Below are 144179 nucleotides of genomic sequence, written 5' to 3'. Positions count from 1 at the left end.
TTTGACAAAGTTTAACACCCATTCAGGATAAAGAAATCTCAGCAAAACAGAAATAAAACATAATATAAAGGGCATTTATACAAAGCCAACAGCCAACATCCTAAATAGAGACAGTCTGAAAGCATTCCCCTTGAGAACAGGAATCAAACAAGGATGCCCTTTATCACCACTCTAATTCAACATCTAAGATGCATCAGTTGGTCCCAACTCACTTGGAGCAATGGATAATGAAGAACACCAAAGACACAAGAAAAACAAGAGACAAAAGGGGCCGCATAAACCACAGAGTCCATCAGTCTGAGACCAGAAGACCTAAGTGGTGCCTGGCTACCTGACAGGGAACACAACAGAGAGTCTCTGACGTAGCAGAAGAAAAGTGGGATGCAGAACTCAAATTCATGTAAAAAGACCAGACTTAATGGTCCGAATGAGACTGGAGGACCCCAGAAGACACGGCCCCCGAGCTCTCAGTTAGCCTAAAACTAAAACCAATCCTGAAGCCAACTCTTCAGACAAAGAATAGACTGGACTATAAGATATAAAATGACACTGGGAAGAGTGTGCTTCTTAGTTCAAGTACATACATGAGACTAAGTGGTCAGCTCCTGTCCAGAGGTGAGATGAGAAGGCAGAAAGGGACAGGAGCTGGTTGAATGCACCCTGGAAAGCCGATGTGAAAAGGAAGAATGTGCGGTCACATTACAGCGGTAGCAGCTAGGGTCACATAAAAATGTATATGTAAATTTTTGTATGAGAAACTAATTTGAGCTATAAACTTTCACCTAAACCACAATAAAAATTAAAAAAAATTTTAATGAAATAAAAAAAACTTCCTTAATAAGAATTCTTATCGTAAGAAAAGCTAGTGTCAAGATAAAGGTATACATGATAGACAGTATATCACAAGGCAGCTTCTCAGAGGTCACAAACCAGCACCAGACGGACCAAAGACAAAATGGGTATATTCTATACTTAAAACACACCAGGCCCATATGACAATAAACACCTAATGGAATACACTAAAGATCTTAGAAACCCTGGTGGTGTAATGGTTAAGTGCTATGGCTGCTAACCAAAAGGTCACCAGTTGGAATCCACCAGGTGCTTCTTGGAAACTATATGAGGCAGTTCTACTCTGTCCTGTAGGGTCACTATGAGTCGAAATCGACTCTCTGGCAATGGGTTTAACGGTCTTAGAGTGTAACGAGAGACAATGACAGAGAAATCTAAAAAGAGGAAAAAAACAGACTGATTTTTTGAAACTCTCCTAGCTAAGGAGCTACTTCAGAGCCTCTAGGTTCTCACAACAGCATGGCCACTGACTGCTCCACAATTTTCCAAGGCCACACTTTATCTTTCTCAGGGTCAGTACAAAAACACCTAAAAGCAGCACCCATTTTTAAAATTTCACGATGGTGAGTACGAGGTAGTGGTTAAAAGCCTCAGCTTTGGACTACAATAAGACATGAACTCAGATACTGACTGTACCATTTACTCGGTGTATGATCCTGGGTAAATTCTTTAACCTCTGAGATTCAAGTCTTTAAAAGAATTTGGTCTACCTCCTGTGGCATCTTTCAATAAAACTGCAATGATTTAATGAGATAAACTCTGTGAAATATTTACTATATGCCAAGCCCTGTATTAAGAAGCCATTATGGCTGTATCCTATTATACTTACACCCTAATGTTTTTTCTTTTAATTTTTATTGTGCTTTAAGTGAAAGTTTACAAATCAAGTCAGTCTCTAATACAAAAATTTATATACACCTTGCTTTATATACTCCTAGTTGCTCTCCCCCTAATGAGACAGCATACTCCTCTCCACCCTCTTTTTTCCTGTCCATTCAGCCAGCTTCTGACCCCCTCTGCCTTCTCATCTCCCCTCCAGACAGAAGCTCCCCATATAGTCTCATGTGTCTACTTGATCCAAGAAGCTCACCCCTCACCAGTATCATTTTCATTCCTATAGTCCAGTCCAATCCCTGTCTGAAGAGTTGTCTTTGGGAATGGTTCCTCTCTTGGGCTAACGGAAGGTCTGGGGACCATGATCTCCAGGGTCCTTCTAGTCTCAGTCAGACCATTAAGTCTGGTCTTTTTATGGGAATTTGAGGTCTACATCCCATTGCTCTCCTGCTCCCTCAGCGGTTCTCTGTTGTGTTCCACGTCACCGCAGCTATCGGTTGTAGCTGGACACCATCTAGTTCTTCTGGTCTCAGGCTGATGTAGTATCTAGTTTATATGGCCCTTTCTGTCTCTTGGGCTCATAATTACCTTGTGTCTTTGGTGTTCTTCATTCTCCTTTGCTCCAGGTGGGTTAAGACCAATAGATACATCTTAGATGGCCACTTGCTAGCATTTTAGACCCCAGACACCACTCTCCAAAGTGGGATGCAGAATGTTTTCTTAATAAATTTTATTATGCCAATTGACCTAGATGTCCCATGAAACCATGGTCCCCAAACTCCCGCCCCTGCTACGCTGGCCTCCGAAGCGTTCAGTTTATTCAACTGCTTTTGGTTTAGTGCAGTTATGCTGACCTCTCCTGTACTGTGTTGTCTTTCCTTTCACCTAAAATAGTTCTTGTCTACTATCTAATTAGTGAATACCCCTCTCTCTCCTTCCCTCCCCACTCTCGTAACCATCAAAGAATATTTTCTTCTCTGTTTAAACTATCTGTTGAGTTCTTATAATAGTGGTCTCATACAATATTTGTCCTTTTGCAGCTGACTAATTTCACTCAGCATAATGCCTTCCAGATTCCTCCATGTTATGGAATGTTTCGTGGATTCATCATTGTTCTTTATTCATGCTCCAGAATTGCATTGCGTGCATATACCATAATTTATTTACCCATTCACCTGTTAATGGGTATGTTGGTTGCTTCCATTTTTTCCTATTGTAAACAGTGCTGCAATGAACATGGGTGTACATATATCTGTTCGTGTAAAGGTTCTTATTTCTCTAGGATATATTCAAAGGAATGGGATTGCTGGATCGTACGGTAGTTCTATTTCTGGCTTTTTAAGGAAGCGCCAAATTGATTTCCAAAGTGGTTGTACCATTTTACATTCCCACCACCAGTGTATAAGTGTTCCAGTCTCTCTACAACCTTGCCAACATTTATTATTTTTTGTTTTTTGGATTAATGCCAGCCTTGTTGGAGTGAGATGGAATCTCATTGTAGTTTTGATTTGCATTTCTGTAATGGCTAATGATCATGAACATTTCCTCATGTATCTGTTAGCTACCTGAATGTCTTCTTTAGTGAAGTGCCTGTTCATATCCTTTCCCCATTTTTTAATTGGGTTATTTGTCTTTTTGTTGTTGAGTTTTTGCGATATCATGTAGGTTTTAGAGATCACATGCTAATTGGAAATGTCGTAGCTAAAAACTTTTTCCCAGTCTGTAAGTAATCTCTTCACTCTTTTGGCAAAGTCTTTGGATGAGCATAGGTGTTTGATTTTTAGGAGCTCCCAGTTCTCTAGATTCTCTTCTGATATTTGTGTGTTGTTAGTAATGTTTTGTATACTGTTCATGCCATGTGTTAGGGCTCCTAGTGTTGTCCCTATTTTTTCTTCCATGCTCTTCATCGTTTTAGATTTTATATTAGGTCTTTGATCCATTTTGAGTTGGCTTTAGTGCATGGTGTGAGGTATAGGTCTTGTTTCATTTTTTCGCAGATGGATATCCAGTTATGCCAGCACTGTTTGTTAAACAGACTCTCTTTTTCCCATTTAACTGGCTTTAGGCCTTTGTCAAATATTAGCTGCTCATATGTGGATGAATTTATGTCTGGGTCCTCAATTCTGTTCCACTGGTCTATGTATCTGTTGTTGTACCAGTACCAGGCGGTTTTGAATACTGTGGCAGTTGATATGTTTTAAAATCGGGTAGTGTGAGGCTTCCCACTTTGTTCTTCTTTTTCAGTAAGGCTTTACTTATCGGGCGCCCCTTTCCCTTCCATATGAAGTTGGTGATTTATTTCTCCATCTCATTAAAAAATGTTGTTGGAATTTGGATTGGAATTGCATTGTATCTATAGATCAGTCTTGGTAGAACAGACATTTTTACAATGTTAAGTCTTCCTATCCATGAGCAAGGTGTATTTTTCCACTTATGTAGGTCTCTTTTGGTTTCTTGCAGTAGTGTCTTGTAGTTTTCTTTTTATAGGTCTTTTATGTCTCTGGTAAGATTTATTCTTAGGTATTTTATCTTCTTGGGGGCTACTGTAAATGGTATTGATTTGGTGATTTCCTCTTCGATTTTTTTCTGTTGGTGTAGAGGAATCAAACTGATTTTTGTATGTTTGTCTTATATCCCGATACTCTGCTGAAATCTTTTATTCATTTCAGTAGTTTTCTTGAGGATTCTTTAGGGTTTTCTGTGTATAAGATCATGTCACCTGCAAATAGAGATACTTTTATTTCTTCCTTACAAATCTGGATGCCCTTTATTTCCGTATCTAGCCTAATTGCTCTAGCTAGGACCTCCAGCACAATGTTGAATAAAAGCGGTGATAACAGGCATCCTTGTATGGTTCCTGTTCTCAAGGGGAATGCTTTCAGGCTCTCTCCATTTAGGATAATGTTGGCTTTTGGCTTTGTATAAATGCCCTTTATTATGTTGAGGAATTTTCCTTCTATTCCTATTTTGCTGAGAGTTTTTATCATGAATGGGTGTTGAACTTTGTCAAATGCCTTTTCTGCATCAATTGAAAAGATCATGTGGTTCTTGTTGATTTATTTATATGATGGATTATATTAACTGTTTTTCTAATGTTGAACCATCTGTGCCTACCTGGTATGAATCCCATTTGGTCATGGTGAATTTTTTTTTTTTTGTATATGTTGTTGAGTTCTACTGGCTAGAATTTTGTTGAGGATTTTTGCATCTAAGTTCGTGAGGGATATAGGTCTGTAATTTTCTTTTTTTTTTTTTGTGGTGTCTTTACCTGGTTTTGGTATCAGGGATATGCTGGCTTCATAGAATGAGCTTGGGAATACTCTGTCCTTTTCTATGCTCTGAAATACCTTTAGTATTAGTGGTGTTAACTCTTCTCCAAAAGTTTGGTAGAACTCTGTACTGAAGCCATCCAGGCTAGGGCTTTTTTTTTTGTTGGGAGTTTTTTAATTACCTTTTCAATCTCTTCTTTTGTTATGGGTTTATTTAGTTGTTCTACCTCTGTTTGTGTTTGTTTAGGTAGGTAGTGTGTTTCTAGCAATTCCTCCATTTCTTCTAGGTTTTCAAAATTGTTAGAGTAAAATTTTTTGTAGTAATTTGATATGATTTTTTTAATTTCAGTTGGGTCTGTTATAATATCACCCATCTCATTTCTTATTTGAGTTATTTGCTTCCTCTCCTGTTTTTCTTTTGTCACTTTGGCCAATGGTTTATCGATTTTGTTAGTTTTTTCAAATAATCAGCTTTTGGTCTTGTCAACTCCTTCAACTGCTTTTCTGTTTTCTATTTCATTTAATTCTGCTCTAATTTTTATTATTTGCTTTCTTATGGTGCCTGAGGGGTTTTTTGTTGTTGTTGCTATTTGTTCAAGTTGTGGGGATAAGAAAGGATTTTGGCCCTTTCTTCTTTTTATATGTGTGCATTTATTGATACAAATTGGCCTCTGAGCACTGCTTTTGCTGTGTCCCAAGTGTTCTGATAGGAAGTGTTTTCATTCTCATTGAATTCTATGAGTTTCTTTATTCTATCCTCAATGTTATCTATAACTCAGTCTTTTCTGAGCAGGGTATTGTTCAGTTTCCAAGTGTTTAATTTCTTTTCCCTGCATTTTCTGTTATTGATTTCTACTTTTATGGCCTTAGGGTCAGAGAAGATGCTTTATAATATTTCGATGTTTTGGATTCTGATAAGACTTGCTTTATGACCTCATATATGGTCTATTCTAGAGAATGTTCCACAGGCACTAGAAAAGAAAGTATACTTGGCTGCTGTTTGGTGGCGTGTTCTGTGTCTATGAGGCCAAGTTGGCTGATTGTGGCATTTAGATCTTCTGTGTCTTTATGGAGTTTCTTTCTGGATGTTTGTCCTTCACCAAAAGTGGTGTGTTGATGTCTCCTACTATACCTGTGGAGCTATCTCACTTTTGATGATGTTACGTTTGTTTCATGTATGTTGCAGCCCTGTCACGGGGTGCATAAATATTTAATATCGTTATATCCTCTTGGTATATTGTCCCTTTAATCATTATATAGTGTCCTTCCCTATCCTCTGTGGTGGATTTAACTTTAAAGTCTGTTTTGTCAGAAATTAATATTGCCACTCCTGCTCTTTTGTGATTGTTGTTTGCTTGCTAAATTTTTTCCGTCCTTTGAGTTTTAGTTTATTTATGTCTCTAAAATCTAAGGTGTGTCTCTTGTAGGCAGCATACAGGCAGATTGTGTTTTTTTTAATCTATTCTTCCACTTTCTGTCTCTTTATTGGTGCATTTAGTCCATTCACATTCAGTGTAATTATGCATAGGTATGAGTTCAGTTCTGTCATTTTGATGTCTTTTTTTGTGTGTTTTCTTTTTCCCACTTAATTTTTTGTGCTGAGTAGTTTATGTATTGTCTTTTCCTCTTATTCATTGTTGTTGATTTTGTTTCTCCTGAGTCTTTATTTTTTCTTGTATTTTATTTTGATGAGTAGGATTATTAGTCTCCTTTGTGATTACCTTAATATTTACCCCTATTTTTCTAAGTTTAAACGTAACTTTTATTTCTTTATATCGCGTTGACTTCCTCTCCATATGAAAGATCTATGACTACATTTCTTAGTCCCTCTTTTTTGTTTTAATGTTATCTTCTTTTACATAATGACATCACTGTTTACCTGTTTTGAGTGTTTTTTATCGTGATTTATTTTTGTGATTTCCCTGTCTGGGTTGACATCTGGTTGCTCTGTCCTGTGTTCTAGTCTTGGGTTGATATCTGATATTATTGATTTTCTAACCAGAGAACTCCCTTTAGTATTTCTTGTAGTTTTGGTTTGGTTTTTATGAATTCCCTAAACTTCTGTTTATCTAGAAATGTCCTTTTTGTCTTCATATTTGAGAGACAGTTTTGCTGGATATTATGATTCTTGGCTGGCAACTTTTTTTCCTTCAATGCTTTATATAAGTCTTCCCATTGCCTTCTTGCCTGCATGGTTTCTGCCAAGTAGTCCGAGCTTATTCTTATTGACTCTCCTTTGTAGGTGACTTTTCGTTTATCCCTAGCCACTCTTAAAATTCTCTATCTTTGGTTTTGGCAAGTTTGGTTATAATATGTCTTGGTGACTTTCTTTTGAAATCTACCTTACGTGGAGTTCAATGAGCATCTTGGATAGATATCTTCTCATCTTTCATGGTATCAGGGAAGTTTTCAACAATTCTCACTAACAAGTCTTCAACAATTTTCTCTGTATTTTCTGTTATCCCTCCTTGTTCTAATCGTCCAATCACTTGTAGGTTATTTCTCTTCATAGAGTTCCACATGATTCTTAGGGTTTCTTCATTTTTTTTTTAATTCTTTTATCTGATTTTTCTTCAGATGATTGGTGCCAAGTGTTTTATCTTCAACTCACTAATTCTGCCTTCCGCTTCCTCAGTTCCACTCTTCTGACTTTCTATTTAGTTGTCTCATTCTGTAATTTTATTGTTAATCTTCTGCATTTCTCATAGCTCTCTGTGGATTCTTGCAGCTTATTAAATTTTTTGTTATGTTCTTGGATAACATTTTTAATTTCTTCAACTTCTTTATCTGTGTGTTCCTTGGCTTGTTCTGTGTTTTGCCTCATCTCCTTCCTGATGTCTTCAGGAGTTTTGTGTATTAATCTTTTGTATTCTGCATCCAGTGATTCCAGGAAGGCACCCTCATGGAGAAGATCCCTAGATTCTTTGTTTTGAGAGCTTGTTGATAAAAATAGTTTAGGTTCATGGATTTAGGTTTGTACTCTTATTCCAAGTCTGCCTGCTGAAACACTTTTCCCTCAGTTTTCACAACTACCCCCTTTTCTTCCCTAACTCCAGTTTAGTTTCATAACTCCGCTCAGGTGCTTCTACATCTAAGCATAGTCCCCCTTGCCCGAGTCTTCATTGGATGCATCTCTTCTTTGGTCCCATAGCATCCTGAGCTATTGTGATTAATAAAAACTTATCTCCAGAAGGCATTATGATGAGTGAAATTAGTCACAAAAGGACAAATATTGTATGAGAGCACTATTATGAGAACTCAAGGGAAGGCTTAAACACAGAAGAAAACATTCTTTGATGGTTGCAAGGGTGGGAAAGGAGAGCGAGCAGTATTCACTAACTAGATAGTAGACAAGAATTATCTTAGTTGAAGGGGAGGGCAATACAGGGGAAGTCTGCACCACTGGACTAAACCAAAAACTAAGAAGTTTCTTGAATACAACTAAACACTTCGAGGGACAGAGTAGTCTGGGGACCATAGGTTCAAGGGACATACAGGTCAATTGGCATAACAAAGTTTATTAAGAAAATGTTCTGCATCCCACTTTGGTGAGTGGCATCTGGGGTCTTAAAAGCTAGCAAGCAGCCAACTAAGATGCATCAATTGGTTCCAACCCACCTGGAGCAATGAAGAATGAAGAACACCAAAGACACAAGGAAAATATGAGCCCAGGAGACAGAAAGGGCCACATGAACCAGAGACTCCATCGGCCTCAGACCAGAAGAACTAGATGGTGCCAGGCTATCACCAGTGACCACCCTGAAAGGGGACACAATAGAAAGTCTCTGGCAGAGCACGAGAAAAGTGGGGGTGTAGAACCAAATTCACATTAAAAGACCAGACTTAATGGTCTTAGACTGGAGGGACACCAGAAGCCATGGCCCCTGGACTCTGTTAGCCCAAAACTAAAACCATTCCCAAAGCCAACTCTTCAGACAAAGATTAGACTGGACTATAAGACATAAAATGATACTTGTGAAGAGTGTGCTTCTCAGCTCAAGTAGATACCTAAGACTAAATGGCCAGCTCCTGTCCGGAGGTGAAATGAGAAGGCAGACAGGGACAGGAGCTGGCTGAATAGACATGGGAAATACAAGGTGGAAAGGAGGAGTGTGCTGTCATATTATAGGGAGAGCAACTAGGGTCATGTAACAATGCGTGTAAAAACTTTTGTATGAGAAATTGACTTGAACTGTAAACTTTCATTTAAAGCACAATAAAAAAAAATGAGGCAAAAAAAAAAAAAGACTGTGCCTACTTGAGAAAGGTGATTAAAGGACTGAAACCCAGGTGTGGTACAATGAAAAAAAAAAAAATACCTCCGTAATTATCTATAGAAAAATGATTATTACTAAGCTGTGCTTAATATAAGATTTCTTCATTTATTTTCTCATATAATAGGTTCTCCTCTTTCCTATGAAAGATGAAATCATCATAAACTCAGAACAAAGCATTTTGGATGCTCAGAAAGGAAAATATATTGTGGCAGGAGACCTACCTTCATTCTCGTATATGCTTGGCAACAACTATAGCGTTCTAAATTTGTGTACCAAAATTAATGACTCTATGTTGTTATAAAGGAGCCTTGGTGACATAGTGCTTGAGAGCTCAGCTGCTAACCAAAAGGTCAACAGTTCGAATCCAGGAGCCACTACTTGGAAACCCTATGGGGCAGTTCTACTCTGTCCTATGGGGTCACTATGAGTTGCAATCAACTCGACAGCAATAGGTTTGGTTGATATAAAACTATCAAATGCCAATTGAGTCATATTTTCTAAGGTTTTTTCATGCTTCTCATATACCATGGGAGCTGCTGGGGTCAAAAACACAGGCCTCATAATATACAAAGCATGTGTTGCTGTGTTCTCTTAAACCTTTATCATATGCCAGGACTTTCTTCTGAGGCACCTCTGGATGGATTCAAACCTCCAGCCCTTCAGTTAGCAGCTAAGGACATTAACCGTTTGCACCACCCAGAGACTCCCTCTTCAACCACAGAACTTCAATTTGACAGCTTTTTTAAAAGAACAAAACACTGATCTGCTCTCTGACATCTGCCAGAGAATGAGAATTTTGGCAAATATAACTACAATGAATAAACAATTTTTATTCTAAAACTCTATAAAGAGCTAAAGAAAAATGTGGTAAAAATATATTTGGTAGAAAATAACCAAAAGTAAACCAAACTCGTTGCCGTCAATTCCAACTCATAATAACCCTATAGGACAAACTACAACTGCCCCACAGGGTTTCCAAGTTGTAATCTTTTTTTTTTTCTATTGTGCTTTAGATGAAGGTTTACAGAGCCAATCGGTTTCTCATCAAACAATTAATACATGTATCGTTTTGTGACATTAACTGCCAACCCCATGACGTGCCAACACTCTCCCCTTCTCAACCTTGGGTTCCCCATTTACATTTGTCCAGCTTTCCTGTTCCCTCCTGCCTTCTCGTCATTGACCCTGGGCAGGCATGCCTATTTAGTCTTGTACACATGGTTGAGCTACATGTATTATTGTTTGTTTTATGGCCCTGTGTAATCTTTGGCCAAAGGATGAACCTCAGGAGTGACTTCAGTACTGAGTTCAAAGGGTATCCAGAGGTAGAGAAAAGTGTAGAACAAAATTCAAACAAAGACCAGACTTACTGTTCTGACAGGCTGGAGAAACCCTGAGAGTATGGCCCCCTGATACCCTTTGAACTCAGTACCGAAGTCACTCCTGAGGTTCATCTTTTGGCCAAAGATTACACAGGGCCATAAAACGAACGATAATACAGGGACCCTCTATTGTGATCCCTGTCAGAGCAGGCAGTGGTGGTAGCCAGGTACCATCTAGTTGTGCTAGACTCAATCTGGTAGAGACTGTGATAGTTGTGGCCCATTAGTCCTTTGGACTAATTTTTGCCTTGTGTCTTCGGTTTTCTTCATTTTCCCTTGCTCCAGACAGAGTGGGACCAGTGGAGTATCTTAGATGGCCACTCACAAGCATTTAAGACCCCAGACACAACTTACCACAGTCAGGTGTAGAACATTTTCTTTATGAACTATGTTGTGCAAACTGAGCTAGATATCTCCCCAGATTGTGGTCCTCAGCCCTTCCAAGGCTGTAATCTTTATGAAAGCAGACTGCCACATCTTTCTCCAGTGGAGCAGCTGGTGGATTTGAACCACTGAGCTTTCAATTAGCAGACCTTTTGGTTAACAGCCAAGCACTTAACCACTGCACAACTAGGGCTCCTTAGATTAGGAATACTGCACTTAATCAACAGCATATGCCCATATATAAGTGAAAGGACTTCAAAAATCTCAGCAAAAGCACATATAAAATAGTTTTTAAGTGAATCACTTTGACAGTTTGAGGAATATTTAATATATCATAATCCAAAGGCAAAAAAAAATAGCCATGATGTGTTAAGGTTTTCAAATTCAACTTTAAGTGATATTTGTTTCCTACTCCAATTTATCCTTCTAGATGAGGGTTTTTCTATAAAGGAATAGTAAATACTTTAGGTCTTACGGGCCATATATCACAGCTACTCAACTCCGTCATTGTAGCGCAAAAGTAGCCATAGACAAACTATAAACAAATGGGTGTGGCTATCCCAGCAAAACTTTATTTTCAAAAACAGGTAGCAGACCATGGCTTGCCAACCTCTGTTCTGTTGTTAGTTGGCCACTAGTCGGCTCCAACTCAGTGACCCTATGTGTGCAGAGTAAATCTGCACTTCACTGGGTTTTCAAGGCTGTGACTTATTGAAAGCAGATTGCCAGGCCTGTCTTCTAGGCATCTCTCGGTGGGTTTGAACTGCCAACTTGCCTCTGGTAGTCAAGCGATTAACCATTTGCGCCACCTAGGAACTCCTCCCCCACACATCTGTCAGATTGTCGTACTGTGGGGGCTTGTATGTTGCTGTGAAGCTAGAAGCTATGCCACCAGTATTCAAATACTAGCAGGGCCACCCGTGGCAGACAGGTTTCAGCTGAGCTTCCAGACTAAGACAGACTAGGAAGGAACGGGTAGTCTACTTCTGAAAAGAATTAGCCAGTGAAAACCTTATTAACAGCAGCAGGACATTGACATAGTGCCGGAAGATGAGTGAGCCCCTCAGGTTAGAAGGCACTTATAAATTATAACTGGGGAAGACCTGCCTCAAAGTAGAATCGACCTTAATGACATGGATGGAGTCAAGCCTTTTGGGACTTTCATTTGCTGATGTGGCACAACTCAAAATGAGAAGAAACAGCTGCAAACATCCATTAATAATCGGAACGTGGAATGTACGAAGTATCAATCTAGGAAAACTGGAAATCGTCAAAAATGAAATGGAACAATACAGGAGAGGTCAGCACAACTGGACTAAACCAAAAGCAGTTTCCTGAATAAACTGAATGCTTTGAAGGCCAGCATAACAGGGGCAGGAGTTTGGGGACCATGGTTTCAGGGGATATCTAAGTCAATTGGCATAATGAAAACATTCTGCATCCCATTTTGGAGAGTGGCGTCTGGGGTCTTAAACACTAGCAAGCAGCCATCTAAGATGCAACAATTGGTCTCAACCCACCTGGGGCAAAGGAGAATGAAGAACACCAAAGACACAAGGTAAGTATGAGCCCAAGAGTCAGAATGGGCCATATAAATAAGAGACTACATCAGCCTGAGACCAGAAGAACTAGATGGTGCCCAGCTACAACTGATGACTGCCATGACAGGGATGACAACAGAGAATCCCTGAAGGAGCAGGAGAGCAGTGGGATGCAGACCCCAAATTTTCATAAGAAGACCAGCCTTAATGGTCTGACTGAGACTAGAGGGACCCCAGTGGCCATGGTCCCCAGACCTTGCTAGCCCAAGACAGGAACCACTCCCAAAGCCAACTCTGGACTGGACTATAAGACAGAAAATGATACTGGTGAGGAGTGAGCTTCTTTGATCAAGTAGACACATGAGACTGTGTGTACCTCCTGTCTGGAGGGGAGATGTGAAGGCCAAGGGGGACAGAAGCTGGCTGGACACAGAAACACAGGGAGGAGAGAAGGAATATGCTGTCTCATTAGGGGGAGAGCAACTAGGAGTATATAGCAAGGTGTATATAAGGTTTTGTATAAGAGACTGACTTGATTGTTCTAAACTTTCACTTAAAGCACAATAAAAATATAAAAAGAAAAAAAATGAAATGGAACACATAAAGATTATATCCTAAGCATTGGCGAGCTGAATTGGACTGGAATTAGTCATTTTGAATCGGACATTCATATGGTCTACTATACAGGGGATGACAACTTGAAGAGGAATGGTGTTCCATTCATCATCAAAAAGAACATTTCAAGATCTATCATGAAGTACGATGCTGACAGTGATAGTATAACGTCCATACGCCTACGCCTACAAGGAAGACCAGTTAATACAAGTGTTACTAAAATTTATGCCCCAACCACTAAGGCCAAAGATGAAGAAACTAAAGTTCACCAACTTCTGCAGTCTGAAATTGATCGAACATGCAAACAGGATGCACTGATAATTACTGGTGATTGGAATGCAAAAGTTGGAAACAAAGAAGGATCAGTAGTTGGAAAATGGCCTTGGTGAGAGAAACAATGCTGGAGATCACATGTTTGAATTTTGCAAGACCAACAACTTCTTCATTGCAAATACCTTTTTTCACCAACATAAATGGCAACTATACTCATGGACATCACCAGATGGAATACAAAGGAATCAAATCAACTACATCTGTGAAAAGAGACGATGGAAAAGCTCAGTATCATCAGTCAGAACAAGGCCAGAGGCAGACTGCGGATCAGACCATCAATTACTCATAGGCAAGTTCAAGTTGAAACTGAAGAAAATTAGAACAAGTCCACGAGAGCCAAAGTATGACCTTCAGTACATCCCACCTGAATTTCCAGGCCATCTCAAGAATAGATTTGACGCACTGAACACTAATGACCAAAGACCAGACAAGTTCTGGAATGACATCAAAGACATCATACATGAAGAAAACAAGAGGCATTAAAAAGACAGGAAAGAAAGAAAAGACCTAAGTGGATGTCAGAAGAGACTCTGAAACTTGCTCTTGAACATGGAAAGCTAAAACGAAAGGAAAAAATGATGAAGTAAAAGAGCTGAACAGAAGATTTCAAAGAGTGGCTCAAGAGGACCAAGTATTATAATGAAATGTGTGAAGACCTGGAGACAGAAAACCAAAAGGGAAGAACACACTCAGCATTTCTCAAGCTGAAAGAACTGAAGAAAAAATTCAAGCCTCGAGTTGCAATACTGAAGGATTCTACGGGGAAAATATTAAATGACACAGGAAGTATCAAATGAAGATGGAAGGAATACACAGAATCACTATACCAAAAAGAATTGGTCGATGTCCAGCCATTTCAGGAGGTAACATATGATCAGGAACCAATGGTACTGATGGAAGAAGTCCACGCTGCACTGAGGACACTGGCGAAAAACAAGTCCGCAGGAATTGACGAATACCAATTCAGAGGTTTCAACAAAGAGATGCAACACTGGAAGTGCTCATTCATCTATACTAAAAAATTTGGAAGACAGCTTCCTGGCCCACCTGCTAGAAGAGATTCATATTTATGTCTATTCCCAAGAAAGGTGATCTAATCAAATGTGGAAATTACCAAACAATAACATTAATATCACATGCAAGCAAAATTTTGCTGAAGATCATTCAAAAGTGGCTGCAGCAGTATAACCACAGGGAACTGCCAGAAATTCAAGCCAAAATTAGAAGAGGATGTGGAACAAGGGATATCATTGCTGATGTCAGATGGATCCTGGCTAAAAGCAGAGAATACCAGAAAGATGTTTACCTGTGTTTTATTGACTATTCTAAGGCATTCAACTGTGTGAATCACAACGACTTATGGATAACATTGCGGAGAATGGGAATTCCGGAACATTTAATTGTGCTCATGAGAGCTCTGTACATGGATCAAGAGGCAGTCATTCAAACAGAACAAGGGGATACTCCATGGTTTAAAGTCAGGAAAGGTGTGCATCAGAGTTGTATCCCTTCACCATACCTATTCAATCTGTATGCTGAGCAAATAATCTAAGAAGCTGGATTACATGAAGAAGAAAGGGGCATCAGACTGGAGAAAGGGTCATTAACAACGTGCATTATGCAGATGACACAACTTTGCTTGCTGAAAGTGAAGAGGACTTAAAGCATTTACTGATGAAGATCAAAGACTACAGCCTTCAGTATGGATTACACCTCAATGCAAAGAAAGCAAAAATCCTCACAACTGGACCAATAAGCAACATCATGATGAACACAGAAAAGACTGAGATTGTCAAGGATTTCATTTTACTTGGATCCGCAATCAACACCCATGGAACCAGCAGTGAAGAGATCAAAAGACACATTGCATTGGGCAAATCTGCTGCAAAAGACCTGTTTGAAGTGTTGAAAAGCAAAGATGTCACCTTGAGAACTAAAGTGCGCCTGACCCAAGCCATGGTGTTTTCAATCACCTCACATGCATGCGAGAGCTGGACAATGAATAAAGAAGACCAAAAAAGAACTGACACCTTTGAATCGTGGTATTGGTGAAGAATACTGAATATACCATGGACTGCCAACAGAATGAATGAATGTGTCTTGGAAGAAGTACAACCAGAAGGCTCTTTAGAAGCAAGGATGGCAAGACTACATCTCACATACTTTGGACATGTTTTCAGGAGGGATCAGTCCTTGGAGAAGGACATCCATTATGCTTGGTAAAGTAGAGAGTCAGCAAAAAAGAGGAAGACCTTCAACGAGATGGACTGACACAGTGGCTCCAACAATGGGCTCGAGCATAGCAATGATTGTGAGTATGGTGCAGGACTGGGCAGTTTTGTTCTGTTGTGGATGGCGTTGCTATGAGTCAGAACTGACTGGACAGCACCTAAAAACAAGGGATTCCTACTTCTGTTCTAGAGGGTCTGAAAGCTAGATGGTTTGGAAGCTATGTATAAAATTAAAAAAAGGTAATATATTCAAATACTTAAGGGAAATTATTTTTCTTTTTATATCGCAAATATTTAACAGCTACAAAAGATACATACTCTGCTCCCCCAAAGGTAAATATTAAAAAAAAAAAAAAGCTAGCCATGTTTAGTATTTGAACTTTTTAAAGCAAAGGGATCAATCACATTTAAATTGAAATATAGGCCTTTAGTAGAAACTACTAATTTACTAGCCTAATATATCTTAACAATGAGACGAAAATGCAAAAAAAAAAAAGCAGATACATTTGAAAGTTAGAACTTTAAATTACAAATATATAAATATTACTATTTGAGTAAGGTAAAGTACAAAGTAGACATTTCAGAAAGCACAATCCCAAGAAAAATGCATGACCCACAGTTATAAAAAAAGGTTTAGCATTTACCATTCCCCTTTTTGAAACTCTATGGAACTTTTTGAAACTCCTTGGAAACTCTATGGGCTAGTTCTACTCTGTGAAAATACTAGGAAATAAAGTCGCAAACACAGTTTTAAAGTAATGACTTTATTAATAAATATACATCCATATGATGATGTAGATACAAATCATGAACACTACTCCATTCCATACACATAATTGCACACGAGTAGCTCAAGTTCATGGACAGAAAAACATACACAGTATTTATTCAGACTTTTTACAGCAGAGGACAGCGTGCTTATATCAGTTAATTGGTAATTCTTTTCTCTATAATTATCTGTAGAAGAGAATATTGTGAAAACTTAAAGAATCAGAGTGGTCTGATTACTATAAATCACACACTTGATTTACTATAGCATTAAAATTTCCAAAAAATTAAATACATTTATATCTGAAAGCACAGGTTTATCTACTTGGGTGTCGGGGGGGTAGGAGGGAAAGCAAAGGAAAGATTTAGATACATTCTAGAGTTTAATAGCATATACTTAAAAACAAAAACATAAAAGTCAAAAAAATGTTATGTCCAAGGAAAAAATGTTTTTAGTAACTACTGTGAATCCTTATATTTCACTATAAAGGGATCATAAAATTTTACTGCATATAGAGACAATGACAGAGTACCAGTTATCAGCATCCCCTGAATTATTCTTTTAAAGCTTCTTATAGTAATAAGGAGAAGTTTGCTTTTGTTTTTTTAGCTCATATACTGTCGTTATTCTTACACTGGATGGATCACTCTTGGCCTAATAAATGGATCCAAAAATTCTTCTCCTCAACTCAAAGAAACTCTCTTCTTACTTCATGAAAATGTGCATGTAAATTCACACAAATATGAGTTTGGAATGAACATTAATTTGACATGTTTCTTTTAAAAGTAAATAAAAAATCTTAGGAATTTTTTTGCCTAACTAAAACAATGACTTTAAAAATGTTCCCAAATATTAAAAATTAACCAGATACTACTTATTTTCTTCCAATACAATGTGCCAGTATTTTTTTAATATCCAGTGCAAAACTCCAAAGATAGTATCAAAATCATCCCATACTAAAGATTGGTTATGCAAAGTTGTATCTGTCAAAAAATGAAAATTTCATATGTAGTAGCTCCTTATTTGTTAATATAACAATAATAAATAAGGCATGTTAAAATATTTTTAAAGAAAAATGTAAAACAAACTTACTTTAATAGTAGATCATTTTCTGACCAAGAGTTTTAATACAGAATAGTGAAACCTATTTTGTGAAGAACAGAATTACACAGTATAAAATTAGCAATTTATCTTTCAAGGAACAACCCACACAGTAGGAAAAAAGGTCCGTTTTCCCCAACTGATTATATTAAAGTATAGGCAATCATTTAACATGCTATTTCAGTGTTTATCATGACAAGAGACAGTATTACAGAAGATGCACAATGTAGTCTTTAGATTATACAGAAGTAAAAATATCTTGTATTTTAAGACTTCATGTATGTTATCACTTAGGTGTCTTTCTCTTTAGCATGGCACCAGTTAACTGTTCACCAGGAGAAAAATAAGTGGAATCAGGAAATGCTCACCAGTAAACAGATCTAATGCTACAGGTAACTGCTTCCATGAACAGCAAATTCAGGTTTCTAAACCATGTTATCCATTCACAACTGCAGCCACCCTCCCCGCTTTTTTCCCTGGGATATAGGTCCTAATATTAATAAACACTGTTATGAACATACCTCCTTTAGTTGATTTTACCATTTCATAAGCATGTATACAAAACTCATTATACAATAATACACCTGCTTTATCTTCTGACACACAGCACAGCACCACTCATTAGATGTGCTGGGGGCTCAGGGGTGAGGAGGATGAATACAGGAAAGGACAGGGGGTCCGTATAACAAAATCAGGAATGCAAATAAACTGAAAGGGAAATGTCAAATGAACTGACTATAAAATACAACATGCAATCAAATTCTTGACAATGGTATATATTATTCTAAAGTAGAATATTTAATTAAACAACTGTCTTCAGGAACAAGTTCAAAAGGATTTCTACGCACCCAAATGGTGAACATGATCTTGAGAAACAGCTAAATGACAGATACATAATAAAAATGGATAGATGAACATATGAATAAAGATGTTAAGCATTTGTGTGTGTCAGAAGTTATACTGTTCTGAGGAAATTATTAAAAATTTCATACTTTAAGCCTCAGCAAGAACAAACTCTTGTAGTGATTTAGCTGCCAGAATGATACAACTGATTATGTAGTCATCCACCATTGTTCTCTATGGTTTGTGCAATGCTAAAATTGTTGAGGTCACTGTCTTAGATGCCAGTACACACAATCCCCACATACAATGCAACACCTCTTACTGTAAAGAGCAGCATAGTCCAGCTCATTGTGTCAGGCATCACTGGAACACCTGAAGGCTTGCTGCTTTTTTCCTGATAAAAAAGGTATGAAACATGACATCCATTTGCAATCGGAGTTTGCATTAACTGAGAGCAAGCCAAAAAAACACAGTATGTGCCCTTTCAAAATTATAATTATTTTTAAAGTTTTTGGGTCCTGCAAATCTACATCATAATCACAAAGGCAATTAAATTGCAAGTACGTACATTGTTAATTTTAAAGTTCAGTGGAATTTTTTTCAAATCCAAAGATTATAATAATTTATTCTATTTAGAACTCAGAATAAATAAAATGTGTATTAACAAGGAATATTATTTTCAGAAAAGGGGGAAAAAGAGATTCCCCTCTGTCCCTATTATATATATCTACCCAGTAATTTTTTTCCTTTTCTATCCATTTTGCTTTTAAAGCAAACATTGTTGGAAAAACAAAATTCTTCTTTTGGACGAAGTGGTCTCCCAGGATCCACAATAAGGTTTTAAATTAAATAACCAACATATTTCTACATTTTTCATGCATAGATGGATTCCTGTATATTTCTTAATATTTGGGTTTTGACAGTCAGGAAACTACATTCTGTTTATACCAGTTTTACAGTCTACCGTTAAATTTGTGTCCTTTGGTAGATATAAACCTGAAAACACAGTAAGTGCTAATGCAATGGGAGTATTTCTCAGGAAAACTAAAAAAAATTCCAAATAAACAAGCAACACTAATCATAATGCTTTAAAACTCAGTAAGTATATGAAACACAAAATGTAGTGACTGTAGCTATATGCAGACTTTAGGAATGTTTCTTTTTTGTTATATTAAATATGCTCTTCTCAGGATGCATTGTATTTCACTAAAAATGTAATGTGCGGTTGTTCATAAAATAGTTTCAATTTTTTGTCAATATGCATTATTTGTCATGTTTGGTATATACGCTCTTAGGCAATTAAAAAATACACAACTTTTATCACTGCTGAAAGAAAACATTAATGGTTAAACCAATTAATGTCACGCAGATAAATAAATAAGCTGCTTAAACCTAGAACATTAAAAATAAGTTTTTTAACATCTGCAGTTTATGTAAATGCCAACACATACAAATATCTGTGTTCTGCCTCATGAAAATAAATGTTACAAAAACTCAGTCATTACCTCAAGTAATCCTGAATCATTAGTTTGCTTTGCTCCATCAGTTAAAAATACCTCAAGATAGTGTCTTTATTATATTGTACTTCACAAACTAATAGTTATAATGGTTTCAGCTGTTTAGTGTATAAAGCATCTATTAAGAATGGCCCAACAATAGTAATGAAACATGAGACATAACCATAACTCTAAAGGAAAAGCAAAAATGATTTAGTTAGGTGTGACACTTGAACCTATGTACAAACACAATGCCACTGCTCATGCCCTGAGTGCACCTGTCCGCATATGGCAGCTTCTAAGCAAAAGCAGGGAAAAGTCAAATGGGGAAACAAATGTGTAAAGCCCAGGCCATAAAATCATGTATGTAAAAATAAAACCAAGAAGCTTTGGGATTATTCACAATCTTCCTTCTAAACCTGGCCCTCCTTTCCTGCTCATTCACTCATTGGGTGGCTTGACTTCATTGCTGGTTTCCTCTACCCCGTGAACTACTCTGCCATGCATCATAGGGTAAGGAAAAGCAGCAGTGCCACAGCCATAACCAAGATCAGCAAGACGGGATAGAGCTTTAATGCTACCTGGAGGTCTCCCTGGGCTGACTTTGTATCCTGCAGCTTTAGTTGTACCCAAAGGTCTGCCTGGACTTGTCTTAAATCCAGCTGCTTTGGTGGTTCCCAGGGGTCTGCCTGTGCTGGTCCGGTATCCTGCTGATTTGGTGGTTCCAGAAGGCCGGCCTCGCTTACCGGATCGGTTGAGATTTTTCTTTTTCTTTAGTTCATCTTTTATTTCTATGCTTCTGCCACTTGTAGTCTGCAAGTGTGTTTCATTTAATGGGTCTTGCCTCTGACATGCCATTGGTTTGTGGCTGACTGTGTGGTTGTATTTGCTTTGCTGGGAGGAATATATGCCAAATTGATCAGCAGCTCCCATGGCATCTTCATTGAGGCACGAAGGCTTGCCAGGCCCACAGAAAGCTGGATTACTGCTGGCAACAGGATGCATCATCTTCTACGAAAAATAAAAGAAAAATATCCATAAATACATATACACAAATATATATTTATATGACAGCATTTGGTGGGAAAATACTCTGTCTTTCAAAAAGTATGCAGGATACCTAAAATTAGACTGACAGGCAGGACTCCAGACCACTTATAAACAAACACACATCAGCAGATTCGAAGATAGTTGTTTTTCTCAATTTAATCACGGGTAGGGACAAAAGCCACGCAAGATAACTATAATGCTGGTTAAGTAGCCAGAATATTCTCTACTTAGGAACTGGAGACATAAACAAGTAGAAAGTAAATCTGTTATGTTTTATAGGATTTTCTTCTTCTTTTTTTTTAGGTTACTAAGCCCCAGAAGGATACTAGGAAAGACAAGAACTCTATTAACATGATTCTTTTTTTCAGTTTGCCTAAAGTTCTTAGAATGCCTTCCTTTGGCCTTTTATTATATTTCTCACATGTGTACTACTTCTGACCTGACCACAGTTTCCACAAAACAGACACTTCCTGATCATTATTATAATCTATTATTTATACAGAACCCTGAGTGTATGTTACGCTTTACAAAAGATAGAATGTGCCAAGCAAAGAATACAATCTCTTGGCCCAAGGTACTGACTCCATCCAAACAGAAGGCAATATTAACACAAAGGGTTAAAAAAAAAAAAAAAAAGGCTTCCATTAACTAAAATTAGTGAACATTTATATAAACAGTTGAACTTCACTACAACAATATGGGTAACAACCATAACAAAACATCTCCTATTTTGGAGGTATGATTGTCAAGACAAAAGGCTGAACGTGCAACACGGTTTGCTCCCTTGATCAAAAATACGACATGGATCTCTTTCCTTACAGGAGCTCTGTGACCTATTAACCAACAGATCAAAGTCTCCATTTTGTTTGGGAGGACATCTCTGTGATTTTTTTTCCCTCTTTATAAAGGATGTATTAAAACCACAACCATAACAAGCCAACCCTAAATAGCCATACTGTTTATAGACACAGGAAATGAAAGTTAGGGACTACAAAATTATATCGCAATGAGGTAAGAGAGATAAAGATATGAGTTCCAATTCAGACTTAGAAAAGGAGTCACAAATGTATATATCAAGGACTAGTCATTAGATGTTTGCCTGTACTCTTCGTACATGTGAAATTGCACTTAAGACCTCAGTTATGAAAACAGTTACTCTCAGAGGCCAAGGAATAATTAATATGAGCCAAAATTATTTTAGGTTTATTACAGTTTATAAAGGCAAAAGGAAATGGGAATCAAATCACAGAATTCTGTTAAATTACTAAATATTCACTGAAAATCAAGAGATATAGATTTGCTGCCCAGTTGGCTTAAAGCCTTAACTATGAAGGAAAAACATGTACAGTGAGAAGCTACTTGTTTATGGCAGGCAGAAGCCTTATAAACTTGAGAACATAAAACAAGACTCAGCTAAATACAAATATTAAAAGGAGTAATTTTTCATTCCCCATAAGGAGAACTAGGTTATTAACTGTCACTTGAATAGCTCAAATCCTAATTTCAGATGAGAAACAATAAGAGATCATCAAGATAGGTTCCAAATATAATAATATTAGCTAAAAGTTAACAGTCTTTGAGTACTTTCTATGTACTAGGCAGTAAGGTTGGCACTTTCCACATTATCTGATTTAATCTTCACCACAGTCCTATGAGGAACATACTATTATTAGCTCTACTCTACAGAAACTGAGGCATAGATTTTATGCAACTTGCCAGGGTAACATATTAGGAAATGGTAAAGCCAAACATGAATTCAGGTAATCTGACTTCAGAACCAAAAATGATAGTATAGTATACAGTTTCTCAAAAGCAACACTTGTCATCTGGGCCAGATAATTCTTTGTTGTGGGGGGCTGTCCTGTACGTTGTAGGATGTTAGCTGGATCTCTGGCCTCTACCCACCTAACGTCAGTAGCATTGCACCTTACCCTACACCCCACCCCATTCGTGACAACCAAAAATATCTCCAGACATTGCCTAATATTTTCTGGGGGGAACATCTATCCTCCCCCAACCCTGATGAGAATCATTCAACTATACTTAAATGAAAACACATGACTCAATTTAAAACATTCCTATTTGAGTTTTTAATACACGCTTTTTTTTTTAGCTCCCTCCTCTCTCCAAATACCCAGAAAACCCTTCTGTTGGTAACCTCTGTTGTTAGCATGGCGACCCATTCACAGACCTGTGAGCAGAAAGGTTATAAGAAAAACTGACCTCTTTTTCAATTCAGAAATCATTCTACCATACCAAAAAAAAAAAAAAAAACCAAACCCACTGCCGTCGAGTCGATTCCGACTCATAGTGACCCTGTAGAACAGAGTAGAACTGCCCCACAGAGTTTCCAAGGAGTGCCTGGCGGATTTGAACTGCCGACCTCTTGGTTAGCAGCCGTAGCACTTTACCACTATGCCACCAGGGTTTCCCATCCTGCCATAAACCTCTAATAAAAAGAGGTGAAAAGGTACAAGTTCTCTTCCACGGGTAGGCCTGTCAGTAAAGAGGGGAAATGTTTCTTCTTACAATCTATTTCAATGCTTTATAGTTCATGCTTTTTCAGTTCTTACCAAAACCCTCTGGACCTTACTACGTTTTCTCGGAATATAACAAAACATTCCTGATCTATTAGCACTCAAGACATGTAGAGTCTCAGCTTACATCACGTTAAGGCTTTTAAAGCCAAGATGCTGCCACACATCCTTTACTCAGATACAAACTAACATTTGAAAAGAACATAACACTTAAAAATTAGGCCAGCAATTAAAAACAAAAAACTTCATACCCATCTCCAGTTCCTTTAATCTGCTCCAGGAATTTATGCATTTGGTTTGTATTATGTTTATTTGCTTCTGACATAGATCACATTTATTAGGCACCAACTGCACGTAAAACACTATTCTAAGCACTGGGACACAAAATAGACAGGAATGTAACCATTTATTCTAATAATTCCAATATAAAGACAATGAGACACTAACTTAACATTTCTAAAAAGTAGGTTTTCTACATATTCTTTATTTTCCTTCCCTGCTACTGCCAAGAAATTGGTATTGTTTACTCAATAATTGATTAACAAACTGGACAAGGGATTTGCTATGACAATTATCCATGCAAATAGTAAACTGAAAAAGGAAACAGCTAAAACCAATCCTTTTCCACTTTCAGGCTTTAAACAATGAGACTCAGCACCACTGGATCCTGTTTGCATAACTACCATATTAAAACAAACAAACAAACAAACCCAGTGCCGTCCAGTCGATTCCAACTCATAGCCACCCTACAGGACAGAGTAGAACCGCCCCATAGAGTTTCCAAGGAGCACCTGGCGGATTCGAACTGCCGTCCCTTTGGTTAGCTGCCGTAGCAGTTAACCACTATTCCACCAGTACAGTATATTCAGGTTATATGTTTACATGCAGTATTCACATACAAAAGCATTAACCCTACACTTAATAATACCTCCCTTTTCCCACTTCAAGGCTTGCCAGCTAACTATATTCTTAACTGTTCCCATACTATAGTACCGACTTGATTGAAAGTATGAAGGCCACAGTCCTTAAGAACAAGAATCAGAACGAATATTACATGTCTAGAAAATTTGGTTGAATGGAAGCAAGCATTATATAGAACAGACTATGCAGACTACCAAAGATTAAAAGAGATCGTCTTTTAAAATGGCTCACTGAATGTAAAGAAGTCAGTGTAAGAAAGACTAAATTAGAATTCAAGTATATGCTAAAACTTGCTATCTCTGAAGTCGTTTTACAAATCTTTCAGTGAGCCATTCTTTATGGCAGAATTCTCTTCCCTTCTCTTACCGACGACATAAGAACTATTTTTAGTAACTTCACGAAGCATTCATGAAGCTTTCTAAACATGGAGAAAACCTGCCTTTCAAGAAACCCAAGTTCTGCTCTTTTTCCAAAGAGCGAACATCGCATAATTCTCAAAGAGATTTATTTCAGATCACTTGGTTAACAATCATATATAATCAAATATACGATAATTCTAAATGAAATGTCCATTTGCAACCACCTCAATCACTCTGAGAGTCTACTCAGCAAGGACCAAAACAAATGCCAGTAGCTCTGCACCCCGCCCCAGCGCGGAAAGTTTTGAATCAGGGCAGAAAATAAATAACGGCCTTCTTTGTCTTCTTTCTACTCCTTAAGTCCGCCCACAGCGCAGTGTCCTTGTGCCAAAATCCTTATCCGACATGAGGCGTTTAAAAACATATTACCTGTTGTGCCTGAAAGCGATTATTAATGTACTAGCATTAACAAGTTTGCAGAAGACACCTAACTACAGAAAGGGTTGTGTGCACTCCGAAAATCAAAATTCACAGCCCGCTGTCCATCCACTTGGAGTTCTGCAAGCTGTGGAAGTCCACAGGGCACAGCACCTAGGCACCAATCTCGAGGCCGGCAGGCTTTTACTTAAAGAGGGAAGGGAGAAAGCTAACTCTGACCTCTTAAAGAAAGGAAAGGGTGACCCCTCCCCCTACCGCAGAGGAATTTCCCCCCAGAAATGGCTCCACGCCGAAGGAAGAGCAGCTACGAAGGGGCGCCTCCTCACGCTCCGGGCTAGGCCAGCGCCCCTCCTCGGGCACGGGTCGGAGACCTCTTCTCGCAGGCTAGCTAGGCCCCCGTGCGCGCCGCCTCCATGTCTCCTCCATTGGCGCCCGCCTCCCCGGCTCCGCTCCCCGCCAGGCTGACAAGCCTGCGCGCGCCCACCTACCTCAGCCGCTAGCAGCCCGGCCCCTCAGCGCGTCCAGGGGCTTCCCATCGGCTGGGAATCGCACGCTGGCACCGCTCCCTCCCCAGCACCGCCTCTGCACTGCGGGGAGAAGAATCCACGGAGGAGGGACAGGCAACGATGGTGGCGGCAACGCGGAGGATGCTGACTGCGAGCTTCGGCCGCGGGTACTGCTCAGGGTCCTGCTCCGAACCCAGAGGAAGAAGCCACCACAGCCCCGTACGCTGAGGGGCGGCGTGCGCGTGCTCGCGAGGACCGCGCACGCACAGCACGCACACACGCATCGCGAGACCCGATCCCCCGCCGACGACCGCCCGCGAGCTTGGGGAGCGTAACTCGGGCAGCCAGGCTGCGCTTGCGCGCCATGGGAACGGGACAGGAGGTAGGTGGGGCTTCGGACTGAGCAGCTCAGACTCTAGGGCAGGCTCTGTGCTGCAGCTAGGTGGGAGGGACCCCAAATATGGAATTAATAACTTCTCTCTCTTATTCTGCAATGTCAGAACTACTGTTGACCCCGTTTCTTAGATTACAGAACTAATTAGTGGTTGAATCAGGATTTAAACCAAGCAGTCTCCTAGAAACTGTGCTTTTAATTTCTCTTGGCAAAAAGATTTATTAATACCGCATGTGCCAAATGCCCAAAGCATCTTAAAGGAACTCAGCCTCTATCTGTGAGTTGCTTATGGATGGGTGGGGTGATACCCCCAACTGCAAATAATAAGGGTGTTGGGACCCCTAGGATCCTTGCTTGTGGTAATGAAAAAAAAAAAAAAAAAAGCCTCTGTTTTTGGAACACCGTATAATTTTTAAAATTTGCAGCTACATAACCTCCTTAGAATCTCCATATTCTTTATTCTACCATAACAGGAAGGGATGGGACAAAAAGTGCTTTGCTTACAAATCCCCCTTTTTTATGTGTTTATTATGAGATTTCTGACTTATCAAACCCCCCCCCCCCATATAAGCCTACTTAGCAGAAGGGATTAGTTTCCCCAGTCCTACCTAGATGTCAGATGGAAAGGATCCAGAATTAGGGCAAATGCTGAGAGGAAGACACTTCATGAGGCAGGAGAACAAGGCTAGAGGCTAGAATGCTTGTCCTTTACGCCATTCACTGAAGACTGAGGAGACAGTTCATAGCACTGAATCCTACAGTGTGCAAAGCCTTGGCCAGGAGCTGGCCTGCCAGTAGGAAAAAAAGAGGAGCAACAACTTTTCTAAGTGAGCACACAAGCCAGGAGGGAAACCAAATACACTACATAAAACAGGCAAGTCCATTCATTTTATGACATGCAGGGTTTCATAACATGATTCCAAACACTATTTGAATTAATTACCCCTCATCTTTCAGTTTGTAGTGCTGTGGTGGCTTGCATGTTGGTGTGATGATGGAAGCTATGCCACTGGTGTCTCAAATACCAGCAGTGGACAGGTTTCAGAGGAGCAACCAGACTACAACAGACTAGGAAGAAACACCTGGCAATCTACTTCTAAAAAAAAAATGGCCAGTGGAAAGCTTATGAATAGCAGCAGAACATGGTCTGATATAGTAATGGAAGAGGAGCCCCTCAGGTTGGAAGGTACTCCATACGACTGAGGAAGAGCTGCCTCCTCAAAGTAGAGTTGATTTTAATGACGTGGATGGAGTAAAGCTTTTGGGATCTTCATTTCCTGATGGGGCACAACTCAAAATGAGAAGAAACAGCTGCAAACATCTATTAATAATCAGAACATGAAATGTCTGAAGTATGAATCTAGGAAAATTGGAAATTGTCAAAAATGAAATGGAATTCTTGAAGATCAATATCCAAGGCATTAGTGAGCTGAAATGGACTGGTATTAGCCATTTGAATCAGACAATCATATGTTATACTGTGCCACAAATGACAAATTGAAGAGGAAGGGAGTCACGTTCATTGTCAAAAAGAACAAAATCTATCCTGAAGTACTGCTGTCAGTGATAGGATAATATCCATACGCCTACAAGGAAGACTAATATGACTATTATTCAAATTTAAACACCAAACACTCTTGCCAAATATGAAGAAATTGAAGATTTTTATCAACTTCTGCAGTCTGAAATTGATCATTCAGTCAAGATGCATTGATAATTACCAATTATACCAATTGATAATTGGAATGCAAAAACACTGGAAACAAAGAAGAAGAATCAATAGTTGGAAAATATGGCCTTGGTGACAGAAATGACACCAGAGATCACATGATAGAATTTTACAAGACCAATGACCTATTCATTGCAAGTACCTTTTTTCAACAACATAAATGGCGACTATACACATGGATCTTACCGGATAGAATACACAAGAATCAAATTGACTACATCTATGGAAAGAGGCAATGGAGAAGCTCAATATCATCAGCCAGAACAAGGCCAGGAGCTGACTGGAAAACAGAATCAGTTGCTCATATGCAAGTTTAAGTTTGCAATGCAATGAATTACTTAATATGGCTCTTCTAACTCCCACCAAATGATTGGGTGGGACCATGCAAATAAGCTATATGGAACCCTAAGAGGATACTGGCCAGTTTTACCATCCCACTAGGATTAAGATGAGCTATCCCAGAGGCAGGAGAGAGGATCTCACCACCATCAAGGAAGAAGAGCCAGGAGTGGAGTGTGTCCTTTGGACCCAGGATTCCTTGCTGAGACCCTCCTAGACCCAGGAGACAGAGAGAGAGAGAGCTGTAACACTGAGGATGGCAAGAAGCGGCAGCAGAGAAACAGCAGCAAGACTGGGTGACGAGCAGGAGACTGCACAGTGGACTTCCCAACCCACAGAGTGAGAAAACTGAGCACCTTTGGGCAGGAGGCTTGCTGGGGGAGTAGGGTGCCTCCGGGCACCTGGTGGAGCTAGGTTTGCCAACCAGCTAGAGCTGGGTGCCTCAGGCCAAGGCTTACTGGGGAGTGGAGTGCCTCAGGGAGGCACTTGTAGCCATGGAGCTAAAACAGCTTCGTAATACTTGCCCTAGCAGGGCAGAAACTGAGGGGCTAGAAAGAGGTGTGCCTGCAGACACGGCTGAGTAGGGGCTGTCCTAATGTAAGAACTGTATCCTGAGCGTTCTTGAATCTGAATTGTAACCTGTTACTTTCCTAATAAACCCCATAACTGTAAGTATGGTCTGTGCATTCTGTGCTGCCATTGCAATGAATTATTGAACTGAGCAGACAAGTACAGTTTGCCATGGGAGAGATGGTTTGTGTTGGAATTGGTAACGATAGCGCAAGGAAGAAGCATGTCTCACCTCCACTTCAAAGGATGCAGCCTTGGACTGTTGATCTAGATTCTCCTTCCCCCTTGTGAAGTTAGAGAAGGTCAGATGCAGACCCTACTACAGCATTTTTAAAAAGTTGAAGCTGTAGAAAATTAAAACAAGTCCATGAGAGCCAAAGTACAACCTTGAGTTTATCCCACCTGAATTTAGAGGCCATCTCAAGAATAGATTTGGCACACTGAACGCTAATGACCAAAGACCAGATGAGTTATGGAATGACATCAAGGAAATCATACATGAAGAAAGCAAAAGGTCATTAGAAAGACAGGAAAGAAAGAAAATACCTAAATGGATGTCAGAAGAGACTCTGAAACTTGCTCTTGAACATAGAGTAGCCAAAGTGAATGGAAGAAATGATGAAGTAAGAGAGCTGAACAGAAGATTTCAAAGGGCAGCTTGAGAAGACAAAGTGTAATGAAATGTGCAAAGACTTGGAATTAGAAAACCAAAAGGGAAGAACATGCTTGGCATTTCTCAAGCTGAAAGAACTGAAGAAAAAATTCAAGCCTCAAGTTGCAATACTGAAGGATTCTATGGGCAAAATATTGAACAATGCAGGAAGCACCAAAAGAAGATGGAAGGAATACAGAGAGTCACAGTACCAGAAAGCATTGGTCAACGTTCATCTGTTTCAGGAGGTGGCATATAATCAAGAACCAATGGTAGTAAAGGAAGTAGTCCAAGCTGTACTGAAAGCATTGGCAAAAAACAAGGCTCCAGGAATTGACAGAATACCAGATGAGATGTTTCAACAAACACTGGAGGTGCTCACTCATCTATGCCAAGAAATTTGGAAGTTACCTGGCCAACTGACTGGAAGAGATCTATATTTGTGCCTATTCCAAAGAAATGTGATCCAACAGAATGCAGAAATTATCAAACAGTATCATCAATATTAAACACAAGTAAAATTTTGCTGAAGATAATTCAGAAGTGGTTGCATCAGTACATCAACAGGGAACTGCCAGAGACTCAGGCCAGATTCAGAAGAGGACATGGAATGAGGGATATCATTGCTGATATCAGATAGATTTTTGACTGAAAGCAGAGAATACCAGAAAGATGTTTACCTGTGTTTTATTGACTATGCAAAGGCATTCAACTGTGTGGGTCATAACAAATTCTGGATAACACTGCAAAGAATGGGAATTCTAAAACACTTAATTGTGCTCATGCAAAACCTGAACCTAGACCAAGAGGAAGTTGTTTGAACAGAACAAGGGGATACCGACTGGTTTAAATCAGAAAAGGTGTGTCTCAGGTTTGTGTCCTTTCATCATAATTTATTAAATCTGTATGCTGAACAAATCCGAGAAGCTGGAATATATGAAAAACAATGCAGCATAAGGATTGGAGGAGGACTCACTAACAACCTGTGATAAGCAAATGACACAACCTTGCTTGCAGAAATCAAAGAGGACTTGAAGCATTTACTGATGAAGATCAAAGACTATAGCCTTCAGTATGGATTACTCCACAACATAAGGAAAACAAAAGTCCTCATAACTGGACCAATAAGCATCATCATGATAAACAGAAAAGACTGAAGTTGTTAAGGATTTTGTTTTACTTGGGTCCACAATCAATGCCTATGGAAGCAGCAGTCAAGAAACCAGAAGATGCATTACACTGGGCAAATCTGTTGCAAAAAAAAAAAACTCTTTATAAAGTGTTAAAAAAAAAAAAAAAGATGTGATTTTGAGGACTAAGGTGCACCTGACCCAAGCCATGGTATTTTCAATCACCTCATATGCATGTGAAAGCTGGACAATGAATAAGGAAGGCTGAAGAAGAATTGATGCATTTGAATTATGGTGTTGGCAAAGAATACTGAATATACCATGGGCTGCCAGAAGAACAAATAAATCTGTCTTGGAAGAAGTACAGCCAGAATGCTCCTTAGAAGCAAGGATAGTGAGACCTTATCTTGCTTACTTTGGACATGTTATCAGGAGGGACCAGTCCATGCAGAAGGACACCATACTTGGTAAACCCCACCCAGTGGTCAGCAAAAAAGAGGAAGACCCTCCAGGAGATGCATTGACACAGTGGCTACAACAATGGGCTCAAACATAACAAAGATTGTGAGGATGGCACAGGACTGGGCAGTGTTTCATTCTGTTGTACATAGGATTGCTATGAGTTTGAACAGACTCAGCAGCAGCTAACAACTACAACAACATAAAGTACTAGAAAACAGGCCTGATCGTACTGGTATTGTTTATAAAGGGAAAAGACCAATATGGGAAACAAAATATGTACACATACATTTGAGGGCACATTAAGAAACAACCTACAAAACAAACAAAAAACTTCAAAGACAAGCTTTCTCTAGGCAAAACTTCTTTTTTACTCTTGAAGTGGAATTTGAGAATGCATGGTGGCACTCGCATACTACTACATCGTGACTACTCTAGATCACATGTGGACTCCATAACTCTAAACTTTGAACTGTCTGAAACAGCATCTGTGCAAAAGAACACTTAAGAAATGAAGTTCTGTACTAACAAGGTCAAATGATTTGCAGGCCCGATGTAGGAGCCAGAGTAATAGTAGTAGTCAGGTATTCCTGGATTCGAATGCCATTCTGCTACTTGCCACCTATGGCACCTTGGGCAAATCATTCCTCTTTCCAAAAGTTTCTGTATGTATGAAATAAAGACAATGTCCTCCTTGTAGAAATGTGGCATTACATGAGCTAGTAGTTTTATTTAAGGTAATAGAGGTTCATTATGGTGGTACAGTGGTTAAGCACTTGGCTGCTAACCAGAAAATCAGCAGTTCGAATCCACCCAGCAGCTCCATGGGAGATAGAACTGACAGTCTGCTCCCATAAAGATTGTCTTAGTTATCTAGTACCGCTATAACAGAAATACCACAAGTAGATGGCTCTAACAGACAGACATTTATTATCTCAGTCTAGTAGGCTAGAAGTCTGAGTTCAGGGTACCAGCACCAGGGGAAGGCCTTCTCTCTCTGTTGGCTCTAAAGGAAGGTCCTTGTCATCAGTCTTCCCTTGGTCTAGGAGCTTCTAACCACAGGAATCCCAGGTCCAAAGGACACGCTGCATTCCTGGCTCTTCTGGCTTGGTGGTAATGAGGTTCTTCTCTCTCTGCTCCCTTCTCTCTTTTATATCTCAAAAGAGATTGACTCGGGTTACAACCTAGTCCTATAGATTGTGTCCTGTGCCTCATTAACATCACTACCTCTAATCCTGCCTCATTCATCATAGAGGTTAGGATTTACAACACATCAGATAATTACATCAGATAACAAAATCGAAGACAATCCCACAATACTGGGAGTCATGGCCTACCCAAGTTGACACATATTTTGGGGGGACAGAATTCAATCCGTAACAAGATTGTACCCTAGAAAACACTATGGGGCAGTTCCACTCTATAAAAATAGTATGGGGGTGGTATCTGGCCTCCTCTAACTTCGCAGGGGAGAAGAGAATCAAAATCAACAGCCCAAGGTTGATTCCTTTGAGGCGGAAATCAGACATGCCTCCTCTCCACCATCTTCACCAATTCTGACATTAACTGTCCCTCCCACAGCACTGTTTCTCTGCTGGGTTCAGTAAATCATTGCAATGGACACACAGAACTCACAGACAATATTCATGATTATAGGGTTTATTAGGGAAGTAATGGGTTACAATTCAGGCTCAAGAACACTCAGGATACAGTTCTTCCATCAGGACAGTCTCTTTTCAGCTGTGCTCAAAGACACACCTCTCTCTGGCCTTAGGCACCTGCCCTGCTCAGGCAACTGTTATAAAGCTCTTTTAGCCCCTGCCAGTAAGTCCACAGAGGCGCCCCAGGCACTCAGCTTTCTTGCTCCGTGGGCCGGGAAGCCCAATGTGCAGTCTCCTGCCTGACTCTCCTGCCACTGTTTCTCACTGTCTTCAGGGTTATAGCTCTCTTTTGGTCTTCTGGTTCCAGGAGCTTCTCAGCACAGGGATCCCGGGTCCAAATGACACACTCTCCACTCCTGGCTGTTCCTCCTTGGTCATGGTAGGATCCTCTCTCCTCTGGAATTGGCTCTTTTTTAAGGCAAAACTGACCAATCCCCTTGGTGGGCTACAATTGCCTTATTTGCACAGTCCCATTCGTTCACTTGGGTGAGAGCTACAAGACCAAGACCGTGGCTAGAAAGGCCACACAAAAGTGATCCATTGCACCGTACTCTGTCACATGGGATCACTAAGAGTCAGAAATCAACTCCACTGCACCTAACAACAATAAGAAATGTTTAAAACCTCCCATAAAAGTTTTTAACTGAATGCAAGTTTTTGCTATACTATTCTTGAAAATAACCAAATATAGACATTCAAATAAAATCTTAAATAAGAATTCATAAGAATAAATGTTAATCAGGTTAACAATGTGGAAATCAAAATATGAAGAGAAGCTGTATAAATCACAATATAAAATTATGTTTGGGAACTGCAAAATGTACTGTATTTATATGTTATTCTCATTCTAAAGGTTGTACAAAGGCTGAATTGGAAGCTCCACGTCTGCATGAAATTTCCTGTATTTTTAATGTGTACAGTGGACTTAATTTTTCCTGCATTGTCATGGATTGAATTATGTCCCCCCCAAAATTTATCAACTTGGTTAGGCCCTGATTTCCACTATTCTGTGGTTGTCCTCCGTTTTGTGATTGTAATTTTATGTTAAAGAGGATTAGGATGGAATTGTGACACCACCCATACTCAGGTCACCTCCCTGGTCCAGTGAAAACGGACTTTCCCTGGGGTGTGGCCTGTACCACTTTTTACCTTTCAAGAGATAAAAGGAAAGGGAAGCAAGCAGAGAGTTGGGGACCTCATATCACCAAGAACGCAGTGCCAGGAGCCGAGCATGTCCTTTGGACCTGGGGCCCCTCCATGGAGAAGCTCCTAATCCAGGGGGAAGATTGATGAAAAGGCCGATGGAGAAAGCCTTCCCCTCGAACTGACACCCTGAATTTGGACTTTTAGCCTACTTTACTCTGAGGAAATAAATTTCTCTTTGTTAAAGCCATCCACTTGTGGTACTTCTGTTATAGCAGCACTAGATGACAAAAACATGCACATTAAAGTCTGCCGGTTGCTACCAAAAAAATTCATAGGAATAAATAAAATACTCATCGTGGTGCTTATCATTACAGTTGAGGGGAATAACAGGAAGATTTGTACAGGATTCGAGTTTGAGCTGGATTCGAAGAAATGCAGTGGAAGCTGAGCCTGCCATGAGGGAGAGGAGAGAAGAGCAAGTACATTTGCACTGGTAGAGCCACCTTCCCCCACCAAGCGGCTCCAGGAAAAGTTGGAAGTGGGTTTGAAGCTGCTACTTATTCTGGAAAGAAACCTTTCATAGAAGCAGCCTGGGCTTGGAAATGTCAGCAGGAAATCTCCAATAAGCTCTCTTTAGGGGTAGATCCAGCCACTAACCTGGAACTGCACACAGCTTATCAGTTTATTTTTCTAGGTGATGACCTGAGAAAAACAGAGCTCATAAGTAATCTGGTAAACCACCACTTGGTAGGCATTTGACGAGGGAAGAGAAGACTCATTTCAGACTTACCCTTTTGACCTGCCTGTTCATTTAAGCTCTATGCTGACATGTTGCATATTCAATGGATCAGGCAAAATAGCCCTCCACCAAAACCTACGAACTTTATTCACAATCGCCATTACAATTTTGGCTAACCAACTCATTTTTATATAGGAATGTATTACCACTCTAGGCAACTCCTGTTATCACAGACCATCTCTAACTTCCAGGAAGTTTGACCTCATAATGAGGCAATCAGCTTCATATTAACTTCTACCCATTTATTCTCTCAAGTTGCACAAAGTCAGTTCTATGATCCCACTTGTCTCTTTGACCAAGTGCTCGGTTCAGAACTTTCAATGGCAGAGGGCAATCTCTACAAAGACTTTATTGGGTGCTATGATAAATATGGTGTCCCTGGATGGTGCAAACAGTTGATAGACTCAGCTGCTAACCAAAACTAGAAGTTCAAGTTCACCCAGAGGTGCCTTAGAAGAAAAGCTGGGCCATCTACTTCCCAAAAATCAACCATTGAAAACCCTATGGATCACAGTTCTGACTCACATGGTGTTGCCATGAGTTGGAATCCACTCAACAATTGGTTCACTGGTTTATGATTGTTGTTGTTAGGTGCCATCAAATTGATTTCAACTCACAACAACCCCATGTGACAGAGTAGAACTGCTCCATTGGGTTCCCCAGGCTATAATCTTTACAGGAGCAGGTCTTTCTCCCACAGAGCCACTCGGTGGGTTTGAGCCACAAACCTTTTTGTTAACAGCTGAGTGCTTAAGTATTGTGCCACTAGGGCTCCTTAAGTTTATATTACAATTAATCCCCAGTATCTACCACCTCTGTAATTCACTACCTGCCTCCCTGAAGTCGGGCATGGCCATGAGACTTGCACTGGCCAGTGAAAGTGGCAGATGTCACTTCCATGCTAGAACATTAAACCATCCCTATAGATCCTCTGTAACTCTTTTCTCAGCCAAGACTGAGAAGACTGAAGTCTCTGGAAGATTTCAATATTCCAGATCTTGGAGCCTGGATCCTGAAGTAAGAAAGACGTGGAGCAGAGCCCCCATTTCCCCAACACAGAATGGGCATTTAGTATGAATGAGAAACTTTTTTTTAAAACCACTGAGATTCTGGGGTGGTTATTGCAGCATTATCTAGCATACCCCCTGGCATGGAAATTGTAGGTGCTATTTTTACTTCTGGTAAAAAGCTTGTGGAAGAATTGAGATATGTTGTTGTTAGGTGCCGTCGAGATAAATTATAGGGGACATCTAAAAATGTGGGGAGGCAGGTACATCTATATGGTAGGGCAGATATGTAGTAAAGAATTTAATTTTGCCTGAAGACAGGTCTGGCCTTTGCCCTCCTCCTCTGAGGGATGATCTCTAAAGCTTTGGGATGGCATGCCTGATAGGAGTGTTTGTTTCTCTGGGGACTTTGGGTCATAACAATAGTGTGACTCAGGGTGGGGGCTGGCTGGAGACTGCAATCGGCCATGTGTGCAGTCAACCATGCAGACATGATGGAGCCCCACTAAAAACTCTGGACACAGAGACTCAGATGCACTTCCCTGGTTGGCAGTACATCATGTGTATTATCATTCATCATTACTGGGAAAGTAACACTGTCCATGACTCCATAAGAACAACTGGAAGCACCACGTTTGGGACTTTTCCTGGACTCCGCCCTATGTGCCCCTTGACTGATTTTAATCTCTGTTCTTTAGCTGTAATAAACCATAACCATGAATGCAACAACTTTCAGGGAGTTCTCAAAGCCCTTATAGCCAATTATCAAACCTAAGAGTAGTCTTGGGGACCCCTGAACTTGCAGTTGGTGTCAGAAGTGAGGGTAGTCTTGTGGACTGTGCTCCCTCAAACTATGCAGCAGAGGATTCAGAGAAAGTGCCAAGAAAGCAGACGCCCTGTAAGAAATCTGTACAATGGACTTAAGAAGTGAAGTCTGACCTCCGATTTTAGGTTTTATCACACTATAATTCCTTTATGAGATCTTCTAGTCTTCAGAAAGGTTTGGTACAGTCTAGAGTCACCCTTGTGTTGTCATTACATTGAGGAGGGGTGTGATGGAAGTCCACATTGATGTTTTGGAGATTAGGTAAAGCCCAACCGAGTGCTGTCCAGCCGATTCTGACTCATAGCAAAAGTTTATTTCATACAGAAGCAATGTAACAGCTAGAGGTAACCAAGAAGTGGCAAGGTGGGGGATGGGGTAGGCAGCACTTCAGAAAACCTGAGGAGGCAAACATTCCGTGGGAACATCAGTACTTGAGGAAAGCCCTAGACTTCCAAAGCAATGGAGGGCGAGGACTCTATTGTGATTAATTTGATACTTTCAGAAGGCTGACACTGGGAGGTGAGAGGACTTGGAAACATAGGTTGGGTGTGTGACAGTCCCTCATGCTTGTGAAGACAGCTATCAAATCTTAGTCTTCTGTAGGTTCACCATGGTTTATATGATGAGAACACTCTAAGGCACACAGGTCTAAGGCTTAAACATCTTGGGACCATTAACCTAAGTAATGCTTTCAGTGTTTTTACATTATTGTAGCTTCTTATTTTTAATTTTTAATGGTGATTTGATAACCCAATAAACTCTAGAAGCCTGACACCAGGAGGATTTGGCCAGCTTATTGTGTGAACATTTTGCAGACATGTTGATAAGCTACACCATGTTTTTCAGTTTAAGACACTGTGGAAGACCTAGTGAGGGAACACTTATTGAATGTGTTACTTCAGATCCTGGAAAGAAGGAATAGCAATTTAGATAAATAGAACGCTGCTGAGGCCAAGTCGCTTACCTATTCTTAAAGGTTAATTTACTCTTTAATACTTTATACCAGTATCTATAATTTTGAAACAAAATATTCTTCTACCAGGAGAAAGTTGGTGTCTTGAAAAAGTCAGTTAACAGCATCATCTTCCCGGTCCCTTCAGCAGTAAAAAAAAAAATTTAGCAGTAGACTGCCAGTAATAAAAGCAATACTGATAATGTGGCTTGGTATGAGTGGGCCAAACTGAAGAGAGTTAAAACAGCACGCATCTACCATATTTTATTTTTCTATATAGTGTTCATTTATATTGTTAGGAAGGCTTCAGAATAAAAACCAAACGCATTGCTGTCGAGTTGAATAACAATTCATTGTGACCCTATAAGGAAACCCTGGTGGCATAGTGGTTAAGAGCTACAGCTGCTAACCCAAAGGCTGGCAGTTTGAATCCACCACGCATGCCCTGGAAACCCTATGGGGCAGTTCTACTCTGTCCTATACGGTCGCTATGAGTCAGAATTGACTCGATGAAAAATTTGTTTTGTTTTGTTTTTTTGGTGACCCTATAGGACAGAGTTAGAACTGACCATGGGGTTTCCAAGGAGCAACTGCTAAATTTGAACTGCTGACTTTTTGGTTAGCAGCCGAACACTTAACCAATGTCCCAACAGGGACTGAGACATAAAGCATTAAGCAACTTGCCCAAGTAACCCCCAATATATGCAAGGTTATGTATAATTATATATACGTACTATTACCCCAATTATATAACAATATATACACACACAAAAAAAAACTTTTTAATGAGATTAAAAAAGAAATGCAAATAGAAACTCTGATATTTTCTTCCTGCTTTCTAATGAAGATTGTTAACGGCGCTTTGGAAACTACTGCTTTAGATCACAGGCAAAACCCAAGAGCAAAAGTAAGTGAAGATTGCCAGTTGTTATCAAACTTGACTGTATATCACGGAATCATTACTACCCCAACATACTTTTAACAGCAGCACTGGACCCCATAAAGTTAGAGGAACTTAGGCTCTCTTTGAAGCTCCCAGGCATTCACTCACCTGCTCTTCCTGCCCAGCTCTCCGAAGCAGAGGATCCAGGGCTGATGGGGAGGATTCTAAAAGGTCCACAGGATTGTCCTAGGAGTTTCAGCTCCCAGAAGACTCTCTTAGGCAAAGGCGCAGAGAAAATGCTGAATTCAAGGATCCTTGGACTGGCTGAGCCCCGGCACCTGAGAGCCTCCCACAAATTTGAGAATAAAAAGGCCCAGGATACCTTAACACCCAAAGCTTCTACAAGTGCCTGGAGTTGACAGACTGCTAAAATCCATCTACTACCAAGTGTCAGGGGAGCCCTGGTGGCGCAGTGGTTAAGAACTCAGCTGCTAACTAAAGGTCTGGGGTTCGAAGCCACCAGCCACTCTGCAGGAGGAAGATGTGGCAGTCTCCTGTAAAGATTAGAGCCTTGGAAACCCTATGGAACAGTTCAGCTCTGTCCTATAGGGCTGTTAGAAGTTGGAACTGACTCAATGGCAAGGGGTTTACCAAGTGTCAAGTAAAAATAAAATGGTTTTTCTGTGGAAAAACTGCACGCTCACCACCAAGTTATTTGAATGCTCACATTATCTTTATTCAGTAATATACAAAACTGTAAAAAGAGACTAATATTAAAAACACAGGCTACCAGGCATTTCATATAATAAAAGTGATTAGGATTTTTTTTTAACCTGCACTGCTAGCTTTTAAAGTAATCCTAATAATGTCTGAGAGAGTAATTCTGACTTCTCATTCTCCAAAGATGTTAAACTTCCCTTTTTATTTCATGCTTTTTTTTTTTTCTCCCCAACAAAACAGGGCTAATGCAAAGCTGGAATTTCTCCTTAGAGGCTTGAACTTCAAAATTATGAGCTACGATAAGTTGATGCCGTATCTGGAAGAGAACAAGGTCAAGAAAAATAATCGAAAGTAAATTCCTTACCCGTCGTGGGATCCACCAGCACACACCTGAATCCACCCGCACTCCAGCCAAGCCACAAGGCGCCAGAGAGGTGAGAACACCCACATCCCAGGGATTTTGTGAGGAACACATTGGTTTACACTTCTTGTATTTCTACTTGAATCCTTACCTGAGTAAAATTATGAGTTGATTAAAAAAAAAAGAAGAACTTTGAATATCCATAACTAGCAACATACCAAGGAGCCTACCTAGCAAGAGGAATGTGGCCACTTTTAGATCCAAAGAGCTTGCCTAACAGAACAACATACATTTCAAGAGGTGTTTAAGACCTCGTTACAGTCCAAGTTAACCACCCTATCACACTGAGATTTTGTTCGTTATGGTTTTCTGATGGTTACGCCTAAATTGAATGAAAAGCGAAGACATCCCTCTATCCCTCAACACATATTCATCCACACTCTTTATATTTAAATACACATTTTTAAAAATTAAATATCAGCTTTTCATGGTTGAAGCAGAAGGCATGAGAAAATGTCAGTAGATTCCAATATTTCTATAAAGCCATGTACCAAAACGTGAAGAACTACCTGTCATAGTTACCTAGTACTGCTGTAACAAAAGACCCCCACAAGTGGGTGGCTTTAAAGAACATAAATTTATTTTCTTACAGTTAAGGAGGCTAAGTCTGAATTCAAGGTATTGACGCTAGATCTTTCTTTGTCTCTTTCAGTAGCCATCTGTCTTTTCCTGTATGCGTGTCTTTGCATCTATTTTGCTCTTTTTATAAGACACCATTCAGAAGGAATTAGGTTTAGGACCTACCCTACTCTGATATGACCTCATTAACATAATAAAAGAAGAACCCTATTTCCAAACAAGGGCATATTTATAGGTACAAGGGTTAGGACTTCAACATTAACTTTTTGGAGGACACAATTCAGTCCATATCACTACCATAATGAGGTATCTATCACTTCACACCCACTAGGATGGCTATTATCAGAAAAACAGAAAATAACAACTGTTGGCAAGGATGTGGAGAAATTGGAATTCTTGTGGTAGGATTGGGAATGGTGCAGCCACAGGGAAAATACTTCAGTGGTTCCTCAAAAAGTTTAACACAGAATTACCCATGTGACCCAGCAACTCTACTCCTAGGTATATACCCCAAAGAACTGAAAGCAGGGACTCAGGTACTTATTGATGTTCACTGGTGCACTACTCACAATAGCCAGAAGGTGGAATGCAAGTGTTCATCAATAGATGAATGGGTAAACAAAATATGGTATATATATATATATATACAATGGAACATTATTCAACCATAAAGAGAAATGAAGTTCTGATACATGTTACTCCATGGACTGTCTTAGTCAGGGTTCTACAGAGAGATACAGCCAGTGATGTGTACACACATACACACACAAAGAGGCTTTTTTTTTTTTAATAATTTTTTATTATGCTTTAAGTGGAAGTTTACAAATCAAGTCAGTCTCTCATATATAAACTTATATACACCTTACTACATACTCCCAGTTACTCTCCCCCTACTGAGTCAGCCCGCTCCCTCACTCCAGTCTCTCCTTTCGTGACCGTTTTGCCAGTTTCTAAACCCCTCTACCCTCCCATCTCCCCTCCAGACAGGAGATGCCAACACAGTCTCAAGTGTCCACCTGATACAAGTAGCTCACTCCTCATCAGCATCTCTCTCCAACCCATTGTCCAGTCCATTCCATGTCTGATGAGTTGTCTTCGGGAATGGTTCCTACCCTGGGCCAACAGAATGTTTGGGGACCATGACCGCCGGGATTCTTCTAGTCTCAGTCAGACCATTAAGTCTGGTCTTTTTATGAGAATTTGGGGTCTGCATCCCACTGTTCTCCTGCTCCCTCAGGGGTTCTCTGTAAGAGGCTTATTTTTAAAAAATTGGCTTATGTGATTGTGGTGGACTAGCAAGTCCAAAATTTTAGGTCAGGAGATTCCTGCAGTCTTGTGTTCCAAAATCTGTAGGTCAGGTGACAAAAAGAGTGAAGACTGGAGGAATTCTAGCAAGATGTCTACTTAGAGCCTGGAGGCAGATTACATCCTAGAGAAAACACCGTTCTTGCTGTTAAGGCCTTTAACTGATCGGATGAGGCCCACACACATTATGTAGGGTAACTTGCTTTCCTTAAGGCCAACTGATTTAATCACGGGCAACCACTTCATAACAGCATTTATACTAGTGTTTAACCAAACAACTGGGCACCAAAGCCTAGCCAAGTTGACACATAAAATTAGCCATCACATAGTAAAATAAGTATTATGCTGAGTAAAATAAGTCAGACACAAAATGTCAAATATAGGCAAATGCATAGAGATAAAGATTAGTGGTTACCAGGGATTGGGGGAAGGGGAGATGGGGACTTAATTTCTTAAAGGGGACTGAGTGTTTGGGCTGATGAAAAACTTTTGGAAATAGATAGTGGTGATGGTTGTATTGTGAATGTAATCAATGCCACTGACTTGTACACTTAAATAGTCAAAATAGCAAAATTTTTGTCATATATTTTATCACAATATATATATATTTTTTTAATGTGAAGAACTGATAGCTCCAGACTCCAGACTCAAATCTAAGTGGAGGACCACACTGGGTTAGTCACTCAGAACCCTTGCTTTCTTTAAGAACTTGGCATCATCTATAAAGCAGCACAACAGGGCATTTTACTAAACAAAATCTGGCTCTTTACCCTAGACTTCATTTCAGCTCCTATCTTAAATAAGCACAATGTTAATCCATTACTAAGGACCTCACCTGACAGTTTTAAAAGACAAAGCAAGGCACAATAGTGAAAAAAGCTCAGACATAGCCAAGTTATAACTTTGGAGATTTTTCTTTCTAGTTTGTGATTCTTAAGATGCTGGTGTGTTATTTAGAAGCAGACCTCACAACTGGCTTAACAGGTTTAATAATCCCAGGTATTTAAGAGCTGGTTTTCCTCAACAAACTCCTTATACTTAGAGGATCCCTGTCTCAAAAGATCAGCAAGTCACAGGTGCACTGTATATCAGCTGAACACAATGTGTACATCAGCAAAGCCAATAAGATATGAAATACATAAAACAATTAAGTGTCCAAAAAGAGTTGGGGAGAACTTAGCCATTACCTGTTCGTTCTATACTTCCATTCCATAAAAGTGTTATTGTGGTAAAACCCCAACTAGCATCTGAACCTATTATTTGACCAACAGCCTATCTATGTCTTATGTCGAATACAAAGAACATCAAAGAGGCCTCTATAGGAAGATATTTTTGGAAGAGAACTACAATAATATTTTGGGTAGTAAGTTACTAGGATTTTTTTAATAAACAAATAGAGAATATAATACTTCTCTCACATTGACCAATACAAACAAAATTAGAGAAACAGCAGAAAACATTTCAGTAAAGATAATTTTAGGAAAATGCAGGTTGCATTACTTTATTTTATAAGGAATTTAGAAAACATAAGCAAATACTGATATTACATTAAAAAACAAATTAAAGTCTGTACATCATCCAAATTTTAAAAAAGAATCAGTGTGACATGAAAAAAATGGACTAACACAGTAATGTGTTTCATCTTAGAACAAAACACTATCGGTGGCTTATCACACCTAGATATACAATCATAAAGGTTATACTAAAATGATGTAGAGCTCTGAATCTCTAAGTGATCCAGTTCATTGAAGGGAGCACCAATCGTCACCAATGTGGGACTGTCATATAGTCTACCAAAAGAAAATAAACTACCATTGGGTGATGAAAATACGCAAATAAATAAACTAGGGGGAAAAAGGAGCCCAAGATGCTTAGAATTTTAGAGTAAATGGTTTATTTGGTTCTGTTGTTACAAGTGTTTTGTCTGTTTTCTTCTCTTAAGAAACTAAGTGGGTATGTGAGGAATCCAAGAATATTTCCACTTATGTTTTAGTTTTCAATAAGGATAACTTTATATTGAAGAAATAATAATGGATATTCCCTGCCACTTAAGCCATTTAACCTACTCTTAAGAAAATGATTAGTTTTAACAGCTATAGTATGCTTTGATTTTCTCTTTTTAAAAAACTCAAAGACAAGAATATAAAAAAGACTCTCTTGTCTCTTAATTTAAGAAATGTGTCTATCCACTTCCTGGAAAATCTCTATTTTCAGGAAGTGACAACAATATGAGTTCTAATACACCAGGAATCTTGAAAAGAATATCAGGTGATCCAATTACAACAACTTAAATTAGAATATCTAGAAAATGTATTGGAGGGCTCAAAAACATACTCTATGACTCCTTGTGAACTAAATTTCACTGACAGAGATGAAGTCTAAGTCCAAAACTTGGGTAGCATTCTGCTTGACATTTTTAAACAAAAAGAATTCACAGCCTACTGAATAAACCTAAAGAAAAGCCACATAAGTAACACAGTGTTCTACATGCTGCATGTACATATGTATAAGCAAACACTTCTAGGGTAAAAAGGAATCATATGCACTATTTTTAGTCTACAAATCACTTTCTTTTAAGGAATATTTAAAAAGTTAGTTGCCAGATGTAGAGCCAGAGGTTTCAGGAGGCACCTGAAAGTACTAAATATTAAAACTCTTTGCAGTGTAAAGAAATGCAAAAAACTCTTATATACTACAGGTCTTTAATTTTACAAAAACCAAAAGTAGCCCAACTATTGCCGATTTATGATGATAAAAATTAAAACAAAAACTTTAAACCCATTTTGTACAAATTCTATTATAACATTCTTAAATCCAGTTCATCTGTTCCACTGAGTCAAGTAAGTTTTAAGGTCAAGGGGAGGACACGAAATTAGGCGGAGAATTTTTCTCAGGAGATCACAATTTCCTTAAAAGAGGATGAGATGAACAGCCCCTTAGTGACTTGTGTACTTTATTAACATCAAGGGAAAGCCCAGATATTTCCATGTTTTTAAACCTCTGGAATATTACCCAGATATTGAAAGTATACATAAGTATTTAAGTTTTACATTAAAGGAGATCATACTTTGAAAACAGGCCTGCTTCAAATATTTTTGATAATTGAGGGGGCACTTACTGAATGACGACTTCTTTAGGAAATACTGGTTTCTTGTATTTAAAAATCAGCATGACAGAATTTTAAAAATCTTACTTTATACTATACTGTAAACTCCAGACAAGTGCCACACGTATCACAGATGAGCCAAGGTAAAAAATTTTTTCCAGATGTTTATAAGACTTTGTATCTTCCTTTATTTGTTGGTTGGTATGAATTTTGCTGCAACAGAAAAAAAATTAGTTACATGGTCCAAAAGAGCAAAATAAGAAACACTTGCTAAGATCATTTCCTTTACAAATATATAAAACTATCAGATATTTAAAATAAAAATGTTAACATTATTGTACTGAGAAAAAAGGAGCTGTTTCTCTTTGTTCACACAACTGCTCCTTGATAGCTGAGCTTTGAACTGACTTAATTTAACAGTGGTGGCTTACACAAATGCACAAGTTCTTTTCCTATGACTTTCTTGCTGAAATAGTCTTAAGCACTTCGTTTAAAAGCTGTTTTTCTTCTTCCCTCTCATTTTGTGTATCCTCTTTAAATTTTTATTTCTCCAAAAGAATGATTTGTAAAGGGAAACCCTCAAAAACATTCTTAGAGAAAGGGGAAGGTCAACACTTTTCAAAGGAGCCCTCATCCCAAGGTACACATCACAGGGAGAGTTTACGAGCAACAAATGCCACTAAAAACAATGTCTGTCTCCTTTGGAAAGTGGTCTATAACAGGCCTTTTTTTCCACAATCAAGTTAAGTCCTTGCCTAAGCTTAAAGAGATTCATAACGTCACGTGTTGGCAAAGAAGTAAAGCAATTGGAATTTTCACACGCTGTTGGTGTAGTGTAAACTGGTAATAACCACTCCGTACAACTGTTTAGCAATACCTATGTAAAGCCAAGCTACACATACCCTATCACAAGCAATTCTTTCCCAAGGTATACACCAAAGAGAAAAGCATACTAATATATACCAAAGAGACACAAAAGAACGTTCATAGCAGTGTTACCTCATAAAAACCAAAAATTAGAATAACCCCAAAGTCTAAAAGATAATTGTGATATTATTTACACCAGTTAAATACTATAAAAAAAAAACAACACCACTGCCATCAAGTCGATTCCAACTCATAGTGACCCTATAGGACAGAGTAGAACTGCCCCACAGAGTTTCCAAGGAGCACCTGATGGATTCAAACTACCAACCTTTTGGTTAGCAGCCATAGCTCTTAACCACTATGCCACCAGGGTTTCCATTAAATACTACAGAGCCGTGAAAATGAATGTATTACTGCTACATGTAACTGCATGGATAAATCTCCTCCAACTAATCTCCAGTGAATGAAACTAGATACAGAAAAATACACAGCATGTGATTCCACTTCCATGAAGTTCAAAAACAGGCAAAACTAATCTACGTTAATCTACAAAATATGGTCACATTTGGGGGAGATGAAAAGTGACCAGGAAGGGCATGAGGCGGGGCTTATAGAGTACTGGTAATTTTCTAGATTTCTTGATCTGGGTAGTGATTACATCGATGTGCTCACTTTGTGAAAATTCATCAAGCTGTCTGTTTATATTGGTGTACTTTTCTGTACTATGTGATACTCCAATAAAATATTTATTTAAACAAATCTTTGAGGTTTTCACTCACCAGCCGGATCAGTTCTTCTTTTATGAGTCTGGTGATTTCTGCCTTTGCTTTCTGCACAGCCAGTTCATTGGCGCCTGGTGGGTAAGCAGAAAACAAATTATCACAGAACCACACGGGACGTTTATCCATATAATGGGAGCCCAGGAATAAAGACTGTAGGTAGCTTCAGGGAACAATGTACTCCCTGCCAAATAGCCTTTCACCAGCTGGTGGAACATCATCCACATTACATAATGGCTGATTGTTCTGCTTATTATTTCTAAAGTTTCAAATATAACCACTGAGGTCACATTACATGTACTGTAATGATTCCTGGTATGTTGATAAAAAGAGTGAAGAAGATGATTAGCAATTTGTCCAGAAGAGAATAAGAAAAGGTTAAGCTTCCTTGGTTGATTTACTAATAACTATTTATTGGACACTATGTTTTCTGAAGTCTGCAATTGTTTCAGAAAGGTGTCATGAGAGTCTTAAAGATGAACGGACTACATCCTAGTTTGGTGAGTAGTGTCTGGGGTCTTAAAAGCTTGTGAGCCGCCATCTAAGATACAACTATTGGATCTCTACTTGTATGGAGGCAAGACAGAACGAAGGAAATCAAAGGCTCAAACAACAAACTAATCCACAGGACAAACACCCCACATGAACCACAGCCTGTTCTAACCTGAGACCAGAAGAACTAGATGGTGCCTGGCTACCACTACCAACCGTTCTGTCCTGGGACATAATGCAAGGCCCCAGACAGAATGGAAGAAAAACAGAGAACAAAACTCAAATTCCTAAAAGAGGCCAGACCTACCAAACTGATACAGACTAGAGGGACCCCTGAGACTACTGCCCTAAGGTACCCTTTGAACTTGAAAGTAAAGCTATGTCTGGAGGTCACCTTTCATCCAAATAGGCTGGCTTATAAAATAAACAATATCACCCATGAGTAATGTGCTCCCTTGATCAACTGTATGAGACCAAACAGTCCACATTCACCCAAAAGCAAAGATGAGAAGACAAGGAGGGGAAGGGAAGCTAGATCAACAGAAACAGAACAAACAATGGAAATAATGAGAATACTGACACACTGTGAAAATGGCAACCAATGGCACAGAACAATTTGTATAAAAATTGTTAAATGGGAACCTAATTTGCTGTGTTTAAACTTTCACATAAAACACAATAAAATATTAGCACACACACAAAAAAAGGACACCAACAACCACCAAAAAATGTGTGCAGTTACACAAATATGTATATAGGTATGTATGTGTGTGGGTATGAATATGTAGGTATATGTGTGTGCACGCAGGTATATTCATATATATAGTAAACTACATGGTGACACAGTTACAGATACTTCTTAGATATAACCAAATACCTTGTGAGACTGGTTTTCTGTGTTTGAAGACTTAGGACCATAGTCTCATGGGACAACTCCATTAATTGGCATAATACAGTTCATAAAGTGTATGTTCTACATCCTAGTTTGGTGAGTGGTGTCTAGGGTCTTAAAAGCTTACAAGCTTTTAGTATATAACTATTGATCTCTACTTGAATGGAACACGAGAAAAAAGGAAACCAGAGACTTCAGAGAAGAAAGTAGTCTACAGCCTCATCTACCCTGAGACCAGAAAAACCAGGTGGTGCCTGGCTACTGCTACCGACAGTTCTACTTAGGGCCACAACAGATGGATCCTGATAGAACAGATGAAAAATGTGCAACAGAGCTCAAATTCTTAAAAAGCCTTGAATTATCAGACCAGTTGAGACTAGACGACTCGCCAAGACTACTGCCCTGAGATATACTTTAAACCTTAAACTGAAATGATCCCTTGTGGTCACTTTTCAGCTAAATAACAGATTGGCTCATAAAATAAAGAATATCACCTGTGACTGATGAGTTCCTTTAGAAATCATCTATATGAGACCAAATGGTCAGAGATTACTCTAAAGCAAAGATGAGCAGGTTAAGGGGGCAGGGAAACTGGAGAACTGGGAACGGTACAACCAGAATGGAACCAATGACAATGATGACACATTATGAAAAATGTAACCAACATCACTGAGTAATATGTGTAGAAATTGTTAAATAGGAGCCTAATTTGCTGTGTAAACTTTCACCTTAAACACAACAAAATATTATTTAAAAAAAAAAGATGACTGGAGGACTAGCCATGCTGAAGGAAGAGAGATGACATGGAGAGTATTTTGCAAAGGGAACCGCATGTATGATGGTAAGGAATAAAGAAAGGCATGTATAATAACCAAAGAGTAAGGTAAGTGTAGTGTGGTTGAAGATATCATGCATACAGTTATTAATTCAAGAAACATTACAGACCCACCAGGTATGATATATTGTGAGAAATGTCATTATGCAAAGAACTCATGCATGCTCTTTACAACCTTGTAGACTACTAGAAAAACAAACTTGTAAAGATATTACAAAAGGATGAATAAGAAGTAGTCTACCAGAATAACTTAAAAAAAAAAAAAAAATCACTTCTTCCAAGCTTTCCCTCATTTCTCCAGGCATACTTGAGTCTTTTCCGCAGTGTTTTTGCAGTACTGTGTTCATGCTTACAGTGCAATGAATTGCTATTATATGGCCCTTCTAGCCATGACTTGTAACTACCACAAAATGACTGTGTGAAACTATGCAAATAAGGTGCCTGTGACCCAGCAAGGGAACTGGACAATCTGCCAATGCAAATAAGGTGCGTGGAACCCTTGTAGGGAATTGCTCAGTTTTACCATCCCACTAGGCTTAAATGAAGCCAATCTCAAAGGTTAGAAGAGGAATCTCACTACCATCAAGAAAAAGAGCCAGGAGCTGAGCACATCCTTTGGACCCGGGGTCCCTGCTTTAAGAACCTCCTAGGCCCAGGAAACAGAGCTGTAATACTCTAGGCGACAGCAGCATGAGATGGGAGAAACCAAGAGACTGGTTGGTATGAGATGGTGCGGTGGACTTCCTGATCCATGAAGCAAGGTGGCTACAGTGGGCTTGCTGACCCACGGGGTGAGAGCTGAGTCCCTATAGGCAGGAAGCTTGCTGGCAGAGTGGAGTACCTCTGGACACTTGGTAGAGCTAGGCCTGCTGACCCACAACCCACAACCCATGGAGTAAGAGAGGTGAGCACCTTCAGAGAGGAAGCTTCCTGGCACAGTGGGATGTCTCTGGGCACTTACTGACAGAGTTAAACAGCTTTGTAACACTTGTCTGGGCAGAGGCTGGGGCCGAGAGTAAGATCCCAGCAGCAGAGGCTGCCAGCAGGCATGGCCAAGAAGATGCTGCTCTGATTGAAGAACTATCCTGACTTGTCCTCTTACTTCCAAGTTGATCCCAATCCTATTACTTCCCTAATAAGCCCTGAGTATGGTTTATGCATTCTTGTGGCCACTGCAGTGAATTGAACCCAGCAGAGAAGTAGAGAGTGCTGTGGGAGAGACAGCTGGTGTTGGAACTGGTGGAAGTATGTCTGACCTTCACCTCAGAGGAATCAGCTGTGGGCTAATGCTGATTCTTTCTCCTCTCCCTGAAGTTAGATGAGGTCTGACGCCATACCATTTTATAATACTACTTTAAAAGCACATTCAAGGACCATGGTTTCAGGGGACATCTAGGTCAACTGGCATAATAAGAACTATTAAAACATTCTCCATTCTGTTTTGGAGAGTGGTGTCTGGGGTCTTAAACACTAGCAAGTGGCCATCTAAGAGGCATCAATTGGTTTCAACCCACCTGGGACAAAGCAGAATGAAGAACACCAAACACACGGTAATTATGAGCCCAAGAGACAGAAAGGACCACATAAACCAGAGACTACATCAGCCTGAGACCAAAAGAACTAGATGGTGCCCGGCTACAACCGATGACTGCCCTGACAGGGAACACAACAGAGAAGCCCTGACGGAGCAGGAGAACAGTGGGATGCAGACCTCAAATTCTCATAAAAAGACCAGACTTAATGGTCTGATGGAGACTAGAAGGACCCCAGAGGTCACGGCCCCCAGACCTTCTGTTAGCCCAATACAGGAATCATTCCCGAAGCCAACTCTTCAGACAGGGACTGGACTGGACTATAAGACAGAAAATGATACTGGTGAGGAGTAGGCTCCTTGGATCAAATACTCACATGAGACTATGGGTGCAGCTCCTGTCTGAAGGGGAGATGTGAAGGCCGAGGGCAACAGAAGCCAGCTGGATGGACATGGAAACACAGGGTGGAGAGAAGGAATGCGCTGTCTCATTAGGGGGAGAGCAACTAGGAGTATATGGCAAGGTGTATATAAGGTTTTGTATGAGAGACTGACTTGATTTGTAAACTTTCACTTAAAGCACAATAAAAATATAAAAAGAAAAAAAGCACATTCAGCACAGAATGGACATGTTTTTCTGACTAGAAGTGAACAGTGAGGAAAATGAATAAATATAAGCTGCTAAGAGTTGACTTTTTTTTTTTTTTTAAGAGTTGACTGGCAAATAAAGTAACAAAGAAGATACTGAATCAAGGAGAAAGAATAGGTGTTATCAACAGATATGGTGGGAAAAATTCAGTTTTGAGATTGCTGTAGTTGAAGTGCTCACTGGACACCCAGCTGGAAATGTCAATGAGGTCACTGAAGATATTGACTAGAAGTTCGCAAGAGTCACAGATTAGAGCCACCAAGGGAGGTGGAATGGGATCTAAAGGCAGGGGACAAGCCAGGTTGTAGATAAATTCAGGTAGGTAGCACAGTACACATTGATAAATGGAAAAGAGTCAGATCAAAGGGGTAGATTAGAGATTAAGGACTGGGAGTGAAACGTCAAAGAATAAAAGTACTGAAGTTGCAATTTAGAGAGCTACATTTTTATCATTCTATATAAGAAAAGTAAATGAGAAAAATTATTTGCAAGAAGTAAGAAATTTTTCTTCTCTTATTAGAAATGAATAATCTCTTTGAAAGAGACAGAGGTAGAAACAGTTCAAAAACAGGAAGGAAAGGGCTTTGAATATGGCTGTGAAGTCAAAGCAACACATCTAATTTAAGTCTTACACCCCTCTACCAACCACCAGCAACAAAACTCAAAGCTATGCCAGAGAAGGCAAGTGCTGGAAGGGAAGAGGTGGATGAAGATGAGGGCAAGGGTATAATGAAGACCCAAGCAAAATAAATTATAACCAAAATCAAATTGCGGGGGGAAATACATTGCTTGGCATGAGGTTGGTGCAAAGTTTGTTGTTAATGTCCTTGTACTCCATTAAAAGGAAGGGAAATGACACTCTCACCTAGATCTAAATGGAAGGTTAGTTGTCTGACTTTAGTTAGAGCCAGACCATTCGGACCAGTTTAAAATTTTACTTCTTTATGTAATAGGTTACATATGTTTATAAGCCACGAAAAGGGGGCACTTCCTTTCATTGGTCCTTAAGCAACTTCTGGCTGCTTTAAAGGATTCTTCCCTAGTAAAAAGAGAGGGTCATATTATACAGGCTGCCTAGGCAAGTAAGTCCTTCCTGTTCCCCTTCTCTCTGACTGGTGGAGGCCTGGAGCTGCTGAGCCACAGAGCCCTTCAAAGGAGTCAGGCAGTGGGGTCCTTCCAATTACAGAACTAGTAACAGATGTCATTAAGCTCCTTCCATGCTAGCATTTATCTTTATCCTGTCAGCAGTTGGGTGAGTTCAGTTGGTTGTTTTTTTTTTTTTTTTAATTTTTATTGTGCTTTAAGTGAAAGTTTACAAACCAAGTCAGTCTCTCATACAAAAACTTATATACACCTTGCTATATACTCCTAGTTGTTCTCCCTCTAATGAGACAGCACACTCCTTTCCTCTACTCTCTATTTTCCTGTCCATTCGGCCAGGTTCTGACCCCCTCTGCCCTCTCATCTCCCCTCCAGACAGGAACTGCCTACATACTCTCATGTGTCTACTTGATCCAAGAGGCTCACTCTTCACCAGTATCATTTTCTATCCCATAGTCCAGTCCAATCCCTTTCTGAAGAGTTGGCTTTGAGAATGGTTCCTATCGTGGGCTAACAGAAGGTCTGGGGGCCCTGACCTCTGGGGTCCTTCTAGTCTCCGTCAGACCATTAAGTCTGGTCTTTTTATGAGAATTTGAGGTCTGCATCCCACTGCATTCAGCTGGAATTTTGAAAACTAAAAGATCCAATGAAAAATGTAATCATCTTTGAAAGTTCTCAAAGCTTTAGGTCATTTTAATTACCAAGCCCCAGCTCTTATTCCCCAACATTATGTCCCTAGACTACCACTAAGATTTATTTTTGAAATGGCCTTTTCGTTGAAAATAAATAAAAGTTTGCTTAAATTAGTCAAAGAAATTAGACATGATTTCCTGAGAACAGGTTGACAGTGGAGGGAAGTTACCAAAACCATTCTGGGGGGAAGGAAAAGTAAGCAAAACCTCTGGACTGTATACAATGGATATTGTACTTCACTTTCACTTACAGTAGATGTATTCTGACAAAGTTATATGTCAATCAAACTTTGATACGGAGCAGGGGACCAATGGGAGTGACTAGTTAATGGGCACAGAGTTCCTTTTTGGGTGATGAAAATGTTCTGGAATTAGATCATGTTGACAGTTACACAACATTGTGAATGTACTAAAAAAACCACTGAATGGTACTCTTTATTTAAATGGTTAAAATCATGTATTTTATGATAATATTACTTTAATAAAAGTCCAATAGTAATTAACACCTAGACTAGATATTATTTCATGCATTAAGTCATAAGTGGCATGAAACTGCTTACAGATTTTAGAGCCAGTTTTAAGTACAGAAGGGTCCATCAAAAAGTAAGAGCTGTTGGGATGCACCACACTTGTATTTCTTTTCTTGTAATCTTTATTCTAGGAAGCCATACAAAAGCAATTTAAAGTCACCAATTAAAAGCAAAGTGTCTAAATAGTCAACAGTGCCACTAAAAATTTTACTTTCCGTCCTATTTATAAAATTCTCTGTTTTGGTCAGGAAAGAATAAAACCCTTATAAGAATTCCTAGTATATACTTAAATCATTTTTAGTTAATATTTATCTTAGTAAGCAACTATTAAATAACTGTCCACCTAAAATTAAAGTCTTCACATAATCAAAGGAATGTCAAAATATCACAAGAAAAAAATTAACTAATGACAAATCTTACTTACAATACATTTTCAATACCTAAATACCTTTCACTGATCTTTTCGACAGCAAGCTTTAGTGGCCACAAGCCACATGGTTACTCAAATTTAAATTAATTAAAATTTATCTATCATGTGCCAGGCACTGGGAATACAGCAGATGACAGTCACTGCATTCATCTAGGGTGGGAGACAAAGTGAAAAAAAACAATATAACTCCATGTAGTGATGAGTATTATGAAGAAAAACAGAGCAGGTGAAGAGCTAGAGAATGGCAAAGTGGGATCAGGTAAGGCTTCCCTGTTAGAAGTAACATGTATGACTCAAAGCTACACTGATATCTGAGATTATGCCAAGTGTGAGAAGAGCTCCTTTGCAACCATCTAAGCCACTTCAGCACTTACATGCAGACTCTAGGCTTCCATGATACATCAGCAGACCTCTCAACAGTGTCAACAAGAGTACAACAAATATTCAGTTGATTAAACAGATGAAATGAATCTGACTAGTCTATAAGCGTCTACTACAAACTTGTACAGCAATCCTCATTGTAGCACTTTTCACAACAGACAGAAGGTAGAAACAACCAAAATGTCCATCAACTGATGAATGAATAAACAAAAGTAGTATATATACACAATGGAATACTACTCAGTCATAAAGAGAAAATGAAGTCCTGATGCATGCCACAACATAGATGAACCTTGAAAACATCATGTTAAGCAAAGTAAGTCAGCTGCAGATGGACAAATACTGTATGATCACACTTAAATGAAATACATAGATATATAGAAACCGAATATTATTAGTGGTTGGCGGGGAGGGGAGGAAGGACAGGGGGAAGTTTTTGCTTAGGGGCATTAAGTTTATGTTAGTGGAGGCAGACCGATTTGGAAAAGGATAGTGAGAATGGGCGCACAACTTGGAGAATGTAATCAATGTTACTGAACCGCCCATGTCAAAATTGATGTGGCATATGTTAAATGTATCTTTTCACCACAATTTAAAAGTCTATTACAAAGATATTCATATTAAATATAAATGAAGTGAGGCAAGCTGCTCTACTATACAGTGGAATAACACATAAGAAACTGTCACTGGAGTGAATTCATAGAAATGAATGTATAAAGCTAGGCTAAAAATGAAAACTTATAGCTCTTAGATAATGCAATACTTGTATCTTTTGAGTTACTGTACTGTCTCCTCCTTTTTTATATATGTAAGCATGCAAGAACTTTTATGGGCATGATTTCAGAGGCAATTATTTGCTTAGATAAAACATCTACTATAAAAGGTTAACAATACAGTTGACTTACTTTCTAACCTAAACTCTGTCCAGAATCTTCCACTTACTAGAAGCATAAATGGGCCAGTCTCCACAAAGCAGACTTACTTTTAGAGTGATTTTCAAGCTTCACTCAACTGTCAAAACCGAAAAAGTACCAAAAATGATCATTTGCCTGTGTATATACACTAAGCCTCTTCAAAATAAAAATCTCAAACTATTTTTTTATTATAAGCGTTCCTTATTTTCAGTCCTTTCTAGAAATAACTTCACATTCTCTTTGCTTCTACTACACCTACATCAACCTTTATCCAACTCAAAACCAAAACAAAACCAAGAGAACCTACTTTCAATTGCCAAGTAAATTTTCCGCTCTCCTTCCTTGGGTTCTTTGCCAGGAGGGAAGTATGTTCCTCTGATTGTAATTGCAGCTTCAGAATATTCACTGATTCTCTGAAGAGCTTCCTTAGAAGTAACTTTCCACCTAGCAGTCTATGAAAGAAAGGATGGAGAAAAATCACTTCACAGCAGGGTAAAAAACCTGGTCTGATAACAAAGAATAGCTTGGCTAAATCATATCATGGTCAACGTTAAGTTTACTTAGATTCTAATGTATGTACATGCATTACATAATGTATACATTCCAATGTAATGCACATACTCATAAAAATGGAATTTCTACTGCTGTCTCCCCCCCTTCAGATAGAAAACAAAGTAGTTATTAAAATGTTCATGGATTTTAAGAAATTTTTGCTCTTATAGAAGCCAGATTTTCTATATCCCAAGAAAAGAAAGATTTAAACTTGTTACTTGCCTGTGGGAAGTCATTGATCTCTAATTCTTCCTCATATCTCTTAAAAGATTCATTCTGTCCACCATCCTGTCTCTCCTCTTCTTGTTTCTCTAAAGGCACATAATTGAGCTTGGCATTGATCTTTTCAGCGAGCTGCTCTGCAATGGTTTTTGCAGACACAGTGGGAGCCAGAATGGTGCCACCTCTGAGAATGGCATTGGTGGCCTGTTGCATCACATCCTGCAGTTAAGGAATATCTACAGTCAAATCTCAGGTGATGACAGAGATAGGACCAGGGACCCCAAAGCATATTATTCTCTGGAAAGCCACTAACTCTATTATTTTTTTTAAAAATTCCCGTTGACAATGCATCACTCTAATGCAAAGTCCTACCCATATGTGCAATTTAGCAGCATATATTTATAACAGATAGTTTAATGTACCTCATGTACCCTTGATGGCTAAACTGAAGAACATTCAGTTCTCTATTAAAAATTCTACTGGATCATTCATGTCTCCTTGATAATTAGCTAACACTTGGTATCAGATATAATGTAATATTTCCAAAATCATTCATAGGCTTTGCAGTTCCTATGAGTCTCCTCTGAATTAGAATCTTTGTACACTACCATCACTGAGCTCCCCTCCTCCCATGGCCGAACCCAACGTTCAACGAGTTATAGTAAATGACTTATGCAAAATCTTCACAATACTGCCAAAATTAGCAAACCATTCTTTGCAAATGCTCTTAAAATTTACCCTTAGTTAAAAATTAAGTTAGCAAAAAGGTTTCTAAGAAAAAGGTCCCATGTGAAATATTTTAAAAACACATTTCTGCACCGTTCAAACCATGTTAGTTTGATTCATGTCACTTGGGTATTTATACTTCCAGAGAATTGTTTGTATACCTAACAGCCCACCCAATGAAAGAAGATCCAGAGAAAAAGAGTTACTTCTTTAAGATTTTGGACATACCAATCAGAACACTGCTTTATAGAACTATCCGTGGCTAACGTGGAAGGCTAAGCATTTCGGAATAGGATTAAAGACCTCAATCACACTAAAGAAATCATTCAAATGCAATAACCAAAGTACTGTGTACTCGGAAAAATGTTATGTTCCCACAAACTCAAGGAGACTTGTTTTTACTTGTATTTGACATTATTCCTGGAAAATATTTAAAACATGGAACTTAAAAAGTATTAAGACTTGGAACAAATTACTTAATACCTGAGACTCGATGCCCAAATTTTTCTGCGCATTGATTCTCAGAGCCAATCTCTTAGCAATTTCTAATTTCTCAGCGTTTCCTGCGGTGGGCGCAGGAACACTTGACGTTCCAGGAGCAGCCATATCCTTCACTCTCTTCTTTGAATTAAACATGCTTTCAATTTGCTCATCAATCTAGACCAAGGAAAAAACAAGGAAGATTAGAAAGAACTATATTAGAAATACCAAATAAGGTATTATGTAGAGAAACTAGTAAGACATATTTCCACCAAAAGGCTAGAATCAGGCAGTTATATTTATGTTAATTCAACCAAACAGATCACTAGGAAAACACCTGCCGTTTGTTATGGGCAACACATTTTATTTTTAAAAAACCAGTTGTCTATGGTGAACACGGATACAGAACAGAGATAAAATGCTGCATGAACTGCTTAAGCAGACTCCTGAAAGTTCTAGAAAATATACCCCAATTCAGCAAAAGAGGATGGATCCCCTGTCAAGACAAAGCAGCAAATACTACGTAAGAGAGTTGCTCCAGGGCTCAGGGCTTGAGGCCAAATTATAATGCAACTGAAGAGGTTAAGAACGGCAATAACTCAAGGCAATGAACAACTATAAATAGGGAGGACTAGCAAGGGGAAAGAGAGGGGGAATTTGTCTCCTGAGTGCAAGGGAGGGGGCCAGATGCTGCAAATCACACATCACCCCCCAAGACTGGGGTTGGCAAACTTAGAGACTGCCCCTGGGCACTCATTATCCTTGCTACGACTCTGTACAAATACGGTCAATGATTTTCAGGGGAATGGTACAACATGTTCCTAAGGAAACTCTTCCTAACTCCTAAAATGCAATTGGATTTGCCTTAAAGACTGGGAAACAGATCAGAAAAGAGGGCTTATTTTTGCATTCCTTTGAACCAAGAAAGGAAAGAAATGAAGGTTAGTTTCCTCATAGAGACAAGAGGAAGGCTGAAAGGCTCAGTTCTCCAGGAGCCACAGGAGCCCTCCTGCCACTGCCTGATCCTCAGGCAATCCGCACTGGCATGCACAGAAAATAGTCATTTGTATTTCTTCTTAAAGATCTCTTTTGCCCTAGAATGACTACTATCACCCACTAGAGATGTAAACCCCTTAAGCAGCTCAGATTAGGTCAATAACCCTGTTATCTTCTGAATCTCAAATGCATAGAAAAGCTTGTTCAGAGTTCAAAAATTAAACAATATACTGTATCTGTTGCCGTTGAGTTGATTCTGATTCACAGCGACCCTACTGGACAAGTAGAACTGTCCTGTAGGATTTCCAAGGAGCGGCTAGTGGATTCAAACTGCTGACCTTTTGGTGAGCAGCCAAACTCTTAACCACTGTGCCACCAGGGCTCCTGGCTGTGTGTAGTACTTTTAAAATATGGTTGCAAATTTTGTGCTCTTCCCTCATGGCCTCCCCTTGAGCGAGGGCTGGCCTTAGCGACTCACTTCTAATAGATGGAATAAAGTAAAAGTGATGGTGTGTGACTTCTGAGACTAGGCCATAAAAGACACTAAGGTTTCCTCTCTCTCTTTTTTCTCATTCTCTCTCTCTGATTACTCATTCTGGGGGAAGCCAGCTGCCACGTTGCAAGGACACTCAGGCATCCTGCCAACATCAAAGTGAGTGTGCTATCTTGGAAGCAGACCATGCATCCCCAGTCAAGCCTGCAGGCCTGGCCAACCGTTTGACTGCCATCTCAAGAGACACAAAATCAGAAGCCCATGGCTAAGCCACTCCTGGTTTCCTGACCCTCAGGAACAAAATGACATAACTGTGTAATTGTTTAACCTGCTAAGCTTTAGGTTGCTTTGTTACACAGTAACAGATAACTAAAACACTGACTTCATTAAATTTTAACTCAGTGTGGTATACTAGATACAAGTAGCAAAAGGTTATTAGAAGACTTGGGTTCTAGACCAGGTGCCCTGGTCATGCAGAGGTTAACTACTCAGCTGCTAACCAAAACGTCTGTAGTTTGCATCACCAGCCACTCCATAGAAGAAAGATGTGGCAATCTGCTTCCATAAAGTATACAGCCTTGGAAACCCTGAGAGACAGTTCTACTCTGTCTTACAGGTTGCTGTGAGTTGGATTACCACCACTTGTCCGATAGTTTCTTGCTGTGGTGGCTTATGTGTTGTTGTGATGGTGGAAGCTACGCCACTGGTATTTCCAATACCACCAGGGTCACCCATGGTGGGCAGGTTTTAGCAGAGTTTCCAGACTAAGACAGACTACGAAGAAGGACCTGTCTACTGCTGAAAAAACTGGCCAGTGAAAACTTTATGAATAGCAGCGGACCACTGTCTGATACAGTGCCAGAAGATGAGGCCCTCAGGTTGAAAGGTATTCAAAACACAACTAGTGAAGGGCTGCCTCTTCAAAGTAGAGTCGACCTTAATAACGTGGATGGAATAAGGGTTTCAGGACCTTCGTTTACTGATGTGGCATGACAAAAATGAGAAGAAATAGCTGCAAACATCCATTAATAATCAGAATGTGGAATGTACAAAGTATGAATCTAGGAAAATTGAAGTTGTCAAAAACAAAATAGAATGCTTGAAGATATATATCCTAGGCATTAGTGAGCTGAAATGGACTGGTATTGGCCATTTTGAATTGGATAATCATACGGTCTATTACACCAGGAATGACAAATTGAAGAAGAACAGTGTCGCATTCATTTTCAAAAAGAATATCCCAAGATCCATCCTGAAGTACAGCGCTGCCAATGATAGGATAATATCCATAAACCTACAAGGAAGACCAGTTAATATGACTATTATTCAAATTTAAGCACCAACTGCTAAGGCCAAAGATGGAGAAATTGAATAATTTTTACCAATTTCTGCAGTCTAAAATTGATCAAACATGAAATCAAGGTGCACTGATAATTACTGATGGTTGGAATGCAAAACCTGTGAACGAAGCAAGATCAGCAGTTGGAAAATACAGGCTTGGTGATAGAACCTATGCAGGAGATTGCATAACAGAATTTTGCAAGACCAACAACTTGTTCGTTGAAAATACCTTTTTTCAACAAAACAAATACAACTTTACACGTGGACCTCACCAGATGGAATATGCAGAACTGTATCGATGTTATAATATCATCAATCAGAATGAGGGCCAGGGGCCGACTCTGGAAGAGACCATGAATCGCTCATATGCAAGGTCAAGTTGAAGCTGAAGAAAATTAAACTAGACCATGAGAGCTAAAGTTCGACCTTGAGTATATCTCACTTGAATATACAGACCATCTCAAGAACAGATCTGACGAACTGAACACTAATGACCAAAGACCAGACGAGTTGTGGGATGACATCAAGGACATCATACATGAAGAAAGTAAGAAGTCATTAAAAAGACAGGAAAGAAAGAAAAGACCAAAATGGATGTCAGAAGAGATCCTGAAACTTGCTCTTGAACACAGAGTAGCTAAAGTGAATGGAAGAAATGATAAAGTAAAAGAGCTGAATAGAAGATTTCAAAGGACAGCTCAAGAAGACAAAGAAAAGCATTACAATGACACGTGCGAAGACCTGGAGTTAGCAAACCAAAAGGGATGAACACGTTCAGCGTTTCTCAAGCTGAAAGAAGTGAAGAAAAAATTCAAGCCTTGACTTGCAACACTGAAGGGTTCTATGGGCAAAAAATATTGAATGACGTAGGAAGCATCAAATGACGACGAAAGGAATACACAAAGTCACTGTACCAGAAAGAATTGGTCGACATTCAACCATTTTGGGAGGTAGCTTACAATCAAGAACGAATGAAGAAAAAAGCCCAACGTGCACTGAAGACACTGGCAAAAAACAAGGCTCTAGGAATTGAAGGAGTATCGATTGAGATGTTTCAACAAACTGATGCGGCGCTGAAAGCGCTCACTCGTCTATGCCAAGAAATCTGGCAGCTACCTGACTGACCAGGAAGAGATTCAGATTTGTGCTCCATTCCAAACAAAGATGATCCAATGGAATAAAGAAATTACTGAACAATATCATTAGTATCACATGCAAGTAAAATTTTTCTGAAGATAATTCAAAAACTTTTACAACAGTACATCAATGAGGAACTGCCAGAAATTCAAGCTGGATTCAGAAGAGGATGTAGAATGAGGGATATCATTGCTGATAGATCCTGGGTGACAGCAGAGAATACCAGAAAGATGTTTACCTGTGTTTTACTGACTGTGTATACCATAAAAAACCCTATATAACATTGCTAAAAATGGGAATTCTAGAACACGTAATTATGCTCATGAGGAAGTCTACATAGACCAAGAGGCAGTTGTTCAAACAGAACGTGGGGATACTGCATGGTTTAAAATAAGGGAAGGCATGTGTCAGGGTTGTATTCTTTCACCATACTCATTCACCTGTATGCTAAGCAAGTAATCCGAGAAGCCGGACTATATGAAGAAGAATGTGGTATCAGGATTGGAGGAAGACTCATTAACAACCTGAGATACGCAGATGACACAACCTTGCTTGCTAAGTGAAGAGGACTTAAAGCACTTACTGGTGAAGATCAAAGACCACAGCCTTCAGTATGGATTACACCTCAACATAAAGAAAACAAAAATCCTCACAACTGGACCAATAAGCAACATAATGATAAACAGAGAAAATATTGACATTTTAAGAATTTCATTTTACTTGGATCCACAATCAACACCCATGGAAGCAGCAGAGGGCAAATCTGCTGCAAAAGACCTCTTTGAAGTGTTAAAAAGCAACGATGTTATCTTGAGGACTAAGGTGTGCCTGACCTAAGCCATGGTATTTTCAATCGGCTCATAGGTATGCTAAAACCATGGTGGTGTAGTGGTTAAGAGCTACGGCTGCTAACCAAAAGGCTGGCAGTTTGAATCCACCAGGAGCTCCTTGGAAACTACAGGGCAGTTCTACTCTGTCCTATAGGGTTGCTATGAGTTGGAAGTGACTCCATGACAACGGGTTTTTTCATATGCATCCGAAAGCTGAACAATGAATAAGGAAGAGTGAAGAAGAATCAATGCTTCTGAATTATGGTGTTGACAAAGAATACTGAATATACCATGTACTGCCAGAAGAACCAACAAATCTGTCTTGGAAGAAAAACAGCCAGAATGCTCCTTAGAAGCAAGCATGGCAAGACTTCATCTCAGGTACTTTGGACATGTTATCAAGAGGGACCAGTCCCTGGAGAAGGGACATCATGTTTGGTAAAATGGAAGGTCAGCTAAAAAGAGGAAGACACTCAATGAGATGGAAGGTCAGCTAAAAAGAGGAAGACACTCAACGAGATGGCCTGACACAGTGGCTTCAACAGTAGGCTCAAACATAGCAAAAATTTTGAGGATGGCCCAAGACCAGGCAGTGTTTCATTCTGTTGTACATAGGGTCGCTATGAGTAGGAACTGACTTGACTGCAGCTTACGACAACATGAGTCAGAATAAACTCAACTGCAATGAGTTGGACAGATTCTGGACCTTAACTACCAGTGTGGTCCTGAACCAAATACTTCTTTTGGGCCTCAGATCCTCAAACGACAGGATCAGACTGAATTCCTGATTTCTAAAATTTTGTTTTGAACTAACGTTTAAAGGGTATGTCAAAAAAAATGTTCTATGATCAAATATGTTGAAAACTTTCTGGGTTAAAGTTAAACAAACTAATTAAGGATCTTTTACAGCCTTTTATATAGTAACGTGTGTTATATATATATATATATATATATACACACACACACATACAGGGAGGGGCATAGTGGTACATATTAGGCGGATTCTCCAAAATTACTTTACTACACACCGTCTCTGAAGCTCACAGGACTGGAGTTCCAAAGAATACACTTTGTGAAACCCTGAACTTGTAGCCCTTAAAGGCCCCCCATCGCTGAGCCGCAGATAATGCCATAAGGTAAGAACACGGGCTTTGAAGAAAAATGAACTCGGTAAAAGATCCAACTTTTTCCCATAACAGCTGTGGGTTATGGTTTGAATTGTGTCTCCCAAAATGTGTTGTACTTCCTAACCCCTATACCTGTGGTTGAACCCCTGGTGGCACAGTGGTTAAGAGCTCAGCTGCTAACCAGGAAGTCAGCAATTCGAATCCACCAGTTGCTCCTTGGAAACCCTATGGGGCAGTTCTACCTTGTCCTATAAGGTCACTAACTGACTCAAAGGCAACCCAGTAACCCAGTGCTGTCGGTCGAGGTCGAGTCGATGTGGAAAGGCAAGGGGTTTTTTTGTTTGTTTTACACCTGTGGTTATAATCGCATTTGGGAACAGGTTATCTTTGTTATGTTAATGAGACATGACTGGTGTTGGGTGTGTCTTAAATCAATCTCTTTTGAGATATAAAAGAGATTAAACATGTAAGCAAGAAAAGCACAGATGGGAAAAGAGAGATGCTAAGCCACATGAAGACTGCCCAGGAGCAGACGTTCAAGGGACAAGGACCTTCCTTCAGAGTGGACAGAGAGAGAAAGTATTCCCCTAAAGCCATAACCCTGAATTCAGACTTCTAGCCTCCTAAACTGTGAGAAAATTTCTGGTTGTTAAAGCCACCCATTTGTGGTATTTGTTATAGCAACATTAGATAACTAAGACACTGTGTTACCCTGAAAAAGTTATTATTTCTAAGTTTCAGTCTCCTCAGTTCTAAAATGGGAATACTCTGAGTATCTACCTTATATAACTGTTGTGAGGGAAGAAATGAAATACTCCCTGTAAAGCACTTGGCACAGTGCCTGGCACTTAGCACAAAACAAAACCAAACCTGCTTCTATCAAGTCAATTCTAACTCATAAAAACCATATAGGACAGTAGAGCTGATCCACAGGACTTCCAAAGCTGCAATCTTTTATGGAAGCAGACTGCCATATCTTTCTCCTGTGCAGAAGCTGGTAGGTTCAAACCATTGACTGGTTAGCAGCCGAGCACTTTAACCACTGCACCACCAGGGCACTTTGTAAGCACTCAATAAATGTTGGTTGTTATTATTATGATTTTTTTTATTACTGTTTTGTTTTATAACTATTAGGTCCCTAGGTGGCACAAACGGTTTGTGCTTGACTACTAACCTAAAGGTTGGCGTTTGAAATCACACAGCCACACCGTGAAAGAAAGGCCTGGTGATCTACTTCCATAAAAACTATACCTGAAGAAAACCCTATGGGGCAGTTCTACTCTGTAACACACAGGATCGCCATGAGTTGGAATCAACTTGATGGCAACAGGTTGTATTTTTTGGTTTTTATAACTACCGAACTAAAAAAGATAAAATCACTATTAGTGCCAATGTTGAATTAAAGGTGTGGGAGCCAGGAACTCTCTTACATTGCTATAGCGAGTGCACACCAGTACTCCTTTGTTGGAGGACAATCTGATAATGTTTTTATGACCAAACAGATATACCCTTTGACTTAGCAATTCTACTTATGAATTCATTCTCAAGACTTAATCCAGTGAGTGTGCAAAGATGAATGTACAATGAAGCAGCTTAAAAGCATTAAAACCTGGGACTAATCCATATTTTGAAAAACAGGGTTTTGACTAATTAAACTGAGAAATCCATACAACAAAATATTATGCAGCCATTAAGAATAATGTATGAGTGAATTTACTAAAATAAAAAAATTCAACATAAACTGTTGTAAAAAAGGTTATAAAGCAATATGCCCAATATGTTCCTATTTTTATAAAAATATACAAATACGAACATATGTGAATACATGTATATACACAGAAAAAAGCTGGGGAAACTACACACCAAAACATTTCCAGTGACCAGCTATCTCAATAAGCTTATGGCAAGACCTTCAGTACCAAAGCAACAAGAGCTTTAACTGGCAAGAACAAGCTTAGAGCTACAATACTTACATCAACAGCAGCATCCTCATCATCTGAGTCCTGTAGACCAAGAGCTGCTTTCTGTAACTTCTTCCTCTCATTAGCCAAAGCTTGTTCTGTTTCATCGAACTTGAATCCCTTACCAGAGAACCCACTACTCTTTTTAATTATTTTCCCCTCCTTTCAAGGAAAAACAAAAAAGTTAATTTCATAACAAAGACTTTTTAATGTTCTGGAACTTACTGCATATAAGTGTTTTTCAAGGCAGGAAATGCCAGGATAACAAAAACACAAAGTCATTTGAGCATGTGAGAAAGTTAAAGGGCTCTTTGTAGACTACAGCATCTAAGTTCAAGCAAAAGAATTTTGTTTTCACTTTTTTTCCTCTCTGAAGAGATAGCTGAAAATAATTATACCAAAATTTGCAATTATTAAACATTCAAGGTTTAGAACACATTAATAATTTACATAAAAATAAGAGGTTACAAACTCACAGCTTTCTGTTGGTCTTTGAAATCACTCCAAAGTTTCTCCAGGTCAGGAGGTACTGCAGTGCCTGACAATTCAAGGGCTTTTATTATGTCACCAGCATAGCGGGCCTGATCTTCTGTGATAAAAGTATAGGCGTAACCCTAACGAATGATGAAAAAGCAGAACTATTAGACAGTAACAAGATGAAACCTGCTTAGATCACAGGTAAGATAAAATCTGAACCACCTAATAAATCCTCTTAAGACTGATACCATTACTAAAGAACTTTAAAAGACACGGAATCGTACTACATTCTTTAATGGTTCAAAATGAAATATCTAAGTTTAATATTTAAAAATAGTTAGGCAAAAATGAACAATTCTAATGTTTTTATTGTTGTTGTATGTTGTCAAGCTGATTGAGACTCATAGTGGGTCTATTGCCCCATAGGATTTCCTAGGCTTTTGGTTTGGTATGTAATCTTTATGGGAACAGATCGCCAGGACTTTTCTCCCTCCAAGTGGCTGGTGGGTTCAAACCACCACCTTTCGGTTCGCAGCCAATTGCTTAAGCATTGCACCACGAGGGCTTCTAATTTCTTTATATGTAAGCACAAACATTTATGATTTTATATAAATGCACGATTGTGTTGTCAGATGTATTTTCTTTATTGTTTGCTTGCATACCCTTCCACTACAACCTTCCACACCACTTCACCCAAGCAAACCCATATTAACTTCCTAGTATGTATCTTTCCATATTTTTCTCTAAGACCAATCAATAATATATACTAAAAATATTTATGTATAAATGTAATCTGATCGATGTTTTAAAAATTAGTTGTTTTATATACTTGTTTATTTTTATAACTGTTTTACAAAAATGAGATTAGCTGCATCACCTCCCTGGGACTCTCTGAAGTCTAAGGCCTCACATGCCTCCTGCAGCCTAAGGAGTTTTTTGGTTCATGCAAGAGAAAGGCTGAAGTTGGAAGTAGAGAGGCAGCAAACCACATTCAGGTTGTCAACACAAAACATGCCGTCCCTACCTGTGGATTCTTACAAATTTTAAAATGTGATTTAAGATTTTGTTTCCAAGTATTCATGGAATTTGACCCTCAGCCTGCTTTTGTACTGCCCATAAGCTAAGAACGGCATTTACGTTTTTACAGGGTTGTACACATACACACATGTGACAGAAATCATACGTGGGTCACAAAGACTAAAATATTTACTACCTGGCCTTTTACCGAAAGTTTCCCAACTCCTCAGAATACCTCAGATTAAAAGAATAAATGTATCACTAGTTATTATTCCTCATCTATAAAACGGGATTACAGTAACTCAAAGGTATGTTGTAAGGATAAAATGAGATGATATATGTAAAGAACTTAGAACAGTGTCTGGCACATAAGTACTCCATAAATGTCAGCCATTACTAATATTACTGCTTCAGTATGGTGAAAGGTCCAGGGTTGGAATATCAAACATGTCATGGTCAATGTCTCCAACAACTGATGCCTTGAGTTAGCTCTGCATAGTTATCAGAATATGCCTGAGTCAAACAATATATTGACATGTATATGTGTACACACACACGTACACACATTTTATGATCCCACATTTAAAAAAAAAAAATTTTTTTTTTTTTAAAAATGCAATGAAAAATCCAAAACTAAATACATGCACATATGCTGCTGCTGTTGTCAGGCGCCACTGAGTCATTTCAACTCATAGCAACCCTAGAGGACAGAGTAAAGCTGCCCCATGGGGTTTCCAGGGTGCAGCTGGTGGATTTGAACTGCCGACCTTTCGGTTAGCAGCTGAGCTCTTAACCAGTATGCCAAGAGGGCTCCATATATACATACAGGTGTGTGTGTGTGTGTGTATACAGAAATTTTTACTGGGGGGTTAAAAAAAACTAAAAGGAACACAAACTATTAACAATATTTGCCTAAGAGAGCAATTTTAACAATACTTTGACATGTATGTGTATATAAATGACTAACATTAACTGTTCCCCCCACTCTACTGATTAAGGGTTTTCAAAATATCTCGTAACTCCTATTACCTACTCCTTAAAGTACTAAATACCTATACTTTCATATAAAAGAAATTAACTTTAAAAAACCTATTTTTTTACTTTGTTGCCTGCTCTTCCAGTTCGTCCTGCTCTGTGCACATAATCTTCATAATGGTTGGGGCAGCTGTAATTTACTACCAGAATCAGATGTTTCACATCTAGCCCTCGGGCAGCAACGGAGGTGGCCACAAGAAGTTTGCAGGTCCCATTTTTAAAGTCATTTATGATGCTGTCTCTGTCATATTGATCAATACCTGCAAGTAAATTAAAGAGTTGTAAAGAAAAGAGTTCAAATTAAATTTTCCATTTCCTCTGACACTCAGAGAAAGAAGTTAAACTGAGACTAAAGAACAAATTCAACTTATACTGACTACTTCCAATTTGTAAAATAGGAAATAAAAGACTAAGGAAATTTAATGACAAAATCAGAGGTTACTGCTATCAACTTAATTATGAATCTTCCAAATCTGCCCTTGTTTTTGCCATCTTTTCTTTGGTATAAGGCTTACAACCGCAGAGGCCCAATTTCAGAATCATAAATCAAAACCTGTTCTGGGAGCAAAAGGAGAAAAGGCAGGAACAATCAGCCTACACTGACAGAATTCAGATCTTTTCTTCTCTCGTAGGTTTAGAATCTTGCTACTTAGTGTTGTCCAAGGACAAGAAGCCTTAAGGACCAGAAATATCGGTGGTATCCCCTGAGAAAGTGTTAGAAATGCTGAATCTCAAGCCCTCCCCAGACCTTTTGAATCACAATCTGCATTTTAACAAGAACCTTAGGTAATTACATACACATGCTATAGTTTGAGGAGCACTAAAAAGTACCCAAGTGGATCTCTCTGAAATACCTGACACAAAGAGCCTCAGGATGACTGACAAAGCAGAGTATGGAATAACAAAATGCTCTATTACTAGATGCTCAGGCCAGAAATACATCCCATGAGGTGCCCAGGAATCCCTGGTACTAGAGAAAGGAATGGAATAAATTCTTAAAATGTTAAAACCTAAAGCAGGAGATACACTTAAGATTTCACTGAAAAATCTGGGTTCAACGTAATGCAGAATATTTAGTTTTTTTAAATATTTATCAATAGAAATTTACATCACTACCTAAAACTTTAAAAGTACTCTTCAAACACTGGGTTAGAGAAAACATCTGGTATTATATCAAAGAAACGGGGCTCTAACACTGGACACAAAAATCTCCTAAGAAAAACAATACCAATATAAAGTTAACTTTATAATTAAAAGACACAAAAACTTTTACATAATAAGCCTAAGGAATCCTGACACAAGTGCGCACATTTGATCCCTCATAATCAAATGTTAACTAAAGCATGTGGGGTGCCTACCCAGCAACCATAACCTTTTTTTTTTTTTTTTTGTGGAGAATATATACAACAGAACATACACCAATTCAACAATTTCTACACGTACAATGCAATGACACTGATTCCATTCTTCAAGTTGTACAACCATTTTCATCCTCTTTTTCCGATTGTTTCTCCTCACTAACATAAACTCACTGCCCTCTTCCCCCAGGTTTCCTATCTAATCCTTTTAGTTGCTGTTCTCATTTTGATCCCATATAGATAGTTCTTGAAAAAGCACAATTCTCAAGGCAGATATTCTTTACTAATTAAGCTTAACTATTGTTTGATGTAAAGAAGACTTCTGGGGTACTTTTGGCTTAAGGTTTCAAGATTTCAGGGCAACTCCTTCAGAGGTTCATCCAGACTCCATGGGTCCAGAAAGTCTGGACTCCATGACAAGTTGAAATTCGGTTTTGCATTTACCCACTTTCAGCCAAGATTCTTCTATAAAATCTTTGATCAAAACAGTCAGGAATGGTAGCCGGGCACCATTCAGTTCTTCTAGTCTTATGACAAACAAGGCTGTTGTTCACGCAGGTAATTAGCCACACATTCCATTTCCTCCTCCTATTCCTGACTCTCCTCCTTTCTCTGTTGCTCCAACCCTCCTCCTTTTTAAAACAACCCCAGATTTGTTCACAAATCCACCCAATCCATGGTCAATATATCAAATGGGAGGTGAGAATCATTTTCAGTCTCAGGAGGTGAACCATTAGTTTAATCCAGCCCTTCTCAAACTTCTGTGCTCAGGACACCTTTAGATTCTTAAAATTAATAGACTCAGAAAGCATTAGTTTATGTAGGTTATCTCTTGATTTAATTTATCAGAAGTTGTAACTGAGAAAATTTTAAAATATTTGTTAAAAAATAACAATAATAAAGCCATTACATTTTAAAATAAGACATACTTTTGTGAAAGTAACTTTTCCTAAACATAAAATGGAAACCCTGGTGGCATAATGGTTAAGAGCTATGGCTGCTAACCAAAAGGTCGGCAGTTGGAATCCACCAAGCGTTCCTTGGAAACCATATGGGGTAGTTCTACTCTGTCCTGTAGGGTCACTATAAGTCAGAATCGACTGGATGACAACAGGTTTGATTTTTTTTTTTGGTAAGCATAAAATAATTTATTAAGACAAATGGCATTGTTGTACATTTTTGTAAAACTCTTTAATGTCTGGCTTAACAAAAAGATGGTTGGAGTCTCATATTTCTTCAGCATTCAAAACCTGTTGCAATAGAACATGTCACATTGCCTCTGGAAAACTACACTGCACCCTCATGAGAGAATGAAAGTGAAAAACACAGATAACATTGTGGGATTATTATGAAAATATTTTTGACATCACAGACCCCATGAAAGGGTCTTAGGAACCCTCAGGATTCCAGGACCACACTTTGAGAACCATTACTCTAACTGAATTCCAGTCCCCTTGCCCATAAATGATTTAGGTATAAACATGTGATACAATTCTATCCAAACAGATAAAAGAGGAAGTACAGACAGGGGCTCATGGGAAAATTCTTCCTTTCTCGTAAACACACACACACATTTCCTGCAATATAGAAGTCCTTACTGGACCAACCCTCCTGTGGATAATAACTATGAACTCTGGACAAAATATAAAAAATAACTACTTGAGTGCACTAGAGAGTAACTAAAAGCAGCCAGAAACTGGAAAGGGGTTGGTACTTGAAAGAATATAATGACACTGGTTGAGTCTACAGGGTTTTATTAATTTATTTTTTAAACGGCTTTTTGCTTGGGGACAGACCCTGGGAAGTTCAAGTAAGGAAGTTAAAACTTGAATAGAAACTCAGACATGAAAAAAACAGAAGAAAGAGTTCAAGACCAACTTATGACTTGAAAAGCAAGGAGATTAAATCCTGAAAAGAACCACAGAGCAAGTACCATCAATTGTGCATATAAATTCTACACAAACTTCTGGCTGACCACTAAACTACACATGTATAGTGCAGACTCCAAGAACCCAAACATGGGTAAAAGAAATCAATAGATATTTGAGAGGTTGCCCATTACAATGAAGACAGAATTTGAAATTTGGGTCCAGCAAAGTTAATGGCCTATTAAAAAAAAAAGATCAACACTCTTTAGGTGACCATAAGAGAACCAGAGTCTCTATACTGTATCATTCACAAAATCCAGTATACAAACCAAAATTACTAGACATCCAAAGAAGCAGAAAACATAAAACAAAAGCAAAATAAAAGACAAACAATGTAGATTAATATCAAAATGACCCAGGTGTCATAATTACCAAAAAATTTAAAGCTAAAGCACCTATTAAAACTATGATCAAAGAAAATTTTTTTAAAAAGCTCATAATGAATGAATAGGAAATCTAATCAGAGAAACAAAAAAGTATAAAAGAGAACCAACTGGAAAGTCTAGAACTAAAAAATACAGTAACTGAATTTAAAATTTGACTAGATCAGCAGATGCAAGATAGCAAAAGTATCAATATTAAATTCAGGATAATGGAAATTAACTCCATATGAAATCTCAGATCTCCTGAAAGAAATGAAGAACACTAGAATTGGCAAATATAAGACACTATCTCAAAATTTAATTTCTTTAAAATTTTTAAAGCGAAAGTTCTAACACTGTATGGAGGTTATAATATATGTAGGCGTAATACACAAAACAACTATAGCATAAAAACCACGATAGACATGAAGATGGTAAACGGACATAAAATTAACGCAAGATTGTTTTATTTTACATGAAAGGTATATTAACTTGAAGAAAATTGTGAAAAGTTTAGGATGTATACTGTAATCCCCAGAGCAACCATATAAAAATAATGCAAAGAGGAACAGATAAAAAGCCAACAGAGAAATTTAAATGGCATTTTAAAAATTACCCAAATTATCCAAAAGAAAACAGGAACAGAACAAAAACAGATGGGACAAAGAGAAAGTAAATAGCAAAATGACAGACCTAAGTCCAATTGTAATCAAGCATATCAATAATTATACTAAATGTAAGTAGACAAACACTCCAATTAAAAGGCAAAGGTTGTCACAATAGGTTATATATATGTGGTCTACAAGCGATAGGCTTCATTATAAAGACAGAGATAAGTTGAAAAGAAAAACACATGCCAGACAAACAGTAAGTATAAGAAGGCTAGAAGAATTACATTAATATTAGATAATGTAGAGTTTAAGAAATAGATTACCAAAGATAAAGAACATGTCATAAACACAAAAAGGTTCAATTAGTCAAGACGACCTAACAATCACAAATGTGTACACAACTAATAACCAAGCTTTACAAAACACGAAGCTAAAAAAAGATAGAAGACAGAAATAGACAAGTCCACAATCATGGTTAGAAACTGACATCCTAAAACTACACAAAAATTCAGCAAAGACAGAAGATCATGTGAGATGATATTTTCCCACCAAGAGGGGAGAGGTCTATGCCTCCATCCTCTTGAATCTGGGCCAGTCCTATGACTACCTAGTTCAATAAGAATATGGAAGAAGTAAAAGCTCTGCCAGTTCCTAATATCATCCTTAACTGGACTGGCAGCTTTCAGTTCTTGCCAATTGGCCAAGCATCCTCATGGAGAGGCCCAGAAGGGAAAGAACCAGGGCCCCTGGCCAACAGCCTGACTGAGCACCCAGTCAGCAGCCAGCATCAACTTGTTAGCCACATAAGTGAGTCAAATTAGAAGCAGATCCTCAGCCCCAATTGAGCCACCCCAGCTAACACAGCATGAAAGAGAGACTACACGTACCAGGTGCGCTCTGCCCAAATTGCAGATTTCATAAGCAAAATAAATGACTGTTGCTGTCTTAAGCCACTAAATTTAGGGGTGATTTGTTACAGAGCCATAGATAACCAAAACACTTGGTTAATGAAAATTAGTCAAACTCTCTATTTCATATGTTTGCTGTTCTAAGTTTCACATCTATATAACAATGGTGATGTTACACAGAAATTAAGACACTGCTTTAAAATTTCAATTTAAAGCTCTATGAAGCATGAAAACCTCTAGGTGGCATGTTACAATACAAAGAATGTAGCATGAGGAATCAGAAGATTAAGTTCAATTCCTCTTTAGCTGCTGAATGGCTATGGAATTTGGGAAGATCAATGCATTTTTGCCTTATTTTCTTTATCACTGAGATGGGGTAATACTAATGCTTAGCCTGAGATAAATTATAAAAAATTTAGTCGTTACATAAAAAAAAAAAAAAGTAATTGTTATCATATAGAACACAGCACGCTATTAACAAGTTAAATATTTAACAGATATTTCATGCATGAATGAAAGTAAATATTACCTCCGTGAAGAGACATGCAAGGATAAGATGCTCTCATTAAATCCTTTAGAAGACCATCGGCATGTTCTTGCTTGTCCACAAATATAATAACAGATCCTGATTCTTGATAATGGCCTAGAAGCTCAAGTAACTTCAAGAATTTCTTTTCTTCTTCAATCACAATCTGAAAACACCAAATTATACCAAGTTAAATGGAGTGAAAATGCAAATCCACCTCTTCCAACACAAATATTCTTTTTATTTGTGATGAATGAATAAATGACAATATCTTGGTATATCTTTAGGAAGGGCCGGGAAAATGTTGGTTTTACATGGTAAACCAGTAAGACCGGAAAAAAAAAAACTTTAACTTTCAGAGAATAAGAGGTTTGCAAATCTGGGCAAAATGACCATCTGTTCTCTCTGCCTTTTTTAATTTCACATCCCATAAACCAAAGAATAAGACAGATATTTCTATCTAACAGCCCATCACTTCTGGTGGGAAAAACAAAAAAGAACATTTTAAAGAGTTTCATGGACTAGCACATTCAAGCGTAACTGATAAAATGTCGAAAGCGGCAGTTGATGTACACTACTTAATTTTAAAAATAATCTGCCTACCTCACAAAGAATGACCCCCCCAAAAATTACACACACTGCATAAACATCAAGGGAACTGGGGACACCCTACGGATAGTACCCACCACTTGTTGCTCCACATCTGAGCAAACCACACTCCTGCCTCCAACCTGCACTTCAATGGGTTTACTCAGGATTCTACGAGCCAAAGCCTCCATAGCTCTGGGAAAAGTAGCTGAAAACATAACTGTCTGTCGATCAGGCCGGACATTATCCACAATGCGCATAACCTACGGAAACATTACAAATAAATACGGTGAGCGCAGGCTCCAAAAATTATAAAATGCTGAAACTAAATAGAAAGAACTTTTGGGCATACCTACATCTGTGGCCTTTAAACTTGTTACTTCAGAATATCATGGTTGATCCCCGCCCTCCGCCCCCCCCAATTCGCTCCTCTCACCCGTTACCTGTTGCTGTCAAATCAATTCTGACTCATAGCAATCCTACAGGACAGAGTAGAACTGTCCCATTGTGTTTTCTGGGCTGTAATCTTTATGGAAGCAGACTGCCGCATCTTTCTCCTGCGGAAGAGCTGGTGGATTCAAACCACCAACCTTTTGGTTAGCAGCTGAGTGCTTAGCCACTGTGTAACCAGGGCTCCTTGGTCCTCTCACAGTTCCCCTATATCAAGAAATGGCAACTCTAGTCATCCAGATGCTTAAGCCAAAAATCTCTCTCTCCTGTCACATTATCTCACATACTATAAAAAAAATAAACATACTATACATCAATAAATTCTGTAGTCTCTATCTTCAAACTATATCAAGAATGTAACCACGCTCCACTGCTATCACTGCTTTCCTTCATTAACTCAATGTATTTTTACTGAACACCCATTACGTGCCAGGCATAATTCTAAGAACTAGGAATACACGCTAAAAATAGACAAAAACTCTGTCTTGAAGGACCTTACATTCTAATGAGGGGGGACAGATTAAACAAACAAATATATTATGTGTCAAATGGTGATAAGAGCTACAGAAAGAAATAAAACAATGATGGACTGAGACTAGTTAGGAGGTACAGTGAAGGCATCTATTGCCTCAGTGCAAATAGAGCCCTAGAGGAATCAAGGAATCCTGGGTTTCTTGTGGTGCCTGGTATAAACAGGAAAAATGACATAATGAATAAGATTACTGATGATGGTTTCAAGGCAGATATCAGTAAGTGCTGGGAAAATTGGAAGACTGAAGATCTTACCAGGAATACAGAGCTCTGGAGCCACATTTCCAATCCTACCAAGATGATAAACAGAGTCTGGGAAACAGATGGTCCTATCCAAGGTAACTGGAACTCCTGCATCCCTAATTCAAGCCTCAACCATCTTCATCTGGATTATTTCAACAGTCTCCCTGCCTTTACTCCCACTCCATCTCAAATCTATTCTCCATTCAGCAGTCGAAATGATGGTTTTAAAACATGTCAGGAAAAACCTTGAAAACATTATGCTGAGTGAAATAAGCCAGACACAAAAAGACAAATATTGTATGTTCCCACATATACATGAAATATTTACAATAGGCAAATGCACACAGACCAAAGGTTATTAGTGGTTACCAAGGGATAGGAGGAGGGTGGAATGGGAGTTACTGCTGAAGAGGTATTGAATTTCTGCTTAGGGTGTTATAAATTTCTGGAAATGATAGTGGTGATGGTAGTACAACATGATGAATGTAATTAATGTCACTGAATTGTACACTTAAAAATGGTTAAAATGGCAAATTTTGTTGTATGTATTTAACCACAATAAAATTTTTTTTTAAAAAAGCATGCCAGTCCTTTCAGTTAAAAATTGACCAACCACATACATTTACTTCGATGGTGTAGTAGTCAGATGCTTCCAGTGGTCCCTCTTACAACAAAGACCCAAGAAAGCAAGTGAATCGATATATATGTGACAATCTAGGAGACCTGAACATCAAAGGAAAAGTTCAGGAATCAGACTGAGTAGCATGGGGAGGGAAAGACGGTTCAAAAGCAGCAAGGAGTTGCCAGACCTGACCCGGAACCAGCACCCTGCAGGCTGAATCAGCTGGTGTGCGCCGTGAGGCACACGTCTCCCACATCAGGAGAGGCCAAGTGGTGGAGAGTCTACTCAAGCCTGCAGAACCACTGAAAAGTGGTGCTCCATCAGCAAAAGATGAGTACGTGCATCTAACCTACTGCATGGATCAAAAAAACACCCTGTTTGGTGAGAATCTCTCCCTATTTACCTGCTCTCTCCCCACTGTGCACTGGATCTGAGCCGGCTTCTGCGATTGCTGCTTCCCCTGGGCCAGAAATAGGACCCACCCTGCATCCTAAGCCATTCTCCTGGCCTTGGGAGAATTAACAAACAGGAAAAAGTAATCTGCCGGGAATTCAGGGCAGGCACAGCTCCTTTGCCTAGGTACAGAAGTCCATGGACTTTCAGTGTCTTTCACCCCTGCACAGACCTGTATGGACCCATTTCAATATCGTGGGCCCTCTTTAGCACAACACAACAGGGTATATACCTGAAACCTAACTTCACTGTATCAGCTCCATGGTGGAGTGGCAGGTTCATGACATCTGACACTGCTCTGCCCATCAAGCAGGGTCCTGACCTACTCACATCAGGGGCCTGAGGACTGGTGGCTCTACCCACACCACCTGGCCATCTGCGACAGGGGTCCAAGAATAAGTAGTGCCTCCCAGTCCTTACAGCCAACAGCACTGGGTGCCCATAGTCCGGCTACAAAATCCACCCACCTATACACTTTAGGGAACAGAGACAAGCTTTCCTCACAGACACTCAGCAGCAGCCCCTGCCTTTCTCAGCACGTGACCCCCTACTGCAGCCAGATACCTGTGCCTACTCCAATCACGTCTGCCCATCTAGGACTGTAGGTGAGAGGCTGCACCACATACTTGGTGACTGACTACCTGGACACCTAATCTGAATCCCTACAAGACTACTCACATACCTAGTAACAGATCTAACCACCTGGTGACAAAACGTTAGAGCTTCAAAGGCGCCAGTAATCAAACCAGCTCACACGACCAGCCTATTTGGGCATATCAAAACAAAATAAGAAGCTAGGACACAACAAACAAACAAACAAAAAATAAACATAACAATTTATTGATGGCTCGGAAACAACAGTCAATATCAAATCACATAGACAGGCAGACCATGATGGTTTCAGCAAGCTCCCAAAATGAAGAATCAAGAAATCTTTTGGAAAAGAGCACTTATTGGAATTAGCAGAGGTAGAATACAACAGATTAATATACGGAACTCTTCAGGAGACCAGGAAGGAGATCAGGCAAAATGCAGAACAAATCAATGAACACACAAACTAAGCAACAGGAAAACTTAAGAAGATTGGAGAAGAGCATAATGACAAATCTAAAAGGCAGCAAGAATCCACAGAGAGACAGCAAACAGAAATCCAGAAGATTAACAATAAAATGTCAGAATTACACAACTCAATAGGAAGTCACAGGAGAAGAACTGAGGAAATGGTAGTCAAAATTAGTGAGACTTAAGATAAAGCACTTGACACCAACTTATTTGAGGAAAAATCAGATAAAAGAATTTTTAAAAATGAAGAAACCTTAAGAATTATATGGGACTCCATCAAGAGCAATAACCTATGAGTGACGGGAGTACCAGAATGGCAGGGATAACAGAAAATACAGAGAGAACTGTTAAAGATTCGTTCTCAGAAAACTTCCCTGATATTGTGAAAAATGAGAAGATATTTATCCAAGATGCTCACTGAACCCTACACAAGGTAGATCCCAAAAGAAAGTCACCAAGACATATTATAATCAAACCTGACAAAACCAAAGGTAAAGAGAGAATTTTAAGAGCAGCAAGGGATAAACGTAAAGTCATCTACAAATGGGAGTCAACAAGATTAAACTCGGACTACTCAGCAGAAAACAGGCAGGCAAGAAGGCAATGGGATGACATATGCAAAGCCTTGAAGAAAAAACCCTGCAAGCCAAGAATTCTATATGCAGCAAAACTATCTCTCAAATATGATGGTGAAATTAGGGCATTTCCAGATAAACAGAAGTTTAGGGAATTTGCAAAAACCAAACCAAAAATATAAGAAATACTAGAAGAAATCCTCTGGTTAGAAAATCAGTAACATCAGATAATACGCCAAGACTAGAACACAGGACAAAGCAACCAGATATAAACCCATATAGGGAAGTCACAAAAATAAATCAATGCTAAAATAATGAAAATAGGGAAACAGAGACATCAATATGTAAAAGGCAGTAACGTTAAAACAAAAAAGAGTGACTAAAAAATGCAGTCATAGATCTTTCACATGGAGAGGAAGTCAAGGCAATACAAAGAAATAAAAGATTGGTTTAAACTTAGAAAAATAGGGGTACATATTAAGGTAACCACAAAGGAAACTAACAATCCAAGACATCAAAATAAAAAACAAGGAAAACATTAAGAATCAGCAAATACAAAATCAACAATAATGAAAAACAGGAAAAGAAAATACTTAAAGAAATATGACTCAGCACTGAAAATTTAGGCGGAACAAGGAAACTGCCAACAGCACAAAAAAAAAAAATACATCAAAATGACAGCACTAAACTCATACCTATCGATAATTATGCTGAATGTAATGGACTACATGTACCTATAAAGAGACAGAGAGTGGCAGAATGGATTAAAAAAACATGATTCGCCTATATGCTGCCTACAGGAGACATACCTTAGACTTAAAGACACAAACTAAAACTCAAAGGATGCAAAAATATATACCAAGCAAACAACAATCAAAAAAAAAGGAGTGGCAACATAAATCTCTGTCAAAATAGATTTTAAGAGAAAATCCACCACAAACGATAAGGAAGGACACTACAAAATGATTAAAGGGTCAATACACCAGGTATAAAAGAACAAAAAAACCAAACCCAGTGCTGTCGAGTCGATTCCAACTCACAGCGACGCTATAAGACAGAGTAGAGCTGCCCCATAGAGTTTCCAAGGAGCGCCTGGCGGATTTGAACTGCCGATCCTTTGGTTAGCGGCCATAGCACTTAACCACTACGCCACCAGGGTTTCCATACCAGGTATAGATAACCATAATAAATATTCACAGACCCGACGACAGGGCTCCAAAATACATAAAGCAAACGATAACAGCCCTGAAAAGAGAGTGAGACAGTTTCACAATAATAGTAGGAAACTTCAACACACCATTTCCAGTGAAGGACAGAAAATTCAGAAAGAAGCTCAATAAGGACATGGAAGATCTAAATGCCACAGTCAAGCAACTCTGGATCTCACAGACATATATAGAACACTCTACTCAGGAGCAGCCAAGTATAATTTCTTTTCAACACACATGAAGTATTCCCAGAACAGACCACATATTATGGCCATAAAGCAAGCCTTAACAGAATCCAAAACATCAAAATATTACAAACCATCTTCTCTGACCATAAAGCCATAAAAGAAGAAATCAGTAACAGGAAAAAAAAAAAATCAACCACATGGAAACTGAACAACACCTTGCTCAAAAACTACTGGGTTACAGAAGAAATTAAAAATGGAATAAAGAAATTCACAGAATCAAATCACAATGAAAACACTTCCTATCAGAACCTTTGGGACACAGCTAAAGCAGTGTTCAGAGGTCAATTAATATCCATAAATGCACACATACAAAAAGAAGGGGCAAAAATCAAAGAATTATCCCTATAACTTGAACATATAGAGAGAGAGCAACAAAAGAAACCCTCGGGCATCAGAAGAAAGCAAGTAATAAAAATTAGAGCAGAATTAAATGAAATAGAGAACAGAAAAACAATTGAAAGAGTTAACAAGATGAAAAGCTGGCTCTTTTAAAAAGGTCGACAAAGTTAATAAACCACTGGCCAAACAAAAGAAAAACATGAAAGGAAGCAAACAACCTGAATAAAAAGTGAGATGGGCGATATCACAACAGACCAAACTGAAATTAAAGAAATCATAACAGAATACTATGAAAAATTGTACTTCAAATTTGAAAACCTAGAGGAAATGGACAAATTTCTAGAAACACACTACCTACCTAAACTAATACAAACAGAGGAAGAACAACTAAATATAACAAAAGAAAAGATTGAAAAGGTAATTTAAAAAAACTCCCAACAAATAAAACCCTGGCCCGGATGGCTTCACAGGAGAATCCTACCGAACTTTCAGAACACAGTGGACACCACTACTACCAAAGGCATTTCAGAGCACAGAAAACGATGGAATACTCCCAAACTCATTCTGTGAAGCCAGCATATCCCTGATACCAAAACTAGGTGAAAAAAAAGAATGAAAAAAAATTACAGACCAATATCCCTCACAAACATAGATGCAAAAATCCTCAACAAAATTCTAGCCAGTAGAATTTAACAACATATCAACTGGGATTCATATCAGGTATGCAGGAATGGTTCAACATTAGAAAAACAATCAATGTAATCCATCGGACAGATAAAACACAAGAACCACACCATCTTATCAATTGGTGCAGAAAAAGAATTTTATGAAGTTGAACACCGATTCGTGACAAAAACTCTCAGCAAAACAGGAATACAAGGTCTCTCAGTCATCTGCTGCCCTATAACAGAAATACAAGTGCATGGCTTTAACACAGAAAAGTTTATTCTCTTACTGTCTAGTAGGGTACAAGTCCAAATTCAGGTTGTTACCTCCAGGGAAAGGCTTTCTCTCTCTGTGGGCTCTGGAGGAAGGTCCTTGTTATCAGTCTTCCCTGGTCTGGGAGCTTCTCAGGCACAGGGACCCCAGGTCCAAAGGACACGCTCTGCTCCCAGTACTACTTTCTTGGTGGTATGAGATCCCCATATCTCTCTGCTCCCTTCTCTCTTCTGTATTTCAAAAGACATTGGCTTAGGACACTATCTAATCTTGTAGACTTCATTGATACACCTGCTACTAATCCATCTTTTTACATCATAGTGGTAGGATTTACAACACACAGAGAAATCACACCAGATGATAAAATAGTAGACAATCATACAATACTGGAAATCACGACCTAGCCAAATTGACAGGTATTTTCGAGGGACAGAAGGGAAATTCCTCAACATAATAAAGGGCACTTATACAAAGCCAACAGCCAACATCATCCTAAATGGAGACAGTCTGAAAGCATTCCCCCTGATAATGGAAACAAAACAGGGGTGCCCTTTATCACCACTCTTATTCAACATTGTGCTGGAGCATTCTAAAAAGAGCAATTAGGCTAGAAAAGGAACTAAAGGGCATCCAAATTGGTAAAGAAGGGGTAAAAGTATCTCTATTTGCAGATGGTATGATTGTATACAGAGAAAAGACCAGAGAATCCACAAGAAAGCTACTGGAGGTTACGAGGGGGGAAGCGAGGGAGGGTGGGAGAGGGTTTTTTACTGATTAGTTAGTAGATAAGAACTACTTTAGGTGAAGGGAAGGACAATACTCAATACACAGAAGGTCAGCTCAACTGGACTGGACCAAAAGCAAAGAAGTTTCTGGGATAAACTGAATGCTTCAAAGGGCAGCGGAGCAAGGGCAGGGGCTTGGGGACCATGGTTTAAGGGGACTTCTAAGTCATCTGGCAAAATAATTCTATTATGAAAACATTCTGCATCCCACTTTGAAATGTGGCATCTGGGGTCTTAAATGCTAACAAGCGGTCATCTAAGATGCATCAATTGGTCTCAACCCACCTGGATCAAAGGAGAATGAAGAACACCAAGGTCACACGATAACTATGAGCCCAAGAGACAGAAAGGGCCACATGAACCAGAGACCTACATCATCCTGAGACCAGAAGAACTAGTTGGTGCCCAGCCACAATCGATGACCGCCCTGACAGGGAGCACAACAGAGAACCCCTGAGGGAGCAGGAGATCAGTGGGATGCAGACCCCAAATTCTCATAAAAAGACCACACTTAATGGTCTGACTGAGACTAGAGGAATCCCGGCGGCCATGGTCCCCAGACCTTCTGTTGGCACAGGACAGGAACCATCCCCGAAGACAACTCATCAGACATGAAAGGGACTGGACAGTGGATGGGAGAGAGATGCTGATGAAGAGTGAGCTATTTGTATCAGGTGGACACTTGAGACTGTGTTGGCATCTCCTGTCTGGAGGAGGGATGGGAGGGTAGAGAGGGTTGGAAGCTGGCAAAACTGTCACGAAAGGAGAGACTGGAAGGGCTGACTCATTAAAAAAAAAGACTCATTAGGGGGAAGGAAAGTGGGAGTATGAAGTAAGGTGTATATAAACTTATATGTGACAGACTGACTTGATTTGTAAACGTTTACTTGAAGCTCAATAAAAGTTAAAAAAAAAAAAAAAGCTACTGGAATTAACACAAGATTTCAGCAAAGTATCATGATAAACACACAAAAATCAGCTGGATTCCTCTACACCAACAAAGAGAATTTCAAAAGGAAATCACCAAATCAACACCATTTATAAGAGCTCCACAGAGGATAAAATGCATAGGGATAAATCTAACCAGAGACGTAGAAGATCTATACAAAGAAAACTACAAGACACTACTGCAAAAAAACAAAAGAGATCTACACAAGTGGAAAAACATACCTTGCCCATGGACAAAAAGACTCAACATTGTGAAAATGTCTATTCTACCCAAAGTGATCTACAGATACGATGCAATCACCATACAAATTCCAATGGCATTTCTTAATATGATAGAAAAACAAATCACCAAGTTCACAAGGAAACGGAAGAGACCCCTGATAAGTAAAGCATTACTGAAGAAGAAGAACAAAGTGGGAGGCCTCACACTACCTGATATGAAAACCTATTATACAGCCACAGTAGTCAAAACAGCTTGGTACTGGTACAACAGCAAATACATAGACCGATGGAACAAAATTGAAAATTCAGGTGTAAATTAATCCACCTATGAGCACCTGATACTTGACGGAGGCCCAAAGTCCATTAATTGGGGAAAAAGACAGTTTCCTAACAAATAGTACTGGCATAACTGGATATCCATTGGCAAAAGAATAAAACAAGACCATACCTCACACCATACACAAAAACTAACTCAAAATGGATAAAAGACCTAAATATAAAATCTAAAACAATAAAGATCATGGAAGAAAAAAAGAGACAAAGCTAGGAGCCCTAATACATGGCATAAACACTATACAAAACATTACTAAAAATGCACAAATACCAGAAGAAAAACTAGATAACTGGGAGCTCCTAAAAGTCAAACGCGCACATCAAAAGAGTTCACCATTTTCTCTGAACGTAAGGCTATAATAGTAGAATAACAGAAAAAACAAAGAAAAGAAATCAAACACTTGGAAACTGAACAATACCCTGCTCAAAAACAACTGGGTTATAGAAGACATTAATGATGGAATACAGAAATTCACAGAATCCGATGAGAAGGAAAACACTTCCTATCAAACCTTTGGGACACAACGAAAGCAGTGTTCAGAGGCCAATTTATATCAATAAATGCACACATACAAAAAGAAGAAAGGGCTAAAATCAAAGAATTATCCCTACAACTCGAACAAATAGAAAGAGAGCAACAAAAGAAACACTCAGGCACCAGAAGAAAGCAAATAATAAAAGAACAGAATTAAATGAAACAGGGAACAGAAAACCACTTGAGTTAACAAGACCAAACGCTGGTTCTTTGAAAAAATTAACAAAATTGATACACAATTGGCCAAAATGACAAAAGAAAAAACAGGAGAGGAGGCAAATAACTCGAATAAGAAATGACATGGGCGATATCACAACAGACCCAACTGAAATTAAAAGAATCGTATCAGATTACTAGAAAAAATCATACTCTAACAAATTTGAAAACCTAGAAGAAATACATGAATTTCTAGAAACACCTAAATTAAACCTACCTAAATTAACACAAAGGTAGAATAACTAAATACCCATAACAAGAGACTGAAAAGGCAATTAAAAAACTCCCAACAAAAAAAAAGCCCTGGTCCAGATGGCTTCACTGAAGAATTCTACCAAACTTTCAGAGAAGAGTTAACACCACTACTACTAAAGGTATTTCAGAGCATAGAAAAGGATGGAATACTCCCAAACTTATTCGATGAAGCCAGCATATCCCTGATACCAAAACCAGGTAAAGACACCACAAAAAAGGAAAACTAGAGACTTATATCCCTCACAAACTTAGATGCAAAAATCCTCAATATTCTAGCCAATAGAATTCAACAACATATCAAAAAAATAACTCACCATGACCAAGTGGGATTCGTATCAGATACCCAGGGATGGTGGTTCAACATTAGAAAAACAATTCATCATATAAATAAAACAAAAGGTAAGAACCACATGATCTTATCAACTGATGAAGAAAAGGCATTCGACAAAGTCCAACACCCATTCCTGATAAAAACTCTCAGGAAAAATATGAATAGAAGGAAAACTCCTCAACACAATAAAGGGCATTTATACAAAGCCAACAGCCAACATCATCCTAAATGGAGACAGTCTGAAAGCATTCCCCTTGAGAATGGGAACCAGACAAGGATGCCCTTTATCACCGCTCTTATTCAACATTGTGCTGGAGGTACTAGCCAGAGCAATTAGGCTAGATAAGGAAATAAAGGGCATCCACATTGGTAAAGAAGTAAAAGTATCTCTATTTGCAGGTGACATGATTTTATACACAGAAAACCCTAAAGAATCCTTAAGAAAACTACTGAATGTAATAGAAGAGTTCAGCAGAGTATCAGGATACAAGATAAACATAAAAAAATCAGTTGGATTCCTCTACACCAACAAAAAGAACATCAAAGAGGAAATCACCCAAACAACAGAATTTATAGTAGCCCTTAAGAAGATAAAATACCTAGGAATACATCTTACCAGAGACATAAAAGGCCTATACAAAGAAAACTACAAGACACTACTGCAAGAAACCAAAAGAGGCCTACATAAGGGGAAAAGCATACCTTGCTCATGGATAGGAAGACTTAACATTGCAAAAATGTCTATTCTACCAAAAGCAATCTACAGATGCAGTGCAATTTCGATCCAAATTCCAATGACAGTTTTTAATAAGATGGAAAAACAAATCACCAACTTCATGTGGAAGGGAAAGAGGCCCTGGATAAGTAAAGCATTACTGAAAAAAAAGAACAAAGTGAGAGGCCTCACACTACCTGATTTTAGAACCTAATATATAGCCAGAGTATTCAAAACAGCCTGGTACTTGTACAACAACAGATACATAAACCAATGGAATAGAATTGAGAATCCAGACATAAACCCATCCACATATGGGCAGCTAATATTTCACAAAGGTCCAAAGTCAGTTAAATATGGAAAAAACAGTCTCTTTAACAAATGGTGCTGGCATAACTAGACATCCGTCTGCAAAAAAGTGAAAAAAGATCCATACCTCACACCACGCACAAAAACTAACTCAAGATGGATCAAAGACCTAAGTATAAAATCTAAAATGATAAAGATCATGGAAGAAAAAACAGGGAACATGCTAGGAGCCCTACCTAATACTTGGCATAAACAGTACACAAAACATTACTAACAATATACAAACACCAGAAGAGAAATTAGATAACTGGGACCTCCTAAAAATCAAACACCTATTCTCATCCAAAGGCTTCACCAAAAGAGTAAAAACATTACCAACAGACTAGGAAAAAGTTTTCAGCTATGACATTTCTGATCAGCATCTGATCTCTAAAATCTCCATGATACTGCAAAAACTCAACTACAAAAAGACAAATAACCCAATTAAAAAATGGGCAAAGGATATGAAGAGGCACTTCACTAAAGGTTACATTCAGGTAGCTAACAGATACATGAGGAAATGCTCATAATCATCAGGCATTAGAGAAATACAAATCGAAACAACAATAAGATTCCATCTCACTACATACAACAAGGCTGGCGTTAATCCAAAAAATACAAATTAATAAATGTTAGAGAGGTTGTGGAGAGACTAGAACACTTATACATTGCTGGTGGGAATGTAAAATGGTACAACCACTTTGGAAATCAATTTGGTGCTTCCTTAAAAAGCTAGAAATAGAACTACCATAGGATCCAGCAATCCCACTCCTTAGAATATATCCTAGAGAAAATAAGAGCTTTTACACAAGCAGACGTATGCACACCCATGTTCACTGCAGCACTGTTTTCAATAGCAAAAAGATGAAAGCAACCGAAGTGCCCATGAGCAGATGAGCAGATAATTATGGTATATATTCACACAATGGAATACTACGCATCGATAAAGAAAAATGATGAATCCGTGAAACGTTTCATAACATGGAGGAATCTGGAAGGCATCATTCTGAGTGAAATTAGTCAGTTGCAAAAGGACAAATATTGTATGAGACCACTATTTTAAGAACTGAAGAAATAGTTTAAACAGAGAAGAAAATATTCTTTCATGATTACGAGAGTGGGGAGGGATGGAGAGTGAGGGGTGTTCACTAATCAAATAGTAGACAAGAACTATCTTAGGTAAAGCAAAAGACAACACACAATACAGGAGAGGTCAGCACAACTGGACTAAACCAAAAGCAAAGAGGTTTCCTGAATACGCCAAACGCTTCGAAGGCCAGCATAGCATAGGCCGGGGTTTGGAGATCATGGTTTCAGGGGACATCTAAGTCAATTGGCATAATAAAATCTGTTAAGAAAACATTCTGCATCCCACTTTGGAAAGTGGTATCTGGAGTCTGAAACACTAGCAAGCACCATCTAAGATGCATTAATTGGTCTAACCCACCTGGAACAAAGGAGAATGAAGAACACCAAGGACACAAGGTAATTATGAGCCCAAGAGACAGAAAGGACCACATGAACCACAGACTACATCAGCCTGAGACCAGAAGAACTAGATGGTGCCCAGCTACAACCGACGGCTGCCCTGACAGGGAACACAATAGAGAACCTCTGAGGGAGCAGGAGAACCGTGGGACGCGGACCTCAAATTCTCATAAAACAACCAGACTTAATGGTCTGACCAAGACTAGAGGGACCCCAGAGGTCATGGTCCCCAGACTTTCTGTTAGCCCAAGACAGGAACCATTCCCAAAGCCAACTCTTCAGACAGGGACTGGACTGGAATATACGATAGAAAATGATACTGGTGAGGGGTGAGCTTCTTGGCTCAAGTAGACACATGAGACTATGTGGGCAGCTCTTGTCTGGAGGGCAGATGAGAAGGCAGAGGGGGTCAGATGCTGGGTGAATGGACATGGAAATAGAGGGTGTAGAGAAGAATGTGTTGTCTCATTAGGGGGAGAGTAACTAGGAGTATATAGCAAGGCATATATAAAATTTTATATGAGAGACTGACTTGATTTGTAAACTTTCACTTAAAGCACAATAAAAATGAAAAAGAATAAACAGATAACCTACAGACTGTGAAAAAAATTTTGGCTATGACAAATTCAATCAGTGTCTAATCTCTAAAATCTACACAATACTGCAAAACATCAACAACAAAAAGAGAGATCACCCAATAAAAAAATGTGCAAAGGATACAAACAGGTACTTAACCAAAGACATTCAGACGGCTAACAGATACTTAGTCCAAAAAACACAAAATAATAAATGATGGAGAGGCTGTGGGGAGACTGAACACTTATACACTGCTGGTGGGAATATAAAATGGTACAATCACTTTGAAAATCAATCTGGCACTTCTTCAAATAGCTAGAAATAGAACTATCATACAATCCAGCAATCCCATTCCTTGGAATACATCCTAGAGAAATAAGAGCCCTCCCACGAATAGATATATGTGCACACCCATGGACACTGCAGCACTGTTCACAACAGCAAAAAGATGGCAACAACCTAGGTACCCAACAACGGATGAAGAGATAAACAAATTATGGTATAGTCACACAATGGACTACTATGCAATGATAAAGAACATCAATGAATCCGCAAAACATCTCACAACATGGATGAATCTGGAAAGCATTAGGCTGAGTGAAACTAGTCACGAAAGGACAAATATTGTATGAGATCACTATTATAAGAACTCAAGAAAAGGTTTAAACACGGAAGAAAACATTCTTTGATGGTTACGAGGATGGGAAGGGAGAGAGAAAGGAATTCACTAACTAGATAGTAGACAAGAATTACCTTAGGTGAAGGGAAGGACAACACACAATACAGGGGAAGTCAGCACCACTGGACTAAACCAAAGGCTAAAAAGTTTCCCGAACACAAGAAAACACTTCGAGGGACAGAGTAACCTGGGCAGGGATCTGGGGACCACGGTTTTAGGGGACATCTAGATCAACTGGCATAACAAAGTTTATTAAGAAAGTGTTCTGCATCCCACTTTGGTGAGTGGCATTGTGGTCTTAATAGCTAGCAAGCAGCCATCTGAGATGCATCAATTGGTCCCAACCCACCTGGAGCAAAGGAGAATGAAGAACACCAAGGACACAAGGAAAATATGACCCCAAGGGACAGAAAGGGCCACACAAACCAGAGACTCCATCAGCCTGAGACCAGAAGGACTAGATGGTGCCCGACTACCACCAATGACCCCCCTGTTAGGGAACCCAACAGAGAGTCCCTGGTGGAGAGGGAGAAAAGTGCAGTGCAGAACTCAAGTTTTAGTAAACACACCACACTTACTGGTCTTAGACTGGAGAGACCCCAGAAAACATGGCTCCCGGGCTCTCTGCTAGCCCAAAACTAAAACCACTCCTGAAGCCAACTTTTCAGACAAAGATTGTCATTGTTGTCATTAGGTGCTGTTGAGTCAGTTCCGACTCATAGCGGCCCTATGTACAAGAAAACGAAAAGACAAAGATTAGACTGGACTATAAGACATAAAATGATACTTGTGAAGCATGTGCTTCTTAGCTCAAGTAGATACACGAGACTAAATGGGCAGCTCCTGTCCGGAGGTGAGATGAGACCGTAGAAAGGGACAGGTGCTGGCTGAGTGGACACAGGAAATACAGGGTGGAAAAGAGGAGTATGCTCTCACATTGTAGAGAGAGCGACTAGGGTCACATAACAATGGATGTGAAGCTTTGCGTGAGAAACTAAGTTGAACTGTAAACTTTCACTTAAAGCACAATAAGAAGAAAACTCTGAATGCCCCCACTAGGTTAGGCTTCCTTGTTGTAAGTCCCATTGCACCCTGTTCTACTCCACAGCATTTTCATACTCGTAATTTAAGGTTTTTTTTTATTGTCTGTGTTCCTCACTAGACTTTAAGCAACATGAGGCACTATAAGAAAACTCTGAATGCCCCCACTAGGTTAGGCTTCCTTGTTGTAAGTCCCATTGCACCCTGTTCTACTCCACAGCATTTTCATACTCATAATTTAAGTTTTTTTTTTATTGTCTGTGTTCCTCACTAGACTTTAAGCAACATGAGGCACTACCGTTCTATCTACCTTAAGCATTATCATAAAACATAAGATCTCCCATGATTGAAAAAGACAGTAAAGGGCAACTAATTCCATATTTCAGGTGATACTCCAATTTCCTTTACTCTTCCCACAAATAGGAGCCCTGGTGAAGCAGTGGTTAAGTACTCAGCTGCTAACAGAAAGGCAAGCAGTTCTAAACCACCAGTCATTCTGCAAGAGAAAGATGTGGCAGTCTGCTTCTGTAAAGATGTACAACCCTGTAAACCCTATGGGGCAGTTCTACTCTGTCCTATAGGGTCGCTTTGAGTTGGAATTCAACTTGACAACAATAGATTTGGTTTTGGTTCCACAAATGGACCCCGTGCCTCTGCTCAACCACCTGGATGAAAAGGATATTCAATATCCACCTTCCCACAAAGCAACCTGTTTCATCTCCAAACAATGCTTACACAGTCCTTCTTTTCATTAAGTTCAGCTCAGTCTTCCTATGGCTTGCTCACTGAATCTCAGTTCTACTCCTTGGAATCAAAAGGATAAACTCATTGCCTCTTTCACATGACAGACTTTCAAAGAGTTAAAGGATGCTATCGAGCCCTCTATGCCAAGCTAAGAAGCCCTCATTCCTTTAACGATTTCTCACATGGTTCAAGTGTTACTATAATCCTGTTTACTCTCTTTTAAGCCTACTCTATCAATATCGAATTTGGAATGTGGTCCCTAAATCTAAACACAATGCATGCGCTGATATCTGACTGGCAATATATATTTGGAGAATACATGAATAGACTGAAATGTCTGAGCTGAATGTCTACCTTATCCTTTTCTCATACCTCATTTTTACCATTGCAGTCTATGATCATAACTTTTTTTTTAATTTTTACATCCATAGTATATTGACAACTCATATTGCTCTTCCTGTTAAGAAAAATCTGTCACCTTTTACCATGTTTCTGTAAGTTTATATCTCTGAAACTCTGCACTGGAGCAAATAACATGCATGAGGAGTTTAAAGATCTATGCTAGATTAATGCTTTGGGCCTCATTTTTTACATTTGGAAAATGTAAACAACATGTGCTACAGCAATTTACTTGGAAGCAAAAAGAATACTATAAAATATGGAAGCTTAAGTTTCTGTTAAGGAGCCCTGGTGGTGCCATGGTTAAGCACTCGGCTATTAACTCAAAGGTCGGCAGTTTGAACCCATCCAGCAGCAATACGGGAGATAAGACCTGGTGATCTGCTCCCATAAAGATTACAGCCTAAAAATAATTCTATTATGAAAACATTCTGCATCCCACTTTGAAATGTGGCATCTGGGGTCTTAAATGCTAACAAGCGGCCATCTAAGATGCAGCAATTGGTCTCAACCCACCTGGAGCAAAGGAGAATGAAGAACACCAAGGTCACACGACAACTAAGAGCCCAAGAGACAGAAAGGGCCACATGAACCAGAGGCCTACATCATCCTGAGACCAGAAGAACTAGTTGGCGCCCGGCCACAATCGATGACCGCCCTGACAGGGAGCACAACAGAGAACCCCTGAGGGAGCAGGAGATCAGTGGGATGCAGACCCCAAATTCTCATAAAAAGACCACACTTAATGGTCTGACTGAGACTAGAGGAATCCCGGCGGCCATGGTCCCCAGACCTTCTGTTGGCACAGGACAGGAACCATCCCCGAAGACAACTCATCAGACATGAAAGGGACTGGACAGTGGATGGGAGAGAGATGCTGATGAAGAGTGAGCTATTTGTATCAGGTGGACACTTGAGATTGTGTTGGCATCTCCTGTCTGGAGGGGGGATGGGAGGATAGAGAGAGTGGGAAGCTGGCAAAATTGTCACGAAAGGAGAGACTGGAAGGGCTGATTCATTAGGGGGAGAGAGCAAGTGGGAGTATGGAGTAAGATGCATGTAAACTTATATGTGACAGACTGGCTGGATTTGTAAACGTTCACTTGAAGCTCAATAAAAGTTAATAAAAAAAAAAAAAGATTACAGCCTAGAAAACCCTATGGGAGAGTTCTACTCTGGCCTATAGGGTTGCTGTAAGTTGGAACTGACTCAATGGCACACAAAACAAAGCTTCTATTATTAGTACTCCAATTCCAGTTGACATTTGAACCTACCCATGGATACCACAAAAAGAAAAGGCCTGGCAATCTGCTTCTATTAAGGTTACAGCCAAGAAAACCATATGGAGCAGTTCTACGCTCTAACACATGGAGTCACCATGAGTAGGAATAGACTTGATGGGAGTAAAAACAAAAACTCCAGTTTTAACACTGGTAGTCATATATGGCTAAGGAAAACCTGCACAAATACTGCTAAACAAGTTTTATCAGGAATCTGAAACAGATTTATGTAAATTTTACATGTCCCCAATCCCGTGCTACATCACGAGACAGAAATATACATGTGAATTTCAGAAACCACATAAACATTTTGTTCTCATGGCATTTCACTCACAAGGCTTAATATTTATAATTCAAAACACTAAGAAATATTACCTGTGGTTCAAAACCCATGTCAAACATTCTATCTGCTTCATCTAAAACAACATATGTCACCCTTCGAAGATTCGTGACCCGACCTAGGATGAGGAGAAAAAATAAAGACAAAAAGAAAACTAAAAATCAGTCACAATTCATTTTACGACTACCAAGAACTTTAAAAAACTGTAAAGGGAACTAAAATGCCTGACTTAATCAAAGGGGTAGACTAGGTATCTTTAAAGTGAGAAAACAGTTTGATCTACAATGTCTTAATCTAATGGCAAATACTTTCTGACAGTGGGTATATGAGGCCCTTTATTTTGTCAAACTCGTCTCTTGCATACCATCATAGGGCCTGAAGAACCTGTAAAATTCAGAAAACAGCCCTCTCCAAAACACATCATAAAACTAAGACTGAGATGAAGCATCGAGCCACATCAGCCATTATCTGACAGCATCACCTAGGAAAAAACATATTAGAGATTACAGCGTATGTGTGGAAAGCAAGTTCCAGTGCTAACTATTTCAGGCGCAGAAAACGTCTTTTTATATTACTTTATAACCTACTTCCCTATAGCTAGAAACTTCTAATGGGCATGTCGAAACATTAATGAAAAATTATACAACATCAACAGATAATTAATACATCACTCAAAAACCAAATGTATTCCATAAACACATTTTCCTATACAAAGATACAAATCCAATTTTACTAAGTGCTCCCACTGGCTTAAATAAATTCCACTGGCTTCTTAACCGGCAAAAACTAAATACAGATACAGGAAATCCTTCCTGAAGGATTAACAAAGCATTTGTATCAACTGTTGAATCAATCACCTGGCAAAATATCTATGAAATGTTATTTAAGACAAACTAAAAGGACAGATAAGGGAAAAAGGCAAAATTAATCAAGATGAAGTTCAGGAGGAGACTTAATCAATGCAGCATTGAAAAAAAAAAAAAACCAAGGGATTATTTAATCAGTATTCAACCCAAAACTTTTCATATGCTGTATAAGCACCATGACTTATAATTTCAATGTCAATTTGCCAACTTCATATAGAATTAGAATTGAGTTTATACAAAAATTCAAGCAGAATGCTATTAGAAACATGCATTACTCACAGTTTTTAATACTATTATGTATGTACTAAATACTGCTATAGAAACCTTTGAAAGCATTTTATTCAAAAAATAGAAATGAGTAAAATAATTGCTTTCTAATATTTAATATTCAACACGAACATCTGCAGCCCCAATTAGTTTTGCAAGGTTGGGAACAGCATTAAATTACCTACCTTTGATGGTTTAAGTCTCGGAAGCCCAGTTCTATAAATCTTGAAGGGCCTTTCTCCACAGAAGTTAAATAATGTCAACAGTTTAGTAACAATTTCGATAGGGAATAATATAACATTGCACAACATTTGAGCTAAAACATGCAGTATTTACAAAAGATAAAATTTCTTGAAGCTGCAATATACAGTATTGTAAGAAAATACTAGTTCCTCTGGAAAAAAAAAACCTAAGTTTTATAGTACAGGATAGTCCCCTACCCTTTTTAAGCCAAGCTAGACTAACACTGGATTAAGAACCAGCATAAGTGCTAAAAAGACCAGATGGAGTTAGTTCTGAAAAGAAATTTTAAATTGCAAAAATATTATGACCATGTATAATAATAAACTTACTACAATACATACTTTAAGATATTACAGCTTTAAGAAGAAATGTAGAAACCCTTTTGGTGGTTTCTTATACCTGCTTTAACAAAAGTTTTATAGAACTCAAAAACAAATGAAAAGAAAACAAAAAAAAATACCGACTTACCACTGTTTGCTGCTAACATGTCAATCATTCGACCAGGTGTGCAAACAATAATTTCCGCACCTCTTTTCAGTTCAGCAATCTAATAAAAACAGATGAAATTTTATAGACTATTTATCACTACTGCTTATTTTAACAGATCTGAAAATATTCCATCTGGTCTGGCGGACCCTCCACTCTCTATGACAGACAGTGAGATTTGATTTGCAGATTCCAAAGCCTCTTGTTTAACTCTTTGGGATGCTGGAGTACTACACTACGGGAATGCGTTAACAGACCAAAAAACAAACCCGTTGCCATCGAGTGGATTCTGACTCATAGCAACCCTATAGGACAGAGCAGAACTGCCCCATAGGGTTTCTAAGGGGCGCCTGGTGGATTTGAACTGGAGAACTTTTGGTTAGCAGCCGTAGCGCTTAACCACTGAGCCACTAGGGTTTCCATGGGTAACAGCAGCATGACCAAATTGTGCCATAAATTTTGAAGTCAATGAAAACTAGAGTTTTTTTTTACCAATTTTAATTTGCCACTGTCCCTGAAAACTAAGAAAACGTGAGAGCAGTACATATATATAAATGTTTTTCAAATTGAGGTTTGCCAGCCATTAGTGAATCATCAAGTCAGTTTAGTAAGTCACAAACAGCATTTTTAAAATGACACAGAATAGAAAATATCAGAATATAGTAGACATGAAATTTTTGTTTGATTTCTATATAAATATAATATGCATGTGTATACCAAGTTACACAGTAAATTTTCTCATTACTTAATGGCAGTGAACAAAAAAATATTGACATAGATAAACTTAGAAAATGAATTAAGTTCAAGTGCATAAGACTAGCACTGGGGTAACAAAAACAAACATTCCCAAAGTGTGTTCTTATAACACGAGTCCTAAGAAAGGGTTTTGTGGTTAAGTAAGTTCAGAAAGTACCAATTTACTCCCGTCTTCGAGCATCACGATACACGCTAGCTTACGAAAAACTGAAAAGTCTTAAAGGAATAAAAACTGCTTAAACTTTGTATAATCTAAAATTTCATAAACCTATTTAATCATCTTGTTGTTGAGATTTTGGAGCAAAGGATTTTGAGGTTATCTAGTGATTCCTCCCTAATTTTACAGATGAGGAGGCTGAGACCCAGAAAGTTAGCATGATCTCCACTTTGTCGTGTCACTGGTTAGTAGCAGCAACAGAAAAGAAATTCATGAGTCCTAATCTTCAGGTCAGTGATCTTATCCCATTCTGTCCAGCCTTATGTTTAGGTTTGGGCTGTCTCTGAAAATAACATGCCATGGAACACAGATGCTGCTGCTGTCTGCCGTCTAGTCGGCCTCCGCACAATGGAATGAAACGCTGCCCGGTCCTTCACCATCCTCATGATCAGTTGTCGATCAGGCTTTAATGATCTGTAGGGCTCTCATTGGCTGATTTTTAGAAGTATATCACCAGGCATTTCTTCCTAATCCGTCTTAGACTGAAAGCTCTGCTGAAACCTGTTCAGCATCAGAGCAACACGCAACCCTCCACTGACAGACGGGTGGTGGCTGCACACAAGGTGCGCCGTCTGGGAACCAATCCCAGATCTCCTGCATGGAAGGTGATAATTCTACCAACGAACCACCAATCTCCTACAATTTGACCATAAGCCAGTTGCCATCAAGTCAATTTTGACTCATGATGACCCCATGGTGTGTCAGAATACAACTGTGTTCCATAGGGTTTTTCAAACTTTATTTGTCATTGTCGCTGAGAACATACACAGCAAAACTACACCAATTCAACAGTTTGTACATGTGCAATTCAGTGACACCCACAGGATTTTCAATGGCTAATTTTTCAGAAGTAGATTACCAGGCCTTTCTTCTGAGGTGCCTCTGGGTGAACTTGAACCTCCAACCTTTTGGTGAGCAGCTGAGTATATATTAACTACCTGCACCACCCAGGCACTCCCTATTTCCCTCCTAAGTTAGAGCAAAATATCCTATGTATACCGTTCTTTAGAAGACACTTGGAGAAATGCCAAACTAAAGAGAGTCCAGTTTTGTTTAAATGATTCTTGCTTTTACAATTATTTAAGAATGCGGATGAAGCTCTGACACTAATGCACTCAATTCATCACCACCTTTTAAAGATGTCAGCACGGATCAGAAAACATAAAAAGCTGGTTCTAGGGCCAACTCCCACACGTGTCACCCCAACAACTTGGTCAACTTACTAAACTGCCTAAATATTTCCTCATCCATAAACTGGAGAAATTACTTCCTAGGGCTGGGGGGAGTGGAGGAATGGAATGGCTGGGGAGAGTACTAATGCACAAACGATTCAAAAACTGTAAAGTACGGCATTAACATAATTTATTCTTGACAATATTTTCACACTTCATATAATTTAAAATTTTAGAATCAACCACTACTCAACACATTAAAATGAAGAACTACTCTTCTACATGATTAAACCATTCAATGTGAGAAAAGAATAGAAAAACTGAATATTTCTTTTATTAACTACCTGCTCACTGATTCCTGTTCCTCCATAAACACAGACCACTCTAAGTCCCAAGGTCTTCGAAAACTTCTTACATTCTTTAGTAATCTGTAAAGCCAGTTCTCGAGTTGGAGTCATGATGACAGCTGAAAAGATAAATATGTTAAAAGCCTAACCACCAAAATTCTTGAGAGGCTATGCTTTTAAGGTGTAAATTTAAGGTCTGCAATGAAGTTCAGATCTCTTAGTCTAATTTGCTTTTTGCATCTCTGAAAAATCTATTTCAAAAGCTTTTTAATAGCAGAGGTTGCACTGAAGGATAATGTTAAGAACATTTTACAGGAAGATGAATGAGTTACATGCCTCACTCAAAAATACTTGGTTGAATAAAACGCAAATAGCTCTCAACTGCAAATCACAGAGTAAACAAAATCAAGTGACTCACTGTGCTGCAGAAGCCATACTGCTGCTTCCAGAAACAACCTAGATCTGAGGGGTACACACAGGTGAAACACACTGCGCCCTCTGTTTCCAAGTGAGGAGCTGAAGAACTTTCCAAGACCCTACTCATGTTTGCAGAAGAAAGCTCTGCCAAAATGAATCAAGAAATCTGAATCTGATGACCTAAGCCTGAATGAGATACTGGCACTATAGCTTTTTTAAGGCAAAGAAAAAAAACTAGGAAAATACACTTCCCTACTATCTTCCATGTTGAGTTTATAGATCCACTGATACTGGGCTAAGAACAAACCTCAACATAAATAAACAGATAGATGCACGAGGAGTCTACCTGCCGAGTCAGAGTTTAAAAACTGAGCTGTGCCAGGAGAGGCTGTTTTTGTACTTCTGAGATGTCACTCCAGAGCTCTGAAGATTCTCACTCCACCTGCTGGTAAGGGGAAATCAGCCCCAAAGTGCCAAATTGATAAAGGAAATGTACATAAAGACATCTTTATTGTCATACTTAAGAACATTATAAAGTATCAGGTCTTTCTGGTTAACTGACAACAAAGATGTTATCTGAAAACATAGCTTAATGAAAGGAATTGTACCTATTGGTCCCTCTCCTTCTTCTAATGACCTCTGATCCATGATGTGTCTAAACATGGGCAACAGAAACGCAATGGTCTTTCCACTTCCTGTCTTGGCAATGCCAATCAAGTCTCGTCCAGACATTATGGCAGGAATCGCTTGGGTCTGGATTGGTGTGGGCTTTTCATAGCCATGTCTTAAAAAGAAAACCAAAGGAGGATAGGGTAAGAATCAAGATCTCTGAGCCCTCAGGCTCCCATAAGCTTTTCCAAAATACAGCAATAAAAAGAATGAATTACTGGTACATGCTACAATGTGGAAGAACCTTGAAAACATTAAGCTAAGTGAAAGAAGCCAGTCACAAGAGACCACCTGTTGTATGACCCCATTTATACGAAATGTCCAGAACAGGCAAATGTATACAAACAGAAAGTATAGTGGTTGCCTAGGGTGGAGGAGAAGGGGAAAGACTGACTGCTAATGGATACAGATCTCTTGTGGAGATGATGAAAATGTTCTAAAGTTAGATTGTGATGACAGTTTCACAACCCTGTGAATGTACTAAAAACCAATGAATTGCACACTTTAAAAGGGTAAACTCTATGGTATGCAAATTATATCTCGATAAACTGTTATCTTAGAGTAAAAATGTAACCCAGGGAAGCATTTGTGTGAAAGGGCTAAGTGAAAAAGACGACACTGAAAAATACGGACAACCACCACTCACTTACTTTTTGAGGGAATTTAAGATCTTCATGGAAATTCCACACTGGACCCAAGATTTAATCGGTTTGGGGCAACCTTTTCCCTTGACTGTAATGCCCTCCATTTCCAATCGAAACACATTCACCTCTACAAAACAAAACCGAGATTAAAAACTCTTAATATTGTTCTATTGGTGCCTTCCATTTTTCAATTAGGTATGGCGAGATTAAGAATCTTTAACTCTTTGTTTTTAACGTTATCAAAGATGATTCCATCAAAGAACTACAGAAAGAAGCAGTGAATAGCTCAGAGAAACAATGAAAGCAATTGCTGGTGCAACCAACTAAGGACAAAAAGAAACGCTCCAATCTGAATAATTTGGGTTTTGTTTTGTTTTAAATTGCAAGTGCAGTAAAAGTACAACAGAAAATACAACCATTTGTTCTCCAAGCAAGAGTTCCTCACATTACCCTTACTCTACCAGTATTACACAGGCTTACAGTGGTTCCAACTCTCAAATCCCAGAAGGAAAAAGCTGGCAGAAATATTTTATTCGGTAACCTCACATGAAGAGCATTTTCAACCTAAAACTTTCAATTACGTGAGCCAAACTAATTTTTTTTTAGTACTTCCAAGACCCTGATTCCTCACTGCTCTGAATCTCTGCAAATGATTCAGTTCCCACTCTGTAGGCTTCTAACCTTCTAGTTCCCTCTGTCGCCTCTCCAGGTAAGCCAGGCAAATTCCTCCTGCTTATCCTTCAACGCACAGGCCTATCCACATTGCCCCGCAGGGAAAATGAAGTATATCCTCCTCTGTTCCCACTATAACCAATAAATGAATAATCGAGATTTACCCTCCTGAGACATTTTTGCTAGTTCTGGAACTTCAACATAGAAGTTTTTCCTAAATGGTTCATATTCAATTTTTCCATGATCAACTGGTTCTAGAAGCTTTCTCTGTTTTGTCTGATAGCCTGTAAGAGCCGTCTGAAGATCAACTTCTTCTTCCTCTGAAGAATACTAGAGTTTAAAAACAAGAAAAGAAAGCTAAGTAAGGAGCTAAGTGCATTACTATTTTCCCTTCACGGGAAGCAATGTTACTAGCTTTTAAAACACTCCTCTCCTAGAAACTATAGCTTCTACCTTTTTACTTCATAAAACAGATGCCTTGACTTAAAAGATTTTAGTGCTGCTCTAACCCATTGCCATTGAGTCAATTCTACTGACTCAGCGACCCTACAAGGCAGGGTAGAACTGACCCATAGGGTTTCCAAGGCTGTGAATCTTTATGGAAGCAGACTGCCACATCTTTCTCCCACAGAGCAGCTGGTGGATTCAAATCACCAACCTTCTGGCTGGCAGCAGAGCCCTTTAACCACTGGGCCACCAGGGCTCCCAGTGCTGCTCTAGCAAACTTAAACCTCACCATTGCATACCCACCTCAAACAATGTCTATCACTTTTAGTAGAAACGTATCAGTTCCTGAAGAATTTTTCTTAGTTTCTTTTTGCTTTTTCCTTTTAGGAAGTTATAACCCCAATAGTTACAATCCCCCAGAGATGGTTTCAATAATGTTTCTATACAAAAATCTATTGTTCTTACATCTTTACATGTTAATGTAAGAAATTTAACTCATTCTGTCACTTCATTTCTTCTCTCTCTATTATGTACCTGAGGTATGCTGATGAGAGGGGAAAATCAGAAAGTAAGCATACAGCAAGAGGCCAGAGTGCTCTATCAACCGGACTTTCAACTACAATACTATTGAGAATAGCAAGTATTCCTTCTAACAGTCTTTTGCTAAACTGACAAACACATTTCTATCAATGCTTTCTAATAAGTATGTCTAAAAGAATATCACAAACAAAGATAAAATTTATAAAGAATCACCTCCATCGCATCCTGGTCATTCTCCATGAGCTCACCTTTCTTCTTATCAGAATCTACAACTGCTTTTTTGGTAGTTACAACAGTGACAACTTTTGTGACAGTTGGTCCGGACTTCTAAAATAACAAAGAGATATAAAACATTCTGCAAAAGTGGAGCACTAATTACATGCCAAGCTGAAGCATGATAACTGCCACAACTTATAACCCAAAGAAATTAACTTAGTTATTATCAACAACTTAATGAAAAGCTTTACTAATGAAAACTCTTTTCTCCTTACTAGTATGTATAAATTTTTTAATGCAACACAATTGCTTTATATATTGTAATATTAATGTATACACAATTCATCATATAACTATGTATAAATGTGATTATGTATCTTTAAAATAATACTAAATGGCACTTTTCACTCATTTACCAAGCCAGACACTGTTCTATGAGTTTAAGATAAAATCAACAAACAAGTGAAGTGAGCAAAATAACAGTTTAGCCTAATTAAAAAATAACATCTGTATTAAACATTATACTCTTAAAGAATCATCTACATGTGATCAAAATGACAACAGCAACTCAAAAGGATAAATGAAAAGCTTAGGAGGGGCAATGAGTTTGTGTTAACAATTGTGAAAAATCTGGAAAAGGTTGTTGAGAAAGCTAACACAACTTGAAGAATGCAACCTATGCCACTGAATTGTACACACAGGAATTGTTGAACTGGTGTATGTTTTGTTGTATATATTTTCACCAAAAAAATACATCATTAAAACAAAAGGTAAAGATCACTGCTCTTGTTTACATTTTTACAGGGGAAGAGACAAACTCTTCCCCTATAAAAATGAAATAGAAGGAAAAACTAATTTATATAATTTGTGAGAAGGTAATAAACACTATAAAAAAGAAAACAGAATAGGGTTAAGGCGGATCAGGAGTGGAAAAGATGGGAGGACTAAAGAGATCTGAAGAAGACTTACTGAGAAGGCAACACCTAAGCAAACATACTGAATAAAGGATAAAGGTAGTAAAGGAGTCATTATTTAAACAAAACCATTTACAGCTAAAATCCACCAGTTTCTCTGGTACTTAGAAAAAGTATTGACATTTCTGAGATGGAGGAAACAAAAACATTAATTTTATAAAGCCATGCAAGTCACTAGTAAGACAATGCAACACTGAATTAATGTTATCCAAGTGGGAATATACATCTTTAAAAATAAAGAGAAAATCTCATACCTTTTCATTACCACCACCACCTTTTACACTTCTCATGTTAAACTTTTTTACTTCCTCTTTCACTTCTTCCATGTAAGCATCTAAGGGATCTAACTCCTCACCCTCCATTTCATTTCCTTCCTTTTCAGCTTCAGCAGGGTCATCTTCATCGTCTATAATATCAGAATATACTCCCGTTGTACATATATTTCAATAGGAAAGATTCCACAATCAAACCACACTCCATTACTCTACTCTTTACTCCCATTCCCCAAACATCCACCAGCCATGCTGCAGTTCAAATTCTCATACTTGGAAGTTTTTACATTTTTACAACAAGTATGTGTTACTTTTGAAAAAACAGAAGATAAAATAAATTAAGATAATAAATTGCAAATGATTTAACTAAAAAGGGGCAAAAAGGAAGACTGTGCCTAAAAAACAAAGCTTCAGTATTAGATTTTACAGTTACGATGCTAGAACTAAAAACTTTCTCTGCTAAATGACATTTTCAATATATCTTTCCTTTCAATTACCTTTCTATCACAGAGAGAAAAAATAATAGTATACCACTCTTAATTCAAGACAATCTAATATTTTTTAAATAACTAAGACATCATGACCATTATAGATACAATTCATTCATCTATTTAAAACGTTCTGCAGTGCTTTCACAGAAAACAGAGCAAAATCTCATTTTGTATAATATTTCACAATCTTCTACTTTACTAAACTCTCAAAAGTCAAAATCAGACACGGAGAAAAAATGTTTTTCTTCACAGGAGGGACATGAAAGCATGTCCTAAGTTTATCCTTATTACTATCCTCATTTCCTGGAAGTGAAAAAGTTATATAGTTATTGACTAGGCTTGTAAGCACCCAACTCACCACTTCAAAGTAAAAACAGCAATCCTTACTGATCACTTATTCTATAATTCGAATTTTAACATAAATATTAAAAGGGGATTGAAAAGTTCAATATGAACTATTAATTGTAATTCTAAAATATTCTACATGAATTGCTATAGAAGCCAAAAAACAAAGATACCATCATCATCTTCTAAACTCCATTTTTTCCCCTGCTTCATCTCTTCAATTTCCTTTTTTAGTTCCCCTATATTTTCCATAGCCTTTTTACGCTGCTCTTCTCGCCATTTTTCTACTCTTTCTTTTCGCTTTCTCATTTCTTCTTCCAGCTTATTCTGGTCAAAATTCTTTACAAAAAAAAGAGACAGACAAAAAAAGATTAAAACAAGGACTAACAATTTTACTCCTAAAAAAAAAAACCAAACCCAGCACTGTCAAGTCGATTCCATCTCATAACGACCCTATAGGACAGAGTAGAACTGCCCCATTAAAAAAAAAAAAATTAGTGACATTCAAATAAGTACTTCAAATTATAAAAATGAAAATAACAAAAGATGTGTACATGTATATGTGTGTGTATATATATGTGTGAACATATGCGTGCATATACATATGCGCGCGTATATGTATGCGTGTGTATGTGTGCGTATATATGTATGCGTGTATATGTGTGCGTGTGTGTATATATATGTGTGTATATACATGCATACACATTCCTAAATGTAGACCATTTAGTAGATTACGCATCTTTGGCAATATACCCATGAATATATTATCAAAAGAAAGTCACAATGCTAAAAAATAAAAAGCATCTTCAACTAAGAAAGACAAAAAATAGATTTCAAACACCATAAATTAATCTCATTTTAGTTACCAGAAATATGCACACATGAATTTAATTTCTTCCTCAAAGTGGAAACAAAATGAATTAGCAAGGAAAGCTCCATGGTTATTCTTAATTTTAAATCCTCCACACTCCTCCAATGAAAGCAATTTTCTATTACAAACTAATGTATTAATGAAAGTTATAAAAATTATGTACCAACAAGATTAAAAAGCTTTGGTGTTTGTAGTCTTTAGATCTAAGTTTTCTAGAAATAGCCCTTCTAAAGCCTTAATCAAGATTTTAGAGGAGGAAGCAAATCATGATCACGTCCATAATATAAAATTATAATGGTGATAGTATTTTGGGCACCTGAGATCATAGAGAAATATATATGACTTTCCAAGTGTTCTATAAGTGGTTATCTTTGTAACTTCAACTTATTTCTTTAAAAAAAAAAAAAAAAAAAATAGCTTTGTTCCTCAATTTATGCCCTTTATAACAGATCCATCATCTAAAGTAAGTCCCCTGTGCTTTCCTCAAGGACATCTAGTCACTCAATAAAAGAAACTTGATCAGAAACCAGACCTCTAGACTTTCCATGTTGTATCTTAGCTATCCTCCTCAACAAGCAGGTTGCTTTAAAAAAGACTCATTAAAAAAAAAAACTACTTTAAAATGGTATAAATAGGCAGTTCAAAGTGTAGTCAATAAATTTAAGAAAATGTATTATTTCTTATAAATTTATATATGTTCACATTATTTATTCACTCATACTTAAAGAAATGTAACTCAAGTACCATTTACCTCTAAACAGACTAGTTAAATTAAAATTTGAAACTGTCACGTTGGAAACGATGAGGGGAAACGGACACCCTCATGTGTCTAAGCTCTGAAGTCTAAACTAGTACGAATCTGTTGGAGGTCAATTTGATAATATCTATCAAAATCTTAAATACCCATACTCACTGACAAAGCTATTTCACTGACAACAATTTACCCTCTACTATATATGATCCCTGGTATATATGAGTCAGAATCGACTCGACAGCACTGCGTTTTGGGTATATGATCCCTGGAGCCCTGTGGTGCAGTGGTTTAGAGCCTGGCTGCTAACCAAAAGGTTGGCAGTTGAAATCCACCAGCCGCTCCTTGGGAACCCTATAGGGCAGTTCTACTCTGTCCTATAGGGTCACTATGAGTCGGAATCGACTCAAAAGTAACCGGTTTGGTTTTATTTTTTTGGTATAGCCCTGGCAGCACAGTGGTTAAGTGCTCAGCTGCTAACTGAAAGGCTGGGGGTTCAAGCCCACCAGCCGCTCTGCGTGAGAAAGATGTAGCAGTCTGCTTCTGTAAAGATTACAGCCTGGGAAACCCTACGGGGCAGTTCTACTCTGTCCTATAGGGTCACAATGAGTCGAATCAACTTGAAGGCACACAACAAAAACAACAACATAGTGGCCAAAGTCAGAATCCAGGTTTCTGGTTTCTGGTTTATATTCACAAGAGACCCGTTTATATAGATGACTGCAACAACATTTATAATTGCAGACTAGAAACAACCTAAATATCCAACCTAAATATCATCAACAATGATCTCTCTATCTCTTTTCAACAGAACACTGTAAGCTGTATCTGTGTATGCAGATACAGAAAGATATCCAAAATATAACAAGGGAAACAGCAAGATACTCTATATCTTAAGCTAGATGGTATGTATATTGCTGTTTATTACTAAGAAACACACATTGATAAAATCCATAATTTTAAAAACGAACGAAAACCAAGGTACACAATAATGCATATGGGTATGATCATATTTTGTAAGTAAAAACAGTTAATGCGTATGTAACCTTTCTGAGAAATTTTTTCATGAGTAGCTATTATTTTATCTTTCTGTTTCTTTACATCTTTGTTATCATTCATCCAAAAGTAAAACGTATTACATTAATAAAGAACAAGAATTTGTCATTCTAGAAACAAGTTTGATATATGTTATTTATAAGTTAGTAAACATACACCAGCATCTTTTTCTTTTTCATCCTCCTTGTCATCTTTGTCTTTTTTCTTCTCTTTAGAACTTTCTCCACCATCTGTTTTTTCTTTGGACCTAGATCTACCAAAAAAAGATAAAAGAGACAGAAGAGAAAAAAGAGATCATCTATTTGTGTAAACATTTATTTAAAAATACTTCTATAGAGTTCTATTTCACTCTTTTAGGTAAGAATAAACTTCTAAGACTAGATTGCATTTTAAAATTCCATTACTAAATACCTTGAAAATATAACAAAAGAATCTCAAAGACACAAACTACAAACACTATTAAATGGAAATTCACACAAGAAGAAAAAAGTAGATATACCATTTAAAGATAATTACAAATTTTAAATGAGAGGTAAAACATTAATGGAGAAATACACCAAGATCTTAATATTCCGCAAGATAATTTAAAGATAGATAACTTAAAATCCCAATAAGCTTCTATTTTCACTCTACTTATGATATCTGACAACTAATAAAATTTCTTAAGTTCAATATAATCATTAATCTTTCTTTCCCCCCTTCACGGTCTATGCTTCTTTAAAAATTTTATTGTGGTAAAAATACACTTAACAAATCACAGCACTTCAACAATTTCTACATGCACAATTCAGTAACACTGATTATATTCTTCAAGTACTGCACCCATTCTTGCTATCCTTTTCCAAATCGCTCCACAACTATTAACATAACCTTAATGCCCCTTAAGCAAACTTCCCTTTCACCGCCCCACCCCCCATTCCTGGTATCATCTGTGCTTTCTTTAGTATATTAGAAATCCTTCCAGATTTGATAAGATAACCACAACTAAAGAGGATATTTTCTAGTATCAGCTTCTAAAAGTTGTACACTTTTGCCACTCAGTTAGGACGTTAATCCACCTGGGATTGCTTTTTTGTGTAGTCTGAGATAAAACCAAAACCAAACCCAGTGCCATCAAGTCGATTCCGACTCATAGCGACCCTACAGGACAGAGTAAAACTGCCCCATAGAGTTTCCAAGGAGCGCCTGGTGGATTCGAACTGCCAACCCTTTAGTTAGCAGCTGTAGCACTTAACCACTATGCCACCAGGGTTTCCAGTCTGAGATAGGCAGTCTCATTAAACTTTTCTCCATAGAATAGCAAAATTTCCCAGCATTATCATTTTGCTATTGTTATAAAAATATGTAACACAACATGTGCCAGTTCATTTCAAATGTACAGTTTAGTGATATTAGTTACATTAATCATGTTTTGCAACCATCACGGATAATCGTTGCCAAATTTCCATAAACAAACACTCACTGCTTCCTAAAAAATGCCTGCCTCTTCCCTCCTCTCTCTAACCCCTGGTAACTACTAATAAACTTTGGTCTCTATATATTTGCCTATTCCTGTTATTTCATGAAAGTGAAGTCATACAATATTGTCCTTTTTGTGACTGACTTATTTCTCTGAGAGTAAGATTTTCAAGGTTCATCCATCTTGTAGCACAGGTCAAGACTTCATTTCTCTTTTTGGCTGGTAGTATTCCATTATATGTACTAACATTTTGTTTATCCATTTATCCATTGATGGACCCTTAAGTTGTTTCCATCTTTTGGCTACTCCCTAGCACTATTTTTTTTTTTAATAATTTTTATTGTACTTGAAGTGAAAGTTTACAAATCAAGTCAGTCTCTCACACAAAAACCCATATACACCTTGCTACACACTCCCAATTACTCTCCCCCTAATGAGACAGCCCGCTCTCTCCCTCCACTCTCTCTTTTCATGTCCATTTCATCAGCTTCTAACCCACTCCACCTTCTCATCTCCCCTCCAGGCAGGAGATGCCAACATAGTCTCAAGTGTCCACCTGATCCAAGAAGCTCACTCCTCGCCAACATCCCTCTCCAACCCAATGTCCGGTCCAATCCCTGTCTGAAGAGTTGGCTTCAGGAATGGTTCCTGTCCTGGGGCAACAGAAGGTCTGGGGGCCATGACCACCGGCGTCCTTCTAGTCTCAGTCAGACCATTAAGTCTGGTCTTTTTATGAGAATCTGAGGTCTGCATCACACTGCTCTCCTACTCCCTCAGGGGTTCTCTGTTGTGTTCCCTGTCAGGGCAGTCATCGGTTGTAGCCGGGCATCATCTAGTTCTTCTGGTCTCAGGATAATGTAGTCTCTGGTTCATGTGGCCCTTTCTGTCTCTTAGGCTCGTAATCGCCTTTTTGTCCTTGGTGTTCTTCATTCTCCTTTAATCCAGGTGGGTTGAGACCATATGATGCATCTTAGATGGCTGTTTGCCTAGCACTATTTTTTGAAAAACTTTTTCCCACTTACTGCAGTATCACCACTGTCACTTATCAAAATGCATAAATTTCTTTGAGTTCCACTACTCTATTTGTCTATCCCTGTACTATTACCACACTGTCTTAACATCTATAATTTTTTGACTAGTCTTAATATCTGCAAATCAGTTTGTCAAATATCTTCTAGGCAAATTTTTTTTTTCCATTCTAAACATTTTTAAGTGTACAATTCATGTCATGTTTTGTAACCATTACCACCACCTATTTCAAAAATGCTGACAACTTTTAAACATGAATGTATGTTAAATTTAATAAAAATATTTTTTCCTGAATCTATGACTTTTCTCCTCGGCTCTTTCCATTCCTAAAACAAACACAATTTGTTGATGGTATATTATCTTTTTTTAAAATTGCTGGATTCAGAATTCTAAACTTTATGTTTATGAGTAAGTATAGCCTATTTTTTTCTCATGCTGCCCTTATCATGTTTTAATATTCACAAAATGAACTGAGAAATGTTTCTTCTTTAAGTATCTGTTCATCGAAAGTACTGTTACAGAGAGTAAAAAGGCAAACCACAGGAGTAGAATATTTTTGCCACTCATATATGTGAAAGAAGCATATATCCAGAATATTAAAAACAAAAACTCCTATATATTAATTTTTGAAGACCGAAACCATCAGCAGGAAAGTAAGCATAAGACTTGAACATGTACTTTAGAAAACAGAAAATCCAAATAGCCAATGAACATATAAAGAGGTGTTCAATCTCATTAGTAACTAGGAAAATGCAATAATACTAGTATTACACATCTACCTGACTGGCAAAAATTAAACGGACTGACAATACCAAATATTGGCTACAGCATGGAACAACACAATTCTCATACACTGCTGACTGGAGTATAAATTAGTACAAGGTCTCTGGAAAAGAATTTAGGATTACCTACTAAAATTGTAGCTATGTATATTTTTTATATTCTATGGCCCAGCAATTTCACTCCTAGGTACATACCCTAGAGAAACTCATACACACCTATAGTACAGTGTACATATAAGAATGCTGAGTGAAATAAGTTACAAAAAGGACAAATACTCTATGATCGCACTTACATGAAAAAGCAAAGGTATAGAGACCAAAATTTGTTAGTGGTTACCAGGGGTAAAGGGGAGAGGGAAAGGCAGAGTTATTGCTCTGGGGACACTCAGTTTCTGTTAATGATGGTGGAACGATTTGAAAAGGGATGGTGGTGGTAGCGGCACAACAGCACGAACATGGTCAGTGTCATTGAATTGTACATGTAAAGACTGCTGAACTGGCAAATGCTGCATTATATATATTTTTACCACAATTTAAAAAAAAAGTATTTCAAAATAAAAAGTGAGAGAATGCCTCTGAAAACAAGATTCTAAGTAATTTTCCAAAATCATTAAATTTTTATTTTTGTTCTACAAATAATTTGCACTGCTTTACTTTCACGTACTCTTAGACTGTGACTTCATTTGTTCACTCATTTAGTCAGTAAATACTGAGAATTAACTAAAAACAAAAAACTACAAGGGAACTTCCTCAACCTGATTAAAAGCATCTACAAAAAATCCACATGTAAATCATACTTAACGGGGAAAGAACAAATGCTTTCCCCCTAAAACCGGGAACAAGACAAGGATGTCTACCTTCCCCACTTCTATTTATTAAACATTCATCCATTTATTTAACATTGTACTGGAAATTCTATTCAGTGAAATTAGGCAAGAGAAGCAAATAGAAGGCATCCTGATTAGAAAGAAAGAAGTTACCTTAATCACAGATGACACAATTTTGTTACATTAAAAATCATAAAATTCACTAAAAAACTATTAGAGCTAATAAACAAGTTCAGCGAGGTTGCAGGATACAAGATATACAAGCCCAATGTGTAAAGACAGTTGTATTCTCATACACTTGCAATGAAGAATCCAAAAATGAAATTGAGAAAACAACTCCATTTACAAGAGCATCAAACTGAATAAAATACTTAGGAACAAATTTAACAACAGAAGTGTAAAACTTACACTCTGAAAACTACAAAACATTTTTTAAAGAAATTAAAGCTCTAAATAAATAGAAAAATATTCCATGTTTATGGATCCAGGACTTAATATTGTTAAGATGGCAATATTCCCCAAACTCATCTACAGATTCAATGCAATCCCTATCTGAAATCCAGCTGACTTCTTTGTAGAAACTGACAAGCTGATTCTAAGATTCACATGGAGTTGCAAGGGATCCAGAATAGCCAAAATAACTCTGAAAAAGAATAAAATAGGAGGACTTACACATCCTGGTTTCAAAACTTACTACAAAGCAATGGTAATAAAGACAGTGTGGTACTAGCACAAGAAGAGACATATAGATCAATGGAACAAAATTAAGAGTCCAGAAATCAACCTATACATCTATGGTCAACTGATTTTCAACAAGGATGCCAAGACCACTCAATGGGGAAAGAAGCGTTTTTTCAACAAATGATGTTGGGACAACTGGATAGTCACATGCAAAGAATGAAGCTGGACCCTCACCTCACACCATATATAAAAATTAATTCCAAATGGATCAAAGACCTAAATGCACGATCAAAAACTCTAAAACTCTCAGAAGAAAACATAGGGGTAAATCTTCATGACCCCGGATTTGACAATGGATTCTTAGATAAGACACCAGAAGATAGATAAATTGGACTTCATCAAAATAAAAAATATTTATGCTTGAAAGGACATTATCAAGAAAGTGAAAAGACAACTCACAGGAGAAAATATTTGTAAATCGTATATTGTACAATGGACTTTATCTAGAATATTCAAAAAACCACTGCATTTCAATTTAAAAAATAACAAATAACTCAAATACAAAATAGGCAAAAACTCTGAAGACATTTCTCTAAAGAAGGTATATGAATACCCAATAAACACATAGATCATTAGTCATCAAGGAAACACAAATCAAAATCACAGTGAAATATCACCACATACCAACCAGGATGGGGAGAATCAAAAAGTCAGATAACAAGTGTTGGCAAGGATGTGGAGAAATTAGAACCCCTGCAGGTGGCAATGTAAAATGGTACCACTTTGGAAAACACTCTGGCAGTTCCTCAAATGATTAAACAGCGTTACCATACGACCCAGCAATTCCACTCCTAGGTATATACTCAAAAAAAGTCAACACATATGTCAACACATAAACTTGTGCATGAATGTTTATAGCAGCATTATTTGTAATAACCAAAAGGAAGAAAGAATCCAAATGTCTATCCATACAATGGAATCTTACTAGTCCATAAAAAGCAATGAAGTACTGACACAGCCTACAATGTGGATGAACCTTGAAAACATTATGCTAAGGGAAAGAAGCCAATCACAAAAGACCACATACCACATGATTCCATTCCTAAGAAATTCCAGAATAGGGAAATCTATAGACAAAAAGTAGATTCATGATTGCTTAGGCGGGGCGGGGGGGCGGGGAGGGTGTAGTGGATTGAGAAGACAGCTAAAAGGTACAGAGTTTCTTTTTGAAACTGTTCTAAAACTGACTATGATGACTGCACATATTTGAACATACCAAAAGCCACTGTACACTTTAAATGGGTGAACTGTACGGTATGTAAATTATACCTCAATATAGCTTTTAAAAAAAAACAACTGATGAAATGTAGTATTTTCCAATTGAATTATAAACTTTATAACCTACTGAAATAACATTCAGCCAACAGGTCATGGTAGGACCCAAATTCAGTATTTATAAGGATAAATTAAAAAAAGAGCCAGTTCCTGACCTGTGTGACAGGTACAGCCTGATGATAACATTACCTATTCTCGGCTTTCTTGCTTTTATTGCCAGGACTGGAGGATCTGGATCGCCGGCCCCGGCTTCTGCTTCTCGAGCGTCTCCTGTCTCGACTGCGAGATCTTCGTCGCTCTCGGCTTCTGTCTCTCTCTCTACTTCTGGAACGCCTGAAAGGAAGGTATCTTTCATTTATTCTGTGACCAAATGAAGCTATTATTTCAAATCATGATTCTGTACCATGATGAAAGAAGCTTCTTAATTATTACCATTATTAAAGGCAGAGGTTTCAACTAATTGTCACATCAGCTAAATAAGGAACAAGACAATTCTTACAAGTGGTCAGTGAAAAAATGAGAATACTAAGTTTAAAAAATGTTTATTGAAAAAAATTAATAACATATCTATAATAATAGCTATTTAAAATCTAAAGCCTTTAAAGCCTAGAGTAAAAAATATAATTTTCAAAGACAGCCTAAACCTAAGGATGGGCAGGATGGAGCTGGGGTAAGATCACTGATCTAAAGATTGTCATTGTTGTTGTTGTGTGCTGTCGATTTTGAATCATAGTGACCCTATAGGACAGAGTAGAACTGCCCCATAAGGTTTCCTACGCTATAATCTTTACAGGAGCAAATTGTCAGGTCTTTCCTCCCGCGGAGCAGCTCGTAGGTTCAAACTGCAACCTTTCAGTTAGTAGCCAAGCACTTAACCATTCCACCACCAGGGCTACTTGATCTGAAGATTTAAAAACCCATTGCTACTAACTAGCGACATGACATAGGGCAGACTCTGCTATCTCTCTGGGTACTGGCTTCCTCATCTATAAAATACCATGACTTCGCTATATCATCTCAAAATTCTTCTTTACCTAAAATCTCATTATTCAACCTTCACAGAAGGAAGTCAAAAATCAAATCTTAAATGATCAATTTCACGTAATGTGTACTTGACTGAACTGTATGACACTGTTCCTGGGACCAAATATAAAACTGAATTAGTTAGCATTAACCACGTTCTCACGGGTGAATATTTTCCCTAAGTGCCATGTACTACCTTTGCACTCTCTTCTCCAAATGTTTGAAAAAGATAAAGTCAAGGTTCTTTCTGTCATTAGTTCATAGCACCTGTACAAACTTCCCTTTTTTTCCCTTCTGATTTAATGAGAAACTGTTTTAGAAAAGTTATCTTTGGTGTAGGGTAGAGTACTTTTACTTAAACTGATGTTCACTTCTAGAAAAATTTAAGGCTGCTTAACTGGTGCCAGCGAGCATGTCAACAAGTAAAAGGACAATTAAAATTAAGGCATTCTTTGGTTTAAATCTAAGAGTTATTTAAAATGTTTTAAGATAACAAGCAGGGTTTGGAAATGGCTCTGCCCTCTGTTTCTTTCTCCTGCCTGGTTTAGTGGCTGCTCTGAACAGTTTCCAGTTCTGCTGGGATATAATTAAAATTGAATCCTCTAGTCATATTACCTTACCTTCTCCTTATTTTTTTTTTTCCCCCTCTCTCAGGGGCCTTTAAGGGCTCTCTCTGGGTGAGAGGAGACAGCCTGATGTTTCCAAACTTAAAATACTGTCTGAGAATTTTTGGTCTAGCTGAATTACTTCTATGTCTAATCAAATAACCTGGGGTTAAAGCAGAGGGTCTACAAAGGAGCTACTAAATTCTAGCCCAAAACACACTTTTGGAGAAGCTTAATTTATCATCAGTTTTTTAGAGATTTATGTCTTACCTCAGACGCTTCCTGTCTCTTGACCGAGATCTTCTTTTATCCCTGCTACGAGATCTCTCTCTCCTTCTATCTCTATCTCTACTTCTAGACCGTCTGTCATCTCCACGTTTACTTCTTTTGTCAGAGGGAGAACGACTTCTAGATCGACTTCCAGAGCGTCCACGTGATGCTGATCGCTTCCGATAGTGGCTAGAATATTATTACTTCAAATATTAAGCTTAGCTCACACAGAGTCTGTTTTATTTTATTACATTTCCCTCCAAAATAGCAGCAGACATATTAAAAACTGAAAGGATTCTTTTCACAATCCTTTTTTAAACTGGGGGTAAAGAATGAACCTTTTTGCTACATCACATGTTGAGAGGAGGAAAACTGTTGAAAGAGAAGCAAGGAAAGTGAAGAAAACAGACCAAGCCTCTGCCTTTGGGCTACAGGCAGCTTATATTTGGTGGAGGAAGAGTTAATAGACACGTAAAGAAATAAACGTACAATATGTCAAGTGTTGCTATGAAGAAAAATAGATCGGAGTAAAGGAAAAGGAAAGATAATGTGACTTGAGAGGTTTGCAATTTTAAATCAGGTGGTTACGGAAGGCCTCCATAATAAAGTAACATTTGTTATGCAGGCTTTGAAGGAAGTAACAGGAGGAACCATACAGATATATGGCAGAAGAACTTTCAAAGCAAAAGGCACTGTAAGCGCAAAGATCCTGAAGAGGAAGCTTAATTGGTGTGCTCAAGGAATAGCAAAAAAGTCAAGGCGGCCAGAGTGACATTGTTCTTACCCAGGCGATGATTACATGGTTTATATATTTGCTAAATTTCATCAAGCTCTACCCTTAAGCTTTGTATATTTCCCTGAATGATAATTATACCCCAATAAAGTACAGTTAACATTTTTAAAAAAACTCCTCATGGTCCCTAGAAATAAAAGCTCTTTCAATCACTGCTAAACACATTGCAAACAGTCATCTTTAAGATAAAAATCTCAAGGTGCTGAACCAGTTATGAACAATCTAAAGTTCTGAAGAGATCTCACAGTCCTAACAAGATCTCTCAATCTTCGGTTTCAAAAAGTTTGAAACCAGGTAACAGAGAAATATGAAACCTATTTTCAGAATAAATGCCCATGTAACATGTACTTATTGTGGCTCAATTAAAGCTTAGTCTTATACGGTGTTGTAGGTTATGTAAAAATGTGCACATGCTCCTTTCAACTGACTTGGAAAATATCACACACGCACAAAGAACGAATATACAGACTGAAGGGCGCTTAGGAAATGTTGCAAACCCTAAGCAGTAGGGATCATTACTGACTGAAATGATCAGGGTTGGTTGCGTGAAAGTGGCGCTCAATCATAGTCGACCCGGGAGGGCTGTTCCCGTTCCAGGGGCTCGAATCGGCTGACGATAATGCAGGAGACTCCTGTGCCCGTAGCCAGATCAAGTACAGCCATTCCCTCAGCCGAGGGCCCCGAGCCCCACCAGCAGCCGCGGGACCGCGCCGGCCGCACGTGGGGCCGCGCTGGACCAGACCTGGCCCCTTGGCCACCTCAACTCCCGCCTCTTCCCTCCATCGAAGGAGAAGCCACTCGCCCGCACCCCCGCTGGGCGCGTTGCCTCACCGTGACTCCCGGCCCATACTGCTCGCTGCGGGAAAGCCGACGCCCTTCGGGACAGCGCGATGGAGAAGAGAACAAAAGGGCTAGCTGCACTGCCGTCGGCGAGCCGGGCAAGGGCCACCACTAAGAGCTAGCAACAGCTACTATGGTGGCGGCCATCCCAGCGCGGCCAACGAAAGCAGGAAGTTCCGGCACCACTAAGAGATAGCAACAGCTACTGTGGGGGCGGCCATCCCAGAGCGGCCAACGAAAGCAGGAAGTTCCGGCGCCGGCGGCAGAAGGAAAGGAAAAGCCGGCCGGAAACTGCTGCATCTCCACAGCGCCGCCTCTCGCTTGGAGGCGGGACAGCACCGGCTGCGCCGAAAAGAAATGGCTGGGCTGGGTTTTCCCTACATAGTCCCTGACACCCAGGTCCCATAGCGACCCTATTTACAACAGAACAGAACACTGCCGGGTCCTGCATCGTCCCGTTTTTACTGCACGCTAAACAATGTTATAGGGTCGCTATGAGTCAGAATCGACTCGACGGCCCTGGGTTTTTTTAAAACAATGTTACAATCATTCATTTATACATAAACCAAAAAACCAAACCCACTGCCGTCGAGTCGATTCCGACTCATAGCAACCCTATAGGACAGGGTAGAACTGTCCCACACAGTTTCCAAGGAGCGCCTGGCGGATTCCAACTGCCGACCTCTTGGTTAGCAGCTGTAGTACATAACCACTACGCCACCAGGGTTTCCCATTTACACATGCATTCATTTATTTACATGTATTATTATGTGCCAGACATGGAGAGCTTATGGTCTAGTGGGGCAACAGACATTACTAAAAACACAAGCAAAGGTAGTAACAGCAAGGAAAGACCTAATATAGAAGAGAGATTCAGGGAAAGAATTCTCTGTGGAAATTGTGCACGGTAGAAGCCCCAGGTTCTGCTTGTCACCACTCACCTCAGCCAATAAAGAGAGGCCAAAGTGAAAGAGTAGAAAGGAGCCTTTATTTGGTTGCTCAAGGAAAGGAAGAGTCAGGTTGCTGCCACGGAGACTGCTCAGCGAGGGCGAGGGGAGGGTTATTTTTCAGGGGGTTACAAGTAGGAAGCTCATACAAGTTCTATCAACAACATTTTTAATCATACTATGCTAGCACAATGGGGTTTGCATGTAACTTCATCCATGGCATCGTCAGAAAATGGCGGTTAAACTCCATCCAGAGGAGTTAGTATGTATGGGGTCTAAAAGATTATCCTGAATGTCAACATGGCTCCTAAACCAGTTTCCACCAATCTCTTCTAGTTTGGGGTAGCTGTTAAGAAGAGGGGAACCAGGATTTTAATGTAAGGTTATGGGCATGCCAGCAAGCTGCTTCAGGTGGTGGAATTTTCCGAAACCTGGGGACCTATGTCTTAGAAGTGTTCTATGAGGTGAGATCTGAAGGAGAAGATGCTGAAAAGTACATTAGCAAAAGATGATAAAGGTTCTCAACATTTGCTGCACTAAGAAGATTTTTTAAAAGTGTGGATGCCGGGGATCCATCCCAATATTTTGATGTAATTGGTCCAAGTTGCTTCTTGTGCGTTGGGAATGTTTAAGCTTCACAGTTGATTATAAAGTACAGTCAAGGTTGAAGATGACTGGCCTAGAGGAAACTGACCTGTTACTAACAGTTGTTTCTGTAGAAAACTGTAATAGAGTCCCTAAGGAAGAGTCCCTTGCTTTATGAGTCTGGGCTATTATACTTTCTTACACCTAAGAATGACAGAAACATTCTGTATCATAATTCTGGCATCAGTTGTATCGATATGTTCCCTTGTAAAAATTCATTCACTTGAAATTGGTGCACCTTGTAGTATGTAAATTTTACCTCAATAAAGGTGATTAAAAATAACAAGACACCAACAGGTAAGATTCCAAAATGAGTTTCTGCTCTTCCTTCGTGGCATAGTGCTTATCTCCGGCAACAGTGAGAAGAATCTGGAAGGTCTGGCAGTCCGTGACAAGGATGAGGAAGGCCTGCACTATTGTGTGACAAGATGGAAACTAAGGAGTGTCAGGTTATCAGAGACATTGTAAGTTCAAACAGTTTACAATTGCTTGGATGTGGACTGAAGGTAAGGAGTGTGGATTCAGTCTAAGAGCAAAAGGAAACCACTATTGACTTAAACTATAAAGACAGAGAAAAGTGGTCAGATTTTGGATATATTCTGGAGGCAGCTCTCAAAACACTACGTAATAAACTGAATGTATACTGTGAGGGAAAAGGAGGAATAAAGATGACTCCCAGTTTTTGGCAATAGCTACTGTGGATTGTCCCCCATATGTCTGTCAGTTTGTCCTATGGTGGGGGCTTGCATGTCACCATGATGCTGGAAGCTATGCCACCAGTATTCAACACCAACAGGGCCACTTATGGCATACAGGTTTCAGCTGAGCTTTCAGACTAACACAAAGTAGGAAGAAGGACCCAGCTAAATTCAAAAGAATTAGCCAGTGAAAACCTTTGAATAAGAGCAGAACATTGTCTCATATCGTGCTGGAAGATGAGACCCTCGGGTTGGAAAGCACTCAAAATGTGAAAGGGACAGAGCTGCCTCTTCAAAGTAGTTGATCTTAATGATGTAGATGGAGTCAAGCTTTTGGAACCTTCATTTGCTGATGTGACATGACTCAAAATGAGAAGAAACAGCTGCGAACATCCATTAATAATGAGGACGTGGAATTATGAAGTATGAATCTAGGAAAATTAGAAGTTGTCAAAAATGAAATGGAACTCATTAACATCAATAGCCTAGGCATTAGTGAGCTGAAATGGACTGGTATTGGCCATTTTGAACCAAACAATCATATGGTCTACTACGCTGGGAATGACAACTTGAAGAAGAATGGCATTGCATTCATCATCAAAAAACATTTCAAGAGGCGGGGCCAAGATGGCTGACTAGGTAGAAGCTACCTAGGATCCCTCTTGCAACAAAGACTCAGAAAAGCAAGTGAATAGATCACATACATGACAATCTACAAGCCTTGACTGTCAAACACAGATCTAAAGAGTTGACCTGAGTGACAGAGACTCAGCCAGCGCAAGCAGGCTGCACACTGACAACGGCTAACGAGAGAACCAGCAACCACCAGCAAGCAGAGACTGTTTTCGGAGCCAAGAGCCAGCATCCCAGTCAGAAAACCTTGGCGCTGGGCTTTGTACTGGGCGCAGCGGAGCTGAGCACGGCATCCTGAGACGGTGCGAACACGGGACGCAGCCCTAGCCCCCAGAAATGACCTCGGGGGAAGCCCAGCCAGTGCACGCAGGCAGCGCAGCAACGTGGCTGACAGGAGAAGTCACCGGGAGGTAGCGACTGGTTTTGGAGCCTGGAGTGTGTCCTCCCAGCCGGGGAAACTTGGCGCTGGGCTTTGCACTGGAAGCAGAGGAACTGACCACGGCTTCTGAGACAGCACAAGCACAGGACACCGGCCTGACCCTCTGGGACAATCTCGACCCAGCCAGCCAACACACACAGGCTATACACCCCTCCGGAATCTCAGATAAAACAGTCATCACTAAGTAAGATAAGTAACTTGGTCTATATTCCTGGGTGCTACTCTCTCCTATCTATCTGATCCCTCCCATCTTCTTCCCAGGCCACTTCATTAACATTGGAATTTCCTGGGCCAGAGAGTGAAGTGCTCTGCAATTTTTTATTTTGTTGTCTTTTCCTAACCTATTCTCCCGGCCTGAGAGAAGCAGCTACAAAAAAAACAGGGACCAAAAATCCTTCCCTGACTTCCTGAAATTGGAATAAAAATACAGAACCAGCTCCAGCCAAGCATATGAGATCCACGATCTAGGGCTTTCATCCCCACAGGCAACAAGGTGGCTATTATAATGCAAAGGCAATTCTGATAGTGATTTGACTGTAATTGTTTTATCCCATTACTGGAAAGACAAGTTTCCCTGGTCTGATATCTCTACCTATTAAACAGAGCCTTCTCTGACCCACAATGGGGAACTGAGGGCTGAAGCTCCACCCAAACCACCTAGCCTCCTGCCATAGGGGTCTGAGGATAGTGACACCTCCCAATCTGTAGAGGTATATGCATTGGGTGCCTAAGGTACAGCTGCAGAGCACACCCACCAAAGTGCTTTAGGAATAGAGACACACCTACCTCAATGGCACTTGGGGGAAGCCTGTCAGCATCCTGCCCCCCCGGAGTGTGACCCCCTACCGCTACTAGGATCTGGTGCACACGACTATCACCACTACTCCTTTAAGTGAATAGGTGATAGTCTACACCACACAATTGGTAACCCAAAATCAGATTCTACTCAAGAATAGTGAATGGACTCTTAGGCTTATATATCTGGTAACAACCCAAACCAGCTGGTAATAGGACATAAGTGATTCAAAGGCTACAATAATCAAGACAGCGCAATCTAGTAGCCCATCTACGTATATTGAAAGAAAACAAAACAAGATAAGACTCAGTGAGCAAATACAAAATAAATCATTACAGTATCTTAGAGATGGCTCGGAGACAGCAGTTGATATCAAGCCACATAAAGAAGCGGACCATGATTGCTTCTAAAAAAAAAAAAAAAATTTTTTTTACAACTCCCCAAATTAAAGAATCAAAATCTTTCCCAAATGAAGATACAATCCTGGAATTGCCAGATGCAGAATATAAAAAACTAATTTACAGAATGCTTCAAGAATCAGGGATGACCTCAGAAATGAAATAAGGCAATCTACAGAAAAAGCGAAGGAACACGCTGATAAACCAGTTGAAGAAATCAAAAAGATTATTCAAGAACATAGTGGAAAAATTAATAAGCTGCAAGAATCCACAGACAGACAGCATTCAGAAATCCAAAAGATTAACAGTAAAATTACAGAATTAGACAACTCAGTAGGAAGTCACAGAAGCAGACCAAGCAATTGGAATGCAGAGTGGGGGAGGTGGAGCATAAGGCAATTGACACCAATATAGTTCAAGAAAAATCAGATAAAAGAATTTAAAAAAATGAAGAAACCCTAAGACTCATGTGGGACTCTATCAAGAAGAATAACTTGCGTGTGATTGGAGTTTGAGAACAGGGAGGGATAACAGAAAATACAGAGAGAATAGTTGAAGATCTGTTGGCAGAAAACTTCCCTGACATCATGAGAGACGAAAGGATATCTATCCAAGATGCTCGTCAAACCCCATATAAGATTGATCCAAAAAGAAAATCACCAAGACATATTATCATCAAACTTGCCAAAACCAAAGATAAAGAGAAAATTTTAAAAGCAGCCAGGGATAAAAGAAAGGTCTCCTACAAAGGGCAATCAATAAGAATAAGTTCAGACGACTTAGCACAAACCATGCAGTCAAGAAGGCAATGGGATGACATATATAGGGCACTGAAGGAGAAAAACTGCCAGCCAAGGACCATATATCCAGCAAAACTCTCTCTCAAATATGAAGGTGAAATTAAAACATTTACAGGTAAACACAAGCTTAGAGAATTTGCAAAACCCAAACCAAAGCTACAAGAAATACTAAAGGAAATTGTTTGGTCAGAAAATCAATAATATCAGATACCAACACACCACAAGGTCACAGAACAGAACAACCTGATATCAACTCAAATAGGGAAATCACAAAAACAAAGATTAATTTTAAAAAGAAAAAAGTGCTCAAAACAGGGAATCATTGAAGTCATTATGTAAAAGATCATAATAATCAAAAAAAGGGACTGAATACAGGATGCATAGAACTGCCATATGGAGAGAAAAACAAGGCGATATATGACAATACAAGTTAGGTTTTTACTTAGAAAAATAGGGGTAAATATTAAGGTAACCACAAAGAGGTCTAACAATTCCATAACTCAAAATAAACACCAAGAAAAACATAACGACTTAGCAAACATAAATTCGACCACTATGAAAATGATGAACACATAATTTACAAAGAAAAACGTCTCAGCACAAAAAAGTAAGTGGAAAAATGAGATTGTCAACAACACACACAAAAAGGCATCAAAATGACAGCACTAAACACATACTTATCTATAATTACACTGAATGTAAATGGACTAAATGCACCCGTAAAGAGACAGAGAGCCTCAGACTGGATAAAGAAACATGATCCATCTATATGCTGCCTACAAGAGATACACCTTAGACTTAGAGACACAAACAAACTAAAACTCAAAGGTTGGAAAGAAATACATCAAGCAAACAACAATCAAAAAAAAGAGCAGGAGTAGCAATATTAATTTCTGACAAAATAGACTTTAAAGTTAAATCCACCACAAAGGATAAAGAAGGATACTACATAATGATTAAAGGGACAATGGAGCAGGAAGATATGACCATATTAAATATTTATGCACCCAATGACAGGGCTGCAAGATACATAAAACAAACTTTAACAGAACTGAAAAGTGAGATAAACACCTCCACAATTATATTAGGAGACTTCAACACACCACTTTTGGAGAAGGATAGGACTTCCAGTAAGAAGCTCAATGGAGACACGGAAGACCTAATTGCTACAATCAACCAACTTGACCTCATAGACTTATACAGAACACTCCACCCAACAACTCCAAAGTATACTTTTTTTTCTAGTACACATGGAACATTCTCTAGAATAGATCACATATTAGGTCATAAAACAAACCTTTGCAGAATCCAAAACATCGAAATATTACAAAGCTTCTTCTCAGACCACAAGGCCATAAAAGTGGAAATCAATAACAGAAAAATCAGGGAAAAGAAATCAAATACTTGGAAAATGAACAATACCCTGCTCAAAAAAGACTGGGTTATAGAAGACATTAAGGAGGGAATAAAGAAATTCATAGAATGCAACGAGAATGAAAACACTTCCTATCAAAACCTCTGGGACACAGCAAAAGCAGTGCTCAGAGGTCAATTTATATCCATAAATGCACACATACAAAAAGAAGAAAGAGCCAAAATCACAGAACTGTCCCGACAACTTGAACAAATAGAAAGCGAGCAATAAAAGAATCCATCAGGCACCAGAAGAAAACAAATAATAAAAATTAGAGCTGAACTAAATGAATTACAGAACAGAAAAACAGTTGAAAGAATTAACAAAGCCAAAAGCTGGTTCTTTGAAAAAATTAACAAAATTGATAAACCATTGGCTAGACTGACTAAAGAAATACAGGAAAAGAAACAAATAACCTGAATAAGAAATGAGATGGGCCATATCACAACAGATCCAACTGAAATTAAAAAAATCATATCAGATTATTACAAAAAATTGTACTGTAACGAATTTGCAAACCTAGAAGAAACGGATGAATTCCTAGAAAAACACTACCTACCTACATCTCTGACCAGCGCCTGATGTCTAAAATCTATATCATTCTGTTAAAACTCAACTACAAAAAGACAAACGACCCAATCAGAAAGTGGGCAAAGGATATGAACATTCACTTCTCTAAAGAAGATATTCAGGCAGCTAACAGACACATGAGAAAATGCTCTCGATCATTAGCCATTAGAGAAATGCAAATTAAAACTACGATGAGATTCCATCTCACTCCAACAAGGCTGGCATTAATCCAAAAAACACAAAATAATAAATGTTGGAGAGGCTGCAGAGAGATTGGAACGCTTGTACACTGCCGGTAGGATTGTAAAATGGTACAACCACTTTGGAAATCTATCTGGTGTTTTCTTAAAAACTTAGAAATAGAACTACCATACAACCCAGAAATCCCACTCCTCGGAATATACCCTAGAGAAATAACAGCCTTCACACGAACAGATATATGCACACCTATGTTTATTGCAGCACTGTTTACAATAGGAAAAAGCTGGAAGCAACCAAGGTGTCCACCTATGGATGAATGGTTAAATAAATTATGGTAAATTCACACAATGGAATACTATGCATCGATAAAGTACAGTGACAAATCTGTGAAGCATTTCATCACATGGAGGAACCTGGAAGGCATTATCCTGAGTGAAATCAGTCAGATGCAAAAGGACAAATATTGTATAAGACCACTATTGTAAGGTCTTGAGAAATAGTATAAACTGAGAAGAACACATTCTTTTTTGGTTACGAGAGGAGGGAGAGTAGGAGAGGGTTGTGTACTGATTAGTTAGTAGATAAGAACTACTTGAGGTGAAGGGAAGGACAAAACTCAATACAGGGAAGGTCAGCTCAACTAGACTGGTCCAAAAGCAAAGAAGTTTCTGGGATAAACTGAATGCTTCGAAGGTCAGCGAAGCAAGGGCGGGGGTTTGGGGACTATGGCTTAAGGGGACTTCTAAGTCAATTGGCAAAATAAATTCTATTATGAAAACATTCTGCGTCCCACTTTGAAGTGCGGCGTCTCGAGTCTTAAATGCTAACAAGCTGCCATCTAAAAAGATGCATCAATTGGTCTCAACCCACCTGGATCAAAGGAGAATGAAGAACACCAAGGTCACACGATAACTATGAGCCCAAGAGACAGAAAGGGCCACATGAACTAGAGACTTACATCATCCTGAGACCAGAAGAACTAGATGGTGCCCGGCCACAATCGATGACTGCCCTGACAGGGAGCACAACAGAGAACCCCTGAGGGAGCAGAAGAACAGTGGGATGCAGATCCTAAATTCTTATAAAAAGAACAGACTTAATGGTCTGACTGAGACTAGAGGAATCCCGGCGGTCATGGTCCCCAAACCTTCTGTTGGCCCAGGACAGGAACCGTTCCGGAAGACAACTCATCAGACATGGAAGGGACTGGACAATGTTTTGGCGAGAGATGCTGATGAAGAGTGAGCTACTTGTATCAGGTGGACACTTGAGACTTTGTTGGCATCTCCTGTCTGGAGGGAAGATGGGAGGGTAGAGAGGGTTAGAGACTGGCAAAACGGTCACGAAAGGAGAGACTGGAGTGAGGGAGTGGGCTGACTCATTAGGGGGAGAGTAAATGGGAGTATGTAGTAAGGTGCATATAAGCTTATACGTGACTTACTTGATTTGTAAACTTTCACTTAAAGCACAATAAAAATTATTTAAAAAAACATTTCAAGATCTATCCCGAAGTACAACACTGTCAGCAATAGGATAATATCCATATGCCTACAAAGAAGACCAGTTAATACGACTATTACACAAATTTACACATCAACCACAAAGGCAAAAGATGAAGAAACTGAAGATTTTTACCAACTTCCAGTCTGAAATTGATCGAACATGGAATCAGGATACATTGATAATTATTGGTGATTGGAAAGCAAATGTTGGAAACAGAGAAGAAAGATCAGTAGTTGGAAAATATGGCCTTGGTGGTAGAAATGACACCAGAGATCACATACTAGAATTTGGCAAGATCAGCAGTTTCTTCATCTTGAATACTTTTTTCAACAACATAAAGAGCAACTATCAAGTGGACCTTGCCAGATGAAATACACAGGAATCGCATTGACTACGTGTGTGGAAAGAAACAATGGAAAAGCTCAATATCATCAGTCAGAACAAGGCCAGGGGCCGACTGTGGAACAGACCATCAATTACTCATATGCAAGTTCAAGTTGAAACTGAAGAAAATTAAAACAAGTCCAAGAGAGCCAAAGTACGACCTTGAGTATATTCCACCTGAATTTAGAGACCATCTTGCGAATAGATTTGACACATCGAACACTAATAACCCAAGACCAGACAAGTTGTGGAATGACATCAAGGACATCATACATTAAGAAAGCAAGAGGTTATTAAAAAGACAGGAAAGAAAGAAATGACCAAAATGGATTTCAGAAGAGACACTTGAACATCAAGGTGCTAGAGCAAATGGAAGAAATGATGAAGTAAGAGAGCTGAAAAGAAGATTTCAAAGGGCAGCTTGAGAAGACAAAGTATTGAAATGACATGTGTAAAGACCTGGAGTCAGAAAACCAAAAGGGAAGAACACGCTTGGCGTTTCTCAAACTGAAAGAACTGAAGAAAAAATTCAAGCCTGGAGCAGCGATATTAAAGGATTCTACTGGGAAAATATTAAACAACACAGGAAGCATCAAAAGAACATGGAAGGAATACACAGATTCACTGTACCAAAAAGAATTTGTGGATGTTCAACTATTTCAGGAGGTACCATGTGATCAGGAACCAATGGTACTGAAGGAAGAGGTCCAAGCTGTACTGAACACATTGGTGAAAAACAAGGCTCCAGGAATTGACGAAATAAAAATTGAGGTGTTTCAACAAATGGATGCAGTCCTGGAAATCCTCATTTGTCTATGCCAAGATATTTGGAAGAAAGCTACCCGGCCAACTGACTGAAAGAGATCCATATTTATGCCCATTTCAAAGAAAGGTGATCCAACCTAATGCAGAAATTATCAAACAATATCATTAATACTACACACAAGTAAAATTTCGGTGAAGATCATTCAAAGGCAGATGCAGCAGTACATCGACAGGGAACTGCCAGGAATTCAAACCAGATTCAAAAGAGGACGTGGAACCAGGGATATCACAGCTGATGTCAGACGGATAGTGGCTGAAAATAGAGAATACCAGTAAGATGTCTACCTGTGTTTTATTGACTATACAAAGACATTTGACTTTGTGAATCATAACAAATTACGGATAACATTTTGTAGAATGGGAATTCCAGAACACTTAATTTTGCTCGTGAGGAACCTGTACATAGATCAAGAGACAGTCATTCGAACAGGACAAGGGGATATGGCGTGGTTTAAAGTCAGGAAAGGTGTGCATCAGGGTTGTATCCTCTCACCATACTTATTCAATCTGTATGCTGAGCAAATAACCTGATAGGCTGGACTATATGAAGAACAGGGCATCAGGATTGGACAAAGGCTCATTAACAACCTGTGTCATGCAGATGAGACAACCTTGTTTGCTGAAAATGAAGAGGACTTGAAGCACTCACTAATGAAGATCTAAGACCACATCTTTCACTATGGATTACACCTCAAAATAAAGAAAACAAAAATCCTCACAACTGGACCAATAAGCAACCTCATGATAAACAAAGATTGAAGTTGTCAAGATTTCATTTTACTTGGATCCACAGTCAACACCCATGGAAGCAGCACTCAAGAAATCAAATGACGCATTGCATCGGACAAATACACGGCAAAAGAGCTCTTTAAAATGTTAAAAAGCAAAGATGTCACCTTGAAGAGTAAGGTGTGCCTGACCCAAGAAATGGTGTTTTTAATCACATGATGTGCATGTGAAAGCTAATTGATGAATAAGGAAACCGAAGAAGAATTGAGCCTTTGAATTGTGATGCTGGCAAAGAATATTGAATATACCGTGGTCTGCCAAAAGAATGAACAGATCTGTCTTGGAAGAAGTACAACCAGAATGCTTCTTAGAAGCAAGGATGGCAAAACTACGTCTGAAATACTTCAGATATGTTATCAGGAGGAATCAGGAGGACTTCATGTTTGGTAAAATGCAGAGTCAGTAAAAAAGAGGAAGACCCTCAAGGAGATAGATTTGCTCGGTGGCTGCAACAATGGGCTCAAGCATAACAAGGACTGTGAGAATGGCCCAGGACCAGACAGTGCTTCTTTCTGTTGTATATAGGGTTGCTATGAGTTGGACTGATGCAATGGCATCTAACAACAACAACAACAACTGTGGATTGTGGTAAATTTATGAAGATAAAATTTGGGGAAGGAGAGAAATTTGGTGGTTCTGTGATAGTTACGTTATGTTTGAGATGCCTATTAGATATCTGGGAGATAATGGCTACCTAATGGGATACAATAGTGTGATGGTTTTTGTCTGACTCACAGAGTCATAAAGTCGGACGTGCACAGCAGCACTCCATCATTAAACGGAAGTGGTATGCGTGAATCAGGCTCAAGCAGGACCTGAAGGCACAAGTAAGTTGCATGAGAAAGTGGTGATTTAGGAGATAGTATTGGAGCCATTACACCCTGTTCTTGAGCATAGAGAATGTGACCCAGCTGGATTTGGACTCACCAGGTCACATCAACTGGGCCCTGAGGTGTAAAGACAATAGCTAGGACAATCTTGGAAAACATCTTTTAAGGAAACTTTCACATAAACAAGTCATAAAACACAGTACAAAGGACCCACGTACTTTCCATTCTTATCTCTTTTTTCTTTTTTATTGTGCTTTAGGTGAAACTTTACAGCTCAAGTTAATGTCTCATGCAAGAATTTGTACACATATTGTTATGTGACCCTAGTAGCAATCCCTATAATGTGACAGCACACTCGCCCTTTCCACCCTGAGTTTCCCATGCCCATTCAACCAGCTCCTGTCCCTTTCTGCCTTCTCATCCCGCTTCTGGACAGGACCTGCTCATTTAGTCTCACGTATCTACTTGAACTAAGAAGCACACTCTTCAGGAGTATTTTTTTATGTTTTATCGCCCAGTCTAATTGTTCTCTGAAGAGTTGGCTTCGGGAATAGTTTTAGTTCTGGGTTAATAGAGAGTCCAGGGGCCATGTTTTCCGGGGTTCTTCTAGTCTCAATCAGGCCGTTAAGTCTGGGCTTTTTATGTGAATTTGAGTTCTGCACCACACTTTTCTTCTGCTCCGCCAAGGGCTCTCTGTTGTGTTCCCTGTCAGGGCAGTCATTGGTGGTAGCCGGGCACCTTCTAGTTCTTCTGGCCTCAGGCTGATAGAGTTTCTGGTTTATGTGGGCCTTTGGGGACCAATTGATGCATCTTAAATGGCCACTTGAAACCTCTTAAGACCACAGATGCTGCTCACCAAAGTGGGATGCAAAACATTTTCTTAATAAACTTTGTTATGCCAATTGACCTAGACGTTCTCCAAAACCATGGTCCCCAGACTTCTGCCACTGCTACTCTGTCCCTCAAAGTGTTTGGTAGTGTTCAGGAAGCTTCTTAGTTTTTGGTTTAGTCCTGTAGTGCTGACTTCCCCTGTATTGTGTGTTGTCCTTCCCTTCACCTAAGATAATTCTTGTCTACTATCTAGTTTTTTTTTTTATCTAGTTAGCGAATTCCCCTCTCCCTCCTTCCTCACCCTTGTAACCATCAAAGAATGTTTACTTCCATGTTTAAACCTTTTCTTGAGTTCTTATAATAGTGTCACATACAATATTTATCCTTTTATGACTAATTTCACTTAACACCTTTTAGATTCATCCATGTTGTGAGATGTTTCACGGATTTGTTATTGTTCTTTATCATTGCATAGTAGTCCATTGTGTGAATATACCATAATTTTGTTTATCCATTCATCCGTTGATGGGCACCTACGTTGTTTCCATCTTTTTGCCACTGTGAACAGTGCCACAATGAACATTGGGTGTGCATGTATCTATTCGTGTGACGGCTCCTATTTTCTTCAGGATATATAACAAGGAGTGGGATTGCTGGATTGTACAGTACTTCTATTTCTAGCTTTTTAAAGAAGCACCAAATCAATTTCCAAAGTGGTTGTACCATTTCGCATCCCCACTAGCAGTATGTAAGTGTTCCAGTCTCTCCACAACCTCTCCAACATTTATTATTTTGTGTTTTTTGGATTAATGTTATTCTTGTTGGGGTTCAAACCCTGGAGGTGCAGTGGTTAAGAGCTATGGCTACTAACCAAAAGCTCAGCAGTTCGAATCCACCCGGTGCTCCTTGGAGACCCTATGGGGCAGTTCTACTCTCTCCTACAGGGTCACTATGAGTCGTAATTGACTCAATGACAGTGGGTTTCGTTTGGTTGGTTTTGTTGGGGTTCTGATCTTTTTTTTTTTTATTTTTTATTAGCCTTTAGTGAATAGTAAGATTTGTTGGACCAATGAAGACCCTCCTGACTGTCGTAATTGAAAGCAGTACCAATAATTTTTAAGAAAGACAATTCAAAATGTAGAATTATGGTGATTTAACAGTTGCTAGACAATCTGTGAAAATGGTTTTGCTCATTTTAATGTTAATATATATTGATGACTCTGTGACATTCCTCGGACTCAGGCAGACATGGCTTTAGAGCATGCTTGTCTGATTTTCTGCTTTGAACATATGCCAAATAAAACTTTCTTTTTGCTTTACTAAATTTTGTGATGTTTTTACCCTACAACAGTGTCCCAAATACCCATGGTCTCCACTCCTGTTGCATTATTTTCCATCTTCCAGTCTGCACCTATGGCCTCATGGAGCGTTTCTTATGATCAGTTGACTGAATAAGAGGAAATTTGTGCCTGGTTTACAGATGGTTCTGTGTGATATGTAGGTACCACTCGAAAGCGGACAGCAGCAGACCTATGGCCCCTTTCTGGGACCTCCCCGAAGGACAGTGGTAAAGGGAAATCCTCCCAATGGGTAGAACTTGAAGCAGTTCACCTGGTTGTTCACTTTGCTTGGAAGGAGAAATGGCCAGATGTGTGATTGTATACCGATTCATGAGCTGTGGCCAATGGTTTGGCTGGATGGTCAGGGGCTTGGGAGGAACATGATCGGAAAATTGGAGACAAGAAAGTATGGGGAAGAGGTATGTGGATAGGCCTCTCTGAATGGCCCAAAGAAGTGAAGATATTTGTGTCCCACGTGAATGCTCACCAAAGGGTGACCTCGGCAGAGGGGGATTTTACAATCAAGTGAATAGGATGACGCATGCTGGGGAAACCAGTCATCCTCTTTCCCCAGCTACTCCTGCCATTGCCCCATGGGCTCATGAACAAAGTGGCCATGGTGGCAGGGATGGGAGGTTATGTACGGGCTCAGCAACATGTACTTCCACTCACCAGGGGCAACTTGACTACAGCTACTGCTGAGTGCCCAATCTGCCAGCAGCAGAGACTAACACTGAGTCCCCGATAAGGCACCATCCCTCAAAGTGATCAGCCAGCAACCTGGTGGCAAGCTGATTACATTAGACTACTTCCATCATGGAAAGGGTGGCTTTTTGTTCTTATGGGAATAGACACGTGCTCTTGGTATGGATTTGCCTTCCCTGCAAGCAATGCTTCTGTCAGAACCACCATCTGTGGACTTACAGGGTGCTTTATCCACAGTCATGGTATCTCACACAGCATCACCTTGGATCACGAGAATGAATTCACAGCAAACGAATTGTGGCAATGGAATTCACTGGTCTTACTATGCTCCCCAACATCCTGAAACAGCTGGTTTGATAGAATAACAGAACGGCCTTCTAAAGACAGAATTACAGTGTCAGCTAGGTGACAATACCTTGCAGAGTTGGGATGATGTCCTCTAGGAGGCTATATATGCTCTAAACCAGCATTCAGTATGTGGTGCTGTTTCTCCCATAGCCAGGATTCATGGGTCCAGGAATCAAGGAGTGGGAATGGAAGTAGAACCACTCACTATTACCCCTGGGGGCCCACTTGCAAAACTTTTCCTACCTGTCCCTGCAACCTTATGCTGTGCAGGTCTAGAGGTCTTAGTTCCAAAGGGAAGAATGCTCCCACCTGGAGAAAATTTCACTGATTCCGTTGAACTGGAAGCTAAGAATGCCACATGGCCACTTTGGGCTCCTTATGCCTCTGAATCAACAGGCAAAGAAGGGAGTTGCCATACTAACTGGTGTGTTCAATCCTGATTACCAAGAGGAAATCAGATTGATATTACATAATGGAGGTAAAGAAGAGTATTTTTGGAATATGTGAGATTCCTTAGGATATCTCTTAGTACTACCAAACCCTGTGATTAAAGTCAATTGAAAACTACAGCAACCCAATCCCAACATGACTACTAATGGGCCAGACCCTTCAGGAATGAAGGTTTGGGTCACCCCACCTGGTAAAGAACTATGACCTGCTGAGATGGTTGCTAAGTGCAAAGGGAATAGGGAACAGATGGTTAAAGAAGGTGGTTCTAAATACCGGTTATGATCACAGGACCAGTTGCAGAAATGAGGACTATAATTGTTATGAGTGTTTCTGCTTTGTATGTAGGCATCAAATATTTTTGTTTTCTTCATTTATAAAATATGTGAAAGAGGCCAGTGCATTTTCAGTTGTATGTGTGTTCATTGTGTCATGTTAGGCACAAGTATGACTTTACAATTGTCTTTATTCAGAGATTACGTATGGTTTAAGGAGATGTGTACAGGTGCCAAGCTGACAAAGGGTGGACTGTGATTTTAAGGTTGTGTGTCATCTTGGCTGGGATATGATTTTCAGTGGTTTGGCAGTCGTATGATGTTGTGTGATCACTTCCATGATGAGATTTAAAATAATTTGATCAACTCCGTGGTGACACTTGCTATGAGTGGCCAATCAGTTGAAAGAGAGTTTCCTTGGGGGTGTGGCCTACACTGAATATAAGTGAGCATTCTGGCAAGGCTTGGGGGCTTTTGCTCACTCTGGATCCTGCAACTGGCCCCTGTTTGTCTGACCTCCACTTCTGGGGTTTCAACTAGCAGCTTACCTGTGGGCTAGCCTGCCAATCTTGGGATTCATCGATCTTCCCAGCCTGGGAGCAAGAGCCCTGCTCTCTGACCTGCAGATCTTGGGCTCACCAGCCCCTGCAGCTATGTGAATCAGGAGAAGCTTCTATCCTGACCCACGGACTTGGGACATTTCAGCCTCTATAACCACGTGAGGTATTTCCTATAAATCTCTCTATGTGTGTGTATGTATACATATATCCATACCCTCTGCTGTCGAGTCGATTCCAACTCATAGCGACCCTATAGGACAGAGTAGAACTGCCCCCACAGAGTTTCCAAGGAGCACCTGGTGGATATACACACATAAATATACTTTACTGGTTTTACTTATCTAGGGAACTCAGACTAAGACACATGGACTGCCAAAACTCTGCCTTGGAAGAAGTACAGCCAGAATGCTCCTTAAAAGTGAGGATAGCAAGACTTCTTCTCATGTACTTTGGACATGTTATTAGGAAGGAGCAGTCCCTGGAGAAGGGACTTTATGGTTGGTAGAGGGTCAGCAAAAACGAGGAAGACCCTCAAGGAGATGGACTGACACAGTGGCTACAACAATGGTCTTAAACATGGCAATGATGGTGAAGATGCCGCAGGACCGGGCAGTGTTTCGTTCTGTTCTACGTAGGGTCACTATGAGACAGAACTGGCTTGACGGCACCTAACAACAACAACAAGGGGACATATCAGTCTAGAGTTCAAGGGAGAAATATAGAGTGGAGAGATAAGGGTCATCAACATTTTATAGAATGTATAATATATGGTATTTGAAACCATGGAACTGGATGGGATGAGTCCGTGCAGAAATAAATGGAAATAGGCCTTTAACTTTTCAACTTAACACAAGTTGAATATTGCTCAGGATCACATAATGTTACAAATGGAACAGATTTTTAAAATCACAGACTTGAACCTCAGTCTTAAAGTGTGAAGACTGAGAATCAGGAAACATATGTAGTACTAGGTCAACTATCTTGTTGGGACCAGAATTCAGGCACGTAACACTTAAGCCAGAGCTCTTTTTGAGATATTTTACTTCTAATTCCCTTTTAAGATAACATATGATGATTCTGACTGGCTGAAATATTTTATACCTAAAATATATTTGTGATAAGTTTACATCACTTCTATATCCTGGAAGAAGCTGCTTTTGTGATTGCGTGAAAGAAATTATTGTACTCCACTGTGTCTTCAATACTATTATTCTAAGAAACAAGAATCCCTCACTTATGGGAATCTGCCCTGGTTCCCAAGGGAGAAGATTTCAATTTTGGCTAAACTACCCAGTTCTTAGTATCTCATATACTCTTGCTGTTTTAGTACTAACTGTGATGCACACAGGTCCCTTGGTGGCATAATTTGCACTCAACTACTAACTTAAAGGTTGGTGGTTTGAGCCCACCTAGCAGCAACATAGAAGAAAGGCCTGGCAATCTGCTTCCATAAAGATTACAGTCAAGAAAACTCTATGGAGCACTTCTACTCTGTAAGCATGGAGATGGTCATGAGTCAGAATCAACTTGACAGCAATGGGTACCGGTATGTGATGCACACATGTCCATTTGTACAACTAATCAAACTAAAAAGTTACAGATGCTCAAAGATATCATCTCTAAACAGCCACCATTTTCAGTCTAGTTTTAACCCATATATATTTCAAATCCCTGAAGTTAAAACTAAAAAAATCAAACCCATTGCCATCGAGTCCATTCTGACCAATAGTGACTCTACAGGACAGAGTAGAACGGCCCAGTAGGTTTCCAATGCTATAAAGTTTATGGAAGCAGACCGCCATATCTTTCTCCTGGGGAGCAGCTGGTGGGTTCGAACAATCAACCTTTAGGTTAGCAGCTGAGTGCTTAACCACCACACCACCAGAGCTCCTTCTCTGAAGTCACTAAATGAAAATTTAATTAGTTTAGTCCAAACACAAAGATATTTCCATTCCCATTCTAAATTATTCACCACGCTTAAGCAAATGATTAGGGATATGTCAATCAGTTAAAAAGTGACACTGATAAGACACATCTTACAGCTCTTCTTGAAATATAAATTTCGTAGTGATCTACAAGTACTAAAAGTTTACGTGTGTGCTGTGCAATGAATTACTTAATATGGCCCTCCTAGCCATGGTCTTTGTGACTCACACAATGATTGAGTGGGACTATGCAAGTAAGGTATATGGAACCTGTGACGGTTGGGGTTACGTGTCAATTTGGCTAGGCCATGATTCCCAGTATTCTGTGGCTGTCCTCCATCTTATGTGTTGTGGATCCTTACCTCCACATGTTGATGAGGCAAGATCGATGTAAGGTGTGTCTTTTATTGCAGCCTTGTAGGAGGGCGTGATTCAAGTCCCACCCTTACTAAAGTTATGCCCTTCCCTGGGGTGTGGCCTACATCTAAGATATATTTGTGTTCCCTGGTGAAGTTCTCTGTATCTGGATCCCACATTCAGTTCCTGATCAACTGACCTCCCCAGAGACCTGCTGTCTGACCTGCTGATTCTGGGATTCGCCAGCTTCCACAGCTTCCTAGGCTGGCAGCCTATTGTGTGACCTGATTCACCAGCTTCCACAGCCCTGTGAACCAGCAGCTTGTGGTCTGAACTGGTTTGTGTTAGTCAGCCACGTGGGTTGGCAGAAGCCTATGCCTGACCCACAAATTTGGGACTTGCTAGCCTCTACAACCTCGTGAGCCATTTCCTTTATACGGTTCGTGAGGGACAGTACTGAGGGGAGTAGTTGACGTTAGAGATGATGGAGTGGTACAACAGCTTGGAAAAGCTGGACATTTGGGAAATCTTTAATCTCCGCCTCGTAGAAACCAGCTTTGTGCTGATTCTTGTAAATTATTCTTTAGTGTGTCAGAGGCTGAGGCTTTTTTTTTTTTTAAAGAAACAGAAGTTGCAAACATATGTAATTGGAAGATCACACTAGTATCTTCACCAGAGTCCTTGGGTGATGCAAATGGTTAACACACTCAGCTGCTAACTGAAAGACTGGAACTTTAAGTTCACCCAGAGGTGCCTGGGAAGACAGGGCTGGTGAACTACTTCTGAAAAATCCACCATTGAATAGCCTGTGGAACATAGTTCTACTCTGATAGACATGGGGTCATCATGAGTCGGAAATGACTCAATAATTGACACCTGTTATACTGTCTTCCCGGGGATTAGGGAAGGAAGTGACAACTCTAAGAATGCTTTTCAATCCTCTAGATACTAGATTCATTATGAAATCATGAAATACGTGTAACTGTTAAACACACTTAAATTATTACACTTATTTTCCATTACTCTAGTTCAGAATAAAATAGGACAAAAATCAAGACTTAGTAACAAAAAAAGTGTATGTGCTTTTAATATCACAAGAATTAACCAAACAGACCATACAAAAACCTGTAAATACCAAGTGACATACCACTTCTGTTTCATACCCTTTTAAGTAGTGTGAATTATTTTGTATGGACCTTCTAGCCACAGTCTTTTTAACTCCCACCAAATGAACAAGTGGGACTACGCAAACCAGGTGCTCCTGGCCCACCAAGGGGATTGGATAGCTTTCTAATAATGTAAATAAGGTGCCTGGCACTCTTGCGGGGGGTGGGGCCATGTAAATATGGTGCATGGAACCCTAATGAGGGGACTGGTCAGTTTGCCATCTCACTAGTCTTAAAACAAGCCACCCCAGAGGTACGAAGCGAGGGTTTCAACGTCACCAAGAAAGGAGCCAGGAGTGGAGCACATTCTTTGGACGCGGATTCCCTGCACTAAGAACCTCCTAGATCGAGGAGACAGAGACAGAGCTGTAAGAGTGGAGACGGTGAGTAGTGGCAGAAAAATAGTGACAGCACTGGTAGCAGAATCAGGAGACCAGCAGGAGACAGTGCGGTGGGCTCCCCAGCCCACAGAGTCAAAAAGCTGAGTACCTTCAGCCAAGAGGTTGGCTGGCAGATTGGGGTGCATCCAGAGCGAGACAGCTGAGTGCCTTTGGGCAGGACGCTTACTGGCAGAGTGGAGTGTCTCCAGGAACTTATCAGCAGAGCTAAAAAAAGCTTTATAACACTTGCCTGAGCAGGGCAAAGCCTATAGGGGCCAGAGTGAGGCGTGCCTACAGGCATGGTTGAGAAGAGGCTGTCCTGATAGAACTGTATCCTGGGCATTCCTGAACCTGAATTGAAACCTACTACTTCACTAATAAACCTTATAATTGTTGAGTATTTTCTGTAAGCTCTGTGTGACCACTGCAACAAATTACTGAACCCAGCAGAGAAGTACAGGGTGCCGCGGGAGGGACAGTTGGTATCAGAATCGGCAAAAAAAAGTTGGAAGGTGGAGGCATGTCTGATCTCAGCCTCATAGGAATCAGCCTTGGGCTGTTGATTTTGATTCTCCTTTGCCCTTGTGAAGTCAGAGGTCAGATGCCCCTGCCATGCCATTTTTACAAGACACGTCTTCCAGATACGACAGTGTTACCAAGTTAATTAAAAGGATATTTATACTACTGGGTTATATGCTTATTTCTTCAGATCCCAGTTTTAAATTTAATCACTCTGTTCTAGTTTGCTTTAAAAATATACTTCTGAAAACTGAACTCAAAAGTGAACATTTCCAATTCTGAGTTTGGCATCTAGCAAATAAAAACTTCATACACACCTTCTAATTTCACACGTATGAATCGCAAACATTTCTTCCATTAAATAACAACTGCGTTAGAGTAAAATTAGGATACTGACCCAACAAGAAAAAAATCGACATTAATTCAGTCCTTGTAAGTTATAATGTGCAGACATAACATTACATAATTCCATTTCTTTATTTTTAAGATGGCTCCATTTCTCAGGACAGAGCAACACAAATACAAGAAACAGTTCTTAGGGCTAGCGGAGAACATGTTTATCTGTTCTCCTAAAAGCGCTAGCTCAGCCCCCAAAAGAGGAATTACAAAACTGAGAAGGAACAGGAAAGGTAAAGACTAGGGATTCTAATTAAACGAGAAAAATCAATGACATCGGTATTCTACTCTTCACATCAGTACTAATACAAACTCAACCCTTTCAATCAGGGAACCTGCCATTGCATTCTGAATCAAGTGATTTTACAACCCTTATTTATAAAGTAAAAGAATTACATAAAGGTGTAACCAGTTTGTCTCCTTTAGAGACATGGCAATATACAAAAGAAATTGTTTATTGTAAGCTTCTCCTTCCAAGTTCTGCAGGGTTCAAGGTACTTCTGAGCCCCAATAATCAAGCAGTTCATGACAAAAGATAAAAGTGAAAAAGTAGACACAGAGATCTGTGAAGACTTCGGCCATTTTGCTATAGGTATCCATCGATCGATTTATCACTTCAGCAGGAATTCCAGATAATAGAAGTGCTGCAGTTAGTACTGTTGTCTTTATCTTCTTTTCACTCTGTATAGAGAAAGACTCAAATGATTTTCACAGGTTTCAGCAGACTACTTAAGCTCTATAAAAACACGATCAGTACTGTTACTTTTGCCTAACTGCTTTAAAAATCATTAATAAAGTTTCAAAACATCAAACAGTATATTAATATTTACTAAGCATACAATATGTAAAGCAGCAAACTGTGCTAGGCAGTAGGGAGAGATTCCATTCTTACTCTAAAAAGTTAAAAAAAAATCTGTCATCACATTCTGCAGCCCACTTTGGAGAGTGGCATCTGGGGTCTTAAATGCTACCAAGCAGCCATCTAAGATGCATCAATTGGTCTCAACCCACCTGGAGCAAAGGAGAATGAAGAACACCAAGGACACAAGGCAATTATGAGCCCAAGAGACAGAAAGGGCCACATAAACCACAGACTACATCAGCCTGAGACCAGAAGAACTAGATGGTGCCTGGCTACACAACTGATGACTGTCCTGACAGGGAACACAACAGAGAACCCCTGAGGGAGCAGGAGAACAGTGGGACGCAGACCTCAAATTCTCGTAAAAAGACCAGACTTGATGGTCTGACTGAAACTAGAAGGACTCCGGTGGTCATGCCCCCAGACCTTCTGTTAGCCCAAGACAGGAACCATTCCCAAAGCCAACTCTTCAGACTGGGATTGGACTGGACTATGGGATAGAAAATGATACTGGTGAAGAGTGAGCTTCTTGGATCAAGTAGACTCATGACACTATGTTGCCATCTCCTGCCTGAAGGGGAGATAGTAGGATGGAGGGATCAGAAGCTGGCTGAATGGACACGAAAAGAGAGAGTGGAGGAAAGGAGTGTGCTATCTCATTGGGGGAGAGCAACTGGGAATATATAACAAGGTGTATATAAATTTTTGTATGAGAGACTGACTTGATTTGTAAACTTTCACTTAAAGCACAATAAAAATTAAAAAAAAATTATCATCTTAGAAGCAAGACATAAATAATAATTTAAGAGTTAAACAACAGCACAAGACCAAAACGGGAAGCATATCAATAGACAGGACATAAATAGCTGCTAAATGAATGACATGGATAAGGTGTGGCATAGGAGTTCAAAGGAGATAGAAATTGCTCCAGGGTTTTATTTGTAAATGAAACTCAGGGAAGGATTTCAGGGCAAAGTGGAATTAAAAACAAGCCTTCAAGGATGACCAGAATTTAGATGGGCAAAAGTGAGAAATCTTTTTATAAGGTAAGTCTCATGATGGCAAAAGCCAGAGGCAGAAGAATGCCAGGTCTATTTGAGGACATGGGTAATCTGTAACAGAATCATAGGAACAACCTATAGAGTCCTAAGTGCCATACAAAGAAATTCACATTTGATTACACATGCAATAGGGTATCACTGAACAGTTCAAAATATTTTTAGGGGAAGGGAGAACATTTATTTTCTAACTTCCTAGTCTCATTTTTTAAGTGATTCAAAGCTCAAGTTTTATTTATTCATTTGGTGACACAGTCATAGGGTTCAAAAATTCTGAAAATATAAAAAAGATATAGTTACCCAAGCCTATGCTCAAAAAGACTCAAACAAAAAAGTTCTTAGCAGCTTTCTTCATAATAGCCAAAAACTGAGAACAAGCAAGATGTCCCTCAATAGATTACACAGGCAAACTGTGATATATTCATACAGTGAAATACTACACAGCATTAAGAAAAAAAAAGGACAAACTGTTCATCACTCAACAACATGAGTGAATCTCAAAAATACCATGCAGAATGGAAGAAACCGTGTACAAAAAAGTACATACAGGAATGATCCCATTGATATGAACCACTAAAGTAGGCAAAACTAATCTATGTTAGGAAAAAATCAGACCTCTGAGGAGTAGGGGCTGGGGCTGGCTGGAAAGGGGGCATCATAGAACTTTCTGGGATGATGGTAATTTTCTAAACCTTGACAGGGAATTAGGTTTCACAGGTTGTCAAAACTCATCAAGGTACACTTGAGATTTGTTATGATTTGTGAATTTCACAGTATGAAAATTCTACCTTAAAAAAAAAAAACATAAACAAACACTGATCCGTAGTTAGTGACATAAGTGCTGATGCATGTAGGGCTGAGGTATACGATACTGACACCTACAACATACTCTGAAATGCATTTTTAAAAAACAGGGATTAAAAATGGATAAAAAAAAATTAGATGGCACAGTACCAAAAGTATATATACGGTGAAATGTTAATTGTGGAATCTAGGTGGTGTGTATATATGGGTGTTCACAGCATAGCCTTTCAACTTTTCTATATATTTAAAAACTGTTATAACAAAAATTGGGAAGAAAAGTATAAAATAAAGTCTCCCTTCTCTCTCCTCCATCCACCTAGTAACCCTTACGCCCCTACCACAAATAGCCATTGTTAATAGTTTCTTGCATATTCTTCCAGAGCTTCTTTACACACACACAATCAAAATCAAATATATACTATTTTCCTCGTTTTCACAAAATAAAGTATACAATAAACTCTATTCTGCATTTTTTTTCTCTAAATATTGCTTGCAGAGCTTATCATTATTAATACATGGAGCACTTCATCCTTCTGAATAGATATGCCATAATTTTTTCAACTAGTCACTTATTAATGACATTTAGGTTGTTTCCAAACTTCTGCTATTGCAAAACTACAATCAATGTTTCAAGGGTGAATTTCTAAACAAATATTTTGATAAAAATTACACTTCTTTCTTTAGTCTTTTACTTTCTGGATCAGACCCCTGAAAAGTATGTTTCAAACCCATTAAAACCACTAGAACTATTAAGCAAGCAGCCAAGTAGCCATTTTTCAGCAAAAAAAACTATATAAATTCCATCATTAAGGTTATCTTCTAAACCAGGCAAACCAAGCCCCACAAAACCGTGCATATATCTGCAGTCACGCAAAGCAGGTAAACACTGACGTTCACCATCATTCTCTTGTTCAATTTTCACAAAATATTTCTTGCAAATATCAGGCTTTTAACATTAAATATAAAGTGCATTGTTGTTAAGTGTCCAGTAGGGCGCACAGTGAGATACTTGAATATATTTTAAAATTAATTTCATTTATTATGTATAAAATGTATGACATTTACTAGGTAATTAAATTGAAAACTTTCTCAGATAAGTACTACTCAAACTCTGTCACAAGGAACCAGCTTTTTCCCCAATTCACTGTGAACATTTTTGTAAAATAAAATAAAAATAGGGCAATGTCAAATTTTATCGGATTAAAACTTTCTTATTTCTTACTCACTTTCTGAATTTATCACAAACAGAAAGATAGTTTGAACACAGGCAATGGTGGGCAATCATACCTTGAGCAGCACTGACTCAGACCACAAGTTAAACTAAATTTTTTTAAAGTTCCTGAAGTTAGCTAGCCATTCATCAATTAAATACATCACCATAATTTAGAAAAAAAATTTACCTTGGGAAAATATTTGTATAGTCCCATGTACGCAAGTTGTAAAGTAAGAAATGGAGCAAATATGGACTGTGAAGAAAGAAGACAAAATTACACATTTCCAACATAATTATTCAAATAACAATATATCAAACTAACAACAGCTATAAAATTCCAGGCAAAAACTGTAATTAAAATAATTAGTTTTGAAAGTGATCCTGTTTCTGCAGAAGCATAAAGAAAATTCAGGGATTTGGTTTCCTAATCATAGAACATGTTTTTCAAGTCATACAAGTCTTTCACATTCTTTTAATGTCCCAAAAAATCTTCTCTCATAAAAACTTATCTTTTAAATTATTTAAAGTAGTCAACAGTGATAGATGCATAACACATGCAGTACTAGCTCCCTCATCCAGAGGGACTGAACTGCCAAGTTGCAAGCACACATAAAAGGCCCGGGCACTCAAAATCAAGGTCCTACATTCCTAAGACTTTGGGGCAAGGAATTAACTTACAGCCACGTATCTCTGGCCCTCAAATGATGAGCTGTTCTTATTGTAGATGAAACAGCTTGGTTATATGGCTTCCCAGACAAAAGATGAAAATAATATTAATTTAAACATAATTACTGCTAAAATGAAAAATATTATGATGGAAACCCTGGTGGCATAGTGGTTAAGTACTATGGCTGCTAACTAAAAGGTCGGCAGTTCAAATCCACCAGGCGCTCCTTGGAAACTCTATGGAGCAGTTCTAACCTGTCCTATAGGGTCACTATGAGTCAGAATCGGCTCGATGGCAATCAGTTTGGGTTTTTTTTTTTTGTTTTTATGAAGGGAGCGAAGGAGCAAACACTATTAGAAATACAGCAAGAGCAGTGAGAAGTTGAAAATCTGATAGCAAAAAAAAAAGCCCACAAAAAAATAGAACATGACAACTTTTAAAGTAAGACAGCACAGAGCCTCTTAGAGACAAAAAGCAGCTGCACCTCTCACGAAATACTGAAAGCATCACCCACTGCTCTTTGTAAGGATGGCCATTTATCAATAGGAAAAAAATCAAATCCGCTCAAAAGATTCTATTTTTTGAAATATTTGCACAAAAATAGATTTTAAAAATCTTTTTTTCTTAATGATTAAAAAAAACCAAACCCATTGCCATTAATTCGACGCTAACTCACAGTGACCCTGTAGGACAGAACAGAACTGCCCCACAGGATTTCCAACGCTGTAAATCTTTATGGAAGCAGGCTTCTACATCCTTCTCCCGCAGATCTGCTGGTGGGTTTGAACTGCCGACTTTTCGGTTAGCAGCCGAGCATTTAACTACTTCAAAACCTTAATTATCTGGAAAATGTATTTATGTGCCTGGTACATGGTAGGGTATCTTGAAATACAGACTGAACTAAAATACCTCAAAGGGCAAGACAGTGAACTATGAGCTCTGCTTTTCTGCCTTCTTCTACATACTGGAAACAGAAGAACCATTAAATTCCACCTTTCAAGGAAGAGCCATGGTACATCACAGAACAATGAAAACTATCTCTATAATACTACACCATTATATTATTATAAAATGCTGAAAGGCATTCTAAAGCATAAACAAATGATGTCATGTTCAGGATCACAAGAACACATTTTAATGTTTCAAATTACAATCACGCATCACTTAATGTTCACGATATGCTCTGTGATTTGGACACTGTGCGAACACCTTACTACAGGCAGTCTCCAGGTTACCAGCATCCAACTTACGGACAACTCGTACTTAAGAATGGACTGAGGGGACTACAATTGTATAGGCGCTAGGATGTCATCTGAACAGACATTATGTGGTGCATGACCGTATTTAAAAATTTGTAATTAATGTACAGTACATGTAGGTGGCGCAGTGGTTAAGAGCTATATGGCTGCTAACCAAAAAGTTGGGCAGTTTGAATCCACTAGGTGCTCCTTGGAAACCCTACGGGGCAGTTCTACTCTGTCCTACAGGGTCACTATGAGTCAGAGTTGACTCGATTGCAATGGCTTTTGGTTATATGTAGGTAGCCTGGAAACCCTGGTGGCATAGTGGTTAAGAGTTTGGCTGCTAACCAAAAGGTCGGCAGTTTGAATCCATCAGGCCCCCGTGAAAACCCTATGGGGCAGCTCTACTCTGTCTTACAGGATCACTATGAGTCCAAATCAATTCCTTTGGTTCTGCAATGAAACTATCTGGGTTTCAATCCCAGCTGCTACTTAGCAGATGTGTGACCTTGGACAAATTACTGAACATCTCTGAGCCTCCAATCCCTCATCTATAAAACATGGATTCAAATGATAGCTATTTCATAAGTACGAAGATTAAACTAATTAATACATATAAAGTACTTAGAATGGTATATTTTTGTAATTATTATTAATTATTAGGCTCTGTATTTAACCAAAAACCAAACCTGTTGCCGTCGAGTTGATTCCGACTCATAGCGACCCTAGAGGACAGAGTAGAACTGCCCCATAGAGTTTCCAAGGAGCACCTGGTGGGTTCGAACTGACGACCTTTTGGTTAGCAGCCGTAGCTCTTAACCACTGCACCACCAGGGTTTCCCTGTATTTAACCAGAACACCTAATTCTATAACTAAGTTGAATAGCAAAGTTTATAATATATCTCCAACCACAACAATGCAGTAAATATTAAGGTAATATTGATAATGAACTCTATAGATTAGAACCACTCATTATTATAACCAATTTGCATTTTCTATTGTTAGTTTACAGTTCTTTTCTTACCAAATATTTGCAAACAAAAGCCCTGACTCCAAGGGCAAGAAGAGCACATCCCACCAATCTGAATATTCGAAAAGAGTCAAATTCTTCTGCTGTACTTCCATCCTCTTGACTGGGTTTCTCACTAATCAGCTGTTTCCTTAGCTTCATTGCTTCTTCAAATCTGGAGAGATACTGTTCTAGGCCATGGCGAGAAGCCCTCTGAACACTGTCCGCTGTCAGGTCCCCCCTGTTTCGCTGCCGGAGCTCAATGTTGACATCGTTACTGCACTCAGATGGTTTCAGGAAAGAGTCCAGTTTGTCTCCCAGTTGGGTCCCCTTTACTTCAAGCACACCACCCTGCTGGTCAGTTGTTCCTGTGGTGACTGAATCACCCAGCACTACTCGCTTTGAAACTGAAGGAACGGTGAGGGAATTCAGTTTATCACTGTCCATCTGCTTTGACTTTGTCTGACTTTCTTCTTCTGAGAAAAGAAAATTTAAAACCTGATGTATTAGACACTGAGGAAACACTTTCCGTGTTAATATTAAAAAACATGCTGCTGCAGGTAGAACTCGTAAGTTATGAATCTAAATTAGTACTAATTCTGCATACAATTTAAACTAGTTTCTTCTTCTATAAAGGAACTTTTGATACTCTCAAAAGATATCACCCAGATGGAAAAACCTGGAATCAGTGGTTATAGCTGCACAACATGATTAATATAATTAATGTCACTAACTGTACATGTAAAAAAACACTGAAATGGCAAGTGTTTTGTTAGCTATACTTGTACCACAATAAAACAAAACAAAAAAAAAGACAGTTAAAAAAAAAATTATCACCCAAAAGAGTATTCCTGCTAAGGAAATAACCCAAACCTTGGAAATAGGAGGTAACACTGGTAGAAAAACTGAGAAAAATTTTCAAACAGTGGAACAAGCTATAAAGACCAATTTTTCATGGATATTATATCCCAGAAGTATGTCTGCATTGCCTGCTCTAGTTTATATTGTTCAAAATATAAAATTATTAAGGCTTTCAAAAATCTGAATTTTAAAATTAGATATCTGAATCCAGGGTTCTGTCAGCATAGGGCGTGGCACAGCTCACAGCTACTGTTTATGTAATTCTACTACTGCAGTCCGCAAGCCATGTAGCAGTGACTTGAAGCAGTTTTATGACGCTGTTCTAGGAGAATTTGAAACAGTGCTATTACCTTTCCTGGTAGTTTTCAGCCTCAAACCTATAAACTGCCTAAAAGTTCAGGGCTATATATCTAGCCTGAGAGAACAGAATATAAGTCACAAAGACCAAAGGGGATTGCAACCTGTGACAAAAGTCCAGTTACTAAAAGCAAAGACAACACTCAATGGAATCTTAAAGAATACTAGCACATACTGTGTTCAATAAAAATTCACATGAACAAAAAAAATTTTTTAAAGAACCTTATTGGACACATCATTGTGGAAGAAATGAGGAACTCCCCTTTAGGGTTAACTTCACTTCAGGCCATCAATCTCAGCACGTTAGGAGGGGAGGCCTCAGGTGGGCACTTCCCACTTGTTGGCTCTATAAACAATACTAGTACTTTTTCACCTCTTCTACGAAACCCGTAGGTGACAGTGCTGAGGGCACTGAACACAGAATCCCTGAAACACAAAGTAAGGACTCGGGCTCAGTTCAGTAAAGACAACCTGGTGTGGACAGAATTAGAGCAAAAAGCATAAGAAGGCAGACGCTAGGGAAGGCATTGGAAGGAAAGCATTTGGACCGGAAAGAAAGGAAAGCAATCTTGAAAGACGCAGTGGACAGACCAGTCTGACGGTATAAAACGTGCGCCGTTCAGGGGAGGAGAGGGAGTGCAGAATGAAGAAACGGGTCGTTCTCAGGGTAAAGGGACAGAGGCAACCATGGCAGAGGCAATAGGGAGGTGGTCGGCAGGGTGGGGGAAAGAATGTTCCTGAACACTTAAAAGGGGTTGGCGAAAGACTGAGGGGAAACGGAGGCTCTCACCAGCACTGCTCCCGGGCCTGTGAAAGCCCATGATGCGGTTGATGCGCTGTTCCGAGTTCATGAGGAGCTTTCTTCGCCGCAGCTCGGCCCGACGCTGGGAAGCCGACAGGCTTGAGCCCGCAGGTGACCCCGGACGGTCCCCGCCGTCGGTAGCGACGGACACCGGCTCCATCCTCCCTTCCACAGCCAGGGAGACGGAGCTGTGGTAGTAGTGGCGGGGACAGCAACGGCGCGGATGACTTCAGGCCGAGCCACGGGGAGTGCGTCCCCTCCCACTGTAGACCCGCCCCCGGAGCGCGATCCCCGAGACTGCGGAATAAGCACGCGCGCGCCGCCCGATGGGACGAAGCGCATGGCTTTGCGCCGCCATCTTAAAGAAGGGCAGCAGTGATGCTCCGCATCTCCGCTGGCCTTAACTGCTCTTATTCTCCGCCCCCACGTCTCTTTTGGTGTTCACTCGGAAGTGAAGAAAACCGACACACAGCCTGACGAGTGGGACAAGGGTGGCAGTAGGGAGTAGATTAATCCTAGATTCCTAGATTGGTGCCAGGAAGTAAAATGGAGGTTGCAGCGATAGGCACTTAATTCCGGTGACCTTCTGCGGCTTTGTTTATAAAAATTTTTTTTTTTCCTGCGGCTTTGTTTATAGGCGGTGGGAATACGTAATTTCGGGTGTGACGCTTTAGGGAGCTTTGGGGGTTGGAATTTATCCTTGCTGCTGATGCATGAAACCTAAGTGCTCGT

General features: G+C 39.1%; 3 protein-coding genes across 7 annotated transcripts; all 3 read right to left on the bottom strand.

Annotated features, from left to right (window-relative positions):
• Window positions 1-16580: 16580 nt before the first annotated feature.
• On the bottom strand, window positions 16581-25835 carry C2H5orf24 (chromosome 2 C5orf24 homolog). 2 transcript variants are annotated; one of them, XM_003404502.4, is made up of 3 exons: window positions 25721-25835; window positions 20509-20938; window positions 16581-18825 (listed from the first exon to the last, which is right to left on the bottom strand). In XM_003404502.4, exons 2-3 carry the CDS (start codon window positions 20933-20935, stop codon window positions 18785-18787), a joined length of 468 nt encoding a protein of 155 aa, XP_003404550.2. In that variant the 5' UTR covers window positions 20936-20938; window positions 25721-25835; the 3' UTR covers window positions 16581-18784. The 2 variants fall into 2 exon arrangements, with proteins under 2 accessions (XP_003404550.2, XP_010589054.1); XM_010590752.3 differs by having other exon boundaries at window positions 16581-20938.
• Window positions 25836-39185: 13350 nt separating this feature from the next.
• Window positions 39186-113681, bottom strand: DDX46 (DEAD-box helicase 46). Of its 4 annotated transcripts, XR_010319341.1 has the most exons (24): window positions 113444-113680; window positions 111820-112008; window positions 110111-110254; window positions 103965-104061; window positions 101304-101469; window positions 100277-100428; window positions 99046-99159; window positions 98010-98175; window positions 97180-97300; window positions 96469-96644; window positions 95441-95562; window positions 92934-93012; window positions 91125-91207; window positions 73283-73447; window positions 72600-72762; window positions 66970-67163; window positions 64851-64988; window positions 64387-64536; window positions 56490-56666; window positions 55284-55502; window positions 54817-54961; window positions 46063-46136; window positions 44504-44629; window positions 39186-39321 (listed from the first exon to the last, which is right to left on the bottom strand). XR_010319341.1 is itself a non-coding variant. In XM_023549182.2 (23 exons), exons 1-23 carry the CDS (start codon window positions 113458-113460, stop codon window positions 44582-44584), a joined length of 3096 nt encoding a protein of 1031 aa, XP_023404950.1. In that variant the 5' UTR covers window positions 113461-113681; the 3' UTR covers window positions 40782-44581. The 4 variants fall into 4 exon arrangements, 3 of the variants coding, with proteins under 3 accessions (XP_023404950.1, XP_010589040.1, XP_003404549.1); XM_023549182.2 differs by lacking the exon at window positions 39186-39321 and having other exon boundaries at window positions 40782-44629; window positions 99046-99156; window positions 113444-113681; XM_010590738.3 differs by lacking the exon at window positions 39186-39321 and having other exon boundaries at window positions 40782-44629.
• Window positions 113682-132296: 18615 nt separating this feature from the next.
• CAMLG (calcium modulating ligand) lies at window positions 132297-143673 on the bottom strand. Its single transcript, XM_003404500.4, has 4 exons — window positions 143436-143673; window positions 141443-141903; window positions 138698-138763; window positions 132297-135254 (listed from the first exon to the last, which is right to left on the bottom strand). The coding sequence occupies exons 1-4, from the start codon at window positions 143605-143607 to the stop codon at window positions 135063-135065; spliced, it is 891 nt and encodes a 296-aa protein (XP_003404548.1). The 5' UTR covers window positions 143608-143673; the 3' UTR covers window positions 132297-135062.
• Between the last annotated feature and the right edge of the window lie 506 nt (window positions 143674-144179).

The sequence above is a fragment of the Loxodonta africana genome, chromosome 2, assembly GCF_030014295.1.
Source record: "Loxodonta africana isolate mLoxAfr1 chromosome 2, mLoxAfr1.hap2, whole genome shotgun sequence".
Classification (NCBI taxonomy): Eukaryota; Metazoa; Chordata; class Mammalia; order Proboscidea; family Elephantidae; genus Loxodonta; species Loxodonta africana.
The sequence above is the reverse complement of the archived record's forward strand: the minus strand, read 5'-3'. Positions and strand labels throughout refer to the sequence as shown.

Excerpts from the sequence above, each read along its gene's own strand:
- DDX46 (XM_010590738.3), bottom strand. Across the intron at positions 100,429-101,303 it reads GAGTTTAGAAGATGATGATG|ACGATGAAGATGACCCTGCT; the intron begins GTATCTTTGTTT and ends CTGATATTATAG. Across the intron at positions 93,013-95,440 it reads GAACAGGAATCAGTGAGCAG|ATTGCTGAACTGAAAAGAGG; the intron begins GTAGTTAATAAA and ends TGTTTTTATTAG.
- CAMLG (XM_003404500.4), bottom strand. The coding sequence starts at position 143,607 with ATGGAGCCGGTGTCCGTCGCTACCGACGGCGGGGACCGTCCGGGGTCA. Across the intron at positions 141,904-143,435 it reads CAGGCCCGGGAGCAGTGCTG|AAGAAGAAAGTCAGACAAAG; the intron begins GTGAGAGCCTCC and ends TTCTTTTCTCAG. Across the intron at positions 135,255-138,697 it reads TATACAAATATTTTCCCAAG|AGTGAAAAGAAGATAAAGAC; the intron begins GTAAATTTTTTT and ends TTCTCTATACAG.
- C2H5orf24 (XM_010590752.3), bottom strand. The coding sequence starts at position 20,935 with ATGATGCATCCTGTTGCCAGCAGTAATCCAGCTTTCTGTGGGCCTGGC.